This window comes from Glycine max, chromosome 10, assembly GCF_000004515.6.
Source record: "Glycine max cultivar Williams 82 chromosome 10, Glycine_max_v4.0, whole genome shotgun sequence".
In the NCBI taxonomy this organism is placed as follows: Eukaryota; Viridiplantae; Streptophyta; class Magnoliopsida; order Fabales; family Fabaceae; genus Glycine; species Glycine max.
In genome coordinates this window covers 7,389,189-7,522,730 of record NC_038246.2, presented here as the reverse complement: position 1 = coordinate 7,522,730, position 133,542 = coordinate 7,389,189, and the positions used below count along the sequence as shown (strand labels likewise).

Below are 133,542 nucleotides of genomic sequence, written 5' to 3'. Positions count from 1 at the left end.
GTACACCAATAAAAAAAAAAAATCTCTCAGCGATATGATTTCATGCCAACATTCATTTCATCTGGTGGAGGACTAAACGGCATTCTGGTAAAACTAACCACGTACTTGATTTTCGTTTCCTTCTTTCATCTGACGAATTTATGCATCCCCTATTCCATATGTGTTGATCAGTCTGTGGCTGCAGTGTGTCACTGTCATTTAAGAGATGAAACAGCCTTTGCCAAAAGCAAGATATTGTGTAATACAAGTTTGGAAAAAACAACATAATGTGATGTGGTTTTTGTCATTTAGTCTTTATACACTATTAATATTTGTTAGTAGTATTTGTTGAACAAAATATATACGGTAATGCTTTATTGAATAAATTTAATTTATCATATAATATATTCTTAGTTTTTAAAAATATAAGTAAAGGTCGATCATAACATTACATAGTTATAGATAATTGATTTATCAAAAATTCAGTATGCATGGTCGTTGAGTTAATATAAAATATTTAATAATTAGATTAATAAAAATTAATAATACAAATTTTAAAAAATGTAACTTTAATTTGGTGAGTTATATAATTAGAGTAACTTGATTTTATCAAGCTTATATGTGGTAACTGATAAGGACTTTGATGCTCAAATTAATAAATATAAAAATGATAGAATAAAATGAGAGTTAATGTATAACTTCTCTCTTTCATATTTGTCTTATATGGTTAATTTTATATTAATTGGGTGGTATTAATTAGAGTTAATAATTTGGATTGATCTCTTAGGTATGTGGACAAGTGAACAATCCACAAATAAGATTGGACTAAAAAAAGGTAACCTAAAAAAATACATATTTTTTGGATTTGACTTAACCATATTAGCTTGACAGATCAATTGAGTCTCAATCGAGTTAGTTTGACATTTTTTAGATTAACTCAATCTCTTCTTGATCATAAAAAAGTTTAAATAAAAAAAATAATCACAATTATATAAATTTTCAAATACCAAAAATATCTCTATCAACATAATTATGCGTATAAAACATTTGACTTATATCGACACCCCTCAAGTAAGGTGTATTGTTCAATGTCACACATTCCAACTTGATCATAGATTCATTAAATACTTTGTTTACTATTACTTTGTTAAGAATATCAACAAACTATTGTTTAGATATCACAAAGAAAAAGACAATTGTTTCTTCAAGCTTTTTCTTGATGAAATGTCTAATAATTCAATGAAATTTGTTAGATATTGTCAGACTAGATAATGAACAAGCTATGTAATTACTATCACACAATACAAACTCATAGCCTCTCAAGGTTCAAAACCCAAGTCTAATTCATCCATAACAATTCACACATCTTTCAGGTGTTATACCTCCAAACTATATTGCAACAGTCAATTTAACAACTATTAATTGTTTTTTCCCCTTAATTATACAATGTATATTCCTTAATTATTAAAAAGTTCAATCATATTCTATAATCATAAAAAATACTATAATCATATCCTTTTTGTTAGTTTCTGTTAGTTTTATAAATAGACATTTTTACAAGTTATCAATACAACCTATATAAAAATGATATTCTTGTTAAGATATATAATCGACATTCTTGTACAGAAATGACTTATTTTATATCATTGTATTGATAACTGATGTAAAAATATTTATTTATATAACTCTCATCAATCAAACTAATAAAGTTGATGGAAAAAATATGATTGTTGTGTTTTTAATAACTATAAGATCTTATTAAATTTTTTAATGATTGAGGAATCCAATTGAACTTTAATAAATAAATAAGGGACCAATTATATAATTAAGTGATATTTTTACTCCTTTAAATTATAAGATTCTCTCTTACAAAGGTGATGAAGTATCACGTGGTGGAGGGTGTGATACAAAATATTTATATTCATGAAATGAGACATGATCAAGATTTTTTTTTTCTATGATAGATGATAAGCATGATAACCCTTTTGAGTTGAATCATACCCTACAAAGACACAATTAATAACCGTTCTTCAAATTTTGAACGTTGATGGGGTAGATGAACATATATAACACATTAAAAAAACTTGAAAATTAAAGTAAATTAATGAACAATGGAAGGAAAAATGTAATGATCCAAAAGCACATATTCATCCAGAGGTCTTATAAAGTTAAGCATATGCACTAGAATAAGTTCAGTTAATCCACAAACTGTTGATCTCAATCTTATTTCATGAATTTAATTTTTTTATTAATAAAAATTAATAATTAATATTTAACGATAAAAAAAATATTACATCGATAACTATATTGATGCAGTGCATGTCAATTCACAGTGGTAAAAAGGTTGAAAGACATGACAAACTCGTAGTTGTTGGAATGAAAGTGGGATGGCAGTGAATATGCTCTATGACGGTGCCCCCACTACAGTATGAATTGCGCATAATCTTTTTACCATTAACCAACATGCATGCGTACTGTGAAATTGTTAGTTTTCAACCCAGAAAATAAAGAACCAACCTCATCGTGCCCGAATTGCTTTCTGAACACATGCATGCCACACACAGCACCTTTTTTAACTGTAATTATACTTGTTTTAATTTAAGCACAATTCGAATATATTATAAATATCTTTTTTTTTTGAAAAAGAATCTATTATAAGTGTGTTTGAACTTATTGTACATGCAAAACCCGCATATATATTGCTCAGAATAGTATACAATTGCCGTCAAGATGTAGAATTTAGTGACTTATGTGCTCAATGGATGTTCGGTACAATTGATAAAAGTAAAAAAAAGGTATATGTATATATATATCCACACATTCTCTTACTTAAACATATATTATCTAGCATCTAATCAGTTTTGGTGATCACTCGATAGTGATTCACTGGAGACTTTTATTCAAATGCATTGTAACTGTGCCACTTACATAGAAATGTGAACAAAAACTGTGTGTTTCAAAACGACATTGGGAATTTTAATATGATTGCTGTGAGTATACCTAAGTAGGTATTTTAATAATATGTGTAAAAAATAAGTATTTAAATATGACTCAGTAACATTTATTCTTCTTGTCTCATTATAATTATTGTCTAACATTGAAAAACTAATAAATAAATAAAATTATAATTTTATAAAATTAATCTTACTATTATTAATTTATTTTTAATTTTTATTATCCATATCATTAATATTATATATAAAGGAATATAAAAAGAAATATAAGTAAAAAATAATTAATACTACATTTAAAAAATAAAATAATAATTATTTTGTACCAATTTTATTTTAGACGACGATTATTATGAAACAAAATTGAAGGAGTATTTGCATCTGAGTTCACTTTAGTCTCATTTTTGTTACTATATTTTTCTTCTACGGAATTTAATGTGCTAGGATTAGTTGTGAAAAATAGATTTTATAGTACGTAGTAGCTGATTATAAATATAATTAATTGTTGTCATAATTGATTTTATGAAGTAACTTTTATATTTAGATGAATTTGATAAAAAGTAGGTTTATGATAATTTATTTCACTTGGATTATTTAGAAATAATATTTTCTTTTATAGTAATAAATTATAAAATGGGTTTGAGATTATTTTGTATTTCATATTTAAAACAATTAATTCATTATATTATTGGGGATACAATGAAAAATAAAATATATTTTTTTTGGAAATTGTTAACTTTTAACCATAGTTTTTAAATCTTACTTATTTTAAAAAAATTCTGTAATAATAATGATCTAAGACTATAATATGATTTTTGCCACTATTATCCAAAAAGAGAGAAGATTATAGATATATTTTTAATAAAAACACTGGTTAATTTATAATCCATACCAAACACGTTGTTTTACAGCTATTTAAATTTATTCATTTTTTGGACACCTTTTCACTGCTTTAACATTGTGTCATGCTATTTATATATCAAGTTCTAGCAGCAGTACAGTAAAAATTATCCTATTATTCCAACTCAAAGCATGACATATTTATGACTTAACAATAATACGAAAAGGATAGGATTTTTTATTTTTTTTATTTTATAAGATGCATATTTGAATAGGATATTTTTTTAGGAAATTTGAATAGGATTTATATGGAGCGGTGAAGATAATTTATCATTTTTTAATAAAATTCATTGAACTAATTAACTTATTTTAATAAAATTTTATGAATTTTTTTTATAAAAAATAAACTGCTTTAATTTATTTTAGCAAGCATCATATTCAACTTCACAATAAAGCTTACTACTAGAAAAAACATTTTTAACGACGGTTAGTAGTGTTCTGTTTAATGAAAACATTAAAATTTAAGTAAGCCATATTTGGCTAAACATGAACTTTCATTACACGCAAATTTTGAGTCCCCAAGAGTTTTTTTGTCATTCATGGAATCTATGTTCACAGCAAACACGTGGACGGGTATGCAACTCATGTGTATTTGGCGAGCGATCTGGTATGAATTGCACAGGTTGGTGATAACTTGTATCTAAACATCACCGAAGAGGAAATGGAAGATTAATTACGGTATAGTTGGTGTTTGTATTTTCATTATAACAATATGTGCAAAAGAAAAATGAATTATGTTTTTATCTTAAGCCTTCAATTTATTAGAGAAAATGAATTTTGATTAATATAAAGTTATCGAAAAATAAATAAAATTTGATTAATAATTATTGTTAAGCATTGAACTGAGATCAGATAGTACCTAAATGATAACTATAATCATTATAAGGTACTTTGAACATCACTTATATAAAAAATAATTAATTAATTCAGTTGATTTTATTAGATTTTTTTTAAATATTACCAGTGTACTCCATCTGATTCGATTTTGATTATAAAAAAAAATATTTTATACTTATTATTAAATATGTTATTATCAATTAAAAAATTAATATTTTTTCTAAATTATAATTTATTGAAACTTGATATGAAACATAACTTTTTTAGTTTTATTAAATAAAAAATATTTTAAAGACAGACTCATTCAATAACACAAATATAATTGAGATTTGCTTATGCACATGCATTGTTATTGGTTTGTTACAAAACTTAAAGGGACCATTAGTATTCTACAAGTCACTAAACGTTCTATGTAATAGCTGATAATAAAGAAGCAAGTGTAATAGTATCATTAATTTAGACAATTTTATTCTCTTATTTCCTTTTCTATAATTTTGGAAGATTTTTCTTGTCTTGAACTAAGTCTGTTTTTAAATATTTAAGGGTGTAAGGATCTAAAATGAGATGGGGCAAAATGAAATAAAGTAATTATTTATAACTTGAATATTTTTATAGTGAAATAGAAAATAAAAAAATAAATAAATTGATTCTTTCTCACACACCCAAATTGGAAGAAAAGAAAAAGTTACTCTAGTATTAGATGGAAAAGAATAGAATACATTCCACGAGGTTCTATTTTGTTTTTCATCTTTTTTAAACAATTCAAAAAATAAGATTTATTTTTCAATTGTAAAATCCTATCATTAAAACTTTAATTTCCAAAGGAAGAATGTCGAGTTTTATTAACTGTACTTATAGAGGAAATAGAAGAAAGAGAAAACATTTGAAAAAGCTAAAACGGTACAAGTTAATTTTTAATTTATTCAAAAAATGTAACTTTTTTATCTTAATTTTTTTATTTTCTTCTTCTATAATTGTTTGTTAAGAAAGTTGATCCAAAATAGTTTCTAATATCACTCCATTCCATCCTTTTTCAACAATCTGAACATATTCTAAGAAATTGTTCTTGATCTTAATCCCTAACTAGCTAGAGCGCCATGAGGGTATGAAGTATGAACTTAATATGTGGAGTTCAAAATTGTCCGGTTCTGAGCAAGTAATGTCATTGGGCTTTTTTATGTGTTGTTTGGATATTATGGAGTGCATGAAGTAACAGCCCTATATGGATTATTGGACTTGGGCTCTTGGCTCAGTGCAGAACACAAACCCATACTTTTATGTAATTTGTGACCCTTAATTTAATTCTAAGATATGTGAAACGGACAGCATAAACTAGACATCAATTGAGCAATGATTTGCAAAAGTTACACTAAATTGGATACTCGAATAGTAAATTGGTGCGGTAAAATAACAGATTGGCAACAATTTGATTCACAGGTTTTCGAAAACAAGAGAATCAGCTTTTGACATACGAAACTTGGTTTCACAGTAGTGATAATCATTTCATCCTTGCCTATGAATGTTTCTCAAATTTATCTGTGTCATACTCGAAGCAGTGGTAGAATGAGCATAAGTAACCATGCCTTGTTCATGAAAGAGATGAGAACTTCTTCCATTGCAAAATATGCCATCAATATTGAATTGTATTACTAAGAGCTAATTTCACTAACAGTCACAGTTCATACAGTGGCCTAAATTTTGAAATTAAGCTTCAAGAGTTATAATTAAGCAGTCATTAAGTGAACCATATTCTGCTGGCACATTAATCTTGTGGAGAGGATCAATCTGAGAACTCTTTTCTTGATATTGAAACATCTTTCTCATTCATATTTCTGATGAGACCAAAATTAATTGTAAGAGAACAAGCTTCCATGCAGATTATATCAACAACAATTTTTTATCCATACATACCTTTAATAACTACTCGTCTACTTCAGTTGGACTGATGTTTTACACGCACGAATAGTCATGATATCTCTTTGGTGTGAACCCGGTTAAGGAATGAAACAAGAGGTTAAGTCACTACATGTTGGACTAATAAGGAAAAAAATAGAAGAAAATAAGATTGGGAGTGTCTAACGACACAGTCCTTACGGATTTAGCCACACGCAAGATAAATTTTAATAGTACGAAAACCTATTGAGATATTACAGACACCAATATGAGAAAAGTTGTCTAAAGAATCTAGTTCAGTTAGTTGAACAAGATCTGTGAGTTATTGTATAAGTTTTGACAGAGTCTTCGATTCACACATATAAAAAAAAGACACCAATAGGACGAAAACAAGTATAACTTTAAGAGGTCAATATTCCCGAAAGGCATGGCAAGTTGCAATTATTAGGAATAAGAGGGGGAGAATTGATGAAGGGAAAAGAAGCTTGAGAGCTTGAACATTGAGAATTATCAAAAGGAATCATATTAAAGAAAATTGTTAAGATGAGAATTATACGACGAACTCTTATTTAGAGCTAATTGGATTAACCATTCCTAACTGACTAACTAACTTTTTATAACCTCTGTTAGCAATTACCCAGTGTATCATGATATTATCATCATATAACATACCCAATACATGTTGGCATGCTGCATAATGTCAATAATCCAAACATACATCAAAATAGAGCCTGAAGCCCGGCCTTGCAACATACAAAGATAAGGTGCAGAAACAGGGTAAGAGTTTGTATCAACAGCAAAAATACCAAGAACCAGCGGCAGTTAGGACTTTTAGGAGATTTAAACCCACCAACTAGGAAGGAAAAAACACAAATTTCTACAATTGGAAAGTACAAAGCATTTCATTAGGATTTTCTCCAAGCTCTTCTTATCAGGGTGTTACTCGACACTCATAATTTTTTTCAATCTCTCTTCTCGGATCCTAATATTTTCCTAATTTATTTATTGAAACAAAACATGGATCCCTCACATCCCTTTCTTTCTTTTGAAGGCATCGTTATAAATACTCCATTCTATTCTTCATTTACTCTCCCCAACGCAACAGAGAGAGAGAGAGAGAGAAATCAGAAAAACAAACCCACCAGGGACCACGTCCTCCCACACCACCTCACCCATCATTACACTATCGCCATGGTCGAACCAAAGTCCCGAACCGTGGGCGACACCGAGCGAAGCTGGTGCCGAGCCGTCCGCGGCGGCACCGGCATCGCGGTCCTCGCCTTCCGAACCTCAATCCCCCCCGACATCTCCATGCTCCAAACCTCCCTCCGAACACTCCAAACCTCCCACCCGATCCTCAGGTCCCGACTCCAAACCAACGCAACAACATTCTCCTTCCTCACCTCCCCAACCCCTTCCATCAACATCTTAACTCTAACGCTCCCTACTAACGTCACCGACCCCCTCACCCACATCCTCGAGCTCGAGCTCAACCGCAACACGTGGCACGACTCCACCACCGAAGAAAACGTCTTCTTCGCCACCCTCTACGCGGGCCCCAGCACCAACACCTGGGTGGTCGCACTGAGGCTCCATGTCTCCGCGTGTGACCGCACCACCGCGCTGCTTCTTCTCAGGGAGTTATTTACCCTCGTGGAAGAGAATAATAATAAGAGTCTCATTAATCAGTATCCTCAGGAAGCAACGAGTTTAGCTATTGAAGATCTATTGCCCCGTGGTAAGGGCAAGAAGCCCATGTGGACGCGCGGGCTTGACATGCTTAAGTACTCGCTCAACTCCTTCAGGCTCACCAACTTGAAGTTCGTCGACGCCAAGAATCCCAGGTTTTCTCAAGTGGTTAGGTTGGAACTCAACCAAAACGACACCAAAGAAGTTCTAGCAGTAAGCTCTCTTAGTCATTTTTTAAGAGTAATAATATATAAATATTTTTTTTATATTATATTATAAATTTTATCATATTTATATTATTTTTTAATTTTTATCTCAGTTTAGATAGGTTAAGGACGTTCAAATAATTTTTTTCATGTTTTCACACCTACTATATCAATATGCACCGTTGAGAGACCAGAAAAACAGAACAAAAAAATAAAGAGAAGAGAGTGAACTTAATAAATGTGATTGGTTTATTGATTGTTAATGTGATGGAAAACAAAAAAGAACATTGGTAAGTTTGTGCAAAAATTAGAATTTAGAATATATTTATTGTCTATATATAATTACTTTTTCAGGAAATAATTACTATTTTAAATTTCTAGTAACACCCTTTGGTTCGTTGAAATTAAACCTTATGTGGAAACTAATTAGTTCTATACTATGGTTTTCTTTAGAGGAAAATATGCTATGTGATTTATGTTTCTTATAATTAGAAATAAAAAAAAATATGTCATTTATTTTTATATATAGAATTAAAAGTAGTATTTGTTTAACCTTAAATTTGTAATCACCGCTTGGATTATATTCTCCATGCGGGTTAGAAGGATATATGTCTTTTTTTTTTAGTGATATGTGTCTTCTATCAATGTTGCTTTTTTTTTTCGATAAATATTATTGTTAATTTTGTTAGAATTTAAAAATACTTGTTTAACCGTAAATTTGTTATCACAACTTGGATTATGTTCTCCATGCGGGTTAATTAGAAGGATAAATATGCCTTATTTTTTTTTTTTTTTTGAAGTGATATATGTCTTCTTAGTATATGCATGATATTGATGTTGTGTTATTTTTTTTTTGATAAATATTAATTATTAGTTTTGTTAGACTATTAGTGAAAGAAATTTAATCTTATGATCATTCTATTCCCTCTTCAATCAATCATGAAGTCAATTTAATTTTATAACTCCTGATGACATGGTGTCTCTTAATGAAATAGAAAAAGAATATTTTGCCATTAAATAAAAAATGTGAGAATTAAAAAAGAAATCAAGGATTTCAAACCAGCAGTACTGATCATGTTTTGATGGGAAAAGGGTGAATTTAATAACCAATTGTAGATGACTATTTACTTTTGGTGAGTTGGTGAAAAACTTGAAGTTGCAGTAACTAACCGACCATGTGAATGTATTTCAGGGGTGCAAGTTGAGTGGGATTAAACTGTGTGGAGCACTGGTTGCAGCTGGATTAATGGCTGTCCATTGCTCGAAACGAAGCTCCAGGAAGTATGGGGTTGTAACCCTAACTGATTGCCGATCCAGTCTTGAACCATCTCTCACTGACAAATTTGGTTAGTATGTGTACTTTAGTTGTTCAGATTTCTCATTAATTATTACTTTCCCTTTATAAAATATTATATATGCTGATAAATTTGTTTCTTAATTATCGAGTTTGGAGATATTATTATGTGAGAAAAAAAAAACTTATCTCATAAAAAATACACCATGCTAGCACTTAGCTCAAACCTTATATCTAGTTTGAAAGAACAAGTCACATTTTTATCGCTGATGTTATTTTAGTTAAACAATATTATCTCCTGTATGTTAAAACTATGTCATCACATGTAGAAGTAGAGCACCTAATTATTATTTATTAGCTTGTACGATCAAATTAATTATTAGTTTACAGCGTAATGACCCCTAGTACTAACTAGTAAGTTTCACAAAAAAATCTGATTACTTAGTAGCTGACAAACTAGCAAGCAAAACTAGCTTTTTTATTTCAATATTTCATGATGTGGGTCCTAATCCCTTCCTAACTTATTTTTAACTTTTAAGATAACTATTATAAAAATTTATAAATCTAACATATATTGTTATTTGAGATTGATAATATAAAAAAAATATTAACATTATTAATGCATATATTATTTATTATATGATATTAAAAATACACTCCAAAACTAAAGAAGACAAACTTTTGTATCCTGTTTTAATTTTCATAAAATATTTTCATTTTGAAAGGTACTTTTCCGACATCATGACATAGATCTTCGCAAGAATTAATTGTGAAGTTGATATATCGCACCGTTTTAGTACAAGCATCGTCTGACCTTCTTACTATGAAATAACCATTAGTTAATATGTTTTTATTGAAAGTAGATGGTTGACAACGACACAATTAAAATTTAAATTTCTTCTTAATAATTCATATTTTAAATACATCAACATTAAAATTTGACAGAATTTACTGAAATAAAATTTTAATTATAAACAGAATAATACTTGACTAATAAAATTAATGATTTATTCGATAAAATACCTTTTTTATGATTGAAATGTCCCATTACGTATTGTGGATTCTACATTAAAAACTGAGCAAGGTGCTTATATGTAATTCTGTAAGTACATACGGGTATCACTGTTTCAGTATTATTTTTTATCCATAAAAATTAAATACAATACTGAAATTTTATAATACTCACACATGCTGAATCAATAAACTAAATATCCTTAATTTTTAGTTCATAGTATGCATACCCTATAAATGGTAACATTGAATCGTATACGACAGAGCAAAGACAAAACTAGCATTGATGTTAAAGTTTCGCTGCAGCATATTAATTGAAGCAAAAATTAGTCTCACTGACAAAAATACTCATACTCATGTTCAGGATTTTACCACTCTGCCATTCTAAATTCCCACGAGATGAAGGGAGGGGAAACCCTATGGGACTTGGCAAAGAGAACATATGAAGCATTTGCAAACTCAAAGAAATGCAACAAGCACTTCTCGGACATGGCTGACCTAAATTTCTTGATGTGCAAGGCCATAGAGAACCCGGGCTTGACGCCATCGTCATCTTTGAGAACGTCGATCATGTCGGTGTTCGAGGACACGGTGTTCGACAATGGTGGCAAGAAGCAAAGGGAGATTGGGGTGGAGGACTACATGGGTTGCGCCTCCGTGCATGGGGTGGGGCCCTCTATCGCCATTTTTGACACCATTAGAGACGAAAGCTTGGATTGTCTGTGTGTCTATCCGACGCCTTTGCACTCACGGGAGCAAATGATAGAGTTTGTTGAAAAAATGAAGGTTATTCTCATCGAGGCTACAAAGACATGCAAGAAATGATCAAGTGAGAAACATATTAATGAAACTTGGGTAAATTTCTCTATAAACATTTAAGAAAGAAGAAAATAAATTGGTAAAATAAATTAAACTTTTTTTATAAATTAAAATTAGCTTATATAACGTTCAACTAACTTTTTCAAAAGTTTGCGTGTATAAGTTAATTTTAATATACGAAAAAAGATTAATTCACTTCATCTTTTTCTTTTCATTTATAGATTCTTAGAAAAATTTATTTAATCTGGATTATCATCATTACAGACTTATTATTATATAAAGAAAAATGCTAATTAGGACGAAACTATATATTCTCATCAAATTCATACGAATCGCGTTTTATGTCAAAACTTGCGATTTTTTTTCTAGTTAATATATGCTTTAGAAATATGATATATCTGTCCACAACGCAGTTTCTTCAATTGGTGCTATTCGTACTGAATATTATTGAAAAAGCAATGTTGTTATTATATTTGTAAGTCCTAGCTGCTGATACTTGAACTTGACGAATGACAATCAATTATTACAAAGACAGACGTCTGATTTAAATTCAAAATACTGCGTAAGTCCCATGTTTTTTTTCGTAATGAATAACATATTGCTGTAAAATTAGTTTCTAGTATCGTATTTGACTTTAGATCAGAACTGAAGGGGGAAAAACAAAATTAACCTTTAGTCTTGTAATTGAGATTTAATTTGTATGTTTTAAAATTAACTATAGTAAAATTGACTTTAATTAAGCAGATTAATGTAATTTGAATATGCCTAAATCTACATATCAATGTTGCATTACAAGTTTGTTAGGTAGCAATAGTTGATAGTTAATTTATGAGAGTTTCCGTATAAATACTTAGACAGAATGTTTGAAGATATTATCGTTAGTTTTTAATTTTTTTTTAGTTGCTGAAAATTTTATTTGACTGTTTAATAAATGAGTTTTAGTTTAATATTTTCTAAAATAAATAAAAAAATCTATTAGTTACTTGAAATAGTAATTTTAAAATATTATTTTTAAATTTGTAACTTTTTATATTAATTTTTTGTTCGATCTTTTGGACATGTATTGAATTTCATTTTTAATCTTTTCTATTCAAGCTAAAAAAAATTCATTTATATAATTTTATATTTTTTAGTTACTTTAACATATAATTTTACCAAATATATATAATTTAATAAGATAATTTTTCAGCTTTTCTACCAACTATTTTTTTAAGTTAATTTTATCAAACATAACCTTAATCTTAACTCACTCCGCTGAATAATATTTTGTCAGTTTTACACTATAATTGTGTGCAAAAAGTAACACACACGCACGATATAGATAAGAAGCACATAAATTAAAAATACTAAATTCCAACTATTTATTTTAAACAAAGGAAAAACTATTTTTTTTGGAATATATAAATAAATTCCTTTCAAATTCCTCTCGACTCAGGTCAATGTAGTCAGTATACATCTTTCATTTTTCATTTGATTTCTTCACCATTACCACATTGAAAAACCAAGTGGTATAGTCAATTTCTCTGATGAACTGAGCAGTTATTAGTTTGACAAGCTTTTGTTGTACTACCTAACACCTCTCTTCCCCTAATTTTCTCTTCCTCTACACAATGGGCATCTTTGTGTATAGCTAACTTATGGCAATGAATGTCTCGGTCAATTTCGGGCATGTTTGTCGCGGACCATGCGGATAAGTCAACGTGTTCCCCGATAGTTTTTTTTATACGACTTTGGTTGTCATTGAAAAGTTGGCTCCCCAACTAAGTGACCTGCCTTTCCTTAAGACCAAGTTGGAAGGTTGATGTTTCTTCCACTACTACAAAATAATGAATCAACATCGTTTAATCTACATCAGTTATTTAAAAACCGATGTAGATTACCATGCAGTGGCATTTTTGAAATTTTGACCAATTTTTTTAAGGCGTTAACAACGGTTTTTAATAAAACCGCTTTTGAATGTAAGCAGACCACTACGTTTTCTGCACCTTTGCAAACCTGCCAATAAAGAACATTGACAGGAAAACCAACTAGATTTTTCTTCCCTTGATTTTTATGCTAAATGGGGTGGTATAGACTATAGAGTGTTGGTGTACCTTCTTGCTTATGAACTCAGCTCCAATGTACATGAACGTACTTAGTAATATGCCTAAGAAGTTTTTCATCTTCTTCTACTGACCACAGACCCTTCCTGATATGAACCCTCATGGCACAAGGGCTTACTTAGATCGTCTAGGATTAAACCTTGATGGAAAATGCGGAAATTGATTAAGGAAAGGATGGAAAATAAGGTGGTTAATTTCATGGGTCTTAATAAGGTGGTTCTTGGCATAAAATGGATGAATGGGATGGTAAAACGTAGGTTAAGTGGTTGCTGAACAAAAATATAGAAATGGCAATAACTAAAGCTACAGGGCTCCAAATGAGGTGATTCCAAAATGAGGTGAAAGGTCTCGTTTTGAAATTCAATTTAGGCTCAAGAATCACTTAATTTGAGTGCGTAAAATGGGAGTTATGGCCACGAGATAATTCTGGGCAGAGGTGGATTTTCTGGAATTGTGGTTTGAAAGATCAAGGGTGAAGATGAAAGGAAGGAAAGAATCACTCTTTCCAGCGAGGGCAACACACAAAGGTTGTGAAAGTCCTTTGATACAGCCAAGGTGTTCTTGAATCACTCAAGAATTTAGGAGAATCACTCTCACTAAGATAAAAGAGATAAACTCTAATTTTCTGAATAAAACTCAACTTGTGTTTATTGATAAAATGGTTCAGCTTATATAGAAGCCTTACAGCAGATTTTAGTAATGACCCACTAACCAAGAATTAAAATAACTTAATGCCATTAACCTAGGGAATTAAAAAAAACTTAATGGCTGAGTGTAACTGAAATTGTGGCAACCAAAAGTCACCCCCAACAGCCAACAAGTCAGCCACCATTTGGTCTCCCAAAAGGCTGATGCCTAGGTTGCCAATTGGGCCCTTATTACAACTTGAACTAAACCTAACTAAAGCCCTTTTAGTTGATTAACCCAAAACATATTTTTGGTCAGCCAACTTTACAAGGATTGGGCCATTATTTAGACAAACTAAACACTCTAAAATTGAAACAAAGTGGTGTCATTTAGTCCTCCTCCATTTGGGCCATGATACAACTCACAACCTTGGACTTTTCTCCTTGAAACTTGGGCTTGTATTCAAACAGTATGGACAGCCCTTGTTGAAGAGCTTCCTTGGCTTTCCTTGCTCTAGCCCTTGTCATAGGTCCTCCAAGTCCTTCAAGTGGATCCTTGCCCTTGCTCTTGGTCATGTCCTCATCATTCTCTCCCTCTTGAGAAGGATTTGTCCTCATTCCCATTTTGTATTGTGTTTTTTTTTCCATTGCATTAATAAGGGGGTGAACTACCTCTTCAATTAAGTCATGCCTTATGAAGTGACAGCTAAGAAAATGAGTTAAGTTAATATAAGATGAAGGCCCCATGAGAGATGTCATAGTCAGTACTCCATAGTAAGGTTCCTTCTATGTAGTAATCAGTCGTGGAAAAGAAATGTTGGAAACTCTACTTGTGGTGTAAAAAACTTCTGTCTACACTTGTAAATAGTGTTCATAAAAATTCGACTAAGTTATTATATGTTTGTTGTATCACAAATAAAATTAAATAAACTAATCTATATAAGCTTCTTCTTCTGGAAGTACCGCTTCAAATTGCACAATTGCAAACCAGAAAACTGCAATGCACATAGCCAAGGAAATAATGCTAAGCCATGCCACTTTGCCATTTGTTTTTTCACTCACAGTCCTCATTTCAGCTTCCCTGAATAAATAACCCAAAAAACAAAAATTAAGCATATGAAAAGTTTTTAAAAAATTATTTGCAATAAACAATTTACAGGGGAAGATGTTGATGTGATTGGAATTACCTTCCCTTAAAAAATTATTTGGGCAAAATGAATAGAATAAATAAATGTATTAACGGAAAAATGAGAAAAAAAAAATTGAACACAAATAGAGCTCAACTGGACATTCTGCAATGGGGACAAGAAAACATATTCCAACTTTACCTTGGTAAATGAAACACAAAAAATAGAATTGTGCTTAGTTATGCATCATCCCAATAAAACAAGCATAATATAATGTTAGTTGGGAAAATACATAAAACAGATTTGAAGAAATGATTTGGTCCTGCATTTGAGTTCAAGAGTCATGACCTGGATTTGCAACAACAATTTTCCCCTTCATGAGTCACAACCTGGATTTGTTGGATCACAATATGCAGAAAATGCTTTGATTGTGTAACTGGTTTTCCAAATAGATTGTTGGTTTCAGAGAAACAAGTTTGTAGTGAGTAAACTTGATTTGATCAGCTTTGGTACTTGCTAGTTTGATTATTCATTTTTAATATAATCAGCTTTGGTACTTTCAACCAAACTTGTTTTCTTTGCAGTGGCTACACTATTTATATTCTGATATGGCACACCATGTTGACACAATCATGATATATAGTAACACCTTTCCTGCATCATATTTGATAAATGAACATTATTTTAAATTGTGTCTGCTCTTAAATCATTGATAAAATTCCTTCAATATTTTTGTGCTAGCCTTGTTGTACTTGCATCTTGGCTGGACTTTTTTTATCATAGATGCGCATATACTTCTATACTAGATTGTAATTCATTAAGCTTATGCTTTCGGTATGTGTTTTCGAAGACAAACTTAGTAATGTATATATTGATTTCTATCATTGGGTAACTTGTCTTTAATTTTCCAGGAAATTGAGTTCTAATTTGTTGGTGGGTGAAATACCTTCTGGACTTGGTCAAAAATCCTTGATACACCTGTAAGTTTTGGGTTTTTCTTTATATAGATGTTATGCAATGTATTTTATAGAACTCGACTGATTGGATTCTTTTGTTTGATTAGTTGTAGGCAAGTTTATCCACTTAAAATTCATATTTTGTAAAAGATATTTCTTTCATTTACTTTTGCTATTGTATTGAATATTGAAGAGAAAATGTCCATTATGCTTTTCAGAAGCAAGGAATTATCACCTTTAATTAGAAATTCATATTTTGTAAAAGATATTTCTTTCGTTTTTTTTTCTGGCGTGCCATTACATTGCAGTGGCTATATCTTTTTACAAAGTATAAGCACTTCAACCATATAAGTGTTTGTCTTTGCTAAACCCCAATGGGACAAAGAGGATTAGCCCCAATCCCTCATTTTCCATCCTCTCATTTGTTTGACTTTCCTATCTTCCAAAGGAGATATCTCATTCTCTCAGGGCCTTTCCAAACAAATAAGCATAAGAGATAAGATAATAAGAAAGAAACAGTGAAATTGAATCAATGACTTGGAAGAGAATCAAGTAAAAAAAATCAAAAGAAAGGTTATATATAGAAAAAGGCAATAAGGAGAGATTAATCAAAAGAAACAATAGAAAACATTGTAAAGGTGTGAATCAGCTAAGAGTGAAGAGTTTAGAATTCGACTTCCAAACCAAGAGGTTTTCAAGGTACTCTTAAGATTCTTTGGGAGAAAATCCTTAAATCCTAAAAATAGATTTTATATGCCTAAAAACAAGATTGTAGGAACTAGTTTCATTCCAAAATTCATCTCGTGTCAAAATCTAAGTTTTTTGAGGCCTTAAAGTGCATTAACTTTAGTTAAAAATGAACTCAAGGGTCTAAAACGAGTTCTACAAGTTCAATGACTAAGAAATTTTGTGGAGAGTTAGACATTAGCAATATCAAACTGAGGAAAAAGGTTTCGTTCCAAAATATACATTCCTAAGAGTGAAGAGTTTAGAATTCGAGTTCCAAACCAAGTGGTTTTCAAGGTACTCTTAAGATTCTTTGGGAGAAATTCCTTAAATCCTAAAATCAGATTTTATATGCCTAAAAACAAGATTGTAGGAACTGGTTTTACTCCAAAATTCATCTCGGGTCAAAATCTAAGTTTTTTGAGGCCTTAAAGTGCATTAACTTTAGTTAAAAATGAACTCAAGGGTCTAAAACGAGTTCTACAAGTTCAATGACTATGAAATTTTGTGGAGAGTTAGACATTAGCAATATAAAATTGAGGAAAAAGGTTTCATTCCAAAACATACATTCCTAAGAGTGAAGAGTTTAGAATTCGGCTTCCAAACCAAGTTTAAAGTGACTTGACCAGGAAATGGGCACTTGCAGCCGACAAGAACGGTGTGGATGACACTGTCTATGAGAAATACAACATTAGCAAGGAGAAATGGGCCAAGTTTTGTCAAACCCACAGAGACCCCTCGTGGGAGGTATGTACTTTGTCATTTTAGTTGTTTTCCACAAAAAAAAAATCACTTCTTATAATTCATTGTAGTAATCATTTTCATTAATGTTCGATTTTTCCAGGATGTGCGGAAAAAGGAACAGGCCATCCAGAAGCAAAACACTACCCTCCACGTGTTGTCTCGTGGGGGTTATGAATATTTAGAACAAAAGCTCATGGCTAAGAAGACAAAGAAAAGACTGAAGGAAGCAGCCCAGTTCGGAAGCATTGAGGGCATCATTGACCCTCCATTTTCTATCAGACGCCATGTGAAGTGGAAGATGGCCCGCACCAAGAGAACTGAGCAGATGACGTCTGAGGCAGCAAAGGAAATAGCTGAGAAGATTGTAAGTTATTTTCAATTAAGAATTATAATTATCTTTGTGTATTCTGTGAATGCCTTGGACAAATATATGTATTATGTACAGGATTTGGAGGAGCAAGCGTCACAGGGATCGTTCATCGCCCATGGACATCAGGATGTCCTGACTGCTGCCATTGGGCGACCAGAGCACCCTGGCCGTGTCTGTGCTGCTGGAGCCGATGTCACCATAAAGCAATACTTTGGATCGACTTCACGAACAGTCCGCAGTTCTTCCTTCATGCCTCTTGAAGACCTACAACAGCTGACCCAACAAATCAGGGACCAGCTGGAGGAATCGATCACAAAAAAAGTGACTTGGCAGGTGATGGCATCCTTCAGCCATATGCAGTCCCAGTTTCAGTCTAAGATGCAATCACAGGGACTTGCACTGCCTCTGGAGCCAGAGGTATGTTGAGCTGAGGCATCAAGATAAGGTAGAGCAGTGGGTGGGAGTACCTAGATTATAAATGTAAATGAGTAATACGATTTAAGGATAATAAAAATGATAGTGTTTGATTATAGAATGGAGTTTTACCAATGGATAAGGGGCAGAGATCATAGCTTGACTAACGTCTACAGTCCATACATATGTTCTTTTGGTTATTGGAGGTCTTCCATATGTTTGATAATGGAGGGGTGGCAAGAAGTGTACGTTGGAGATCCAATTTTTGTCAGAAGCAATGTAAGTAATGGTGATACCTTCGTGAATGTTTAATTCTTTTCTAAACTGCTTTAATCCTTCAGCGAAGAAGTATTTATTGTGGTATTTCCTGACCTTTATTGGATAATTGCATCCATTGTATGCAAAAATGACAACTAATGGATACTGAGGTGCCCATTGTTGGTGGTAAAATGAGGGTATTTCAATGACGTTCTGCAAGAACAAGATTAAAAATGATTAATGATGTAAGGTGAATGAGTTAGGAATAAGAATAAAATCACTTTCTTTTTCATGTATACAATATAATATACTTGTATAGATTAATAAACTTACCCTGTCATTGTGGAATGTAGTGACAAATTGGTATGTTATGGTTGTTCCCATTAATCTAGGTTGTACCTGTATTTGGATATTGTATGATGGAAGAGCTTACTGAATAAATATGAATGTATAAATTTGTCGAGAATCAATATAGTTGTTTTTTTTAAAAAGAAACAGATGTAGTATATGAATATGATGGTCTAGGATGAATGATGGTTTGTGATAACATGTAAGGAATTCAGAAAATGAAGAAGTCATAACAATAATTCATAGTATTGCAATATTTGTGGTATATGTGGAAATGCAAATTAGGCTGTTTTTAACTCAAAGTAGAAAGAGTAACAAAAAAGAATCATAAAAACATATTCACAAACCAAGCAGGAACAAAAGAATGGGATGTTTGGTTCGACATCCCAAATGTGGATTTCCATGTTTACCAAGAATCAAATAGTTATAACTTCCATATCCCATTCATAATTTCAGGTTTCCAAACACACTAGAACGCAACATAGGCAAAGTAATACCAATAACCATAACCAAAGGTACCAAATCAAAGTTCAAATGTTTCTTGCTTGCACAAAAACCCAACATCATAAAAACCAAAAAACTTCAGCCGCATTAACAATTCCTGCCCTTACTTGACAGAACTGTGATGGTTACTGGCATGTTCTTCTTCTCTTACTCCTTCTTCGACCTCATAAAATGACATTGCTTTTGATAGGAATAAAAGTTAAAGGAGTTTATGAAAGGACTTACAACGCTAGAAGTAGTGGAGGATTGCAAACTCATGGCGATAATGGACAGTGGATTGATTGCTACAAATAAAGTTAAGTGTGAAAAATGGATTTTTGGCTGGTGAGAACAATTGAGGAAACAGGTATTGAAATGATGCTGAGTTGGGTTTCCAATGCGTGTAAGGGACGACTGTTGGAGTGGCTCGATGAGTCTTCACCATTATGAAACTTAAATCACGATTTAAAGTACGGGAAAATGTGAAGCTTAAGGTGCAACATAAAGGTGAAAAGATTGTGAAGTTGAAAAGACGGCTATGATGACCAGACGTAAGGAAATGAAGAGACCCGTAGTGCAAGTACTTTGATTCGTTTCAAACTGAAAAGTCAAATAAGTAGTGGTGTTGGTCGTTCGAGTTTCTATATTGTTGTTTGTTGGTTCTAACCATGCCTAATAAAGATATTCAACTATTGTGTTTTTCTTTTTTAATTATGTGTGTTGGACCTCGTCATTCAAGAGAAGATTAACAACTCTAGTTTGAAATAAGAGTCTAGACTTTTCTATTTAATTTCTAGATTAATTATGTTATTTGTAATTTTTATCTTTAGGCCTCTACTCATTGCTTCTTGTACATGTTGTTAAAGGAGGCAAGAAAATATTTATATCAAAGAGTAAGTGTTCAATATATACTTGTCTAATCATTATTGTTAGTTATGCTAACGATACTAAATTATGTGCTGCATATGCATGTATTTTTATATAATGCATATGAATAAATAATAGAAAACATAGGTTTTGAACTTAGATTTTATCAAAAGGATTTAATAATCCATTAGTAAAATTGATATCTTGTTTTTCTTGAACCATTTAATATGATATTTTGATATACAATGCTAATAAATACATATCAAAATCTTGTCTAATGTTATAGAAAAACAATAAGTCAAATTCCTTCCTAAAAATTAAATAGTAGATTTGTCTATTTTAAATCAATCTACTATCTATCTATTATATAAGTTGGGTTTGCGTATTAAATATTCCATGTTGAAAATGTATAGAATTAGGATAATAATTTTTGAATATTGGAATTCCAGTATAATTGATAAGGTGGTGTTTGCGTATTAAATATTCCATGTTGATGGTCCCTCAGGTGCCCATGTCAATACAAAAGAGAGTTGTGTTGATCCCTCAGGGAACGATCCAGAGACGGGAGACTCAGACAAATGCGGGCTGTATATTGAAGAAAATCTTTCCCACCCGATTGCCCTAGGAAGACTTTATGAGGGATCCACAACGGTTCACAACATCCCTTTGTTGCATGGCTAAGTGAGGGTTGGTGTTGAGGAGGTTAAAGATGCAGAGGCTTCCGTTCCTGTACCCACTGACGAGGTTATCTTAGTGGGGCGGACACTTAACACCTTCCTTGCTTGGCCGACACATCTCGTGAAACTTTTATCATAATAGGTATTTTACTCTGATTATATGTTTCTTTTTTTCAATTGATTTGTTCACTGTAATCAAAACTTGTTAATTAACTATGTTTGATCAACTGGCAGCTGTGTCTCCAGCAAAACCTCCAGAAAGCCCGGATCATGAGGTCGATGATCCCCTGTATCTAATGACATTGACCATCCCACAACTGTTTTTGAACCCTCTCCAGGTTATGTGGGATGCTACCGTGTTCGGGGTGTTTAATCAAAACTTCTCGTTGTACATAAAGCATGAAGATCTCTCTGAAATTGCACACGGTGGTCAATGTCTCAGCATATCTGTTATACAATTGTAGATTCTGTAAGTCAATTTAGATTACTGTTAATTACCAAAGTAATTGTTTTAAATTCATGCATAATTAACTTTGTCTTAACAACACATGCATCTAACTGAGACAAGTATGCGAGCGGGGAATTTCGATGTGTATGAATTCCTCGAGCCACAGTCCATTCAGAGATCTGGGCAATCACAATTTGAATCGGAAGTTACATCAAGAGTTGGATGCAGAGTTCAAAACGCGATGTCTACCTTGGAGCCTACCTGAATGGGTAAGTCAAACACAACAACTGAATTTAAATAATCTATACTACTACAATAACCCATATTCATCTCCACTGCAGCAGACACTTGCAAATGGTCATCATTCCGCCTAAGGAAAACCTAGTTGTCTGGTTTTGTTCTTTACATAACATGCCAGACAACTACCTTAAGGGAATAATTAACAGGTCAGTGTTGTTTTCAATACATTTGCATTAGCATAACTCAACAACATCAATATTTTAATGTTCCTCGTATTCAATAGTGCTTTGAAAGGACTTGATGATACTCCACAACCTAAATCCAAGGCTACTGCTTGGTGGATTGTTGTTAAGGTACGTGATTTAAATAAAATTTTTACTTATATATACTGCTTATATGTGTGTACACTAATTGTAGTTAACGTTTAATTAATATCCAAATTTCATTATGTATTTAGTGTAATAGACAAAAAGGAAGCACTGAGTGTGACTATTACGTCATGCACTGGATGTCCACGATAATCTTAGGAACTTTCAACAATAATTGAGAAACGGTAATTGTTTATTTCAAATAAAGTTGGTTTTTTTATCATTGTTATTACATTATTAATTTATCTTATATTTAATCATGCAGTATTTTAATGATGTTAGACCATTTGAAGCAAAGAGATTCAAGGCGCTTCGCATCCAATGGGCACAATATTATCTAAAAGTTAGAAATCAAACATAGGATGTTAGGGAACTATGTAACTTTAGATTACTTAATTAGTTTACCATACTTTGCATTACATTTTTTACAATTGTTGTTTTATTTTAACATTGAATAACCTTTGTTCATAGTTATTCATAGTTATTAATTGATTTTTTTCAATTAATACTTTACTAGCTAGTTTTTTGCTAATGATATATGTTGTGTTGTGTGGTCTGATTTTAAATTTACAGGTTAATTTTTATTTTTTGGAAAAAACAGAGAGAGTATTTTAAAAAAATTCCTGAAAACAACATCGATTTTCTGTAAAAAAAAAAAAAATTGATGTTAACGTCGGTTTTCTGTAAAAAAAAACCGATGTTGTTAACACCGGTTTTCTGTAAAAACAACCGATGTTGTTAACATCAATTTTTGGTAAAAAAAAAACCAATGTTAATCATTAACATCAGTTTTTCCAAACAAATCGATGTTAAAGTATTGGATATTAACATTGGTTTTTTGTAAAAAACTGATGTTAACATTTTGGATATTAACATCGGTTTTCTAACGTATTTTAACATCGATTTTTTCAAAAAATCGGTGTTAACTGTCAACATTAACACATTCGTTAACATCAATTTTTTGTACAAAACTGATGTTAACGTACGTTGACATCAATTTTTTGAACAAAATTAATATTAACGTACGTTAACATCGGTTTGTTATAGAAAACCGATGTTAATTGTCAATATTAATACATTTTTTGGGTGTAATTCTTATTATCAATATCGGTTATTTAAATAACCGATATTGTAAATTTTACGTTAACATCGTTTTTTTTTAAATCGATGTTAACGATAATACTTTCAACATCGGTACTATCAACATCGGTTTTATAATTGATGTAGAAAGTCCTAAATAATCGATGTTAAAAGCTTATTTTCTAGTAGTGTTCTAGTGGCTTCACGCGGTTGTCATTGTTAGTTCTGGGATCATTGTCAGTAAACAACAACATCGGTTTTCCCAAAAAACCGATGTTGTTTTATTATTTATTTTTAGATATCGTATTTGTTTTTTTAATTAGCAACCTGTAGTAATTAATTAATTCAGATCACAACTTATTGTTCAAAGTTGTATAAAAACGCATAAAATAATTCATGCACCAAAAAGTTATAAACAAACTATATCAATATATCATGCACCAAGGGTAGTTATAAACATTTCTAAACAAAATAACATATTATAAACAAAAATTTACAAATTGATAATATATTAGAGTAGTAATGTACTTTAATTACAAACAAAGTCAGAAGTTGTATCTGGAAACTCAAATATAATTTGAGTTCCAGGAAGCAAATTTTGTGTTTGTGCAAAAGTTCTCCATCCATTTTCAATTTTTGCGGTCTTCCTATGATGGTTATAAACTATTCTACACTCAGTCCCTTCCAAGTTCAGATGAGTGAATCTTGCAACTTTCACAAATGAGTACATGGCACTCGGCACATCTTGAAATGCAAAAGAAATTCATATTAGATAACTATATGATACCAAAATTTGACATATAGAAAGGAATGCTTAATTACTCACCAAACAACTGCAAGTCACTTTGTACTCAGTGAGTAGGACTTTAAAAGTGACTGAGTTAGAAACTTGGTGGTACATGGAGTGCCATATAGGCAAAGCTTTTGGTTTAGAGCTGCTTTTGAAGATGGTGAAGAGGAAAACACTCTGTCCATAGTGGGTCAAGGGGACATGATGATTTCCAATGAGCCTATAGAACTCTCTAAGTTTTGTCCATCCAACATGTAGAGTTGTGCTCGCTAAATCTTGGTTATATGTGACAAAGTGTATGTTGCCACTAGAGTGTAGCAGATGCCACGTAGGCTCTAGTTCATCTTTCCATCTGATAGCAAATGACCTACTCACTTCACCATAAGACTACATTTAACAAACAAATTAATATAAGCAAAAGTATTGTTATATATCAAGTCATGTTTATTTTAGAATAGTCTTGAAATAATTTCTAACCTGATCAATAATGTGAATAGTGTTGAACATTTCATCCGATTCTTTGTTAATCTTCATCATTATGTTAGCCATTTTCTTCTAGTTTTGTTCATGTTCATCCATGGTTTCTAAACTCCATTTACAATATAAACGTGACATTAATATGCATGATACATTTGACATACCAATATGATATTCCTATTTTAGGGGGCCTAAGGCTGTGGCAGAATTCTAACACTAGCACAAAGTCCCTTTAACAAGCACATACACATAGAACCATGCAAACCAAAAACAAAATTGTGTAACCAAAGCCTATTTTCTAATAGTGTGTACATGAAGCTACTACCATATACATTACCTAGAAGGCCACAATTATATACAATAGGATGCACTACCATAACTTAAAAATACATGTATAATTTAACTTCCATGGTAATAACCGCAAACCAAGCAAAAATAAAAAACAAACAACAATACTACCATAGCTTACGAACACAAGCTTCATCAGAGAATCACAATAACAACAACACTAACATTTACACCATTATCAATTTTAGAGAGCACATTTTCAAGCATAAAGCAAACGCATTGCAATGTCGTCACCACCTCACCTGCGTTTCGTCTTCTTGAAACTAAATAGGACTTATTTGTCGCTTGGTATAGAGAAGATGAAACATGGCTAAGGTGGTGACGACAAAATGTTGGAATGCGAGGAAGAGGAGGTGGGAGGAGTTATCTGCTGACGAACTTACTTGCTAATGGAGCAAACACAGCGGAGAAGCAAAGAGGCGCAAGGAGGAGAATAGGCGAGAGGAGGCGAACAGACAAGAACGCGAGGAAGAAGAGTTCGTGCGCAAGAGAAAATAGGACTCTTAGAGCCAATTCATATATTTTTAAATGTAGGTTTTTACTAAAACCAATTTAACTAAGTGATGTTAACGTTAACATCAGTTTTTTATAAAACCAATGTTAGCGTTAACATATCATTTCTAAAGAAAACTAAGGTTAACGTATGATTTATTAACATCAATTTTTAGTATAAAAAAACCGGATGTTAACGTTAGCATCACATAGTTAACATCGATTTTGAGTAAAAACCGATGTTAAGTAAGTCATGTTAACATCGGTTTTTCAGAAAACCAATATTAACAAAGTCACGTTATTTACAATTGTGCCACTGTGTTTTTGTTAACACCGGTTTTATCAAAAACCGATATTAAGGTAACAATGTTAAATCTATATTTTGTAGTAGTGACATACATAATTATGATGGTTCTGTTATCAGATGGAAATTTCACTGCAAGATGAGGGGTTGAAATAATCGTGCCTAAAGCATTCAACGAGGGACGACTGAGAAGTATATTATATGACGTGTGAGCATGAATTGTCACGTATCATATCTTTAGTCTTTTTTAAAGTGATGCCTCATGTCCAAACTTAGTGTACAACCAAATACACCCCTTTGTCCTTACTTGTTCTCTAGCGAAACTGAATAGTGGATCATCACGGGGCAGGATTTTGGATTCAGGAATGTTCATCTGCTTGAAAGTGTTCCAGAACAAAATATCGCTCGAGCTCCCCTGGTCAATATGGGTTGTCTTGACTATGTAGTTGGTTATCTTTACACTGATAACCATAGGATTGTCTTATATCGGGTTGATCGCTTTGAAGTCATCTGATGTAAAGGTGATAAGAGGTATGCTAGCTGTTTTATGAAGGGAGAACATATTAACAGAGCATACATGTTGTAGTCGACCTTAGGTGGAGTGTTAGCCCATTTTGGCATAGCCAAAATGTCTATAGCCAATGCTTTATCCATGATATGTGATCTACTAGCAGTAAGAGGTGTGTAATTAGCGTAATGAGGTTCTCGGGGTGGTCAATCCCTCCTCCCGTCGTCTCACGCTTTGTTGAGGCTGGATTTATCACTATCTTTTTTAACCTCAAATCCCGAGATTCTTGAAACTCTGGACTTTTTTCCTGAACACGTGTAAAAAGAACAAAAACATATATATTAGTGGTGTTTGGTATGTTGAAGTAAGGTAAGGTCTGAAAACCCATTTCCTGGGCATCTTCCTATGAAGGAACATGGTTCCTCACCAACTCAATGAGTGGTGCTACAAGTATAGAAAAATATGGGACAAACCTTTTGTAAAAGTTTGTTAAGTCATGGAAGCCCCAAATTTTCCTTATACTTGGTGGAGTGGGCCACTCAGGAATGAACTTTATTCTCTTAGGGTTCATGGGAACCCCTTGATCACTATTTAAAAAATTAAGAAAAGTAATGCAATAAAACATACCTTTTTTCTGTATTTTTATGTTGATTATTCCTACCAAAAAGTATGATAAACCTAAGGTGTCCCATATGAGTACCTAAGTTTGTATTGAAACTAAAAATAAGAACAAACCTACCCAATGAGTCCCTATGTACACAAATCATAAAGATGTTGGGTGTATGAGTGATTTTACAAAAGAGGGTTGCACGACTCAAAACATTCATCATACCACCTATTTTAGGGATTTGGTGTCTAATAATACCTATTTTGGGCACCAACAAAGCACAAGGATTTAAGCTCTTGCGAACCAAACCCTTATCCAACAACTCCTTTACTTGAGGAATAAACTGAAGCCCAAGAGGTGTGACAATGCTAGCAAGTATCTTTTTACAAAGGAGAAAATGTGGAGGTTGTCTAAGAGGGGAAATTTCTTTAATATTTGTCTTTATTTCAAAATGTTTTTCCTTCTTAGCTAACCTCTTGGAGGAGACACTTACCTCCTTACGCTCCTCCTTAACCATTAAAGCTTGTCCTTTTTCTTGGGGGTAGATTTCTTCTCTAAATTTTTCCCTTTTTGCTTCTTCACTTTCACTAGAGGAAGGTGAAGTAGTAGCCTCATCTTGGCTACTATAAATGTCTTGACTCCTCATAATCATGGTTTTCTTGGTGGGGCATTGAGAAGTAAGGTGTCATCTTCCAAGACATTTAAAGCACTTTATAGGGCTAGTCTTTTCTTGCATACTAGCCTTAGGGGGTTGCTTTTCTATTGTCTTCCCCTTATCATCTTTGGGCTTAGAAGGTGTTGCCCCTAAGATGCCTAGTCCTTGGTCTTTGTTTGGATAAGAATAAGAGCCATAAAATTTTAAAGTAGACTTTCTTTTAAGTTTTTGCTCTACCCTTATTTCCCAATCTAAGTAAGCCTCTACATTGTCTTTCCATGGAATTATGGGAGGTTAATGTTAGCCTCTTGAAAATTTCTTTCATTTTCTCTCCTATGGGAGTGAGGTCTAAGATGTGACCTATGCCTTCCTTCATAATAGTCACGAAGTTCTTCACTTAGGCTCTTGCAAGATTTATGACTACTATAGGAGACATGTTTTTCTCTTTTCACTTCTTTCATTATTTTTCTTCTTTCTTCCTCTCTTATTTTCTCTCTTTCATCTTGACTTATTTCTTTGACTCTTTTTTTTTCCTTTTTCTTTTCTCTCTTGTTTTTCTTTCCATAACTTAAGGGATCTCAACTCATCTAATATTTTATACAAGGGGTCCTTAGGAGTAGAACCTCACCATTAACACTAGATGAAGAATGAAGACTCACGTTGGTTCCTAAGTTATGGTTCTTTCTTGTTGGGGGTTTGAAAACAAAAGGTAAAAGAAACTATGGTTGAAACTAGCCAAAATAAACACTAAAAGAGGTGTCAAAGATAAGGTAAAAACTAATTGGTAAAAGGCAAGCTATCTAGGCGGTTTGACAAGGGAAGGTAAATGAAATAAGCTATGAAAGTAAGAAGGAAATTAAAGTGCAAGAAATGTAAACTAGGCGGATCCTAAGAGTGTTTGAATGACCTCATTTAAGCTTCCCAACAAAACACTCACTATCCTAAGGGAAAATTTCTTAAAATTATTACACACAAATGGAAGTAGGGTGACCTATTGGAGGCTCCCAACTTACTTCCAATGAAAGGCCTTTTTGTTACAAAATTTGAAAGCAAAGCAAATTGCCAATTACAAAATTACAAAAAAAAAGTCTTCAATTTTGGTGGCTATTCTCTCAGTGGTGTTTCACTCAATTTGGAGTGCTTCTTAGTCCAATAGCTCATAAGGTGGTTGGGCCCTTGCTTCTTGACTTAAATTCATCAAGGGATGGAACTAATCCTCCTTTCCAATTCCCTATGTGGCAACTCACAAACAAGGAAACAAAGAGCCAAGCAATAACCAAAGACCAAAAAAATGAAATGAAAGTTAAACCAATAGAGTTTTAACAAGATAAATTTTCAAGGATTATTCAAGAATTAAAGCAATGAAAAGCACATAAAAGCAAGCTAGAACTCAAAGAGAAACTTAGAATGACTCTAGAGTAGAGTAAAAAAAATTAAAGAAAAGACTCAAGAAACCTCTAGTTTTGGCACTTGTTTTCACACTAATTTTAAATTGAAATTTCATAACTAAGATTGGTATAAAATAGGCACCAATCATAGAACAAATTTCGAGCCAAAACAACAAGCACACTTCCCTTTCACTTTTTTTTCCTGGACACTAATTTTTCTGCCAACTTGTGTGATTTTTCTTATTTTTTCCTTTTGTGCAAATCACTTGGTTAATTTTTTATAATTTTTTTCCAGATGTCTAGAAAATTTAGTAAACGTTTCAGTACAAAATTCATAGTTACCAATTCTCAGTAATTTATACAAGTTTGTATGTTCAAATTGCCAGCGCCAACAATTTCAACCTAGAAATCAGGAGTAATGTTTATGTTGCTTAAGGCTTGGATAGTTACAATTTGTGTTTGCTTATACTCAATTATCTTGAATAACACAATTCAAGAGAGCTTAAGACTTATTTTGATTCACAAATCCAGCCACAACTCAGCACCATAACTCAACTTCTTTATAGGCATCATGTAGGAAACATAGAAAACAAAAAAAAAGTTCAACAACAAGACTACCTCTAGGAATTGATTTAGAACATGTTATGAACTAAATAACATGCATGAGTTAGACTCAAAATTCAAAAGATAGGCTAATAATGACAAGAATACATGAACAAATGTATCTAGAATTCAATCAACAAAATAAAAATTCAATACAAGCTTAGAACATAATGTGACAATTATTATGACTAAACATGACTCTTAGACAACATGGATTAAGTGATTTACACTTAGATTTTTGTGTTTTTTTTTCTAATCAATATTTTGAAAGAAAATTTAGATGTAAAGGTTCAGCACAAGAACATTATGACTGAAAAATGATAGAACCTAAAATCAACACAAAAACATGATTCAAGAGTAGATCTATAAAATTTGAACCATAGAAATGCAAGAACAAGTGCAAATCTAAGATTTAATCGGTTTATTTTTTAAAATCTACTATAAAAAACACCAAACCACAAGATAATGGAGGATATACATGAAGAATAAGATAAAGAATAAGGAATTAAAGTGAATTCACCGAACAAAAAGATAGAGGAAGCAAAAGAATATCACTTAGACGAAGATGCTCTTGATACCACATGATGTAGCTCCATGGAGAGCTTGTCAACCCTGGATCTTCTTTATCAATGGAGTCCTTTGCTTCTTGAAGATCATGGCAGCGGAATGGAGAAGGAAGAAAGATGATTGGAGATGCCACTTCAAGAAGAAGATGAGTCAAGAAGAAGCTCACCATCATAGGAAGCCATGGATAAGAGCTTGAAGGAAGAAGAAGATGAGTGGAGGGAGAGGAAGAGAATGAGCATGAAATTTTGTGCCTCAATTGAGGTCTGAACTTTGAAGTGTAATTCTCAAATGATCGAAGTTGAAAAAAATACACACACATGACCTCTATTTATAGCCTAAGTGTCACACCAAATTGGAGGGAAATTTGAATTTCTATTCAAATTTCACTTCAATTTGAAATTGAATTTGTGGAGCCAAATTTCACTAATTATGATTAGTGAATTTTAGTTATGGTTCAGCCCACTAATCCAAGATTAAGTCCAAGATTCTTCACTAAGTGTGCTTAGGTGTCATGAGACATGTAAAGCATGAAGGACATGCACAAAGTGTGACTATATGATGTGACAATGGGGTGTAGCAAGCAAATGTTTACCTCCCCCTCTAAAATTTAATTGGATTGGGCTTCGCCCAATTCAATTAAATTTATTTTCCAACACATACATAAAATATTCACTTAATGCATGTGAAATTATAAAACTACCCTTAATACAAAAACTAGTCTAGGTGCCCTAAAATAAAAGGGCTGAAAAATCCTACTTTTCTAGGGTATCCTACCTACATTATGAGACCCTAAATACAAGGCCCAAAAATGAAACCTTAATCTAATATGTATAAAGATAAGTGGGCTCATACTTAGCCTATGGGCCCGAAATCTACCCTAAGGTTCATGAGAACCCTAGGGCCTTCTCTTGCATCTCTGACCCAATCTATTTGGAGTCTTTTATCCAATGCCCTTGCGGGTAGGATTGCATCAAAGTCTTGAAGTCCCTAGTTCACTAACACTTTTTTGTTGTTGTAGAAAAATGATGTAGAGCCTTAGGTATGTTATCACTAGTGGATCTCCCCTTAACCAATTATCCTCCCAAAACCTCATCCTCGTACTTATCCCCACTTTCCATTCCATATTGGAATCAAACCATTTTCCTTCACTAAGACCCCCGCTACACACTACACAAATCTCTCCACCAAATGGAAGCTTTGTTGGTCACTTTACCCTCCATTCGGCCCCTCCAACCCCCATACTTTGACTCAAGAACTTTCACCCACAAAGTACCCTCTTGCTAAAAAAAATTCATCTCCATTTACCAAGTAATGCCTCAATAAAAAGCCCCAAGTCCTTTATACCCAACCTTCACATATTTTTTAGTCTACAAGCAATTTCCCAACAAACCCAAATCGTTATTTCTCTGATAAGGAAAAACTTCCTATTAGACAGAAAAGAATATAATCTTCATAATCTTAATGAAACATAATATAATAGTCCATGGTGATTAGTTTTAGTTCATCCTTTGTAGTGACTCACTTCTCATTCAAATTTAATGAAACATAGTATAATAGTCCATGGTGATTTGTTCTAGTTCATCCTTTGTAGTAACTCATTTCTCATTCGAATTTATGTTGTGTTCGGTTTCTTCCTATAGAAATAATATATGTGAGAAAAAATTATGCAAGGGGACTTTGGTACGAGAGATTTTTGAGAGTTAATTTGTATTGTTATGGACCCCACTTGTGAAAAGACTTTCTTTGGTAAATGTAAAGAGTGTATGTTTGCATATGTGTCCTTCTTTTTTGACTTTTTTAGCAATAAATCTTACTCACATTTGATAAAAAGACATATTAATAAGGGTATATTAGTATTTTTATAATTTTTTCATTTTTTTCTACTATATTTCTCACTTTTTTCTCTTAAACCAAACAACAATACACATCACTTTATTTCTATTCTATTCATCTTTTTTCAAATATTTTTTTGTTTCTTTTCACTCTATTTATCTCTTCTAAATCAAACATAATGTTAGAGAGTTTTAGTTTTTTCATTCTTCTAATCGTTATACCATTAAAAAATGACAAATTTTCACCCTCAAAATGTATTAAGTTAGGCCTTGTTTGGGGTGATTGTCTATTTTTGGTATTCTATTTTAAAATGCATTTCAAAATAGAAACGTGTTCGACAAAAAAGAGGTTGAGTTTTTTTTACTTCTTTTGAAAACAATTTTTACCCCACTTCAAAAACAATAAAAATAGGTTTGTGGGTTTTTGTTGTTGGTTTTAATCTAACCTTCTAGCACTTCTCCCTCAAGCTACTCTCTCACTTAATCGGTCACGGTCTCCAATTGCCAGTCGTCAATAACGGTCATGGTCATTGTTCATCAGTTGCAGTTGTTGGTAATTAATGGTCGTAATCACCGATCATAGTTGTTGACCACAGGTCGTTGGTGCATTAGATTGACCTTTTTTTAGATTTTAAAATTTTGATGTTGAAGATACATCGGAAAAAAAAATTAAGAATGATTTTGAAATTGATTATGAAGTTTTGACCTTTTCTATTTTACAATAGTTTTCAAAATTAAAGTTGAAATTAAAATTTTAAAATAAAAACTGAGTTTGATTTTTTAAAAACTACCTATAAAACACCCCTTAAAATGGAAAACCACCCAAAACAAAGCTTACATAGAGATTTTTGTAACCAAAAGAGTTTTCTCTATCCTACAACTTCTTGATACTCCCGTCATAATTGTGATTGAATTTCTACCAAATAACTATTACGAGTAAAATTCATCTAATTATTTATTCTCACAAACGATATTTCCAAAAAGTAGTGTTATTCCACTTGTCCAAAGTGTCAACATTTGACAAATACATGAAGTATAATTAAGTTTTTTTTAGAGGAAAGTATAATTGAGTTATTAACCAAAAGAAACAAAGATAAAGTATAAGTAAATTATAATTAATAATAAACTATGAAATGTAATTAGATTACATACTCAAATCAATAGTCATAGGTGTCATAATAGTCATAGATTTCGTATTAAAACGTCTAATAACGAGAGAAATATTGATTTCGAATTCATGTGTGAACAAACAAGCATGAAATAATTTTCTTCCAGTATAGTAGGTGTTTCAATGAAAATATCGATATCTAGTATGAAAACATCTCTGGCCCAAAACAAGACCATCCAATTTTTTTACAAAAGGAAATAAGTTAAACAACAGAATAGCATAAAGTAACATGTTCAGAATATTATGCAAATAATACAGAAACTCATGTCTCAATGTCACATCCTATCAGAGCATTGTGTTCCAATGTCCTCTAACATGAAGTTCTCCCTAGCTATCCACCTAATCATCTGCTCCCATGAACACAAAGTTTGAAATCATCACAGGATCCAAACACAAACAATACATAGGGAGTGAGTTATCGCATTCCTAACTAATAAAGAGAAACAGAACAACATAGATATACATAGCATATAAATGAAATACAACTTACTTATACACAATTCACATCATTCCACCATTTATCACGTGACATCACATCCCAACACTGCAGGTCTTACACATTTTCACATCATTCACGTATTCAAGAATCAAAACACAATATCACTCAACCAATCAATATTGATCAATACACAAGTGCTATGCAACAAATATACTAAGACTCAATCCTATATGCAATGTGGTATCATGTTAGTGAAAAACCTCGTCGGGTGCTTAGGAGTACATGACAAGACAAACCACACACTAGTAAGTCAGGTCACTCTCACTAGGTAAAATCATAGGGAGACCAGTCAGGGTCACTCTGTTTTGCGAGAATGCTCCAACCATATGGGATAAACATAAGCTTCAAGGAATATTCAAACTAAGTGTATTTACCTCCAATGCCTACACTCCGAAGAGTTCATTAGGATCTCTCCCTCCTGATTCAGGTCAAACCCAGAAAACATTTTAGCACACAGACTCTATCTATGAACTATACAAAACACATGACTCCTTAATTATTCTCAAAATAATTTTAACTCGTTGTGCCTCAAAGTGATTAAACTCATCGGGTTCCCACAATGAATCCCATCATAATACTCGTTGCGCATTAACTCATCACCCTTAAAGGGTCTTACCGTCGTATAATTGTACGATTCATATCTCACAACTCAATGCATACATCTCAATACACATGTGTGATCTCACAATTTAACACATACTTAACTTGTCACTTACACATAGTTCATCACACTTCCATAATCCCAAGACAACACGTTATCACGCCTCATGCATTATATACATGTTACACAATAATAATATTAATATGTTATCTTCATATGATTGAACTCCTCAAACAATTTCACATAATCATATCAAAATCAAAGGAATAAAAAATCATAGGTCAAAACATGGAAACACCAAGTGCACTTAATTTTATCAACCAATTCACATCAGGGCATCAATTGACCCGTCAAACACAACAATCTCGTAATTATAATCATAAAGGAAGAATCACAATACAACAAACATCCCAAAATAAATCCCAATTTGATACTCTAAGGATCCCTACACATATTCATTCTAACCCCAATTGCGATAAACCCATCCCTTACCTCTAAGCGGGCTCACGTGTGTAGTCCGGTAGTGATAGCAACATCTCTAGCAGTTTCCTAAGATTCCTCAAGTTTTTCCTCTAATTTCTCTCGTAAGGTTTTCAAGCGTTAGAGAGAAGGAGAAGGGATTGGAGCTTTCATTTCATTGTCTCCGTGCGAGGAACATTTCTCTCACCATAGATATTATTTCACAAATCCCAACGCTGAGGATGTGCAAAAATGAGTTCTAATCCTAGTTTTCAAATTTCACCATGATCCAACAGTTAACGAGTCCAGGATCGTAGTTTTATTGAGTCAAGTTTAGGTGTATGCCGGAAAAAGAGAGCTACGTATGAGTCCGAGATCGTAGTTTCACACAACATATTTTTTCGCAAATCTCAATGGTGGGGATGTGCGGAGATGAGTTATGAACTTGGTGTTCAAATTTCATAACAATTCCACGATTAATGAGTCCGGAATCATAGTTTTACTGTGATAAATTTGAGTGTATGCGGGAAAAAAGAGGATTTTGAGAGAGGGGAAGAAAAAATGAATGTGAGAGAAAGAGAGGGTAGAGACGTATCCTAAGTGTAAAACTACCCTAATATGTCTCTATTTATAGCTAGAGTACTCTTAGCCTATTATTTACTCAATGTTTTTTATTTCTTATTTATTTAATTACAAAAATCTTATTATTTTTTTAAAATTCTATTTATTTTTAAATAAAAATATTTTTAATTTATTTTATGAAAAATGGATATTACAAATTACATTATTAAAAATTAAATCTATTGTTCTATTAAAAATTGAAAAAATAGGTTATAGACCGACATTGTTTTACATTATATTTTAATCTCAAACTATTAAGCATGACAAATAACTCTGACTTTGAGGGAAAGTATTTGCTTTGATCGAATACATATACAATATGAGTATTATCCTAATTTTTAAAATGAGAATAGATATCAAACTATACCTATATTTCAATTGTAAAATCTCTAAAATATTTCATTTATGTATAAGATTTTATTGTATAATTTTTAAAAATATAAATTAATTAACTTAATAGTTGAATAATTTAAATTATAATAACAATTAAATAAAAACTTAAAATTATTTAACTACAAATATAATTTATTTCTTAATTCTTTATCTTTAATTTCTTTGTTATTCATTATTTTTTATAATATTATTTGAATGAAAATACATTAATAACTTGATATATAATTTATTTAAAAATATATAACTAAAATAAAGTTATAAAAATAATATACTAGGTTACCTGCCAGAATTCCCAAACCTAATAATACCTATCACGGAAGGGAATAAGTATTAAAATTTTAAACTCATATCTTCTATACTTGAACTCATACTCGCTCCGCCCTATGCGGTGTTAGGCATGAGGAATAGTAAATTTGTCTTCGACCCGTCTCGTTTCTATAAACAATTATATATAATAAATTTATTTACTGATTTTTACAATAAATAAACAATAACATGTGTATAACTGTAATATGTACAAACAATATCGGAAAATAAAAAAGAAAAAAATGAAAAGCCTAAGGATAAAGGAGAAAAAAACAAAAAAGAAAAAAATTAAACAATGGACACATACAACACAGAATGATACATGAAAATGGTATGATCATTTTTATAATATTATAAATAATTTAAAAGTCCTATCAATTGTGATTTTTAATTGATTAAGATTATAAAATTTTTATTCTAATAATAATATTAAACTTTTATAAATTAAAATACACATATTAAAGATATATATTCTCACTCTCTACTATCCTAATTAGACATTTTAAATATTTTGTCTATTTTGAAAATGTATTTTACATAATACAGATACAACTAGAAAAAAATTTATCCGACTATTTCAAACTATTATTTTTTTTCTATCCTTTTTTTTTTATTTTGTTAACCATTTATATCTTTCAATCAGGTATTTTTTACGGTTACGAAAAATTTATATCACAATTTAAATTGCTAGTTATATCTTAAAAAATGATTTATTATTTTTTGGTGATAAAAACGATTTATTACAAATGTTAAGTATTTAAAAATAAATATTTATCTCATAATGTACCTACTAAACTACTGGTATTAGTTTATTCACTTTTGAATAATTTGAGTGGAGTAACATGCATGATATGGATCTTTTCATATATTCTTAGATGATTAATGGAGTGAAATAAAATAATGTCTTACATTAAATATGTCATATTTTCTCAAAAAATAAAATAATTTTCTATATTTTAAAAAACATCAGATACCTCAGTAAAAAAACAAAAATCCCATGACTACTCATCCAACTCGTCCAGACACAATCAGTTTAAAACTGATATTGCTATTTTCTTAAAAAAAAAAACTGATATTGCAATAGTGCCCCCACTTCAACTCGCACGCAACCTGCGATAACGTGAACGGGTTTTATTCTTCCCTATTATGGATCCTACGTTCGGCCCTCAACGTCAAGTTACATTAAAGGAACACAACACTCTTTTCACGACAAATCCACAGTGGGTCCCCTGCAAATCAGCATATAACATATATTTTTATGCCTAAGACTCAATTACTTAATTGATTGAGATGAAAAAATAATTAATTTAATTTATAATAATAAATTTATCTTAAATTTATAATTTTTTTAAAAATTATCTTTATTAATATATTCTCGTTTTTTTATTGATAAATATTTTTACTCTAAAACTAATTAATATAAATAATATTATAAATTGAGTTATATAAAAAAGAACAAACATCATTCAAACTATGAGGATTACAAATAGAAATGAAAAAAAGTATTTTTACTATAGAGAAGGAGGTAAATTGCATGGAAAAAAAAAATTATGGTCAAGGGAGACAACTTCTAGGATAACAACTCCAATTGTATAACAAAGCTACAAAATATTGTATTTAAGATTTTTTATTTGATATCTAACTAATTTTACTTCTATTGGATAGACCCATTTTAAATAAAATAATATTTTTAGTTGTAATCACATACTCATGCCCGAATCACATACTCAAGATATATAGATGATGTTACACTTTATCCTTATTATCTCTCTCTTGATCTTCCCTTCCCTATCACTCACACTCTCCTCTCACTCTTTCCCATCCAACAAAATGGCCCAAAATAGTAACACTGAGGCCCAAAGCCCACCAACCCCCGAGGCCCGACCAGTCGGCGGCACCGAATTCAGCTGGTGCAAGGCCGTTCCCGCCGGCACCGGCGTGACAGTGCTAAGCCTCCTCCTCTCAAAACCGCCGCAAATTGCTGTTGTCCAAAATGCCCTCCACAAACTTCAAAATTCCCACCCTATCCTCCGCTCCAAGATCCACCTCGATCCCTCCAACAATACGTTCCACTTCCTCACCCCTCCCACTCCCACCGTCCAAATTCACCCCTTCGATATCACATCAACGGCCACCATCATCCAATCCCAGTCCAACGGCCACGATCCCTTCCACGCGCTCCTCGAGCACGAGATGAACCAGGACACGTGGCGCGACTACACGATCCCTTCAGCCGGCGCCGACGTCCTCCACGCCGCCGTGTATAATATCAGCCACGATCGCTTCGCCGTGTTCCTCCGCCTCCACACCGCTGCGTGCGACCGCGCCGCTGCCGTGGCGCTGCTCAAGGAGCTCCTCCGCCTGGTCACCGGCGGAGCCGGCGACGAGGCGAGCCGGGAGAAGGTGAATTCTCCGATCGAGGATATGATTCCCGAGGGGAAGATGAACAAGCCGTTCTGGGCGCGTGGGTTGGACGTGCTCGGGTACACGCTCAACGCGTTTAGGTTCTCGAATTTGAGTTTCATCGATGTTGGCTCGCCTCGCAGTTCGAGGATAATAAGGTTGCAACTGAATGTGGATGAAACCAAGAACCTATTAGCCGTGAGTTATCATCAACCTGTTTCTTTTTTATTTTCTGTTATCTTCACTAGTTTAATTGTATAGTAAGTATATTTTCTGTTGACAAGTTATTCTTATTGATACAAAATATTCATAATGTTGATGATTGATTTTTGTAAGAAAATCTGACCTTTAACTCTAACTTGGTAATTAATTAATTGACCGGCTAATTAATTATTATCTTAAGTTGTCAATGTAGAACTTATTTAATTTAATTAGTTCACAACAATTAAGAATTTTTGTTAGTATTTAGTAGAATAATATATATACTTTAAATTATTAAGATTTTATTCTATTGAATTTTTTACTTAATTAACGTGTTTTCGCTTAAAGTATTTGTACAAGAATAAACAGTTAATGTAAGATATAATTTAGAGGAAGAGACTTTTCAAAATTCATAACAAATGGACTCAAGATAGTATATTAGATAAAATAGAATATCCAATGGGAATATTATTATTCAGTACTGATTAGGACTTTGGAGATCCGATAGACACGTGCGGAATGATTCTCTTATATAATATTTGTTTCGATTTGGGCTTATTCATTAATTCTATTTTAATTCCCGTATAATGATCAATATCTAGTTGGTTCAAGAAAACTGGTTTGGTTTCTTTAATCAAGATTTCATATTCTAGCGTAGATGCAAAAACATAATTGAGGAAGTAAATTTCACTAAACCTAATTAGCCAATTTTCCGAGCAAAGATTAATCATGTTGTTGGGTGTCTTTTTATACCTTTAGCCTATTTTTTGAGTTAATATTTTAAATTTTTGATACCGATATAAGTGGGATTTGTATATCGCAGTAATGAGTTGAATAATAATATACAGTATTTACAGTGATTAATGTTCAATTTTAAAACATTTGTGTCTGTTTTTTAACTGTTTTTATTTTATGTTAACATAATATTAGATGTCATGTCGTTGCCCTGACTTGTGATTTTCAAAATTGGACATCTCTTATGTGTTACTGTCACGTCGTACCCTTATCGTAAGCTTCGCAAATTTTGGTCCTCTCGACAGTGACCATCAATTATTTTTTTTTATACATATCTCTATAGCTCCAAAACAATAATTGAAATTTCTTACATAGAATATGACCACTTTTCAAAATCAGAAGTTGTGTGGTAGTTAACTTTGTTCTGGCCCTTGGAGTCTTTGTCAGAAAGAATGATTGAGAATGGGATAAGGCATGGGTTACAAAATTCCATGTGTAGATGATAATTGTGTTCAAGTACGACGACACCCAATTGCAGCATAAATTGACTAACATAACAAGTCCTGTTCCTGCATTTCTGTTCATGGGTCATTATTCAGTCTTCAGCTTCACAAGAAAATATAAGTTATATCTTTTTGTAGCATGTGTCTACTTGGTTATCATTACATTGTTAAACGAAAGAAACTAACATTGGTATCACCAGAAATACACTTCAACCCACCTAGAGCATTTTGCTGGTAAAGGTGTTATAGTACTATTATCATCTGGCTTATGTGCACTGGCTTTATCTACTCAACTGTTAAGGTGTGTTTGGATTGCAATTTCAAGCTTCCAAACATCAGTTTGACAGAGAAGGAGCTCTTGTATTGAATTTAAAGAGAATGTTGCTGGTTATGTTGGATGTAACTTTTTCCCAAACACACATTAAATTAATCTTGACTATTGCAATTTCTATTTGCAAACCTGAATTTTCTCTTTTCTTAAAGGCGATGAAAATACTAGACATTTTTTTTTTAAAAAAAAGAAGAAAAACTTACTTGGCACATTATAGAGAAGTCATTAGTCTTAAAAGCCAAAGCTATATTAGGAAGGGAGAGCCTCTACTACAAATGAGGGGTTAGTGTTTCACAGGTCACAGCCCTATGGTTTGATCCAAACTCTATACAATATCAATTAGGATTTATCAGCTAATAAATGATAATTCATATTCGAAGTTGGGAGAAAATTGCAGCCATTTATAACTAATATAAGCTGCTATCTTTTTTTTCTGGTATAATAAGCTGCAATGTCACATCATCTTCTTTTTGGTCTCTACATATTTGTAATTAAAATTCATTCTTATGCATCCAATGTGTAACAGTATTATCTAATTTCTGTGAAGTCTGATTGATATGGCATCCTACTCTGTACTCACTTTTTGCTTATGATATGGTAATTTGATGGATTAAGCTAATTATGCAAGATCATGTAGGGATGCAAATCAAGAGGTATTAAACTTTGTGGGGCACTTGCTGCAGCTGGAATGATTGCTGCATGGACCTCTAAATGCCTTCCTAATTATCAAAGAGAGAAGTATGCTGTAGTAACACTTGTTGATTGCCGCTCGCTTCTTGATCCAGTCCTTCCCAGTAACAATGCTGGTAAGCCATATTTTCTAGTCATTTTTGTTTGTTTTATTATGCTGCTGCTGCTACTTTGCATCATGCCTAACTGGTTTACTTGATACATGCTCTTCTTTTTTCAGGCTGTGTCCTTCGTGTAATAAATTGGAAAGATTGTTGTCTCTTTTATGGTGTGTTTGGTAGAGAGGAGAGAAATAAATTTGTATTTTTTTTGTGGGACTCACCTTTTACACTCTACTTTAATTAAAAAATTTCTCTTCTATTTTCATCCTCTAAACCAAACACATCCTAAAATTGTCAGTTGGCACATAACATTAGTTATTCTAACTAATAGTCTAATACTAATATTTTAACTTAAACTGCAAGACCTTGTTAAAACAAGGAGCCTGTATTGTCCAAATCCACATAATAGGTTCAAATTTATTTGAGTGGGCTACAAAGTGACACTTGCAACATAAACAGTATCAAATCTTGTCAAGGTTCCCTGTATCTTGATAATGCTTTCATTTTTATTTAATCTTTGGAAAGTGGTAAAAACAATTTCTTGGGTGGGTAGGTAAGGGACTAAGGGAGGCTGTCTCTTGTACTAATGAAATTAAACTTTTTCCTATCACTTGTTAATGAAATCATTTGCTACAGCCTTTAGTTAAATTGTTAGTTATGTTAGGGATATAATATAAAACTATTCACATGTATCTACATGAAAAGTCTAAGCTTTTGAGATAGTTTATTCGTGACATATTAGATAATTGCCTTACACTTTTGAAACAAAAGCTATGAACTTGGGTACCTCCAATGCATGATACACTGGAATTTTCAAATCATTAATAATCCGAGCATATGAATGATGAAGGAATATTTTACCTTTTTGAATTTCTTGGTATAATTTTGGCATTCTTTTGCCAATGCTTCCCATGTTTGGTTCAGGATTTTACCATTCTGCCATCTTGAACACTCATGACGTGTGTGGAGAAACAGAAACCTTATGGGAGTTGGCAAAGAAAAGCTACACAGCCATCGTAAATGCTATGAACTGCAACAAGCATTTTACAGACATGTCTGACCTGAACTACCTCATGTGCAAGGCAATCGAGAACCCCGGTTTGACGCCATCATCATCGCTTAGAACAGCCTTGATCTCCGTGTTTGAAGATCCCGTCTTTGATGACTCGGCCGAAATGCTTGGAGAGTTTGGATTGGAAGACTATGTGGGATGTGCTTCTGCTCATGGTGTTGGCCCATCCATTGCCGTATTCGACACCATACGAAATGGAAAGTTGGATTGTGCTTGTATATATCCATCACCCCTTCATTCAAGAGAGCAGATTCAAGGACTAGTTGATCATATGAAGAGAATACTTGTGGAAGGTTGTAACAGTGAAAACCAACAAATTGAACCATACTCCACTTCTGAGGCTGAGCAAATGGTTATATAATTTCGTAATCAAATTCATAAACTTCGTTGCCTCTTCAATTTCTCCTTGCTCTGTTGAATTTCCCAGGGCCAGGTATTTTAATATGGAGGTATACATAAATATATTGCAATTTACAATGAAGGATTCAAAGCATCTGCAAAAGTTGCCATTGCATTAAAAGAATGCAGAGATTCATTTTTCTACTGTCAGATGGCATCAAGAAATGCAATGTTTATTGGTTTATTTCAGTCTCGAACTTCGACCATATTTATGACCGAATTAAGAAGGATGCTACTCACACACATTTGCACACATACAACCTCACATAATTTTATCATTTTTCTTTATTTGTAGGAATCAAAAACAGGTCCAAGAGGATTTATAACAACAACTCATCCACCCTGCCAAACCAAATGAGTCCTTGGTTTTTTATCATTTTATTATACATTGATTCTATTTTACCCTTTTAGCACTTTGAATCTGTCATCTCTGAGGAGATGTGCTTGGTGTTGACGTGTACCAAGCATTTCCGCAATAAGCATTATTTATTAAGTTTTTGCTTTATAATCCAATGGCAGATGATAATCGATTTTTAAAGATATAAAAGTTTAATGAAATTTGAGAGAAATTAATGAATATTAATTTCGTGGAAAAAAATTGTCTAGGTAAACTAATCAAGTTTTCTTGAAAAATTTGCCGCCAAACTGGGAAACTTGGCCAGTGGTCCAGTACTCCAGTCGTTTTACTTTGGAGCACGCTCATACACTTATCAAATTGTGGATTATTTTAATTCCAAACTTCTCTATTTGTTTATTTAGTCCCTAAAAATAGTATTATTTACTTAGGCCTTCAATATAAATAAAAAATATTATTAAAATAATGTTGTTAAGTAAGCAATTAAATGAGTGTCAAAACCACTAAGTTTACTGATCAATTAGTATGAGATTGTTTAGTTAACTAGTGATCTAGAGTTCAAGTTTTGTATACATAGTTGCAGAATTGTCTCTTGTAGAGTATTTATTTTGTATACAAACAAAAAGTAAAAAATCAATTTAAAAATGACTAACGCTTACAATTTTATGCAGTACTTTATCTAGTTACTTGCAGTTCCAGCTACTTGTGCCTGTGCATATACTTAATCGTAAGAATTACCTTTAAAGCAATCTTCTTTATTTGTGACTAGTTTTTTGCTTTTTGATTCCTTCAAGGGAGTAGGAAACAAATTGGAGTACACTCTTAACAATCAAAGAAATCTTACATGGCAGTAATATTCCATTCCATTGCACCTAATACACGTGTAAATTCAATGAAGAGGTAAATCATTTTTTTTTTCTTTTTTCCAAATCTAGGCATTACAAGATTTCCTGTGATGACACCCAGTTGACTAACTGAACGTGCACGATTGTTGCCACTGATTACTGAGGTCACTTTTGTGGCACGGATGCCCGTTGAAAAATTAGGGGATAAGTTTACTTGCTAAAATTGTATGAGAAAAATTATAAAAGCATAAGCTGCAGATAGACTTTAAAAATATTGATATATAGTTCACTATTAAACAGGCAAAAACTAATTTACATGTCAGATCAAAATCCTAATTGAAATTAAAGCTAACTCAGCTAGCCATCATGAAGACCTATGTTCTAAATTCTGGCTAGAACAACATCCAATAAATATAACCCACCAACAAAGAGGTCATAGTTCTGATGCATTTCAACACTACTAACCAAAGAAACAAAAGAAGAAATTAATTAATTAACAAGGCAAGGCACATGACATGATATCCGTTTTGCTGTGCACTCTAGCTAAGCAAAATCTTCAAAAATCTTGCCCAAGTCAAACTTGCCATTGTTGCATTCAATAGCATTCACCACCTCCTGAAATGTGGAAACACTGCATGGCACCACTAGGCCATTCCTCTGTGCAAAGCCAAATTCATTGTAGGCCTTCTCCAGCAGCATCTTGAATAGAGGGTGAGAGAGGTAGCTGGTTGGAACCACATATCTCTGACGCTCCTCACCAACATAAAGTGCAAAAAAACCTGTTGGGGTTGTGCTAGAGGGTGATTCTTTACCTTCCTCATACCCCTTTAGCAAACATTCTTGGTATGGAGGGTCAGAGTGATCAGCTCCTCCAACACCCTTAACCCTTTTGGCTAGTTTCTTCAATGATACCATCTTCTTCCCTAGCATTTTGCAATTCAGACTAAACTAAGCATATATAAAATTGTCTTCTGTAGAAGATACCTGTGGTCTCTGAAACAAAATTAAGCGCCGAAGGGTCTTTGAGAATATGGAAGGGGAGTTTTGTGTATAGATGAGGGAATGGCTATTGTGCAAGTTGAAGGGAGGATTTAGATTTAGGAATGTGTATGTAAGAGCAAAGAAGAAGGTAGAAGGTGATCATAGACAAATGAGAGTACAAGGGGGAATGTTGTCCTTTTGAAAAGTCCTCTTTTCCACGTTTGAATTATAATGTCTTGAGCATGGAAAAAAATATTCCTCAAGTTCTTTTAAGTTGTCTTTAAGTGGCCGTTGGCTTAAGACTGACTTAATAATAGTTAAAGAGATTAAATTAGATAACTTGGTATTGTTATAAATTATGGAAAAAGACACCAGCAATGTGTGGCACACTACTACTACTACCACTTTAAAAGTAGTAGTAGAGCAGCATGATAATACAGTTGGTGTGAGTCTCACGCCCACATTTGTTGGTTGTGAATTATTAGGTGGCAATTGTATACGTGCCATTGAAGTGGCGCAAACCAAGGGCTTGTATATGTATAATAAGGCTAAAAGAAAAATTTAAAAATGGGTGGCTTCTAATTAAGCATTTGATATCATTCATTAAAAATTTTAAGACCACACTAATCCGGTGGGCGTGGTTATTAGTGGTCCACTCCTTAGGAATCGTTGTTGTTTGAATCTAAAAATGGGTTAGTACATTTTTGTTTCACGGGTTTAATTCGGCCTTTTGTTATCTTATATCAACACCAATGAACTCTCATCTAAAATCTCAAATTATCAAAGGCCACAAAATGGTGACCCACGAATTGGGAAAATGCAAGTTCCTACTATTGAATCACGTTTTTCAAAACCCTATGAAATCTTATATATTACTTCTCCACCACTCTTTTTTTGTTACAAAAAAAAGATATAATAAGGCTAGTATAAGAAATTCTTATTAGTGAGATTTAATTGAAAATCAATCATCTAAAAAAATGGTGTTAGATCTATATCTCTCTTAGAAGTGATAAGGACCCACAACGTGCAAGGAGAAAAACAAAAGCAAGGGAGTTGAAAATTTAAAGGTATGCATTCAGGCAAATTACTAAGAAATGATAAATGACTTTTAGAACATGATACATATATTTTTAATGTATTTTCATTTTCATGCATTTTAAAATATTTTAAAAGATTGAAATGCCATTAAGCTTAAAAAAGTCAACATAATTCATTAAAAAACTAGAGAAAGAAAAGGATCTAGAAAGAGAAAGGTTAGCTAAGAGGCCGTATAGTTTGGTTTTGGTCAAAGGAAGATGCTTCAATTGGTGACAAACAAAAGGTGGTGGGGTGGGCCGGGCCATGGAAATTGTTTGTGGGGTTGACCGGTGCAAGCAAAACAAACTATTCATAGGTGATCATGAGTTTATTTCTTATTCATATAAAATAATATTTGTGGGTAGAAGTCAATTTTTTAAATGAATTTCAGAAGACTAGCTATTAACTTTTGTCATGATATCCTGATTCAACAAAAAATAAGGTAACAAACACACCAAACTACGCGTTGAGGTTGTATTGTTATTATTTTTTTGGAAAAATGTAAATTATATTAAACTTAAAATGATACAATAATAAACGAGATATATCCCGCCGTTAGAGAAAATCAAAAGTCTTTTTAATACAAAAAGGTCTATATCAAAATATTAAAACAAATGTAACAAGTGCACTTGTCTATACATAATAAACTTAATCTTACTAATAACTTTTATTAAAAAAATTGATAATTTTCAATATTATTATTATTAATGTTACTATGGTGTGGTTCATGATTAACAAAATTGAAGGAACCCGTACAATGTTTGACTGTGGTACATATGATTTTCTTTCTTGTGTCATGGCGTTAGGTACGGAATTGTCCTGTAAATCATGGTTTATTGCTTGCTTTCTTGCCCGGCAATCCCGCACGAATCAAAATTACGTGATCCTCAATTGAAGTGAAATGAAATGGCATGGTATCGTCATGTTTGATCCCTTTTTGTTTTGGCCAATATCAAAAATAAATTTAGATGCTTATCTTTTCCCTGTCATACAAGGTAGTAACACTTAATGGAAATGACTAGGTAAACAATGTTTGCTTGTGGGGAAATTTATATATTTGATTTTCACACAACATATCCTTAAATATAAAATTTAAGTGTGACTAAGTCTTAATGATAGAATTAATTATCTCTTAACCAATTTATAGAACTGAAATTTGTGAAGATCCTGGTATTTTACCTAAGTGTCAAAAGCCGTAATTGAATACTAAAAAAATGTAATAAGCATGAATCTTTGCCATTATAAGATAAAATGACGTTATTAATTATAAATATTTTTCTTTTCTTGTTACCGAGTGAGGATTTTGACATAAGAAAGGATTTAAATTCTTAGCAAAACACTGATGCCAAGTTCGTTGAAAAGTTTGAATAACAATAACAATCGAGTACTGACATGAAAAGGGATTTGAATTCTTCACATATCTATCGTTAGTTTCCTAGCAAAAACACAGATTCTAACTTCATTGTAAAGTTTGAATACCAATCGGATACAATCATAATATGTACATGAAAAATTATTCTTAAAATAAAATTTTATTTTATTTTTAAAATTTCACAGCTGGATGTTTGGTCTAGTGGTATGATTCTTGCTTCAAATGTGAGAGGTCACGAGTTGGATTCTGGCAACACCTGTCTTAAGTATTCAGTTTCTATAATATTATTATTTGTTGTTATTTTACTGATCATCAGTGTGGAAAATTATGCTATTTAAGTATTTATTATTTTACTATCTATAGGTTGATTTCTTGGTTCCAAGTTGAAACTTTCAACTATGTTAACTAAAGTTTATATGTAGTTTCCAAGAGTAAAACAGGAAATCGGGTTGCAACCTCAAATCAGTACTACTCTAATTGTTAATATAGAAAACAATTGTTAATTTTTCATGATTTGATACTTTACAGTTTACACAAGTCAAATTGACCAAAAGATTTAGTGGGTGTTTATTTTTTTTTCTAATAGAGTTATAAAAAATTACTTTCTGAGGGAGTTTAGTTGAGTGGATGTTTGGATTATAGTTTGTAAAAGTATTCCAATAGTTATTTTTCTGAAATTGAGTTTCTAAGCTAAATTTTAGCCTTAAACATATTTGTGGAGAGAAATCAAATATGATGTCAAACTCATTTTTTTCTCCAAATTGAGTTTGGAGCTCCCTATCAACAAACCAAACATAGTCTTAATTGGTTGAACATGGCGTATGAATTGTTGTAAATTCCTATTATTTGTCTTTGATTCTTATGGATAAATTAATACTAAGAAAATAAATTAAGCATTCATTAAGACATTACTACTAGAAAAATTAGTTTTCACGACGCTGATTTTAAGTCGGTTGATAAACAACTGTCTTAGAAAGAAATGCGGCGACATTTTTGTAAATAAATATAATCATTGTAAGACGATTTTGTGAAAACCGTTCTAAGACGATTTTGTGAAAACTGTCTTAGAAGGATGTCATTCTAAGACGATTTTACCAAATCATCTTGAAAGATTTTTGATTGTTTTTAAAATCTCCTTCTACTCTCTTGCCTCTCTCTATTCTTACTCACTCTGTGTGCCAACCTCGCATTTTTGCGCTAGGGTTTCTCCATCTTCCACCTCCGTCGTAATGAAACCAGGCTTCATCTCCATCTTCTCCTCCTTAACCTCCATCTTCCACCTCGTGTGTGTGATGGATGACTTAAGTGCATGACGATGAGCCAGTTGCAGGAGAAACACTGCACCTTCATCTTCTTCATTTTCCCTTTCTCCACTTTGAGGTGGAGAGCAACGACACCATCGACAACGGCAAGGCCAAGATCCATGTTCTTTTTCTCTCTCTTCCTTCTCTTTAATAAGTGCTTCTAATCTCATCGAGTTAGGGTTTAATGCATTTGGCCGATGGGTTTAGCAATGACACCTATCTCATTTGAACCAAAAATTGAAAATCTGGATAATAGAGGCAATGACCCTTAATCTTTTTTCCAGTAATACTTTTTTAACACTTCATGTTTTACTATGCGTGCAGATTTGTGAGTGCGACACCCTCTACTCCGACATATATATAAATAAATAAAATATATAAATATATTAGTAAACAAATTTATATGGGTAAAAGGTTCACATTCACTTCACTATTACCAAATATAACTTATTAAAAATATATTCGGCTCGAAACAAGATCGTCAAAATTTACAAAATGTTTTGTTAAATCAGTGAGGTAAAATGAAAATAGACTAATATAAACTTATGCCCTAATGTCATATCCTATCAGAGTATTATGTCCCGACGTCCTTCAGTAGAATGTTCCTTTAACAATTCACCTAGTCATCTGCTCCCCTGAACACAAAGTTCAAGATCATCACAGGATCCAAACACAAATAACACACAGGGAGTGAGTTATCACATTCCTAACTAATATAAAAACAAGACAACTATATATATGCATATCATATAAATGAGATACAACTTACTTAAACATAACTCACGTAATTCCACCACTTTGTCATTTAAAATTCACTTTTCAATCATCAATCACATTTCACATGAATCACACACTTAGATCAATACATAATAACACTAATCAATTTCATAATAAACTATTAGCAAGCGCATGCAACAGTTATGCTAAGACTCAAGCCTATATGCAATGTGATACCATGTCAGTGAAAAACCACCCTGGGGTGCTTAGGAGTACATAACAAGACACACCACAAAATGACTATGTCAGGTTACATCCACTAAGTAAAATCATAGGGAGACCAGTCAGGGTCACGTTGTTTTGCGAGAATGCTCCAACCATGTGGGATCGACATAGGCTTAAAGGAGCACTCAAACCGAGTGATCCCCAAGGCCTACACTCCGAAGAGTTCGTCAGGGTCTCTCCCTCTTGATTCAGGTCCAATCCCTAAAATATTTTTTTTGCATGCAGACACTGCTCATGAATTATACAATACTCACGACCTCACACTCGTGTTTTAAACATGTTTAACACATTGCGCTACAATTTAACACTGGTTCCTAAATAAGAAATCTACACTTTCTCTTTAACGCTGGTTCCTAAATAGGAAACATACATTTTCTTTTTAACACTGTGCATCAACACTTTTCTCAAGATAGCACTGGTCGGGTTATTGTACAATTCACAGCTTACAACACAAGTAATGTCACATCAAGTGTTAACCACACACTAATTCACAACCAAAACTCATTCACAATTTCACATCTCATAATGTCACAATCCACCATCACATGTTTACACGTATCTCACAAATTAACACATGTTCAACTTTGCACTTATACTCAATCTCAATAACAATACTATAATCTCAAATCAACATGTTATTCCACAATTTATCACATATTTCATTTATAAACACTGCTTATGAAATATATAATATTCACGATCTCACACTCGTGTTTCAAACACGTTTAACACATTGCGCTACAAATTTAACACTGGTTCCTAAATAGGAAACCTATACTTATTCTTTAACACTGCGCATAAATATTTTCTCAATATCAACACTGGTTGGGTTATTGTATAATTCACAACTCACAACATAATTATTGTCACATAAGTGTTAAACACACACACTAATTCACAACCAAATATCATGCCCACAATTTAACATCTCGTTTCATAATCCCAAAATGGTGTATCATTGTGCCTCATGTTTATTTATGCATCCTCATAACATTCATAATGATATTCATAAGGTACAACATACACATGTACATCAAATCTAACTATAATATTCTCAAACTCCAACACTTGAATAGTTTTTTTTGGAATCATACTATAACAACACTACAATATTATTTACATAAAATATTAATATAAATAAATATATAGCTAAATCTATATATATAAAACCAGCAACATACATCATATTGAATCATGAATTTCAAAGTAAGCTTTCAATTTACCAATTCTAAATAATTATATGAACATTTTCCCATATATATAAGTATACATGAATTCATATATATTATCTAAGAATACAACACATAGTCTACTAGATATCTTTGGTCAACTTCAAATATAATATTAGTTTTAAACTATAAAAAAAACATGAAAAGGAGAAAATAAAAAATCAATATCTCACTCCCTCTTACGCTAAATCTCTCCTTACTTAATTTCATCAATTCACGATAATTAGAAAAAGGTTCAATTATAGGGTTTACACTCAACACAAGAACACATCAATTTCACATCAATTGGTTCGTCAAACATATGTAATTCACAACTATAATTATAAAGATAAAATTAAAATTTGCAGAAACACCCCAAAAACCCATCTAATTGATACTTTAAGGATCTCTACACATGTTCTCATTACTCCCCAAATATGAATAACTCATCCTTTATCTCGATGTAGTCACTCAAGCATTCTCCATTATCAATTGGGACATTTTCGGTGCTCTCTAGAGTTCCTCCTCCGATTGCTCTGTTAGGGTTCCCAAACGTTAGAGAAAAGGAGAAGAGATTGAAGTCTCTATTCCATGGTCCTACATGCGATGGATCTTTCTCCCTTCATAGATACTATTTTTCAAATCCCAACGGTGAAGACATGAGTATATGAATCTCTAACCACATATCATAATTTCACGACAATCCAACGGTTAATAAGTCTGTGATCGTAGTTTTACCGAAACGACTCTGGGTTTCTGCGAGAAAAGAAGAGTTTTTCTCTCAACGCCAACATATTTTCGTAATTCCCAACGGTGAAAATGCTCTAAATTGAGCTTCAAAGCTGGTTCTTAAATTTCACGATGATCCAACGGTTAATGAGTCTGAGATCGTCATTTTTCTGAGATAAGTTTGGTGATCTGCGGGAAAAGAGAGGGTTTTGGAAGGAAGAGAAGGAAAACGAAATTGAGAGGAAGAGGAGGTTGAGAAGCTATCGTAAGTCTTATTTATAACTAGGGTACTCACAACCTATTATTTACTCTATTTATTTATTTATATTATTTTATAAAAACAAACTCTATTTTATTTCCTATGAATAAATAAAATATCATTTTTTTATTTTCTCTCAAACCATTATTTTAGTTAATAAATTTATTTCTCCTTATTTATTTAATTATAAAAATCTTATTATTTTTCTAAAACTCTATTTATATTCAAATAATAATCCTTTTTAAATTAGTTTATGAAAGATAGGATGTTACAGTGAGGATATTCCCTAATATCTTGACTCTGATGTACCAGGGTTAGTAGAATGCCCTATTAACATATTTCTTCCCAGATTGTTTCGGGTAACATCAACATTTTCTTTTTATAATTGTTTTCTTTCATTTCTTGTAACTGTATCCTTGACTGTTTATTTTTCCTTTTATTTTATTTTTGTTTCAGTTTTTCCAATCTCCTCATGCTTCATTGAGAAAGCTATCTCTGGGTTCTATAAATCAATACATTATGTTAATGCCCTCTGCCAGTGTATCGTGAGACTCTATTTCTATCATCTCAGTTCTCAGGTTATTAAAGTATTACTGAAGTTTGAAATTAATAGTAATAGTCTAAATGGTTTTGTACAGGCCTTATACATATCCATGGATCAATATCTTCAAGGTCTATTTATTTTCGCTAATGACCCTGCTGCTAAAGTACGAAAGTTGGTGAGTTCTTAATGCATTATGTGCATGTATTTGATGTATAACTCAAAGTCTCAAATGAAATGTTTCCCAATATTGGTTTATTGCTGAATTACTTGATGTTTCTTTTCCAAACCAACCTTATTCTTGCTAGTTTGAATTGCTAATAGTTGAAAGATTTGGTCTTTTGACCCTATCTTCTGCTCGGTGTGTATTTTATCTTTTAATTTCTAATATTTCACAAGGAATTTGATTATTGTTTTTTTTTTCTCAAATGAGTTATTACTATTTCTTATTAATGTTGGAATCAATTGAAACCATCCTAGTTGCTATTGATGACCAGGTTTGTGCAGCATTTGTTCAGCTAAGTTTGCCCATCTTTCTTGGAGGTGCACTTGTTTTGGTTCATTGGAGTTTTTAAAGTTAATTGAATACAATTATTATTTTTGGAATGTTGCATTTTGAGGTGGTTGATCTATTTTATTCTTTGTCACACTATATCTAGGTGTTTACTTATTTGAGTAAGTAAAATTCATTTGGAAGCAGTAAAATCAGAATATCTTGCATTTTATTATATCAATATGCATTTGTAATTTTCCAACAACTTATACCAGTAAGCACCAAATCTCTTGATGATGTGCTTTCTTAAAAATTAATGTTATTTCTATATGCTCTTTCTTATCTATTGTAATTGTTAACTCACTGCAGCCACATTTACGGATTGTGATTGAATACATGTTACTAGTCAAAAAGGATACAAATGATGAAGTAGCCCTTGAAGCCTGTGAATTTTGGTACTATTTGTTTGGGATGTTATTTTCTCAATGTTACAACTAGTAGCCGAAGTTCATCATTTAACTTCTAGATATTGATATGAATCACAAGGAAAATAATGAACTTAGTTATGTGTATTTTGCTTTATTGTGTTAACTTTTTGTTAAGGAGGGATGGGGTTTCAAGTTGTTGTAATATATTCTCATTCAAGAAGTATCTCTCCCCAGGCTGTATAATTTTAGAATTTTAGACCATTGTGTCAAGTTCATTTTGTTTTTAAACTTGATCAAGTACTTGTTCCAAATCACTCTTGTCCCCAAATTTGCTATGGTATAGCCATCCTGATGAATTATTCTACACCCAAGTTCTAAGCCATACTATTGTGCAGCTATGTATATTCATTTTATACTTCTGTCTGAGATTGATAAATAGGGTTCATTTGGTTTGTCGTTGGTTACTAGGATGGCATATGCATAATGAATTTCCCATTTCTACAGTCATCATGCTGATGCAAATAGGAGTTTGATGTTTCTATTACACAATGATGATATATTTCTTGTTAAGTGTATTTAAAGTTTTAAACTACACTTAAACTTTGTCTTTTTTATATCCTGGGTATTTAGCATCTTTCTTTTTTTAATAATTTCTATTGCAGGTCTGCTTATTATGATGCTCAACTGCCACCTGAAAACTTAAGAGAATTCTTGCCCTGTCTTATTCTCTCTTTTAATAATTTTGGATGATAATAAGCGGGTTCAAGAGGTTGCTTGTTTAGCTTTTGCAACGCTGGAAGAGGTTCTAACTACAATTTTTGTTCATTTACCCTTAATGAATTGATTCAATTACTTGATTTATTTTAAATTTATATAAATTTGAAATTTGGTTACTAAACTTTTATGATAGGAGGCTATTAAAGAGTTGGCATCATGCTTGGAAATTATATTGAAGCACCTAATGACTGCATTTGGGAAATATCAGGTGATTTTCCAACCTTAATAGTTAATAGTTAATACATAGTATTTGTTTATTTGTTTATTGTAAAATAAATCATGTTTGGATGACCTCTTTTGTTATGATATTGTGCTACATTTCTTATCATTATGTGTATGCTCATACATCTTTAATTGTAGTCTTTTGTTTTAAACTTTAGAGGCGAAACCTCGGAATTGTATATGATGCTATTGGAACTCTAGCTAAAGCGGTTGGAGGAGAGGTGAATCAGGTATGCTATTTTTTAAAATTAAGGAGTTAATTCTTTTTGGGGATGGAAGTAGGTTTTATGGATTATCTACAATATTCAATATGTCCATAATGTTTGCTTTTCAGTAATAAGAATAATTGTGAATTCATGTTTGGTGGTTTCATTTGCAAGATTGGAGGCATCAACCGTAGATTATTTCTTAGGTTCCAACATGATATTATCTTTTTCTCTATAAGACTTACTTCTTTGATGGAAATCATTGATAAACTAATTTTTTCAAACCCTGTTCTAAGATTTTCTCTGCAAGGTTGGAGGCATCAACCGTCAATTCTTTCTAAAATCAATCATGACTAAAGTTGTTCTAAGATTTTTTTAATGTTAGAGAAGTCCTTAATTTGGCTTTTAATTTAGTTTCTTTAGTTTTCAAAAATAATTGCAGCTAATGCTATCCATATCCCTTAAAGGCATATTTCCCTTGTCTCCAAATCTTCAATTCTTTTTTGTATATATAAAACCTGAAATGGACAACAATTTTGCATCTTCTGAACTTTCCTTTGTTATTTGACATATTGTTATCTGATTGAGATTAATTAAACCAGAAATTGTATGATTTCTTGAGATTATGTTGATCTACACTATTTCTGCATTGTTCTTTGAGGGGTTACACAATGTTCTTTGAGGGACCTACTTCTGCATTGTTGTGTGGATGATGCTCCTAATGTAAGACAAAGTGCCTTTGCCTTACTTGGATACCTTGCGTGAGTAAGTTGTATGTATACCTGAATACATTATACCCAAGCCCACATAGCCATAATTTGTTCCTTGCCCCTGGTGTCTTTTGAAAGTAAATCCACTTTTTGAAAGCAAAAAATTATTTATTTATTTATTTGGGGTTGGTGAGGGTAGGAGACTGGGTGGAAATAAGTTTGGGTTTACCCAAACATGTTATTTTTACATCTTTTTTAGGGAAACAAGGATTGTTCTGTGAACTGTATCTTTTAGTTGATGGAATTCTAACGATGGTAATTTGGCTAGGTGTGCCCGGTTCATTTGCACTCTCGTTTGTTTGATTTTCTTGAGGTTGCATCTAGGGGTGGGGTAAACGGGCCCAGGTCCATGGACTAGCCCACGGGGCCCGTGGTCTGCGCGGATTACAGACCAATTTTTTTAAATGGTCCATGGGTATGTCATATTTTTTGGCCCGCCCCGCTTAACTCGTGGATTATGCAGGTTTGGCCCATGGGGTCCACGGGTTGCCCGCAGCCCGCATTAGGTTTGATTTGTGTGACCCTGACCCCATTATATTAGGATTGATTTTCTCTTTTTCACTTTAAACTTTTCTTTTAAGATAATAGATAAAGAAATATATTAGATAAGATAAAGATTTAAAGTTAAAAATAAAAGATTTAAATTAAAAGATGATAAAGATAAAAAAAGGATAAGATAAGAAAAATAAAAGATAACAAAAATAAAAGATTAAGATAAAAAAAATAAGTGATAACATGCTAAAAATCTTCCTTTTTGATATTTTCTCGATCTTTTTTTCTTTTAATCTATCATTTTCATATCTGCAAGCCATAAATAATAAAAATATCAATTCTTATCATTTAAGCTAAAAATAATTGTTAAATGAATATTTTTAAAGATATTTCAATATATTTTTATTATAAAAAATAGTTCACATCATATTTAGCAGTTATCATTGTAGCAGACTAAGAACACTTTTTCTCCTCACGATTTTTCTCCACCAAGCAGTCACGCACGCGCGCAAGTCATACGACTCTTTCCTTTACAAGGAAAACAAAACGCGACTCACACTCATGCAGTCACGCGACACACCACAGTGGCACAGCCTCGGCCCACCACCGTGCCACCATGCAAAGTACATCTCTTCTCTCTCTAGAATTTATTTTTATCCTATTTTTGTTGGGACTAATTCATTGTTGTTGTACGCTTAAATGTGGAGATGGAGAAGGCTCAAGCTACTTCAAATATGGAATCATTTGTTGTTGGAGATGTTTAAATTTCATATTTTAGATTTATTGCTTGAATTTTCTTTTGTTAAGACATTATTTATTTTATTGATGTAATTGACTAATTATTGAGATTTTATTTACATCTGTATTGAACTTAATTTGATTGTATTGTATTTTTATTAAAATTGAAATTCTTTTAAAACTAGGCCTGTGGACCGGCCTGTTTGACCTGCGGGGTACGCGGGGCGGGAGTGGACCAATTTATTTGGTTCGTGTAAGAAGCGAGGCGAACTGGCCCAGTCTGTTGCCAATGTAGGTGGGCCTTACGCGGGGTGGGCTGACCCGCTTATCCACCCCTAGTTGCAGCCAAACAATTGGTATGTGTGTGCGTGATATAAACTTATCCATTAAGGTTGCATTTATTTGGTCATTTTAGTCTTATATTGTGTCTGATGTATAGGAGATTTCTAAGGTAAATGAGGCTATTTAAGTAACAAATAATGCATGCTGGGCAATTGAAGAATTTGCGGTTAAGGTATGCAATTTTTAATGAAGCGGAAAAGGAGATCTTCTGTTGGTGTTGGTGTTATGGGCTATATTAGTAACAAGGTCTTTATCCTTTGCTTTAGAATATTCATTTTTTTCTTTACTGCTTGAGTTTGTAGCATTTGCTCCCTACTCAGTACATTATCATTAACATAATCTTTTTCCTTTTGTTATATATAGTTTTCTGCATTACTCACTTATCAATTAGGTTCTTATTTATTTTCTGTATCTATTGTGGACTTGGAATACAATTGGTTTGTTTGGGGGTGCCACACAAACTAATATTTTGTATAGTATTGATATATGGTTTGCTCACCATGCAATACTTTTGGTGGCACTAGTTGGTCAATTTCAGAATTCAGTTGAAACGTCTTACAAAGGTACCCTTTTAAGACGATTTTTAGCTAAGAATCATCTTAGGATTCTCTATGGAACCGTCGTAGAAAGTGCAAACTGATTATGATGACGGTTAATAGCTGACGTAGAATGTGCAAATTAACCGACATATAAAGTTTTTTTCGTTGTAGTGCATAGATATTACACATCTACAATTATAAAGCATACAAAATAAACTATGGTGAAATAGATTAAACGAGAGCAAGGTTTTTCTTGCTTAAAATCTAAATATATAACATTTGGGATAAATTGTTGCACGGTACTAATCGAGTAGTCCTTTTCAATTGAACTGAGAACTACAGTTAGGCAATTAATAATTAACTTTTTGATTAGTGATGCAGGAAGGGATGCCTAATGCTGCAATAGCGAGAAAAAGTTATTTAAAGTGAGATTGTATCTAAAAGGTTACATGTAAAGATATATTCACCCAAAAAATTTAGTGGTTCAAGATTACAGTATATATGAAATATGGTAAATACATTATCAGTTGCTTATTTTATAAATAATTCCATTTTAAAAAGTCTTGTCCACTAAAATGGGATAAGAGCCTAAATGCTTGCAGTTTTCAAAAACATGTAAAACCACAATATGTGTAGTGTAAGGTCGAAATCACAAGATATATAAAGGCATTTTACTATATTTTTTTTATAAAAGTTTAAGCAGTGTTAGTAACTTAGTAGTCTTATTTGCACAAGAAGAGCTAGCTGCAAACCATGTTCCATGTCTGATTCAAAGAACTACAATAGTTGACCTCCTTTAAAGTTGACTTTTTCTGTCAAGTGCAAAAAGTTGTGCTAGACATTATCTATTTTTCACTTTTTATTTTACTTGTTAATGTCTAACTTTGTGCAAAAAGATTATTGGAGCACTACAAAAAAGTCCATGAAAATGATTAGAACATTTCAGCAGTCATTGTGGTAGAAAAAGAGTTGGACAATTTATTGAAACTGGAGGAATTGATGTGGCCTAAAGATCATGACAATTTTTTTTCACAAGAAAGTCTTTCAAAGTAAAAAAAAAACGCAATAGATAGAATAAAAGATGATGAAGTGGTGGTGTTTAATGATGAAGAGATAAAAGAGATGTGTTCACAAACTATTTTGCAAATCAATCTTTTTATTTCAAAATTCAAATCCCAAGTGGAGGAGGTGATTAAATTAGTTGAAGGGGGAAAATAAAGCTAGAAATGGTGTAGGTGCTAAATAATTTTTTTACAAGAAAGGAAGTATCAGAGAGTCAATCAAATGCATTCTACAAAGGCACCATGAGTAGGTGAAACACCTACTCTTTTCTATCTATAATTTTGTGGGTTGGTGGGTATAAATGTTACTAATTTGGTCCTTAGCATTCTCAATGCAAATGGTGATCCATTAATAAGATCCTGATAACTCTCGTACTTAAAAGTGAAAAGTCCATCACATGCCACCTATTGGTCTATGTAATGTGTTTCTTAAGTTTGTTACCAAGACAATTACGAACAAATTAGAAAGGATTCTTTCAATCAGTGTGGGTGAAATGCAAAGTACTTTTGTCCTTACTAGGCTGATTACAGATAATGGTCTTGTGGCCTTTATATGATTCCACATGAAAATCAAATCATCAAGCATAAATGAACATATAATTAAGGTTATCCTTGTTATGTTATATTGTTAAAATCTATTGTGAATGAAATTATATATGTCAAGATCTGACATAATAATTACATGATTCTCTTTCTCTTTGTAGCCATAAAACAATATAAAGTGATTATATTTAGACATTTATTATTTACAAACACCACAACAATACATCTCATTTCTCTCTATTTCTCTTCTTATCATATCATACCATTAATCTTATCACTGACTTATCTCTCATTTCTTCCTATCTTTCTCAAGGTGTCTACATAGCTAGGGTGTCTAAGAAACATTTTCCAATGGTAAAAGGACAAGACAACTAGGTGAAGCCCTAGTAAAGAAAGTGACATCTCACCCTCTAACTCCCATTTCTTCAATCAAACTCAACTCCACATTCACCTCGTTACAATCATGTGTAATTTACTCTTAAAATAACACAACATTAATAAACATCGACACACAACACAAACATTACTAGTACAACGTGTTCCAACACTTGCATATCAAAACAAAACAAGACATTATTATTACCGAAATGTTCCAAATCCAATCCCAATCTCACTTCCCTTCTTCACCCTCAAGCTCTTCCATTCAACGTGGCTACCCTAGTTCCCACACTAGTAGTCCCGCGTTGGAGGATGATGCATGCAAAAGAAGAAGAAGAAGAAGGAGACTTGAAAATGAATATTGAAAGGGACAAAGAGGGTGATGATCATGTGTCCATTTTGGCACTTTTGGTTGTTGCATTGAGAAAATCTTTGATTGGTTGCAGCAAATATAGTAGTAGTAGTTGTGACCCTTCTTCCATGGAGATTGGCTTGCCTTCCAATGTTAGACATGTTGCACATGTTACCTTTGATCGCTTCAATGGCTTTCTCGGCTTGCCTGTGGAGTTTGAACCTGAAGTCCCATAAGGGCTACTAGTCTCAACTCACTTCATGTGTTATGCCAAATATATTTTTTAGACTTATGTTTGAGATCTATGATATATATTTGATTTTTATTTTGAGTCTTTAATAAATTTTTTCGTTGTTGTGAGGTTTGATATATTAAAAGTTTTGTTTTGGGTTTTTGTTGTCATTTAAGTGATGATGTGGTACCATGCCAACAATTGACATATATTTGAAGAGTCATTAAGATGATGTCACATCACTGCTTAACTGATGATGATAAAGATTTAAAATAAAACTTTAAATATATTTAGGAGGCAGAACAATAATTTTTTTTTCAGAAACTCAAAACAAAAATGAATTATATTAAGAAATTAAAAGTTATTTAAGTCCTTTTTAATATGATTTAGTTTTATGTAATTTCGTTATAATTGTAGTTACTATAGTAGTCATGAAAACAAGACTTATAATGACTTGATAGTTGAAGGGAGAAAAACTAAAGAAAAAAGGTTAGGTATCGGTTCAAATCTCTTTCATTAACAAAAACTAACAAATTAACTACTAACATTTGATGATAAAAAAAAACTATTAGTGACCGAAAACTTTGGTCTTTCATTGACTTGCTAAGTGAGATGACTCAAATAAGGCTTTGTAGTTTTTAGTTACTGGTAGTGTTTAGTGCAGCTAGATTCTCTTCATGTTCTGTTTGCTATGCTAGTCATCTTGAGGTTCTTCTCCATGGCTATTTGCTGATCCACTTGTGTCACAGTGATGTTCAGAGCTGTTTTTCCAAAGTTACTATTTTAAACTTCTGATAAATGTACTAAAATAAAATTTTATTCTTTCAGAATTTTACACTTTTTAAAACAAATACATAATTAGAGTTTAATTTATATACAGTATAGAACATCATAGTAACATTATCTAATAGGAATAAACTGTATCAGGACTTCATATTAACTAACAGGATGACATAAGAAAATGGTCAAATCCTGTTGGATGTCAATGCAAAGATATATATATAAATTAAACTGATTATAATATATTTAAGAAGCATTTTCTTTTTTTTTTCAAAGAAAACACTAACAAATGGCTCTAACCTTACCACAGTGTTCGTTTATGCAATTTTAAAAATTAGTACTTATATACTTTGTTAAGATAAATTTTTCAATAAAAACAAAATAAAAAAGTAAAATGAAATAAATTCCTCCATATCCATAAGTTTATTTGCAGAAGTTTTCTCATTTAAATTTTTCAAAAAAAATGTTTTTAACTTACGTGTAAACTAATGTTAATCAAGAGATAAGTTTTATCCATTTTAACTTCTTATTTTTTTCTCATATAAATACTTACGGGGAAGTTTTTCCAAATTGAGCCATAGACTAATATCTCTTATCATGTGAATTTATGTTGTTCTGCATGGAGGTATGATCCCTTGTCATAGTTGTTATTACAAAAGTTTAATGCTGTGCCAAAAAAAAAAATTACCAAAGTATAACAGAAGCCAGATATTATATAAATAGACATGAAAATAGTAATCCTCTCTCTTCCCTATGTGGTTACGATCATAAAACATTTGATCATTTCTTGCAATTCTGCATCAGATTTGCCATTACACCCCTTGTTGATGCATGCACACTCCATTTTAGATGACAAACAATCCTATTTGTATTTTGTTCATCTACTTTTGGCACTGTTCTCCACTTGAATCATTAAATATCCTTGAGAATATTGAATCTCAGGTCTCAACTTATATCATCCAGTGAGTGTTGATATATTTTTCATTTTTTTTATCCATAGTGCAAATATTTTTGGGGTATCAACAGAATCAATGCAGCTTTCCTATGATGCCACCAGAGGAAATAGTGTACCTACATTACTCTTGTTAATGCAAAGACAGCTGTATGCACAAGGAGGTCTACAGGTATATTTCCCATGTTTATTTTTAGAACCAAAAGGTGATTAATTAGAATAATTACATTACTTTGCCAAATATTGCTAGTTAGTGGATGATCAATCTCAAAATTTTATTTGATTTTCATTTCTGATTTTACTAGAAAGCTTTTATATGATTTGCTTTTATGCCAGACTTGAAGTTGATATATTGATGTACATATTCAGGTTGAAGGAATCTTCAGAATTAATGCTGAAAATAGTCAAGAGGAGTTAGTAAGGGAACAATTAAATAGAGGGATTGTACCATATGGCATTGATGTGCACTGCTTAGCAGGTCTTATAAAGGCATTATACTGTTATTAAAAAATTTCTTTAGGATCACTTCCCCCTCCCCCCCTCCCCCCCTCAAAATACTAATTGTTTGGAGATTATTGCATTAGCAGAGACCATGAGTAAACTTTACTATTGGGATTATTGTATTAATTTGTATTCTTGTATCATTTTTAGGCCTGGTTCAGAGAACTTCTAACTGGGGTATTGGACCCTCTTTCACCAGAGCAGGTGATGCAGTCCCAATCAGAAGAAGAATGTGCTCAGCTTGTGAGGTTTCTTCCTCAGACAGAAGCTACTTTACTAGATTGGGGGATAAACCTTATGGCTGATGTTGCTCAACTGGAACATTTGAACAAGATGAATGCTCGTAATGTTGCAATGGTTTTTTGCACCAAACATGACTCAAGTAAGTCAAAATCTTGTTTTTATTGTAGTTTTTGTGATTGTCTCCCTCAAATCTTGGTTTTTGATTTGTTACCATTTTATTCAAGGCTTAATTACCAATTTGTTTCTCAAATTATTTAAAATAGGTCAATTTAGTTCCCAAATTTTAAAACACTCCTATTAGGTCTTTCAATTGATAAAATTACATTAATTAAGTCATTTCATGTCCATTAATTTAAGTAACGGAATTGTCTTACGGGACACTCACTTGGAATTAGGGGTGGGTAAATGGGCCCAGGTCCATGGACTGATCCATAGGGCCCGCGGTCCGCGCGGGTTACGGACTAATTTTTTTAAACGGTCTGTGATTATGTCATATTTTTGGGCCCGTCCCGCTTAACCCGCGGACTATGCGGGTTTGGCCCGCGGGGTCCGCGGGTTGTCCGTAGTCCGCATTAAGTTTAATTTGTGTGATCTTGACCCAGTTATATTAGGGTTGATTTTCTCTTTTTCACTTTAAACTTTTATTTAAAAAATAATAGATAAAGAAATATATTAGATAAGATAAAGATATAAAGATAAAAATAAAAGATTTAAATTAAAAGATGATAAAGATAAAAAATGATAAGATAAGAAAAATAAAAGATAACAAAAATAAAAGATTAAGATAAAAAAGATAAGTGATAACCGACTAAAAATATTTTTTTTTGATATTTTCTCGATCTTTTTCTCTTTTAATCAATCATTTTCATATCTGAAAGTCATAAATAATAAAAATATCAAATTTTATCATTTAAGCCAAAAGTAATTGTTGAATAAATATTTTTAAAGATATTTCAATATATTTTTATTATAAAAAATAACTCATATCATATTTAGTAGTTGTAGCAGGCTAAGAACACTTTTTCTCCTCACGTGTGCTTAACAAATATCGAACTAGGCTTCTTGTTGACAATATATACTAAAAATTGGTTACTAGTATTTGATATGCATGGTAAATAATATGTAATAATTATTGTCTTTTAATCACTTAACTTGATTTTATTCTAATATTTATTATTATTTCGAGTTTTAGGAAAAGAAGATGAAGATATGGAGATGGAGAAGACTCAAGATACTTCAAATATGAAATCTTTTGTTGTTGGAGATGTTTAAATTTCATATTTTAGATTTATTGCTTGGATTTTATTTTGTTAAGACATTATTTATTTTATTGATGTAATTGACTAATTATTAAAATTTTATTTACATTTGTATTGAACTTAATTTGATTGTATTATATTTTTATTAAAATTAAAATTCTTTTAAAACTAGACCCGCGGACCGGTCCGTTTGACCCGCGGGGTCCGCGGGCGGGAGCGGACCAATTTATTTGGTCCGTGTAAGCAACGGAGCGGATTGGACCGGTCTGCTACCAATACGGGCTTATGCGGGCGGGCCTTACGCGGAGCGGGCCGGCCCGCTTACCCGCCCCTACTTGGAATTGTCATGTCGCATGTCATGCTTACCAAATTATCGCTATTAACATCAAATTGACAAAAAAGACTTCATTGATGAAATTTTAACCATTGAAGGACTTAATTGGAAAGTTTTAAAATTTTGAAAAAAATTAATGCATTTTAAATAATTTATGGACCAAATTGATAATTAAGTCTTTATTCAAAATTATGGTGTTTGGTTAGCGGTTATTGTTGATCTATGGTGCAATAACAATGTTTCTAATTATGTTAACTTTTGGTGAATATATGCGAGCGTGTGCCCCTTAAGTGCTAAAACTAAAATAAATGGTTTGCTTTCTTTTCTTCCTTTGATGGTGTTTTTTTAGTATGTCTTGCAAGACTATAGTATAGTATGTGGTACTGGTCTAAGGTTATCAATAAATATTAATCCACATTTCAATAACAACATTTCTGACCTGTATACTACAGATGGCAGATCCTTTGACGGCTTTGATGCATGTAGTACAAGTGATGAATTTTCTCAAGACCCTTGAGATGAAGACACTAAGAGAAAGAGAGGGGTCTACGGTAAAATCAAATACTGTTTCAGACTTAAATTCTTTTGGTGATGATAATCACCAGAGCTCTTCACAGCTTAAACTCAAGGATGGCAGTGAAAATGGAAGTGATTTTAGTGAAGAGGATAAGGTATTTGTCGCTGAAGAACCTTCTCAACCAAGCTACCCTAGTCATCTTATTGAATATTATGGCTATGAAACAAAAAGTGGATCCAAGGATTTGCATACACCTACTAAGAATATCATTCCTAGAGAAAATAGGTAATTGACTCTTGTCCTTGCAATGTTGTCTCTCAAATGTGCTCTTTGACAAATGAAATCTTCACTAGTGTAACTATAGGAGATCAAGCAAATATTTGCAAGAGCAAAAGCCTTGATTTTAGTAATTCCAACAATGTCAATGTTCCAAAAATGCGGTTGAGTTGCTAGTAGAAGGGCCTGCAGAGAAAAATAGAACTTCAATTACTAGGTTTATAAACCTTAGAAAAGATTTAGCTGAAGCTTGGCGTTGAAAGAATCTGATTCGTATTTGCATTTGAGATTTTTATGACTATGGACCTCGTGATTGGATGAGGGAATTAATGTTGTGTGAATATTCCAAATTTACAAGCTCTAGGCAACAAGTAAGGTGTGTTTGTGTGTTTCCACAATTGATAATATGCTTAGTAGTAGTTAGTCTTGGTTTCATGTGTGTAAATTGTGTTATTGTTTAGGGTTTGTTTCTTAACCATGTTTCTTCTTTAAATTTCATCAACCATGCTAAGTTCTAACACATTGTGTAGTACACAATTTAATGAATTCATAATTCCTATAGTTTCCTTTTTTACACCAATACATTTTCAATTTCCAAGAGTGAATGGTTTCATCTTCATTACTTTCAAGTCGTGTGTATGTATTCAGTATTCCTTTGTCTCAATGATCTTGTTACATTAGAGATCGTGATGAAACATTATGCTGACACACTACACACAAGAAAAACTGCCATTTGGGGGCCAAAGTCAGCTGAAACATTACTTCGAATGCTGAAACTACATCCACTTTAGTTTTCTTTTTCTTTTTTTTTCTTTTTTTTTTTTTCCTTTTTCAGCACCAAAGGCATTTTGTGATCGGTAAATTCCTTTGCAGCATAAAAGCTATTTAGGCTTAAACATGAACAAATTTTGATTTTAATTCCTATAAATTTTTTCTTTAGTTTTTGTGCCTTTAAAATTAGTCTATATCCCTGTGAAATGAATGAATTTTGATTTTTGTCACTGAAATGTATTTTTATTTTAAATTTTATTTTTCCAAAATTTGAAATAACTACTCAGGACACACTGCATGGAGTGGGCCAATGGGTAGGGGTGTTTATGGCCTAAGTCAACTCGTGTGATTCAATTCGATTAATCCAACTCAACTTAATCTATTTATATTGAATTTGATTCTTTAAGTATTCAAGTTAAATTCGATAAATCCAATTAAGATCTGATCATATATGGTTGGTAATAAATTTTTTAATCTCAACCCAATCTGACTTAACTCATATCATATAATTAAATTTATTATTATATAAATTAAATATTAAATACAAAACACATTAATTTTTTATATAGTTTATCAAATTATTAAATTAAATCACTCATATTTTTTTGTTTTTTAAGTTGTTTTTATCTTTGTCTTGATTTTGTCTATGTTTTTTCATGTTAATATAATACTTTATTTTAATATAAAATAAAAATATCATATTAACATTGAAATAATTAATATTTTAATCAAATATTGTCATAATTTGATTTTTTTTATCTTTTTGAATGTATTTAGTCATCATATATTTAAAAAACTTTTAAAAAAGTAAGTTATTACTTAAAAAAAATTTACAAAATATTTTTTTAAAAATATTAAAACTTATTAACTTGACCTGATCGGGTATGTAAAATTTTTTTTACATAAACCCAAATCTAACTCAACCTGAAAAAATTTAATCCCATTAAATAACCGATTTAGTCAAACTCAATTCTATTAAGCCGTGAACATCCTTAACAATGAGGTGTGTACAACAATGCAAACTCTTGTTAAAAAAAATTATTGATCACTAATTTGTTTCCCTCGATCTTAGACATAACTCACAAACCAACTCTCTTCCCGTCAATAATGAAAAACTAACACGTGTCCAGCTATGGTTTGTTGTAAATAAAAAGCACGTTAATGTTAAAAAAAAAAAACACTTACCTTAGCATAAAATAATTACTATAAATAAATAAATAAAATAAAGTTGACTTTAACATGAGTGCAAAATCCATTTATTTTCTTTCACTAAAAAACTTTACTTAAACTTAAATAATCCGGTGTCGTCCAGCAGTTAGGATATCTGCTTTCACCCGGAGACCCGCGTTCGATTTCCGGTAACAGAAAACTAAAGCCCTTTTATTTGATTCTCTTGCATAAAATTCATATGCTAAATTAAATTGCAAAATGATCCTTCCATTTTGGTATTTGTAAATGATCCTTCCATTTTGCAAAATGATCCTTCGACGAATTGGTCTCAAACTCCCACCTTTTCCTTCAATTCACATCATATGCAAATTTATAAGTATATTGAACTTCAGCTTCAGGAGTTTATTAAATTATGGACTCTGAAGGTTAGTAGTAAGTATATTGAATGTTGCTATTGCTGTTAGGATTCCTATTTACAAGGTTAAGAGTCAGTTGAGAAACAAATGCAACTCTTTGAAGTTTGAACTATGATATTGAGAAAAATAGGTTACTTTTTTCTTTAGCTTCATATCCAATTTTCATTTTCTTTTAACATTATTAGAAAAGTAATGGGGCATTGGTGTACCAAACGAGTTAAAAGGTTCTACCTTATATTGGCTTTAAAGATATTGGTAATACATTTCCATATTATTATGAAACTGGAGTTACTTTAAAAACATCTTCTTACATTAATTGATGTTCAGGTTAAACCATAAAAATGTTGTTTGAACTTCTTCTCGACGGGTAAAGATGCAAGTTAATATAATATTTTTCAAAGTTGTCTACATGATTTGTTCCCTTTTTGTTAGCTCTAATAAAAATAACGTTTGTAGCTCTTGCCCATGGGAGATATACAAGATGCCTTTTTAAATTTTGATTTGTTTACAAGTGTTTTTTTCCCTGCAAAATATTCAAGTAGATGTCAAATATAGGGTCATATGCAGTTACGCACAAATCTCCTTTGAAGCTTATATGTTTTAAAACAATTATAAGCATAATATAGTTAGTCAGCATAACTTGTAGGTTGAAATTCAATCTGTTTTACGGTTCTGCTGCTGTCACTTACAGATACATTTCCCATTTATAGGAGGCTTATGTAAAAGCAATAGGGAGGGGCTTCTCAGCCTCACCTTTTAAGACTTTCACTATTCGATTAAGAGACCTTATGAAAGGAGACAACCATGCTCGAGATATGTCTCGCTCTTGCAAAGTTTCTTTGAACTTTGAAATATAGAGGGCTCCTAATTAGAATAATATTTGATAAGTTGATTTTTCCTCTAGAGTCAATTGCTGTCATATGGGCATGTGGTAAAATATATAAGCTAATATTCAGGTCACTACTGCAGTATAGTGTATGAACCCATGCTTCAGTATTAGCCTATTAAATTTTGGAAGGTGATATATTTGGCTTTGTCTACCTTTAGCATTTTACCCTGCTGACAGGCACCTGATGTTACTGTTGAGCCTTCGGATGATGTGAAGAATCCGTCAAGCAATTGGCAGTTTGTGGTTCTGGAGTTGGCTGGTTCTCATTACGCTGCCGTTTGTATAGAACAGGATGGTACCGATGCAGGTATCAAGTCTTGTGTTATAAGGAGTATACTGTATTAATGCTAGTAGCACAGTATTACGACATTATAACGTACGTGGTTGCATGTTTGCATATTAAACAGCCACATTCGTACTTGTGTCCATTTATGTCTCCAACAATTGTGTGAATAGCATAATTTGTGCTACTATTATGAGTTTGGATAGTTACTACAATATCATGTTTGTGGTTTGCAGGCAATGGGAGTATTCCAATAAATCTGACCCTAAGGAAAACAATCCCATATGTTGAGGATTAATGAAATGGAAATTTCTGCAATAGCTTTACATTCGACCTTCTTTTAGCATCTTGGAAGGTGGTTCCAATTTATTTTAGTGCTCCATTTGTTCTTGTTGCCTAGATTTGGTTTGGAGCATATTGCACTCCTGGATTTCGTGGTCTCTTTAGTTGTGGAACTCTAGTCAACAAAGTTGTAGTCCATGTAATTTATAGTGTTATGATTATGATTTATTTATACATTAAAATGTTTGAAAATTACCATTCATAGTGTGTTATTTTTTACAGACTTCCTTATTTTTATTAACCATAATATATATTTTTTTTAAATGCTATCCAGTCTAACATGTTATTTAATTTAAGTTGTTTTATAATTGTGAAGATTGAATGTCATTCTGAAATCCACTAGGGTCAAACCTGTAGTGGAAGTTTGGATAATTTGCTTGTAATTTCAAGTTCAAACTTCACTGTTACCGTTCTACACCAAAAAGAAAATTGAATGTCGTTATTAATCTTCAGTTTTATATAATTAGAAAATATAAAGAACATATTCATCTGGTAAGCATAACCCTCAATTTAAATTGATGGTTTTATTAACCAAGTTACATAAAGTGAATGCAAGCCCTACCTGAGAATTCTATTTGAGAAGCAAAAAAGCCTCCTTATGTTTTATCGTGTTATTGTTATTTTCTAGTTTGATTAAAAAAAAAAAGTATTTGTATGGTGATCTACATACACACCTAGCTCATTAAGAAAATTGTTTAAATTTTATTAATTTGTATGGTGACGATGCTTTTTTTGAAGAAAAAATATTCTTTTATCTTAAATCAAAACTGAAGAAAATTTGGTGTGAATATGAACGATAGTATTTTAAAAACAGTAAGTCCTAATAATTAACTTGTTCTAACATTCTTTGCAATGACAATTCTGAGATTATATATTAAAAAGAGTTATTCGTCCGAGTTGAGTGGAATAATTTACAAATCAATGAACTTACTAAGCCCTCAAAGAAATATTAGAAAATGATAAGGCGTTGTTGTTGTATGACAGCCACACTCTCTCCATAGAGTACTTAGAGCAGCTATATTTATTGCTATACCCACGCTTCATTGGGATAAAAACAAGATCATTTTCCACTTTCTCACAAAAGGCACTATTTAAAAAACTAAAAAAATAGAAGCGGTCTTGCTGAAGCTATATCAAGTGGACAATTTTGTTAATAGGTAACAAAAATAAATAAAACTTCATAATTCATTTATGTGCTCACATAAGAAATGAGTAAGAATGTATTTAATTTTCTGAAATGGTTTCAAAGAGATCCCCACATAAGTCGTTTTTAAAACTGCTGCAACTGGCACGTCAAGGAATTCAAAAAACACGACCAAAGTCCAAAGCAATGCTTCTATCCAAGCTTGTGTCATTTCGGTTGCAATACCGTATCAGTACACAAGACAAGAAAGACAGAGACACTGACTTAAGTCAAATGCTGTGCTGAAAGAATGAAAGTTATCTAGCCTTCAACCTGCCAGAGATTAAAAGCTTTTTCAAATAACACACTTACAGTTAAATCTGAGCAATCATGAACATCATAGTAAAAATTAAAACTAATTACAGCTTCTTCCAATTGCTAAATCAGATAATCAAAAATTGATATACAAATACAATACAAACAACTTGTTTATTAATTTGAAATTTTCCCTGAGGCACACACGCTTTACCAAGTGTACTCCTTGTCAAGGTTTTAAATTGTGGTACTCAACTACAATTGCAGCTGCAATATCTTACAGGGTACTGATAATGGATATCTGTTTAGTAGAATCACACGCTGAAACCTCAATTTGATTTTTGAACCACACTTCACAGTTATGCTCAACAAAGTGTAGCAAAAGTTCCCCAAGAGCTTGAGAAATTATTGATAAATTATACGCCGAAAGTACAAAATTTCCAATCAACTTAGTCATTTAACCACATAGTACCACATAGTAATACTGAATTTAGTCATAATTAGCTCTCCTTAGAAAACTAACAAGTAAATGCCACAAAACACAATTTTTTTTTTCAAAATTTTCAGCAGCAAAACTAGATGGAACTTATAACAGTTAAATATGAGCAATCATGAACATCATAGTAAGAATTAAAACTAATTGCAACAGGAAAATCTCTCTATACTCAAAATACCATCACAAAATAAGGTTGAGTCTATGATGGAAAAAACACATATGAACTTACCATGCACCTTTCTCTACTCTCCAGCATAGAATCTTCAAGCACAAGAATAGATAGTATTTCAATCTGCAAACACAAAAAAGAAGAAAACATAAGCACTTAAGCACTGATGCTTCAAGTGAAACAAAAGCAAGAATTGTCTAATAACTTGTGAAACTTGAGCTAAGAAGTTACTGAAAGGGGAAATCCCCAAGTCTCAGCGCTGCAAAGTACACACAGAAAGTTCACTAAATCTAAGAATTAACAATTTATTCATCCAGGAATCAAAGCATTCACAGATTTGAGATTTACTAGCAGACATGTAATTATGTTTGTCAACTACAAGATACTCATTATTGAAAGTAAGCTTACTTTAATCCTCATAAAGAATAGGATAGCTTGAGCTAACACCACCATCTTGAGGGAAGACCACTTCTGCAAAAAAATAAAAGGCATCCTATGAATATTATTTATCAAGTCATAATCAAATAAGTAATAACGTTCTATTAAATATATCTTTTTATCTCACCTTGCTCAATTTTGTCAATCTCTTCAATATTCTCTCTTTTGATGGCAATGGTGTAGGTGATCCTCTGAGTCAATCTTCTGTGCACCTGTCCTCCAACACTAAAGGCAGATTCAGATGGCACAGTGAAGGTGGGTATAAGCCAACACCTCTTTTGCAATGTTCCCAAGATTGGTAATTGAGTTGAATTCATCTTTCACCAGTTTAAGATATCAAAGTTAGGGTTCTAACCATTCTTTCTCTTCGTCCAAGTATTATTCAACTCAAATTTGGTGGTGCTTGACTTGGCAACCATTGTCATCGCCCACTCAAGTGCAGACATGGAATGAGTTCCATGATTAATCATATGAAGAAATACAAGATTAATCTGGACAGTGAAGTGAATAAGAAACTGAATCAATTTCCTTCCCAACAAGAAATGTTTCTTCCTCTTCACAAGACAAATTTAACAAGGAGGAATGTCGGAAAGCATTTGCGAAGATGGTTGTTGCCATGGAGCTTCCTGTTAAGTTTGTGGAGCATAAAACCTCCCGTGAATGTATGAGTGTTGTGCAACTGAAAATTTCGTCCTATCTCACGCCATACACTAACATGAGATGCTTTGTTATTGTAGGATATTGAAAGGTCTAAATTGAAGAACTATGTTTCTCAACATTGCCGATGTGTGTGCCTCACAACTGACTTTTAGACTTCTTGCCAAAACATGAGATACATGTGTATAACCCATCATTTTATAGTAAATAACGGAATGACATGAGATAGGACGGAATCTCGGTTGTACAACACTCGTACATTCACGGAAGGATTTATGCTCCACAAACTTAAAGGAAGCTCCATAGTAACAACCATCTTCGCAAACGCTTCCAACATTCCTCCTAGTCAAATTTGGCTTGTGAAGGGTAAGAAGCATTTGTTGTTGAGAAGGAAGTTGATTTCAGCTTCTTGTTCACTTCACTATTTGGATCAATCTTGCATTTCATGGAACTTGTTCCGTGACCACACTTGAGTGCAACGGCAATGGCTGCATATAGCCTTCTCTTTTGACTTAGGATCTAGCGTGAAGTAATTCCAAACATCAGATTGGTTTTTACACCCTCTTACTGTGACTACAAGTGAGGCTATGCCCAAAACCAGTATTCGATACAGCAGTATGCTCTATTACCAGAGTCCAAAACATGATCGTGATCAGTCACTGCAAAACAAAATAAATAAATAAAGTTAAACAAGTTATAGACTTGCAACAATGTCAAATACAAAACAGTACAACAATATCAGTAAAAAAAATGCCAACAAGTGTAAACAAGATTCCGGTAGTCCAAAATTCACACTGCAGAAGCAACAAGAATAATGTTAATAAATCAGATCACACTAGCCATGTTTTCCACAGATTTAGGATAATATCTTAGCTCTGGAATGAATTTGAAGGGGAAACAATGGATGTGCACCAAAATTCAGCTCTTGATACCATGTTAGATTTTAAGAACCAAAGAGAAAGTTTACATGAAAAGATTTGAGAGAAAGAGACTATTCTAGATCTGAAATCAAACTATATTTAGAAGTGTATCACTTCTGAATCGGTTACAATAGAGTGAACCCCTAACTGTCTCTAACTAGCAATTGTTGGCTCAGTTCTGACAGAATACACGTCAAACACGTACTATACAGAGAGTCTAACACAAATGATCAATTTAACACCTAAAAACACGGATTGGCCAGGGCAAGTAGGCCCCCTTACAGGGGAGGGGGGGATTTATCAGGAGTATAAAATAATTGAAAATGGAGTAAAAAGAATAGGGAGAGGAGAAAGTGTGGAAATAGAAAGAGAATAAATATATATATAAAGTTTAGACCTTCTAAACAGTAAATATGAGCATGTATTCATTATTATGCATGAGAGATCATGATAATTACAGATAAATTGTTCTATTCTCTCACTTGGAAATAGAAATATTTTAGGAGAATTGGTATAGCCAGGATTAATGCATCTTAGGAAGCAGTGGTATCTAAATTGTTCGCTTGTAAATTGTTTTGGCATTGATTACCTTTGCAATATTGTTGAATATAAATAGTTCACTCTGATGGGTAGAAAATACAGTCGAGCACATAAAAAAAATAGTTCATTAAAATATGAGAGAAATCAAAAGGAATTAAGTGCAAAGCACCTTCCTCTGTGAAAAAAGTCAACAAGTGTAAACAAGTTTCTAGCAGTCCAAAATTGTAGGAATAAGATTTGGTTCGAGTTCAGATTAAAAAGAGGGGAAAATGATAACAAGAAATATGCTAAAAATTTCTCTTTAGAGATTTTCACGGTGCAGAAGCAACAAGAATAACGCTAATAAATCAGATCATACTAGCTATGTAGCTATGCTGCAAAGATGAATTAAAAAGCAGCAGATAATAAATTTTAGTACATCTGTGAAATTTGGTAAAACTTAAATCCTTCATCTTTTCAACGTCAGCAAATGAAAGATGCCTTACACTTTGCACTAAAAATTGCACTTGACCAACCGGTGATTGATTTAAGTAGTACATGCTTGATTTTCTCTAAGTAGGGTCTCTGGTTGAGTCTTGTATACGAAAACAAAATCTTCATTGGAAGAGTTAGCCTCATCATGCTATAGATATTCTTACCCAAATAGGATTGTCTCTCACGGAGACAGGTATATAATCGAAAGTAAAAAACCATTGTACATCTTGCACCATAGTGGCGACCTTTTCCAAGCTGTAAAGTCTCACATGTTTTTCTTTTTTTTCCTAAATGACTGTGTCATGCATATTTATAGAATTTCTCAACATGGATGCATTGTCCTCAGTCCTCCTCACTCACCAACAGCAACAACCACCAAGGTGAGGTCAGACATCATTGTGCTGTATTGAAAGCCAATGTTTAAGAAATAGTGTTGTATTGGTTTCACCAGTAGTCCTTGCAAGAGCAGATTCCATCTCTGAAATGGTGAAAGCGTGTGGCATCTCTGACAATAAATTGACGATTGACAATCTTGCTGACCAACTTAATAAACAAATGACAATCAACACACACTCTCAAGTTTTTCATGACAGTAATCTCTGTTCCACTCTTAGTGTTCAAGAGAGCAAATGCAATTGCCAATTTTTCACTGTGCACCCCTGTACCAATTAAGAGCTCTTCACTCCGTCCTTGACATTTCTCATTTGGTGGATGAACCTCCTTCACAAGACTTTCCAATTCATCTAGCATCCTATATATTTGCTTAGTTTGGGGATGGCTCAAATCCCCCGAGTAAAAAAGGTTCATTTTTCCTTTATATTCCACATAGCTGTATCCAGGATCCTTCCTAAGCTTGCGTTCCCTCATCATGACCCTAACTCTTGAAACCCCCTCTAAGTTGTTAGCATCGGTGTATATATTCGATAGCAAAACATAGTAACCTATATTTGTGGGTTCAAGCTCAACAACATGCTGAAAGGCCAATTCTGCTATCTCCGCATTCTTATGAATCTTGCAAGCACCCAAAAGGGCACCCCAAACAGCACCATCAGGTTTCACCTTCATTGACTTTATAAGATTCACAGCTTCCTCCAATCTCCCGGCCCGGCCTAAAAGATCCACCACACAAGAATAGTGCTCTGGACCAGGCTGCAAACCATACTTCCTCTCCATTTCCTTAAAGTACTCCAAGCCCCTATCAGTCAACCCAGCATGGCTGCACGCTGAAAGAACACTCACAAAAACCGTCTTATCTGGCCTAACAGCCGACTCAACCATCTCATCAAAAAGCTCCAATGCAACCTCCCCATGGCCATGGATGCCATACCCACCAATGATCGCCGTCCACGAAACCACACTCTTCTCCCCCGAGCGATCAAAAACCTCGCGCGCCCGAGTCAAATTCCCACACCTAGCATACATATTCACAAGCGCATTCCTCAGAAATGGATTACAACCAAATCCACGCCGCTCAATCTCACGCTCCACCTCGCGACCAATCCCTTGTGCACCAAGGTTTGCACAAGCCGACATAACCCCAAGAAGGGTAACAGCATCGGCACTCACCCCACTCAACTTCATCTCACTATAAACCTCCAAAACACACCTAGCATGCCCATTTTGTGCATACCCAGAAATCATAGCATTCCACGTAATCAAATCCCTAACAAGCATTTCATCAAACACTTTACGCGCAAGTTCAACCTCCCCACACTTAACATACATGGTGACCAGACTATTGGCCACAGCCAAATCAGTCACAAACCCGAACCTAACACAGCAACCGTGAAGGCACACGCCAATGGTCAAATGGGTAGCGACGGAACACCCAGAAACCAAACTCAGCAGTGTAACGGCATTAACATTAACGTCAACGTCCAGGCCGTCTTCTTCCTCTCTCCGCATTTTACGGAACAAGCAAACGGCGTGCAGGGGCTTGGAGTTGAAGGAATAGCCTGAGATCATTGCGTTGTAGCAGATGGTGGGGTTTGGCATTTCGTCGAACACCTTGCGGGCGTGGTGGTGGAGGGAGCATTTCGCGTAGGTATTGATCAGGGAGGAGCGGGTATACGGGTCGGGTTGGGACCCGGTTCGGATGACGTGGGCGTGGAGTTGTGATGCGGCGAGAGGGAGAGAGAGAAAGGCGCAAGATTTGAGGAGGAAGGGGAAGGTGAAGGTGTTGGGGAAAAAGGAGGAACGGAGCATGTGGCGGTATAGGGTTAGGGCTTCTCTGTATTGGCGTTGCTTCGATAGCTGCCGGAGCTGGTTGTTCCACGCCGTCGTTGGGTTCCAGCGCGGTGGCGCCGCCGCACTCTCGCGGAGTTGATCGGCGCTCATCGGTAAGCATATGTTACCCACACCTTACAACCCACCTAACTTATAAAGTTAATATTTCGTGGCCTGAGAATATAAATACAATTAACTAATTTGAATAATCGGGTTATTTTTTTTATATCAGAAAATATGTTTATTATTTTCAAAGTTTACCACCTTTATTTTCAAGTAGTTCTTCTTATAAGCAAAATTTGTGTACTTAATTACTATTGCAACAAGGGAGTTAGAAGAAATTTGAAGCAACGTGGCTCTAAAAACACTAAAAAGATGTTGAATCCAACCATAAGGAGTTTCATATATAATGTTGATAAGAGTCAAATATAACTACATCCATCCCAATACTATTTCCTTGTGTGTTTATAAAGAATGGTGTATAACTGAGCATGTGGATGAGACAACCATTTCAGCTTCAGCAATAAAAGGCAGGCTTTCATTTCCAACAACATTAATCATTGATATATGTCCTTGGACATATCATGATGCATTATCAAACTGGATAGACTTTAAAAGCATGTCCTTAGCATTTGTATAAAATGAAAATGATAGAATTCAGCGGGATGATCTAAAGATTTTTTCAGAACCATCACAATTTGAGGTAATATAAATATTTGGAAGCCAAGTTATGGACAATTAAGATTAAAAAGGAAAAAAGTATTCGTAGGAGATTCAAAAAATTTGACTTTATACCATAATTAAATTATTTATTATAAATATAAAATACAATTTATATAATTAAATTATTTATTTATTATATATTTTAATTATAATATAATTTATTTAATATAAAATTTAATTATTTAAAAATATTAATTTTATACCATAAAAATAGTACTAAAATACTGATTTTAATGATGTGTATTATCATGTTTCTTTCTTTAAAAAAAAAAAGTAGAACTAATAAAACACAATATAAAGTCATGCTATTATTTATCAGTAACACACAACACACAAAATAGAGGAGGCTCTCTTTGGATCACTATGATTTAATAAAAATAATATTTTTTTAAGAGACTCTCTTTGACTTTTATTATTAATGTGTCTCAATGATATAACAAAAATAATTTTGAAGTTGTACTCCTAGAAAAAGAGACTTTTACTATGCACATTTTTACATCGGTCTTTCGAAATCGTCTTAAAAGAATTTGTGATGACATTTTTGTAATTATGACATGTGTAAACAACGACGATTACATGGACGGTTCCTATTATGACCATCGTAAAAATGAGAAATCCATGACATTTTTGGAGACACCATTGTGCTATGCGCTGTCAATTAAATGACTCTCAGACATTCATTTTACGTTTTTTCCCTCTCACTCATACCCTCATTAGTTTCATCTTGACCTAGCCCCTCACTGTCGCTCTTGCGGTGTCCCTCATTATTGCTTTTGCGGTCTCCCTCGTCGTCACTCCCGTGATTGTTGTCGATGTTGTACTCGACTTCGACGTTGATGGTGAGTGAGGGTGTTGACTCCGTCGAGCGCCGCCTTGGCCAACCATATTTGGATTTTGGGGTTTTGATGAGGTTGTCTTTGTTGCGCACCGCCACTGCTTGAGAAGTGAGGTTTCCTTGTCTGATAGCGGTGGTTGAGATGAGCACGAATAAAATGACATTGCACAAAAGGTAATAACTTTTGCAGACTCGCTGATACTATCCATCTCTCAAACATGGAATCGAAAGGTAATAACCCTTTATTTTTGCTACTCTCTGGTTGAATTGATTTTATTTTGGGTTATTAAACCTATAACACAATATTTTGTTTTAGGGCAAAAGGGTACAGTGAACTCGTCCACGATGTTAGCGTCTCTGCTTAGTAGGAGAGCCAAACTTCACGAAGAGCTTCACAACATTGAAAAACACGTATATTTTTCAGCGTTGGCATTTGGGTTCCCTTCGAAAGGGGCGGAAACTTTCTCTCACTGTGTATGCACAGTTACAATGTCTTTAAGACTTAATTGGGCATGTAGTGATGAACTTCTGGTGTGATTTATAGCGAGCAGTTGTTGATCTTTTTCCCACTTAACACAGGTGTATGATATGGAGACAAGTTACTTACTGTAGGATCTTGGACAATGTGGGAATGCATTAAAAGGATTCGAAGCCTTCCTATCTTCATCAAAGAACATGCACTATATGGATTTCTTCTCTCTAGCCTTCTTTCTTTATTTTATCTAATATAATTTATTCCATATTTTCATTTTTGGGTTTGTAACTTCACTCGGTGAATTTCTTAATCACTGTCTCCACCTACCACTTCCAGAGTAGGAAATTTTTGTCATCGATCACATTGAAATTGGATGTGAGTATCAAACAGGAACACAAGAGTGGGTTGAAGTGGAAAATCCATTAAATGATGTTGGTGTGGGGGATCTGAAGACTGAAAAGGATTAAGTGATGAAGCCATGTGACATAGCTTCATGTGGAGCTTGTAGGCCTTAGATCTTCTTCATCAATGGAGTCATTTGCTTCTTGAAGATCATGGCAGCGGAATGGAGAAGGAAGAAAGATGATTGGAGATGCCACTTCAAGGAGAAGATGAGTCAAGAAGAAGTTCACCATCATAGGAAGCCATGGATAAGAGCTTGAAGGTAGGAGAAGATGAGTAAAGGGAGAGGGAGAGAAGGGGCACGCAATTTTGTGCCTCAAATGGGGTATGAATTTTGAAGTGTAATTCTCAAATGATCAAAGTTAAAAAAATGCACACACAAGGCCTCTATTTATAGTCTAAGTGTCACACAAAATTGGAGGAAAATTTGAATTTCTATTCAAATTTCACTTGAATTTGAATTGGTGGAGCCAAAATTTCACTAATTATGATTAGTGAATTTTAGCTATGGTTCAGCCCATTAATCCAAGATCAAGTCCAAGATTCTCCATTAAGTGTGCTTAGGTGTCATGAGACATGTAAAGCATGAAGAACATACACAAAATGTGACTATATGATGTGGCAATGGGGTGTAGCAAGCAAATGCTCACCTCCCCCTTAAGATGGTCCAAAATTTAATTGGATTGGGCTTCTCCCAATTTAATTAAATTTATCTCCCAACACACACACATCAAATAGTACACTTAATGCATGTGAAATTACAAAACTACCCCTAATACAAAAACTAGTCTAGGTGCCCTAAAATACAAGGGCTGAAAAATCCTAGATTACTAGGGTACCCTCCTACACTATGGAGCCCTAAATACAAGGCCCAAAAATAATGAAACTTTAATATAATATATACAAAGATAAGTGGGCTCATACTTAGCCCATGGGTCCGAAATCTATCCTAAGGCTTATGAGAACCCTAGGATCTTATCTTGCATCTCTGGCCAATCTTCTATCCAATGCCCTTGGGGGGTAGGATTGCATCACCATGGAGTGGAATCAGATTCAAGAAAAAAGATAGTGGAACTCAATCCAAATTCCTTGTGCGTGGAAGTATGAATAGAAGCAGAAGAAGTTAACTTTCTACACTTTGTTTATGGAGTTGTATTTATGTGAAAGTCATTCATTTTTTTTAACTTTCTAAACTCTCAATGAATCTTTTTGGTCATTGTTAGAGGTTCTCAATTATGTTAGATATTTGTGTTTCTCTTGAACCTCAATGCTTTTTACTCTGAATCATTCATTTTTTTTTTATCTTTGTATATACTCTGAATGAATTTTACTCTTTGTTTATGGAGCTGTATTTAGGTGGAGGTTGTGACACCCTCTACCCCGACATATATATAAATAAACAAAATATATAAAAATATTGGTAACCAAATTCACACAGGTAAAAGGTTCACATTCACTTCACTATTATCAATTAAAACTTATTAAAACATATTCGGCTCAAAATAAGGCCGTCAAAATTTACATAGATATTTTATTAAATCAGTGAAATAAAATAAAATAGACTAACATCATACAACCAATATAAAAACTTATGTCCCACTGTCACATTCTATCAGAGCGTTGTGTCTCGATGTCCTTCAGCATAATGTTCCTTAAAGCAATTCACCTAGTCATCTGCTCCCCCGAACACAAAGTTCAAGATCATCACAGGATCCAAACACAAACAACACATAGGGAATGAGTTATCACATTCCTAACTAATAGAGAAACAAGACAGTTAGATATACATATCATATAAACCAAATAAAACTTACTTACACGTAATTCACGTAATTCCACCACTTTGTCATTCAAAGTTCACTTTCCATCCATCAATCACACTTTTCAATCATCAATCACATTACACAAGAATCACACGCTCTGATCAAGACATAATAACACATCAATTTCATAATAAACAATTAGCAAACGCATGAAATAGTTATGCTAAGACTCAATTCTATATGCAATGTGGTACCATGTCAATGAAAAACCTCGTCGAGCGCCTAGGAGTACATGACAAGACAAACCACACACTAGCAAGTCAAGTCACTCTCACTAGGTAATATCATAGGGAGACCAGTCAGGGTCACAGTGTTTTGCGAGAATGCTCCAACCATATGGGATCAACATAGGATTAAAGGAGCACTCAAACCGTGTGACCCCCAAGGCCTACACTTTGAAGAGTCCGTCAGGGTCTCTCCCTCCTGATTCAGGTCCAACCCAGAAAATATTTTAGCACACAGACTTTATCTATGAATTGTACAAAACACACGGCTCCTCAATTGTTCTCAAAATAATTTTAACTCGTCGCCCTTTAAGGGTCTTATCATTAACTCGTTGCCCTTAAAGGGACTTAACATTAACTCGTCGCCCAAAAATGGACTTAGCATCAACTCGTTGCCCTAAAAGGGACTTAGCATTAACTCGTCGCCCTTGAAGGGACTTATGATCGTGTGATTGTACAATTCATAGTTCACAACTCAATGCACACAACACCTCAATGCACATATATATCTCAATCATATACATACTCAATTTATCACATACACTTAATCTCAATCACAATGGTACAATCTCAATTTAACATGTTATCACACCTCATGAATCATATACACTTTACCTATGAACTATGCAATACACACATTTACTCAATTGTTTTCAAAATCATTTTAACTCGTTGGGTTTCCACAGTGGATCCCATAACAATACTCGTCGTCCTTAAAGGGTCTTACAATTGTGTGATTGCACAGTTCATAGTTCACAATTCAATACACACATCTCATCTCAATATACATGTATTTCATTATCCGTCACATGTTCAATTTATCACATACTCACAGTTCGAATCATCATTTCATAATCTCAACATAACAATTTATACAAAAGATTTTATCACAACATGGGATGTAAAACCTCTAAAATAGTTTCTCACAATTGTATCAAAATCAATTAATCAAAATCATGGGTTAAACACAAGGACATCAAGAGCACTCAAGTTTATCAATTAATTCTAATCAGGAAATCAATTGGTGCATATAACACAATAATATTGTATTCATAATCATAAAGAAAAATTATAATTCAATAAACATCCCAAAATAAACCCAAATTTAGTTCTCTAAGGATCCCAACACATGTTCTCACTAACCCCCAATTGTGAATAACTCATCCCTTACCTCTAAGCGTACTCACGTGTCTTCCGACAATGATAGCGACATCTCTAGCGGTTCCTTGAGATTCCTCCAGTTTTTCCTCCGACTGCTCCGATAGAATTCTCGAACGTTAGAGAGACGGAGAAGAGATCGAAGCCTCCACTTGTACTATCTTCATGCGATTCCTTTTTCTCCCACCAAGAATATTATCTCCCAAATCCCAACGGTGAGACTGTGCGAAATTGAATTTTTAACAACATATCCAAATTTCATGAAAATCCAACGGTTAACGAAACCGGGATCATAGTTTTACCGAGACAGTTTTGGGTTTCTGCGGGAAAATAAAAGGCTACATTTCGAAGGGTTTTCCTCTAAGCTCAGACATGATTTTGCAATTCCCAACGGTGAGAATGCTCGAAATTTGGTTGCGAACGTCATACTCAAATTTCACAAAGATCCAACGGTGCATGAGTCTGAAATCATCATTTTTTCTGAGACAGGTTTTGTGGGCTGCGGGAAAAAGAAAGAGTCTTGAGAGGAGAAGGGAAAAAACGAAAATGAGAGGCAGAGGAGGCTGAGGAGTCAGTTTGAAAAACCTAGCATGTTGCTATTTATAGCTAGAGGCATTTACGACCTATTATTTACTCTATTTATTTATTTTTATTATTTTTACTAAAAAACTTTTTAAATTTATTTATGAAAAAAATGGGATGTTACAGAGGTGATTCATTTTTTAACTTCCTATACTCTGAATGAATCTTTTTGGTCATTGTTAGAGCTTCTCACTTATGTTAGATTTATTCATTTTTTTCCGCCTCACTTATGTTAGATATGTGTTTCTGTTGACCCCTGAATTCATTTTACTTTGAATGATTCATTTTTAACTGCCCTCATCTCTAAAATTTACTACTTCCATCACTAAAAATGAATCATTGTTTCAATTTCATTTTCAATGTGGATTTTTTTTGTGTCTAAATCAAATTGTTTAAAAATCATAATTCTCCATGAAGCTAACTAGACTATAATTTGCTATTATCGACATAATCAATTAGTAAAAATACAACATTAGTGAATCACAACAGAAAGTGAGACCCATTAAGGTAATTTAGTTTTATGTTAATGCTAGCTAGTTTGCTTTTTCAATTTTAGAAACTTTTTGTATTGACTTCTGTCCCCTTCAAATGATAGAAACTGATAAATATGTTTTGCTTGAGAATTAACCATAAAATTTATCCTTAATTTAGTAGTTGCTTTTGGTCTGATTATAGCATATTTCTTATTTATTTGGTAGAAAGCAAGTTTTATCAATGAAGATAGAATTCAAACATTTGCTTTTGGTACAAGGATTCCTGCTGCTTGTCAGGTGCAAGGATTATGTCAAAGCATGGAAACGCCTTACTGTGAAATGCGCTCCAAATATTCTTACAATTGCCTTAAAAAGATTCCAGGTCTTGGTAATTTGATCTAGACTGTCTGGAAAAGTTGTCATGCTATAAGTTGTTTAAACTTTAGATATCAATTGTATGATTTCTAGTACTTTCCCATCATGTGCTTCATGTGATATGAATTGTATGGATATGGATTTAGCATGATTATATACCATACTTGATTTTAATCCCCACTAGTATATAAAACCATGAAAGGCTTGTACGCATTGTTATATTCACTCTTTACATTGTGCTTTGTTACTGCAGGACAGTGTTGAGGAAATTATCGAAGTTTCAAAGACTTTCAATGAAAAAATTAGAAAGTGCTCTGACATGACACTACTTTCATGTGCCTATGCTGGAATTGGAAATGTTCTCAAGGTACAATCTTGTGATGAACTAGTTATGAATTTTTTTTTAAAAAATGAAACTTTTGCTGCACCTTTCTATGTTTATAATTGCTGATTGCGGATGCATCTTTTTATTTTAATATTTTGTTGGTGCTTCTTTCTTGCAAGTTCAAAATTTGTTGGGTCATTGTTCACAACATCTTAATAAAGGTGAAACTCACCAAGGTCTTGTTGTGCTTGGAATTGCTATGGTAGCTATGGCTGAAGAATTGGGACTTGAGATGGCAATTTGATCATTAGAACATCTTGTACAATATGGAAAGCAGAATATTCGCCGAGCAATTCCTTTGGCCCTTGGTTTACTCTGTATATCAAATCCAAAGGTAAAATGGACTTGCTTCCCTACAGTTTTATCACTTTGGCAGTGTTATTATTGAACAGTGTGAAACACATTACCTTGCTCTTAAAAAATGACATATAGTTGTAGGGCTACAAGATGCCACTAACTTTTGCTAACTTTTCTCTAAACATTTGAGACTATGAGAAGGTGCAATTTCAGTTCGTAATGTCTTGCTACTTTCTTGCCCAAAAATAATATCTGGTGTCAACAACTCATTATGTTTCTTGCTTTTGTTCTGCAATGTAGGTTGGAAAAAATATAGAGCAAACTAGTTATCAATAAGTTCTCGTCAAGGGTTATTTTTCCAACATGTAGGCCATAGGTATGAAACTACTATTTTCCTAGTACTCTTAACTATACTTTTGTCAGTTATTTGAGTAATACATCTTTTTTTTTATTATTCCATTTCTTCTTTCTTAAGCTCTTTCCTCTATTCCATTTGTTAGACAAGTGACCTCAATATCTTAAGAATTGGGGTTGAATTAAGATACAAAACTTTGCATAATTAAAATTTAATTCTCTTTTTGTATTAAATTTTAATTAGGCAAAGTTTTGTATCTTAATTTAACCCCCCCTTCTTAAGATACTGAGGTCACTTGTCTAACAAGTGGTATCAGAGCATGATTATTGTCTAAAGTTTAAAAATTTCAAGAATAGATATGACTTCATTTAAATTTCCATTTCCTGAGGGAAATTCTATTAATAGGCCTCTTGTTTTCAATGGCGAGGGTTATCATTATTGGAAAACCCGCATGCAAATTTTTATAGAGGTTATAGATCTGAATATCTGGGAAGCCATAGAAATTGGATCTTACATCCCCACTATGATGGTAGGAAATAAAACCATAGAAAAACCTAGGGATCAATGGAGCGAGGAGGAAAAGAGGTTAGTTCAATACAATTTAAAAGCCAAAAATATAATTACATCTGTATTAGGAATGGATGAATACTTTAGGGTGTCAAATTGCAAAAATGCAAAAGATATGTGGGATACCTTACAAGTAACCCATGAAGGGACAACAAATGTGAAAAGATCTAGGATAAATACTTTAACTCATGAATACGAATTACTTAGAATGAATCCTAATGAAACCATACAAGACATGCAAAAGAGATTCACACACATAGTAAATCATCTTACATCCTTAGGAAAAATATTTCCAAATGAAGATCTTGTCAATAAAGTTTTGAGATGCTTAAGCAGGGAATGACAACCAAAGGTAACAACCATTACTGAATCAAGATATCTTTCTAACATGTCTCTTGCAACATTGTTTAGAAAGTTATAGGAACATGAAATGGAGTTGAAGAGATTGAATCAACATGAGGAGAATGATAAGAAGAAGAAAGGAATTGCTCTTAAAGTTTCATCTTCAATCCAAGAAGAAAGTGATAAGGAGGATTCAATTGAAATAGACAAAGATGATGATCTTAGTCTTTTTGTAAAAAGATTCAACAAATTTCTAAGAGTTAGAGGAAATCAAAGAAGATCAAATTTTAAATAAAAAAGAAGGGCAGAAGATTCATTCTCTACTCTAAAATGCTATGAATGCAATCAACCTAGACATCTGAGGGTTGATTACCCAATATTCAAGAAAAGAATAGAGAAATATGAAAAGAAAATTGTTAATGAAAAAAAGGCAAAGAAGGCCTGCATTACATGGGATGACAATGATAAGGACTCATCTGAAGATTCAGAAAACGAAATTGTAAACCTGAGTCTAATGTCCAAGAGTTATGAAAGCGATGAAGAGGTATCCTTGAAGAAGAATTGGTACATAGATAGCGGATGCTCTAAACATATGACGGGAGATGCATCAAAGTTCACTCATATCTCTCCCAAGAAAAGAGGACATGTGACTTATGGCGACAACATGCGCCAAAATGTTTTTTCCAAATAGTGGCTGGACACTAGACTCCTTCACTTGTGCTCCTTGCTCCTATTCGTCTTGCCTTAGTGCTTGGTATGATGTTTGTCTGAAAGGGTGTACCTATGAGAGGCAATCCGATGTTCAAGTAAGGTCTTGACTTTAAATAAATAAGATAATAAATGTGAATTGAACAATGGTCTTTACTTTGAGGACATCAACTCTATATATTCAAACCTTTTTGGGCCTTGAACTTGAGGCCTTTGTGAGCAAATATATGATAATTTGTCTTTAAGTATGATTAAGGAGCCTAATCCTTTGGTTGATTACGATCACCTTTGCCTTATAAAGGACCAAATAGATATTCTTCTGTCTTAATTAAATACCTATCCGGTATAATTAATATATATATATATATATATATATATATATATATATATATATACATATATATACATATAGATGAAATCAAGGCCCCCTCCCTCGTGACTTTCATGATTAATTAAACATATAGCTTTCATGTTTCCCCGTACAACATACATAGCTTAATACCATTTGCGTTTCTTATCAATGCTCACAACAATTCTATTTTAGTCAATAACAAAATGGCAAAAAAATAAAATACTTTACACACTTATTTTGTTTCATTTACTACTACTATTTTAATAAATTGAAAAATAATAAACAAATTAGTAAATAGATAAAATATATGTATAAACTACTCAATTATAGATTTGTATTAAACAATTATTATACTATTCAATAATTTTTAGGTTGAATTGTAATTTTATTTCCCCTATTTTTCTAAATCTATGATTTTGGTCCCCTTGATTTTTAATTGTAATATTTGGTCTTTCTAACTTTATAAATTTGTGATTTTGGCCCCCGATAGATTACTAACTAATAATTGTAATCATTAGAGATATTAAATTAATTATAAATTAAATTATTAATCATTAAAAAACTTTAATAAAAGACTATTAACCATAATATGGTGTTATTGTCGGTAGAGTCTCGTGCAGCAGTGGAGATAGAAGAGAGAGGAGGAGCACAATATTATAGAAAATTACACTACTAGAAAAATTGGATTTTAATTCGGTTCTTATGCCCATGTCACGATGGTTTTCAACCGTCGTTAATGCCAACGTCGTAAAATGTATCAGCTATTTTACGACAGTTATGAGAACCGTCGTTGTAAGTTTTACATACTACGACGGTTAAGAATAACCGTCTTAGTATGTGTTAAAAATTACAACGTTTCTTAAATAACCGTTTTAAAGTCTACAAATAATTTTGGGATATTAAGACGGTTACAAAGACCGTCTTAGTAGGTGCACATTGTTTACGACGATTATCGGAAAACCGTCTTAATTCTAATAATCATAATTTTCATTTTAAGACGGTTTTGATGACCGTCTTTGTATGAACATAAGTTTATGACGGTCACAGGGAACCGTCGTAGATGGCATGTCAAGATTGCATACTAAGACGTTTTACGGGAAACGTATTTGTATGTTATGCTAATTTACGACGGTTACGGGAACCGTCTTTGTAGGTCTACATTATGTTGTCATTTTACGATATTTGTGGGAACCGTCTTTGTATGTCTAATTTTTTTTTTCGTTTTATTGATGCATTTTTTTTTTTACATTGATCTCTGGTACCTATAAATTAAATCAGACGCACATTATGTCAACCAAAAGCATCATTATGATTTTCAATATTTATAAAATCATTTATGTACATATGACAAGTGTGAAAATATTGGACCATTAATTATAGAAATAGATTATACGGTATTGCAGAAATAGATTTCAAATGTATCCTTACTAACATACAAATAAAATTCATCTTACAAGTAAATAAATGGGATCAAGATTCCTGGTATACATTTAAAATCTAAATGTTTATACAGAATCAAATTTTTACCACTATGAATTCTTACATGCATTTCAATTACCACTAGGAATCATAGACACTTTTTTTTTTTGCCTTAGGAGCATTTTTTTAACTTGTAAGATAAGGATTACCTTTTAACAAGATCAGCAGGTAGAGCTTGCTCAGTCAAAACACAATCCTTGTCAAGTTGATGCACAAGAGAAATTGACAAATTGAGAAAGAGACACATGAACCTGGTAAGCTGAAGTTGATGCACCAAACACAAAACCAGGAAGTACGAAGATCATATCTAATCAAATGTATCCTAATTACACGATACTAGGAATGAAATTTGAACAATAGCATCAAATGACATGCATCCTACATATATAAGTCCATGCAAATTGAATACCCTTTTTTGAATTAATGATCCTCTAATGTATCCAACATACAAAGTTGCAGACATAATTGTTCTAATTCTTTGATGAAACCACAGGAAAAATGTACTTGTACATAATACAAATCAAATTTAGCAACTGCTTTTCCTAAAAGTTAAAAAGTAAGTTGCCCATTTCTGTCGAACTGTTGTGATGGCCTCCACGTCTAACGATGAGCCATCAAAAAACCACTACAAAATTAACATTAGATAAAATTATTAGCAACTTAAGAAATATTAACCAAAGTTACAATTGTAACTCCATGCATTATGTTTACCTTGTGTCAGTCATCCTTCAAACCGGCAGTCACGATGCACCACATCCAGTGCATGACATAATATCCGCACTCAAACCCTCCACTTTGCACATTACCGATTCAGAGTTACCGATTCAGAGTTAGATATGTCTTCAATCATGGGGGGAAAATGCATGTCACTTAAACAAAGTTACCGATTCATAGTTAGATATGTCTTCAATCATGGGGGAAAATGCATGCCACTTAAACAAAGTTGCCAATTCAGAGTTAGATATGTCTTGAGCTGCAAAATACAGTTCCTATCAGATTAAGCTAAGGACGGTACCAAAATAAAAGAATACAAGAAGTGATAAAGTTATTTTATTTTTTTAATTTATTAACAAATATTAATTATTAAAATAATTTTTATTAACAAATAAATTAAACTTGCGATTTTTCCTTTCTTTCATTCATCCTTAACCATCTAATTCAGCTTATATATCTCTCTAAACTACTTTATCCTAATATTCAGAGCCAATTACATTAAGATAGGTAATGTGAATATGTAGGTGTGGCAATATAATTTAAGTAGGAGCACAACAGGGGCTAAATAGGTAGAACCTCGAGGGTTTGGGTTTCAGATAGAATTTTTCAACAGCGCCAAATTTAACTAAAAGTTAGTTTAAATAATGACTAATTTGACTAATGACTAGTTGTTTAGTTTTAACAATGACTAATTTAAAGTTTGAATCATGGCTAATTTAACTAACATCATTACATTACATAGATTCATAGTTTTAACAATGGATAATTTGTAGTTGTTTCTTCGTATCTTGATTATATCCTTGATGATGGATTTTCTCAACAATCGAGTTTGATCGAGTTCCGACCCAAAATTGCCCACCCAACCACAATAATTCCATACCTAGCTATTGGCCTTCAACTAAGGCAAGTTTCAAATCAAATCTTTTGAGTTGTGTGGGTTAGTTGATTTGGTTCAAAAACAAGTTGGACCTTTATTGGGTTAGGATTATCGGGCCTAAAACAGTTTTTAACAGCTTCTGATGTTTTTGTTTACTTTTTTCAAAGTTCATTTAATTTTACACACACTTTGTTCTTGTTTAAAGACCACGCGAGACAAATTTTTTTGATAAGCTTAATAGAAACTCAGCCCAAATCATAAGCTTGATAGCAACAATCTAAAATTCATCAAGATCAAATTGAACTGAAAACATGCGCAACTGAGAGACAATTTTCTGGCATAAATGTATCCTTATTTGCTTTTATTTTTCTCCATAATTAATAAGTCAGCAATAAAAGGAACATAATGGATTTTACCAATTGAAATTGAAATTAAAATATGCAATGCAATGATCAAGCTCATAAGGACATTATCACACGATTAACAGTAAAGATTTTATGAAATGATTTGGCCAAACAATGTTTTCCAACACTAACTATCTTCGTAGTAACAATGGTTTTATGGAGTACTGCATAGAAAAGTGCAATGAAGAAAAGTGAAGCATAAAACATAACTAATCGTGCTTACAGTTGTTGTTTGTTCAGTGATTGTCAATGAGTTCTCTGAAGGCCTCCAGTATTCTCAGGTTCTGATAGTCCAAATGTGTAAAATCTTGAATTTAAAGGGTATGAACTCTCCTGCACATATAAAAATGGAAAAAATTTATGCTTTTTACTTGAATACAATGAATCTTTCTAGTAGCCTTCCATTAAAAATGAAGGGACAAAAACAAAGTTTCTGATCAAATAATGAAACACAACTACAAGATATATGTACATTGAAAAAGAAAGAAAATAAACAGAACAATTTGTATCAAATAAAGGCTTATCTAAAAAAAATTTAAACAATGTATAGATGACACTCTTTTTGTCAAAAACCTGAGCATGTGAAGCACAAAAAAAAATGAAGTTGAACGTTCCTAGACTAGGTGAGACCTTAAAAATATTCAATAAAGCTTCCTACTGTATTATAAGGATAGTTATTAGTTAATGCTGTTGTAGTGAAACTCAATATGTAGGTTCCAACTCTCACTTTGATTCCATTCTATCAAACAACTGAACAAGCTACTCTAGAGTCTGCATAGTGAGTTGAAAGCAAATTAAATAACAAGAATCAGTGCAAAGTCGATGAAGCACACAAACACAAAACACAAGCTTCTCGACACTAATATCAATCTACATACAAATCTTTTTAAATCTCAAGAGAACTTTGGATCCAAACTTCAACAGAGCTCATTGTTCCTCCATAATTATGAACACTGATAAAAATAAAGCATAATAACTTACAAGTTTAAGTTTGGGTTTGGATTAATATTAAACAACTTGTCTTAATGCCAATCGAATTTAAGATAGAATTCAACACCTGGCTTTTCTGACTTGTCATTTCTGCATAATATATAAGTTTGCGACTTTTGCTGAATTTTATCAAATAGTCTTGACAATTTTATGTTATTTTTTTATGTTTTTACATTCATTTCTCTTATATATCTTTTTCATTCTTTTTATATCATTCTCATCTTTTTCTATCACATAATGCATCATGATTTTAACTTTTTTTTTTCTTCTTTTTCTATTGGGATGTGACAAAAATCATAACTCCAAATTCACTTGGGACCAAATCAGGGATCCCCAAAAAAATTGTGCTAGTGGATCTGAAGGCAATGGGTTGTGGGTGCTGTACGATTCTTTAAAAGCTTTCTATTTTCTACCCTTCCTATGGATACCTATCTCTACCGGGGAAATCCTAATTTCCATCCTAAAGCACATGTGAAGTCTGATATTGTATTAGATCTTATGGACCTACCTGCTACATAGATATATTAGATAGCGAGATCATAAACAATTTAAGAAAGCAATGAGCGAGACAAAAAACAAGTAAGGAGAGAACAAGTTCTCTATATACTCTAAAGAAACTCCCTTCTTTTTTCTTCATAAGCAACATCTGAATCTCAACTGTATATGTGATTTCTCATTTATCACCATCAAGTGAAGTGCATGACAGTGATAGGGGTGTCTTAATTTGGGTGCACGTGCTTAACATGGACTTCTCGGCCTAGTCGGCAAGATTGTTAGATCAATACATCTTCCAATTCCTTTTCTCAGTTTGTGTCCCCTTACCCCGTACTTTTGTTTTTCTTGGTCTCCTCGTGTTACTTGCATATAGTTAGTGACATATAATAGTATAATACTAATACGATTATAGTATATGACATGTGTGATATGGCTTAATTTTCTACCTACAATTAATATATAAGTGTGTGTCTTCACTCCCAATGGCATTGTCAATGGCACTAATTAATCCAACCACGTGAACCCATTTGAACAAGAGGCGAATCCGGTTTCTCAAAGTCACAAGTAAAGGAAGGGCATATATATATATATATATATATGCAGAAAAAGCGGTTCTGAGAGTGACATGATGTTGTAGTTTTGATTCTTGGGAAAGTTGTGCGCTTTACCAACTACTATCAAATTTATGTTGATGCGGTGCTTTATGTTTAATTAATTAGTAGTTTTGAGTGACACACACTTAATTTATTTGAGCATTATTATAAGAATGATAAATGGGATTTGGAGAGTGGTCGTTTTGATGATTGTGACCTTAGAGCTAGAGCAAAGAATGACAATGGTTGTGGGTGGTGAATGCAAATGATTTGGTGCTACTTCTAAATGATTGAGAGCACTGTTTCAGCAGTATTATTGAACAGCTAGCTTACATTCAAAGAAAGAAGGGAAGTTGAATCTCTAATCTATCCCTAATTTAATTTTCCAACCCTTATAATATATAATATAAGGAGAATAAAAAGTTTAGCCTTTGGATCATGACTGCAGGGTCAATTGCTAGAAATTTAACTGCAAGCAATTTAGGTCCCTATTTTAGAGAATGTTTTACATAATCATTGTTCTCAACCAAAACAAATATTTTTCTATATATATATATATATATATATATATATATATATATAGATAGATAGATAGATCTAATGTCAGCTTTACCAGTGAGATTTTCAATCAAAGACCAAAAAATACAGCTCAGAGTGAACCAATCTATGCAAATTTATGTTTCGATATGGAATTGAAAGCAAGTTCAGTTGCATTCCCTAGAGATGGATGTTTCAATAATGCCAAGGCCCTATCAGGCTATGATGTTGATCTTTAAATTATACAGAAAATCACAAGAAAACGGGAAAAAATATAAAAAAAAAAATTGTAACTGAATTTGAATCAGTCGCTGCAATTTCTTATAGCATCAAAAAGATTACAACAAAACTACCACGATCGCCTTTAGTATCTTCATGTCATTGGTAAATTTATAATTCAAACTAAATTATTATTTTTTTATCAGCAAAATAACATATATTAAAAGGAGTATAAGGTTCATACTATCCAGAAGGTTCTCTCTAGTACTATTGAACACTCTTTTTTCTCCTGCCAAATGATACATTCCCCATGAAACGGATTTAAGTTTAATTGAAGACAATTCAAAATGTTCTAACCAACACAAACAAAACCAGTTTTATTAATCATTATCCTAAAAACAACAATTAAGGAATTCAAAGTAAAATAATTTAGACTTAATAGTTAATTACAGTTTTCATCCCTTGTTATCATTATTTCTCAAATTTGTCCCCGGGTCATTTTCAATGTATTTAGTCTCCTAATTCTTTAATTGTAATTTTAGTTCATTTTAAACTTAATATTCAATATTTGACAGAAATTACAACTTGACCCTCTATTACACATCCACATCACCATTCGGCTGTTACATCAACAGTTCCATTAAATATAACATAGTAAAGAGAGATCAAAATGAAATTAAACCAAAATACTATTAATTACTTAATTACTTGTGAGAACAATAAATACTAGTAGTCAAATGCAGAGTAGAGACAAACTTACGAGTGGCCTAAGATGGTTAGAGGAAAATGGTTATGGTCTTTTGTGGTCAGCAAAAAAGATGTTCTAACTTCAATCTCTGCTACCTGATGGTTCCTTCTCCCTTCATCATCCTCATCAAAATGTTGTTAAGAAAGCCCTATATATCAGTGTACGAACTTGTAATTATCCTCATCAAAATGTTGAATACAAACAGATAAAGATAAGCGAAACACAATATTTGGAAGACAATACAAATTAATTAAATGGAGTCTAATGCAAACAATTCAATTAAAGGATTGCATCCATTATCTATTAGTTTAAATTAAATTTTTTTACATTCTCTAATAACTATGGAGAGCTTCACAGCATAGTCACAAAAAGGTTTGGTTCAAATAGCTGCATACAGGGAACCAAAATCAACACAAGGCAAAATTCATGAGTCTTTAATCAGTTGTACCTTTTACTTTTAATTTAATAAGTAATCATTCCATGATATATTGACATCATTAAAAAAATCATAAACCATTTTAGCAACTCTAACGACAGGTTTGCTATATAAGTTAACGATGATGTTGAGTTGGACTAATGGTCTTCAGTTCAAGTCTTGTTATTGAGAAGAGTTTCTTTCACATGGTAATTTTAGCAGCTTCAACATCATTACTTCTTGCATGTAAACATATGAAGAACCACACCACGAAGGGTGTGAGGTGAACCACAGAACTGGACAAACCAAAAGACTATGTTTTTGAGATAAGGGTCAACTTATACTTATCCTTAATTGACTGAAACAAAAATTACAAAGCATCACATGGCAAGAGGTGCAGGCACTACTAGAAAATACATGTGTAATTCTTTCACTGAACAAGTGATGATTATTTGGGCAGCACTGAAGCACACTACCATTTATTGAAGCACATTGAAGCATTGAAGCACTGAAGCAAATAAAAATTACTCAAAATTCATGACATTCATAATTAACAATAAAAGGTCACAAGTGTCTCAAACAAAACATACAAGTAAATACCAACAAAAGTTAAATACAAGTTTCCTAGATAGGTATCATCAATCATCTTCTAAATCTGTGTCTATCATTTTCACTACATACATTTGCAGATTTCATTTTTTGGAAATTGAAATCCCAAAAATAGCCCATCCAAAAAACCATAACCTCTGTTTAGACTTTAGAGGACTTTTGTAGAATCAATACATCACCACTATCTTGTTCGCTATGGCTACTATTCAAACGTAGAGTGTAGTTATGACCAGATACATTGCCCTTGTAGCAACCAGTGGCCACTAAGCTACTATGACCCACCATTTAAAGTTATACCTTTTTTTTCTAAGGAGAGAAAAATGTCCAAGTCCTAACAAAACAACACAGCTATATATTCTCATTAAGTGGGTAGAATTAGCAAATCCTAGTAAATTGATTATTGTTGTTATTTCTTCGTCTCATTTTTGTACTCAAAAGCTGTTCTCTTTATGTTCCCATTGTTTTTAGTTTACTCCTTAAATGGGTTAGAGATAAATAAAATTAGTGAGTTGCCATCTGCAGTTCAAAAGCTGTGAAAGCAAATAAGATGCAGCATAGAAATTTGACTTTTGGAACTTTCTTATTGAAATTTTCAAAACCATGGCATTGAACGAGAAATTAGGTTTGGGGAGAAATCGAACAAGACAGAGGATGATTTTGAAAGTGAAGTGAGGCTTGTGTGCAAAATGTTCCCTAATTTCTGAGTAAGAAGAACATTTAGGGGCAAGTGGTAACGAGAAAGAACAACTCACCAGTGACGACGACGTTGGGGTGATACTCCGGCGAAAGGCGGCGAGAGAGCTGAGGCTACGGTTCCACGGCGGCGGCGGGGGAGGTTCTTTGAACCTTTAAAAGGTTATGTCAGTCACTTTGCGGCGGAAAGAAAGTGTTGACAGGGCAAGAGGTGCTGACAGCTTAGAAGCTAGAGGTAAGCAACATGTGCTGACAGCTAGAGGTTCGAAAGAGTTTGAAGCGAGACTAGGGTGAAAGGGCAAGAGGTGCGAAAGGGTTACAAGCGAGAGAGTTAGAGAGAGTTCAGCGCGAAAGGGGAAAGAGGAGGAAGCGCGAAAGGATTTATTAACCCAAACAGATTAAGACGGTTTTTATATTAAACTCGTCGTAAAATTAATTGAAAAAGCACATTCTAAGGTGGTTTTAATAACCGTCTTAGATTTAATATCGTAAAATCCTATTATTGTTCAAATAATTACAAAAAAGCCACCGCACATCTTTTTAAGGCGGTTCCCCAATAACCGTCGTAGTGTCCACATCGTAAAACACCATTTTTCTAGTAGTGTTAGGATTAATAATTTTTTATTCAATTTTTAAGAATTAATAGTTTTGATTAATTTATAATTAACTTAATAAATCAATATATCAGAATTATTTGTTAATAATATGTCAAGAGGACCAAAATCACTAGGGGATCAAATGTTATAATTAAAATTCAAGGAGACTAAAATTATGGATTTGAGAAACTAGAGAGACTAAAATTATAATTTAGCCTAATTTTTAAATAAATAACTATTATATTTCCTTTCTTTTATAATAATAATATTCTGATAATTAAAGAAATTTTATTGTTTGAAATATAATTTCAGTGATATAAATATTTATTACTTTTTTCTATTTTTATCATTTGAAATAAAAAATCAGTTTATGTATGGAATGAGTAGTTGCCTCTTTATATATATATATATATATATATATATATATATATATATATATATATATATATATATATATATATATATGTATGAGATAACCATTTTAAGAATACTTTTTTATATGAGAATGAACAATTTTTCAACTATTAAATAATTTCAGTTTAAAATTAATTCTTCAACACGAGATTACATTAACTAACTAACTGATATTTTAACTTAATTTTCAATCACTTAATGTAAAACCAAATACACATTTTAAACTAAGGAAGTCTAACTTAATTGGTTAATTAAGGTATATGTATTATAAATCTCTTCATATTCAATCCCTACAAATAAAAAAGTACACATTTTAGATAGCTTTTGCTTTAGATCTAAATTTTACTAGTAACTTACTTTCAAATTAAAAAATATTTAAACATAAAATACTTTACTTCAAAATCAATTTTACAGGAAAAAGGCTTATACGAGGCAAGCAACCCTTTGTTCGGTTTTATTACCAACGGAAGTGGAAACAAAGTGAGAATTTCTTTCTTTTGCCTTCTTAAATACGCTGATTTTCTTTTGGTTGTTTTTTTAGTTATTTTCTTATTACCGAAAGTTTAGCCAAGTCTGAACAAGTATATCGGCAAGTTTGAGAACAAGAAGGCAGCATCATTGACACCCACAAAGCTATAACAACCTCAGCATTTGCAACAGTCACACGTGTCAAATTACAATGAAAAACCTTTTTGGCATTGGTTCTGTTAATCCTTGATAATGTTGGGAGTTATCCCTCTCTTCTCTTTTTCCTTCGTACGGTTATTCCATAACAAAGTTAGAGTATATACCATTGTTTGAAAGCTAGCTAGAACAGCATGGCAAGCCCACCTCAGAACTCAGACCTAACATTCCCAGCAGCAGATATTGCTGGAGAACTGAATCCTGGGAGAAACACACACGTTCATGTTGATTCTAAATCTTCTGAGGTGGCTGCCTCCAAGGTAATGATGGTACCTACATGCATATTTTCATTTTCATATTCATGTGAACGTATAATAACATCCTTTCCAAATACGAGAAATTATCAGGCAGTCCTATATGCATCGTATCTATGGTCCCGATCAATCTCTTTGTGATATGTAGCAAAAAAAATCAATTTACAATAAAATATTAATAATACTTAATTATATGTTACGTAAAAATTAATCAGAGATGTCTGAACCATGTAATAATTTCTCATTGGAATACCCTTTTTTCTCATGCCATATTTTAGGTGGAATTATGAGACCTCATATAGCTTATCTGTCGTATTATTCTATATCATGTACTGATGCGGTGTTATGTATATACTTGCTTGGTTGGTTTAAGGAACAAGCCGAGGCCAAACAGAAGAAAAATGAAAGGCAAAAGAAGGATGCATTGCAAACAATAAAATCAGCCATTTTAATTTCAGGCATAGTTGTTGCTGTGTCAGGAGCTGCATTTGCCATAACCAAGAAATTAAGAGAGAAATGACCTCACCTTCTCCAATAGAGATATAGAATATTTAAAGAGATTTTTGTTATAGTTTTGTTTTCAGGTCCCTTTCTTTATATATATATATATATATATATATATATATATATATATATATATATATATATATGAATTATTTTCCATAATTTTGGGCTCTCAAATAAGTCCTAAGGACCCCCGAAACTATTCTTAAAATGATAATCATGTAAGATTTTCCCAATACCTTGACAATTGACATCTGAGTGCAAGTTATACGAGTTTACATTCTTTTTTTAATTCTTACTCTCTTAGATTTCATTTCTTTTTCTTCTCAACTACCAATTGCTATGGTCACCAATGGCCATCTGTTAAGCGTTCAATTTGGCATATAAATAAAAAGTGGGTTGATTATGTAACTATACAAACACAATATTTGTATTGCAGCAAGTAAGCATGTGAACTTACCCCAAGCGAATGATCAATAATCAATAAAACAGTAGTTTCATAGTTTTGTTTTCTATTTGACAAGTACTAAAACCAGTGAATTTTCCCAACTGCTTGGGCATGGTACCAAGTTGGGAAATAAGGTGAACATAACCACATTGATTGTAGAATGGAGCATGAATTAAAAAACACCATGACCCTTCAATAAAAATTAACATGTGATTACAAAAGAATGTACAGGGAATGGAAAGAGAAGGATGCACCTTTACACGCACATTCGCACGCATTGTTGTGAAATAAAATGAATATATCACCATTACCATAAATATTTTAATAGAATCCATTTATGTGAAACTATATATACATATCGTCCTTGCATTTGCAGGAAATACTCAAATAACAAGCCCAGATGATAGCAATGAATCCTTGTGATGACCATCCAACAAAGTTGATTGAGGCAGCTCTTTTAGCTTCCCGTTGTCTAAAAGGAATACTCGTTTAGCCATCATAACTGTTTCCAAGCGATGGGAAATCACAAGCACCTATGAACATAGGAAGAGTGTTGGAATACTTCATAGGGAAGAAGAATGTATATAAATTACCAACAGAATGCAAAAGATTAACCAATAAATCCAAGAAAAATACATAGAGTAGTTAATGTCTAAGTCAATCATATTTGTTGACAAACTTATTGAAAACTAAAAGTAACAAAATAAGATGCACACATAAGACGAAATGGAAAAATAGTTCTAGAAGCCAAAAGTTAAACCCTAACACAATGTTTCTGTGATTTAAACTGAGACCTGAATGTATGAAACATATAAGATAAACTTCAGAAAAAGAAATACAGCATAGGCACACCAAATATTTAGCTAGACCACGCAATTCTTATAGCTGGTACCCATGCTTCTGCATGCACTTTAAGGAAAGAAAAGTAGCAAGTCAAGGGCAGAAAGAGCTAGTTGGCTTACTGTGCGATTTTGCATCAAACGCTCTACAGCTTGTCTCACTAATAACTCAGATTTACTATCCAAGGACGAAGTTGCCTCATCCAGAATTAATATAGAAGAATTTTGATAGAAAGCCCTTGCAATAGCCAGCCTGTAATTTTGAGAAAGGAAGCAATAGATCAATGAAGAAGCCATAGATCAATGAGACAATGATTAACTATTATGAATATCCACCAATCCTTCGAATTCGGTCTTTACATTAACCACACCTTCCGAATGCTCCCTTAAACAGGAAACAAAATTTTCTGTTCATTCATGGCTTATAGGAGAACAGAATGAAATTTGGATTTGAAGTTTTACCTTTGCCTCTGGCCTCCACTTAAAGTTGATCCCCTTGGTCCAATATTGGTTTTGTATCCTTCTGGAAGTTTTTTAATAAACTCGTCTGCATGAGCAGTTTGAGCTGCATGCTTCACCCTGTCCATGTCAATTTTTGTTGTCAGATCCCTATAACCAATGTTTTCAGCAACTGTACCTGAAAAAAGTGTCTAGAGTATATATATATATATATATATATATATCAGTAATTACCATAAATATTGTTAGTTGAACCATGAGAAGTTTGCATGACACATATATCTATGAAAGATCATAAAGATACCAGTAAATGTAAACTATTCATGCTAGCAATCAAGGATGACCAAAATTGCTGAATTAACATATAGCAGAAAAATCAAACAATTGATATAAAGGAAGGGAAAAAAGAAGATAAAAGGCTGTTTGGTAACTAAAAAAAACAGATATCTAAGTGCAAATGACCAGTTTTTAAACATGGTGTTTTGCAACTACGTACATTTTTTTTAACTTGTTCTTATAGAAACCAATTTTGAGATAAAACCAGTTCTTAAAATCATTTTAAAGTTAGTTTTCTGTCCAGTCCAACTTCTTCCAATTGTCTGTAATCCTTTCATTCTCTCTGCCTCTTCTTCAGTTAGTTGTAACTTGTAAGGGCTTGGGCTAGTTATTGGGTAAGACATAATTGTAAACCAATGGTTCGTAAGCATGCTAAGTTTCTTGACAAGAGCTAGTTTAAAATAAATTTCATCCAAAATTTTAGTAAAACTAGTTACAAAATAACCTGAACTTATATGACTAGTTTATCTAAAACTGTTTAAAATCAGTTTTGAAAGTGAAATGCAGCCCTAAATGCTTGTAAACAATAGTACAAATCATTCAAGCTGGCAAATCAAGCTTGTTTTAAATTCTTGTTATCAACATCATGAACTGAAGGACAAACTCTGCAACAATACAGAGGCATGAATAACTTACTATATCTTGAGAAACAACGCTAACATGTCTTCTCAAACTTGCCAACCGAATGTTTTGGATGTTATGGTTATCAATCAGTATACAACCTACAGGCATAAAAAGATTGACAAAAATGAGTGTAAAATAAAACCCATTGCCATTGGTATAGTAAATGCATTTGACAAATCACAATCACCATACTGAGATTTATTTTAAATGACTCACCAGATATAGGATCATAAAGCCGAAGCAACAGTTTTACAAGTGTTGTTTTCCCTCCACCAGAAGGACCCACAATAGCAACTATCTCTCCAGATTTAATGTGAAGATTTAATGCATTTAAAACAAGTGCCATGTCATCGTTATACCCAAAGGAGACATCACAGAATTTCAGGTCCCCTGTAACACGGTCCAAATCAGCAGCATCTGGTTTCTCAACCACCTATTATGGAGGAAAAATGATCTATTATTGGAGTGCAACATATTACCTTGACTGAATTGTTTAAGAAAACTGAACAGTGGATACTGTGTGCTCAAGAACCATTTTGCATTTTCTTATTATCAGAATTTCTTCAATTTCAAACAAAATTTTCAATCCAATTTAAAAGCATACATTACAAAAAGAAGAAAATTAAATACATATTCAGATCACACGTTATACATTTACCTTATTTTTGAACCTGGTCATGGCAAGCAAGCGTTCAGCAGCTGGTTCTCCCTGCCTCCATTCATTATAAGCTTTCCCTACATCCTGCGTGATTCTTTATTTTCAGATTGATGATAACCAAAGATAGCTCCTCAAAAGCTGAACCTTGATAACAATACCTGGATTGGCTGAATCAAGAAAAGCAATGAAGTCACGAATGAAACCAAGCTATAGCGATCCAATGAACCTCTTGAAATCATCAGCGAACCAGCGCAAAGTATGGAAAGGACTCCAAAATAAATAGCTTGTATAACCTGAGGAATCAATGCTTTCATCTTTTTTTTCTTCAGCCTTGCATTATAGTCCATCAGAGCCAATCTCTTAAACCTGGTATTCTCACATGACTGTGCATTGTTTGCTTTCACAAAGAGAATTGCAGGAAGCACCTTAATTAAGAAAAAAAAAAAAACAAAAAGAACCAATAAAATTGACACACAAGGTCGAACAGCAAATTGAGCAAACAATGCATGGCCTTTAAGATTATTTCTGGTGAAAGTTCAAGTTACCTCATTTAGATAGGCCGAGAGAGCAGCAATACTAACATGTGCCTCTTTGGATATCTTGCGAAGTTCTTGACCAAGAAAGGTAACAACTAGCACCATGCAAGGAACAATCTGCAATTTGCAATCACACCATACAAAATCAAATTTTCCCTGAACCAGCATGAAACAAGCATAAGCCCCTGATTGTGACTCACCATGGCTGAAATCAAAGAAAGTGTAGGACTTATGACTAACATCTGCATCATCATTGCCGACAACTGCAGAGTACTAGGTACTATGGTCTGTAAGCAAAAAAACAAACTGATCGTCAGATACAAGTAAATACACTTTTTATCGGCAAATGTTAATTTTGTTAGAAATATCGGTTGGAAGATTCAAACCCGCGACCTCTCCCCCCTCTCCTTCTCCCTTCTCCAACCACTCGACCAACCTTATATCTCCACAAGTAATTACACAAATGACGAAAAAAAACTGTTATCAATGCAATTTCCCCGCAATGTTCTCAAAATGACAAGCAAAGCCACCTGTTCAAGTAAGGAAAATGCAGGGTACACATACACTGTACAACAAGGATTGGCGGGACAAGAAAGCAATCAAATGTAATAAAGTGACTTGCGAAAGTTTGAGTAACTAGTGTCATAAAAAGTATACTGTACTAACTATGGCCATGTTACAGGGTGAACAAAAAATCCGCAACTTTGCAACGAAACAGCATTAAATTCCCTGTCTTTAAACTCATCAAAAGTTAAAACTCCATTTGGCTAGAAAGAGAAAAAAATTGGCTGAAAAACTTGTGTCTTAAACAACCGTTGGAACAACCCCACTTATGGTCTCATGGTCTACATTCAAGTTTTTTAAATGAATTAAATTAAAGTACACTTTTTTTAGATGAAATTAAAGTACACTTAAATTACTATTTTTGGTAAAATTCTTGTTTTTTAATAATTATTTTAAAAGTTAAACTTAAAGTGATTTCTAATTAGTTATTAATGTAAACATTAATAATGTATCAAATTCAAATTCTTTACTAACAAGTGGTTAGTAAATTACAAGCTGTCAATCTGATTTTCAGCCCACTAAATTAGCTAAACTGTCATATATACATTTATTGTAGATTATCCTAATTAAAAGAATAACAGTAACAAATACAATCAATGTGCAATTAAATATAATTTGCTTTTGCCATTAATTCTGTTGACAGATGAAAAAAATGTGGTTGAGAGAGGAACTGATCTTAAACAAGGTCTTAAATTCTCAAGTTCTAGAGCCAATGTCATGGTAACTCAAAAATATTCAAATTCTTTGTGAAAAAAGAAATTTTAAAGCTCAATGTTTTAAAAACTAAATCGATAATTGAGCCGGTAAAAACATTGATTCATCCGTGTTAGATCGAACAGCTAAAAGTTAAATTTATATAATTTAATATTACATAATATTTAAATACTTATTGAATTTATAGCTGTTCTTAAATGAGTCGATTTTTTTTTTTTTTTTGCAACTAACAAACTAGTAAAGACTTACTGAACCAGCTAGTCTAGCTGTCTAGTCCATTTTTTTTTATATGGGTCTAGTCCAATTTTCAAAACAATGTTAAAATTATAATATTTGAGATTAATTTTAATGCATTCTGATTTTAACAGTATCAATTAATTAAAAAAATTAAATAATATATTTTTTTACGATAAAAAAACATTAAATAACAATTTTTAGAATAACAATTAGTATTATAAAACTATATATTTGCTTTCACTGTTATTCATTCTTAACGGTGATGGGATGAAAGAATAACCTAGTAAGCAAGAGCATGAAACTATGTGTGGGGTAATATACAGAGGGTTATGAAAGAGTGGTACCGACGTTGAGAAGAGTGTACAAGGTAACGGCGAGGTCGGAGGCTTCGGCGGTGATTCGGTACGCTAAGTCACCGGCGGAGACGCCCTCGAAGTACGCGAGCTCGCGGTGGAGGACGCGGTCGAAGACGTGAAGGCGGAGGTCGTAGACGGCGCCGAGCGCGGCCTCCCAGAGGAGCGCGCGCTGCGCGTAGCCGGCGGCGAGGCGCGCGACGAGGAGGAGCGCGGCGATGGGGGCGGCGTCGGCGGCGGTGGCGCTAAGGATGGGGAGTTTGGGGAGCTTGGAGAGGAGAGCGGAGAGGGAGTAGACGGAGACGGCGCTGCAGAGCCAGCCGCAGAGGATGGGCTTGTGTTGGGAGAGGAGGTAGGGTTTGAGGAATTGGAGGGTGGGGTTGGTTTTGGCGCGGATTTGGAGGGGTTTTGGCGGGTGGTGGTGGTTGGGGGAGTGGAGGTGGAGGAAAGAGGGTGAGGGTGGGGGTGGGTTTAGAAAAATGGATGATAGTGACATTGGGATTCTGTTTGTTCTTCGAATGGAACATTTGATCGTTAAACGATCATGTGGATTGTGGATTCAATTCCCACCGCCACGTTCACCCTCCCAATATGAACTATTTTTCTAACCTAGTGTTTATGGAAACGGGGTTAGTTAAATATTTAATTATTTACAGAATGAGAAATGCCCACTAACACTCCGTCTCTCTTTCTAATAATAAAATTTATTTACTAATTTTGATAAATCTTACTTCTCATTTGATAATTCTCTCCTTGTTTAAAAGTGAGAATAATCTAAATTAACGATTTTTAATAAACTTTAATCAACTAAAAAAATTATTATAAAAAGAGCTTCAGATTGAACGTCGCCAACATTTCTCTTGTAAAATACAAAGTACTCTTGTTTTGATTGTACAAGACAGAAGTAAAATCTGTCTCTCCTTCATTGCACTAGGATCATCCTTTAAAGATAGTGTCAAAAAATGAGTTATTTTTTATATCCTTAATTTGTTAGAAAATCCATTAATAAGATGCTCACTCATTCTTCATGTAAGTAGATGCATTTATTAGCCTATTGTTTTAGTAAAATAAACATACATCCTAATCAAATAATAATCCGCATATACAGACCCCAGACTATTGATATGTACTTCGTGCGCAGCTTCTTTGAGAATTCACTAAAACAACTTCCGGTTGCTAAAGACAGGTAAAATTGAATTATTTGATGATCCGACTAAAAGTTAAAGACGAATAACAATCATAATAACAAAATCATATGCCCAAATAAATGTGTCAATAAATCTGTAGGTAATTCTAGTACGAACTCCAATTATTCTGCATAAGCACTACATCACAATTGTGTTGGGAGAAATCTTAAAAAATTCTAGATCAGAAGAGAGACTAGATAATCAAAGGGGTTAAGTCTAAGCCTTCCCCAACAGATGTGATTCTTCACATAAATAGTAGCCTTCGGCATGCTTCGAAATGAGCTTCACTAATGAACTGCAACAGCACAACAGAATGATTAATAGGAACTCTGAAACTGCGGTATCGAAAATTGTCATGCTCTGGATGAAGAATCACATAAATGCAGTAAGGAAATTGTATGAAAATGCCACTTCTTGTTATATGCTCAACACGACAGATTGAGCCAACAAGTTCAATTGTTAAAACAGGGAACCTAGTCACAACTCACAATGTTGGCAGTTCGCACGCAGAACACAACCATCTTTGACAAACAGCTTAGTAAACATTTTACCCATCAGTCACAGGTTCAGAACAGTTAGTCTCAAACCAAATTTGCTGAGTAGGGGAGATAATTTTTCAGGATTTCTGATATATGTTTTAATTTTTTTACATGAGCTATCTTCAGAAAAATTTCTTATTCACAATGCCCTTAAAATCACTCCCTAACTTGTGATTTTGTTATGCTTTCTCTTATTTTTGGGCACTTGGGCTTCATATTCATAATTTGTCTCTTGCTTTGTAATCCCCACCCCTCCCCAAATAACAAGAATAAGATATTTATTGCTTAATCAATGTATGTTGATTTGTGTTTAAGAAAAGCAACACGGACTGCTTCTGCCTACAACTTTACAATTTTCACTACACAAATTCTCCGGTTCTCCCCTAATAGTTATTCTTTTTCTTTTACTTTTTCTCCCTCCCTAATAAGCAAGTTACTCAAAACTTTATACATTGGAAATTTTATAAAAGCTGATTGCTGAATGCAAATGAATGAACTTGTAAGAGATTTTTAATAACTAACTAAATCATAAATTCCAATGCACACACACATGCAAATCAAGTCTTTAATCGTAACCATTCACATAAGATCAAATTGTGGATTCACTCCTCTCATCCTTCAAAGTCATAATAAACTAGTGATCTCACTTGTTTGGATGTATGTTATATAAAATACACATAGATGTAGACAATTATGTTTCACAATTTAACCTCTAACGGTCTAACCCCTTTTCTCTTTTCCAAAGCCAATAATGACCATAGGCACCTTTAAAACATTGACAATAAACCATACCATTTTAAAAAGATTTCATAGCAATTAAATGAATTTTATGTAAAAATGTGCAGTAAATGCAAAGAGTCATTTATTTTTGTGACTAAAACTATACTATACACGTGTAGCCATTTAGAAAAATCCCTTCAAGAATCAGATGAAACTTATCGAGTTTAGCTTTGATTTACTTTCATAGTTTTTATACTATCATCCAATCATGTGTGACACATCAATAGAAAAGTGTCTTTTTAAATAGCTATTGTTGTAGTAAAACTATTTCAGTTTGAGCAACTTGGACTACTTTGTAATTTGCACGTAGCACACATCAATAATTAAGTAACATAAACATCAAAAACATTGATGAAAAATTCAAGTATACATAGTTACATAATAAAGAAGGGCAACAAGCTTATCATGCCTTGTTCTTTTGCAACGAAAGCATATATCCTGCAGTTATAATAATAGTTAAAAAATAGGTCATAACAAATAGCTCTATACATTAGTGATTTGGGAATGCTTACTTGTTTCACTAAAATTCTTCATGTGAACCCAGAGAAATCTTTTGGTGGTTCAATCCATATGTTTTCAAAAGGGTCTTGTTCTCCCCAGTCATGCCACTGCTTACGAGGATAGTATCTACAGTCATCAAGAGAGAATGATATGCAGCGCTTTCCATAAAAACGAACTTTAGAGAAGTAGACACTATTTCTCATTATTCCGGGGAGATCAATCCTTGCATGAGAAGACAAGAAACTAGCAAAAAGAGTTACTCCATCCAGTGTTGTCATCTCTTCCCATTCCATTAACATCTGATCTAGCTTAAAAATAATGGGATTTTCACTAGAACATGTATAAATTACTATTATATCTCCCTCATGCTCTGTCATGAATTTTCCCTTCCACCAATTTTTGGCAAAAAAATTCTCTGGGCACTTGGGTGGAGGTACTGAAAGAACACTCCAAGTGCGTTCAGATGAGTTAAACACCCCTAGCCAACCTGTGAGACTCAAGCAATAGAAGAGTCCATTACAAAACACAAGCTTATTCCAGATGCTACTGACAAAGGGCAAGCGGTTTTGGTAACTAAGAGTGGTCCATTCTGTTGCCCCGGGGTAACATGTGCTGATGGCCACAACAGTAGGACTAACATGCTTAACAGTAAACAGAACACAGTCAGGTGATGTTGGAGCACAAGAGAAGGCAACTATTTGGTATGACATCTCAAACCTTGGCAGCTTGATAATCTCCATAGTAAAGGGATTGAAGAAGAACACACGGTGAGTTCTGGGTCGGTATAGCAGTAACCAACCATCTTTGGTGTAACAAACTCTAGATCCCCTCAACTCTGGCAACTCGATGGAATAGGTTTTGCGGTGCGCGGGGTCATAGAATTCATACCAGTCACCAAATTTCGGAAAATACATTAGCCATGGTGATTGGTTTACCACACATACAGAAGTGGCAACAGAATGCCATCTCTTACAAACAACCGAAGCTCGAACATTATCATCTAGACTTAAACGGGATAGTATTAATTCCAAGAGTTCAGTAGGGAGATCAGACCAAGTTTGCAGCTCTAAATATTCATTTTCCACCTCCACTGATGCCCGTCTGCTGTCGGTAATTGTATCACTCAACCTAAAAAGTTAAGAGATACAAAGATAAGTGGAACAAATTCACTTGAATGTGCTTAATATACTACAGAAAAGGTAAAAGAAACTAGAACTTGGTGACCTGAACAGGCCTTTATAACCAATCTCACTTTTTTCAACCACTTAAAGGTTTGTAAAACATAAAATTAGATGCTTATATCATGATCAGAACATAATATAAATAAAAAAATACACATCACTAAGAATACTTAAAAATTTGATGGCACGGGGTTACTGAAGCATACCAACAAGTCAGGCTGAAAATCAATTAATTAAATAAATAAAAGAATAAAGAATTGAAAAAACAAAATACCCGAGTTAATCTTTCTTTTAAAATCAAAGTCAACTACAGTACAATGCTCCAATTCACAATAAAAGGGACAAGAACCAGTGTACAATTCTCCAATTCACACTGCAGAAACCCAATTTTCAACAATTCACACTGCAGAAACCCAATTTTCAACAATTCACAGTGGAGTAACCCAATTTTCAACAAATCACAACAATTCACACTGGAGTAACCCAATTTTCAACAAAGTTATAAAACATCGGACTCTGATCCGATCCATAAACCCTAGTGCATTCACAATCATAAACTAACTCCATTTTTAGACACAGACCAATTTTTTTATTGAAATTGAGAATTCAGACTCAAAATCAACACAGAAACCAAATAAAACAACTTCAATTCCGTACAAACACGCACTGATCCAGCGTTGAAGGCCAATTTTCCACACATTTCCAAAAAAAATTAAAAATTGTAAAAAAAAAAAAAAAAAAGAAGTGAAACAGTGATGAGCATGCAAAAAATTGACATTTGTGGATCAGACAGAAGAGGAGCTTACGATTTCAACTTCCTTCTCCTTCTCCCGGGCATTATTTATGGGAACAGAAATTGCATCAATGATGTTGTTGTTGGCTCGTGGAAAGAGAAGAAGGAATTTCACTAGTTGAGGATAGACAGTCAAGAAGAGAAGAAAAATAAAAAAGAGAGATAAAGAAAAAACATGAATATATGAATACGAAGGAGTGAAGTGGTGGCAGTAACACGTGCGAGGCGGCTACACGACATGTCCCCGAAACACGTGTAAGGACTTCCAACAAGACACCATCATCATATCTATTGTCAACCGTAGATCAGCTGATTACCGCGTTATCTATTTTTTTTTTATTTCATCACCCGAATTATTTTTTATATTTGATTTTAATATATATTATCGAGGGTTCATCACATGATCATGATAATGATATAATATTTTGTTAGTCTATCTCTTTATTACTTAACTCTATGTTAATATATTACGATAAATATTAAAATTAAACATAAAAAATTGAAATATTGCAAAGATTGAAGATATGTTGAAATAGATAAATTAACAATCTAACATCAATCCTAGGAAGAAATTTATAAACATTCATGTAGAAATCAATATGGGAAGGAAGTGTGTATCGTAAATAAAGGTGTTAGGCCACACTTTACATTTGGAGTACAAAGGTCTCCACTCAATTTGATTCACATGTATAGGTATGGGCACAAAAAAGATCATTGTTTGGAAACTCGGGTGGCCAGTGACTACGGATGTCTGTTGTAAAGAGATTATTCATTTATTCTCTCTGATCTTAAATATATATATATATATATATATATATATATATATATATATATATATATATATATATATATATATATAATCAAAAGAATTAATTAAAGAGTATTTTTTTTAATTTATTTCTTATTGAAACTTAGTATAAATATAAGAAAAAATACGTCAATGAATTTAAAGAAAAACAAAAATAATTATTAAAACTAGCATATCAATTCAATAAAAAGTATTTTAAAAATCATAACAATAAATAAGATAAAGTTGATTAAAATTTTATTATATTTAAAAAATAAATCTTTTTATATTTGATACAGGGAGTATAAGAGAAACGGCAACGGGTCCAAGCAACGACAACTATTTGATTCATGATGTCCACGTGACAGAAGGTGCGCCTAATAAGGAAACTGTTATGAATGATCAATTGAAGCCTAATAATTATGCAACATCGAATTAATATGGCCTGTGGATGTTGGTAAAGAGAGAAAATCGTAAATCCAATAAGATTTTGAATGGCACAAAATGAGGCCAAAAATGTGCATGTGGTATCAATAAGGATGTGGGAATGAAAGGAAAGCATGGCTCAAGATCATGTTTTGATTTATTATCTAATGACAAGTAGGATATTTTGGTTTCAAATAAGGAATTTATCGAAAAATAGTGATGCTGAGAATTTAAATGGTAGCAACACAATAATCACAACCAAAGTAAAAAACCCAAATGTGGGACGTAATAAACATTTTCCAAGGGGTAAGGAAAATCGTGGGGTACCAGAGGAGATATCTAAAAAGGGTATTTACATTTAAAAGGTTGCACAGTTGATACTTCGTAAACAACAAGGCCAAAAAATACCCTCATCCATGCAGACTCCATTGGGAACGATAAAGGTTTTCTAAAAGCTAAAAATTACCGAGATCAATGTATATTTTATTAAGAGTAATGATAAATTGTCATTTATTTTAAATATCTTATTCACATCTCTTCTTTTTTTTTCTTTTTTTTTTCTTATCATATTATAAATTCTATCATTTTTATTTTTATTTCCTTTTTATCTTTCTCTCTAGATGTATGATAACATATGAGATGTTTCTCAAACATTCTCCTTTTATTAAATGCTAAATTTCAAGCTTAGATATTCCGTTTCGTCCTACTTTCAAGATCAATGTTGATGTTATCTGAGTTCTACTGACCAAGCAACTTGTGGTGGTATTATAAGATATTCTGTTGGTAGACTAATTAAGAGTTTTTGTGCCAATCTAGGCTCTTGCAACACTTTTTGGGCTGAGTTATGAGGTCTTAAGCTGGGAATTAAATTAGCTAGAGATTTATCTATTTAGGTTAAAGCTTTCTGGATCCACACAAAAAATCAACAAACACCCCTTTTACATTCTTGATTTGCCTTTTTGAAATGTGAAGGGATGCGCTGGGTAAATTAGTACTGGGGTTTTGATAGTCTTTTATCATGGAATTTATTTCATGATATGTGATTAAGTCTTGATTTAATGTGTGTTTTTGAATTGAACTTTATTTGATTCAATTTTATTTGAGATGAATTATCCAACTGTGTGTTGGTGATTTTTTTTAGTGTGATGTTAAAATTAATTAAATTAGCATGGTGATGTGTTTTTATAGATAATATGAATTTAATTATTTAAAATAGTACTCACTCTGTTTTATTATAATTGTGTTAATTTTTTATCTATGTGTGTGCAACGGTAATATGATTTTGTTGTACATTGTGTAATGGAATCGTATTTTTATTACTTTATTTTTTCACCCCCAAATAATATCAAAAATACAATTCAATTATACAAGTGTATAAAGGAATCATGTTTTCGTTGTTATTTTTTTTATCCCATATTGACATCAAAAATACGATTTCGTTGTATATTCATCCAAGGGATAATTTCCGAATACAACTAAGGCATCCACCTCGATAGTGTCATTAGCAATTGTGGTAGTGCCAATAGCAACACCCAAAACAAAATCATTTTACGAAAGTGCTATTCTAAATTTTGAGAACCACTCATCGGGAATTGAATCCTGCACTCCCACAAGTGTATCTTGTACCCCCCCCCCCCCCCCCCCCCCTCTATTATGTTGAAATTAACATATTGCCCTTAATGAATTAGTACCACCTTCCCCAACCCACCCGCAACGTCTCCTTCCCAGGAAGGCTTCTCTTTTCCCCCTTTGTCTCGAAGTCACACATCCTCGTTCCTTTCCTCCTTTGTCATCGAAGGTAAGCTTCTTCCTTTTTGGTGTGGGTTTGGGTTCTGATGGGGTTGGGTTATGGTGGGGGTGGGGTTGCATTTCAAAATTCCAATTCTGTAACAAAAAAAATGCTTCTGCAATACTCTTTCCATAAGCAAAAAAATCTTTCGGAATGACCTTTTGTTAAGTCAAAAGACATTTATGTCTTAAAGACGAATCAAGACTCATAATTATTTTAATTAGATGCAAATAAATACAAATAATAAAAGCTTCATTTGATATACTATCAGATCATGATTTATCTTTGTGGGTTTGAAGTTTTCAGACGATGTACTCATAAAACGATCTAATATAGCATTTAAGTAGTGTATTTAAGACCTTCATTTAATACTCTATGTATAAGATTCTTTCATGCAAAAAAAATTCTCCTAGGATCTGTCAAAGTCTTATGAAGAATAAAAGAAGCTCATAGTCTGAAAGACGTTGATCCTCATCAAAAGATGCTCTATGCTGTTATAGGCTTGCTATGATGAAAGAAATAATTGTCCTGCTGAAGTACAAGACACGTTATCCTATTAGCATGAACTTTGTATGAAGAAGGGACATGCATTTATTAATATTAGCATTAAATGCCCCAACAGACTCAAGACGTCAGACGAAAAACAAAGTGAAGAATCCAACAATTGAGAAACAACGAATACTTGGAGATGAAGGCTATATATAGAAGAAGCTTTGAAGAAAAAAATACGAATTATCTATCTGAATCATTCTTTCATTCTTTCTTGTAAATTTTTTTGTGAATTCTTTTGAAGATACAAAACTCTCAAAAAAACTTATGTACCTTGAGAGAAAAGACTAAAAATGTCACTACAAAAAAAATGTTAAATAATGGAGGTTATTTTGCGGAGGTTTTAAAAACCTCCTTACTTTATTAAAAACTACAATTTTTTGTGCTTAATTTGTGGAGGTTTATAACCTCTGCTAATTAAATATTATTTTTCCACTTTTTTCTCTTTAAAATAAAATAAATCATGTTTTCTTTCTGGCAAAAAAAAAATTCACTCTCAAAAAAATCACAAAACCCCTCAAAAAAAAATTCCCTCTCAAAAAAATCAGAAAACCCCTCAAAAAAAAAATTCCCTCTCAAAAGAATTACAAAACCCCTCTTTCAGTCACAGCTTCCTATTTCTCTTCATTAAAGATTTCCAAAACCCCTCTCTTCAGATTACCCCCAAAATTTCTCTCGGTTTCTCGTTCCAGGCTTTGATTTTTCTTTTCTTCTCTCGCTTCCCAAATCCCCTCTCTTCAAAGGTACTTCCTCTCTTTGTTCAAAGGTTCGTTGCTCTTTTCTTATTTTTGTTTTAATTAATCGAATCATCATCTTTGTTTTTTTTTCTTTTTTTTATGTATATATTCGGACAAAATCAATACACACTTGATGCAAGCATGTGTTTTGCTTGCTATTACAGAGGGCAGTTATCTTCGGAGAGATTCGAAGGATTCAAAGAGAAAATAAGGCCAGGTATTGCGCAGTTATCTTCGAAAGCACTATTTTTATTTTATTTTAATATATCTTATCTTCTGGCATGTGTATTGTCTGGGCACTATTTTTATTTTACTCTGGTATTTCTTTTCCTTGTTTTGCAATGTGTATGCGAGAGAAATCATGGATGTTTGTGTAGTGCGGTGCGGTGCAGAGAAAAAATACTTCATTTAGATTTTGACCTCGTGATAGAGATTATATCCTTCATTTTTCGGTGCAGAACATTCTTGTTATAATTGGGGCCCCTTAATTTTTTATTTATTATTAATTGATATGCTAGTTTACAAGCCTTGATATTCTTTTCTCTCTCTAGCTCTATACTATATACGATAAATTCCATGCGCCATTTTCAGAATAGAAGAATCAATTCCACCAGATGATGTTAATTGTTAACCACCCTAAATTGTGCACTCCAGTTAGGGGATAATGCATTGACATTCAACCAATGGGATAAGACATCTTTTTGATATGATTGTTTCCTTATTTACATTATTGATTTAGTTTCCTACTTACTATTTGTATGTAATTGATTTATCTTGATTATTATCCCTACAATTAAGGGATTAGGTTATTACTGTAATTAAACATTGATATACAATGACGGGAATTATCCCTACAATTAAGGGATTAGGTTATTATTGTAATTAAACATTAGATTATTATCCCTGCAATTAAGGGATTAGATTACTGTAATTAAACATTGATACACCCTTGTATATAATATATGTGACTAAGTGTTTTTTCTTTTCTTATTTCAGCCAAATGATGCTTCAAGTGTTCCTAATACACCTTTGGATGCAAGAGGATCTTCTGGTGCTAGCAACCCTTAGTTTGCTTATAATGTATTTTGGATTTAAAGTTTAGTACAATACTAATATTACTTTGTTATGGATTTTATGTCATACTTTGATTTACAATAGAAATTTGAATTATAAATCTTTGAACTATATGCTATTATTTTGGTTATTGAAATATAATTTCTACGTCCTCATTATGAGTTTTTTTATTACATTTTTTTTATCGATATCATAAGAAAATGAAAAATTATAATACATGTAGATTATGAAACTAAAATGAGTATACAAAATCATTATATACAAGAAAATAAGGAGAATTAGAAAATCAATTGTAAAACATCTATTGCTAGCATGATTTAAAAAAAACCCCTCCATAGTATAGTTTTAAAACCTCTTTTAATAAACCTCCGCATTTAGCATAGGTTTAAAACCTCTTAAAAAAAAATCTCCATATTTAGTGTAGGTATAAAAACCTCTTCCAATAAACCTCCACAGTTAGCGTAGGTTTAAAACCTCTACAAAAAAAACCTCTGCAAAATGTTCTCGATACCAGAGGTTTTCGAAAACCGCCACTAATTGCTTGTGGCGAATCTAATTGCGGAGGTTTTTGAAAACCTTCGTAATTTATTTTGCGGAGGGTAAAAACCTCCACTAAACGAAAAAATAACCTCCATTATTTAACAGATTTGTTGTAGTGTGTTAAGTAACGTATTCGTCTATTAGATGATCATACTTTAGTCAATGAACAATCTTCCAACACATCTTGTTGATTTGTTTAGAGCCAACAGTGACTTAGTAGGACAAAGAATATTAGGGTTAAGTCAAGCTTAAGATAGAGTTTACAAGTGTAAGAGCTAAAAGTGAAAGTGAACAATACTTGTAACTTTGATAAGTTAGTGAAAACTTGATGGTTACCAAGAATTGAACGTCTTGAGATTGAGATGAACCAATATAAATTCTTTGTGTGCTTTCTTGTTTAACCGACAAAGGGATTTTGAATTAGTTTGTAGATATCACACCTTCTTTTTAAAGAAAATTGTTTTTCTTATCGTCTGGTCTCTTTATATTCATTTGACGATAAAAGTGTTTTATATTTATAGTCTAAAGAAAAACTATAAATTTCTAAAAACAAAATTTGTAACACTCTATTTTTCGTAAAATAAATTAAAAAAAGTGTTGTATTTAAAAAAGAAATAGATTTTTAGAAAAATAATGAGGTATTTGTAAGTAAACAAATAAAGAGAAATAGTTTTATTAATTAAAATAATTGTTTTAAGGTAAATAAAATAAACATGTATTTTTAAAAAATAAAAAGAATGTTATATTTATTCATTTGATAAGGAGAAAATAGAGTTCATTTTTATAAAACAATAAAATAAATAATAAACTTAGAGTACCCTAGCTATAACTATAAATAGAGAGATATTAAGTCAATTTTTACATTAAAATATGTTTCTACACTCTCTCTTCCTCCCAAATTCGTTCTCTATTCTTCCTCTCCCAAAATCACTTCTTTTCCCCGCATAAACTCAAGCAAGTCTTGGTAAAACTATAATCCTGGACTGATTAACCGTTGGATCATCTTGAAATTTAGACACCAAGTTTGGAACTCATTTTCAGATATTCACACCGTTAGGATTTCCAAAATAATGTTTGTAGAGAGAGAAACTCCCCTCAAGTGGAGACAATGAAATTGAGGCTTCAATCTCTTCTTTTTCCCTCTAATGCTTGGAAACCCCAGTAGAGTAACCAGAGGAAAAACTTGAGGAATCTTAGGGAATCACTAGAGTCACCTTTATCACTGTCGAACTACGCACGTGAGCCCGCTTAGAGGTAAGAGATGAGTTATTCGCAGTTGGAGAATAGTAAGAACATGTGTAGGGATCCTTAGAGGATCAATTGAGATAGGTTTTGGGGTGTTTCTAAAATTTTGATTCTATCTTTACAACTACAATTATGATCTATATATGTTTGACGAGCCAATTGATGTCTCAATGCGAAATTGTTGTGAAATTGATGTGTTCTTGTGTTGAGTATGAACCCTAGAAATTGAGTATTTTTTCTAATTAGCGTGAATTGATGAAATTAAGTAGGGAGAGATTTACCGTAAGAATGACTCAAATATTGATTTTGTATTTTTCCCCTTTTCGTGCTTTTTAGATTTTTTTTATATATAGTTTGGAACTAATATTTTGATTTAGAATTAGAATAGGCTAACAAAATGACATTCTCGATTATTGTTTTAGTTTTAATATTTAGTATGAGTTTATATATTGTTTCATATTGTTATTCTTTAAAATTGGTTAAAGTCTAATTGACTATAAGGTTCTTTAAAAGTTTTAGTGAATCTTTGGTGTAGTTTTGTTTGATTATATTTCACTTTGTAAATTCATGATTAGAATAATTGTGTGTTTAGTTATTTATATAATGTGTGTGTTTATATGTATAATACTATTTGTACATTATGAATTGTGATTGAGATTGAGTATAAGTGACAAGCTGAGCATGTGTTAATTTATGAGATACACGTGAACATGTGATAGCGGATTGTGACGTTGGGAGGTATTAAATTGTGGACATGGGATATGGTTGTGAATAAGTGTGTGGTTAATACTTGATGTGATATCACTTGTGTTTGGAGTTGTGAATTATACAATAACATAATTGGTGTTTACCTTGAGAAAAGTGTTTATGCGCGAAGTGTTAAAAGAAAAGTGTAGGGTTCCAAGTTAGAAACTCGAGGTGTTAAATTGTAGCGCAATATGCGGGGTCTTGAAAGCAAAGTGTAAGGTTCCAAGTTAGGAACCTGAGGTGTTAAATTATAGGTGTTAAAAGGAAAGTGTAGGATTCCAAGTTAAGAACATGAAGTGTCAAATTATAACGCATTGTGTTAAACGTGTTTTGAAAATAAGTGTGAGGTCATGAGTATTATATAATTCATGAGCAATGTTTGCATTCAAAAGTTATTTTAGGGGTTGAACTTGAATCAGGAAGGTAAGACCCTAACAGATTCTTTGGAGTCTAGGCCTTGGGGGGTAAATACACTCAGTTTGAGTGCTCCTTTAAGCCTATTTTGATCTCATATGGTTAGAGCATTCTTGCAAAACAAGGTGACTCTAACTGATCACCTTATGATTTCACTTAGTAAGAGTGACCTAGCATATCCATTGTGTGATGTATCTTGTTGATAGAGGATTATCCAAAGAGAATAAGAAGTGGAGCTCATAAATTGTAGCCAACTTTTAAAATAAGATTTATTTTCGTTTTTAATTATATTTTGGGCCTATTTTTGGACTTGTAATGAGTTGTTACCTTTTTATTGTTATTTTTAAGTCTTTTACTTATTATATTAGTTATTGGGCCTTGGGCCTAATTTAGGGTTATTAGTAGGAGTTGTAAATAGACTCCTTAAACACTTTGTTGGTAGTTTTGGATGAAATTTCATATTAGACACAGTTAAGAAAGTGTCTATCTTGGTTCTTGTGCGGAACTTTAGGTTCTTATCAAATAATTCTATTCGTTGTGGCGAATCATCCTCAACTTATCAATCTTTCAAGATTGTGGCGTTGTTCTTTCCATCTCCTTTTCTAATTCCATTTTTTTCTTTTTATTTTCCCCAATTTCAGAGAGTCTCAAATAGGTTCCCCAATTTGTTGATGTGAAAAATTAGATCCGCAAATTAGGTTTTCATCACTTGTTATGTACTCATAGGTGCCCTAGTGTTGTTTTTCATTGACATGGTACCACATTGCATATAGGATTAAGTCTTAGTGTATTTATTGCATAACGCTTGTGTAATGATCATTGTGACTTGTTCATGATAGTGGGTAATGAATTGTGTGAGTGTGAGATGTTGTGTTGTACTAGAGATGTGATGTTCTAAACACATGATTAATGTGAAAGTGTGGAATGTGATTTGAGATTAAATCCTTGGGGACAAGTGACATTATGCAATGAGTGGTAAAATGATGTGAATTGTGCTAAGTTGAGCTTATTATACTTATATTATATGTATATATGTTCTTTCATTTATCTCTACTTGTTTAGGAATGTGATAACTCACTCCCTCTGTGTTGTTTGTGTTTGGATCCTATGATGATCTCGAACCTTGTGTTCGTGGGAGCAAATGATCAGGTGGATTACTTTAAGGAACCTTGTGCTGGAGGACGTCAAGACAAAATGCTCTAATAGGATGTGATATTGGGGCATAGGTTTTTATTTTAATTACATGATGTTCCAAACATGTTATTTTACTTTATTTTATTCTACTGCTTAACTTGAGTTCTTTTGTAAAATTGAACGACCTTGTTTTGAGCCAAAAATGTTTCTGATAAGTTTTATTTGGTAATAATGAAGCGACTGTGAACCTTTTACCCACGTGAACTCTTCTATGCTTAGAAAATAAAATCTCAATTTATGTAATTTCGTATTTCCATGTACTTTATTATATAAATGTGTATATCGGAGTAGAAGGTTTCAAACAATCTAACCCTGTTGATGGATTGACAAGTGCACCAATTCATCCCAAGTAATAAAGTTAAAATGAAAGTTCGAGTGTCGAATCCACAGGGACTTTGTTTGTACTTAGGTAGATGAATATTTAATTAAGAAAAGATTTGAAAAGGTTGTAGAAAATAATAAATTAAATTGTTGAAAATTAAATCAAACAACAAAAAGAATTAAACATGAATTTAAATTAATTAATTAAAGATAAAAAAGATGAGAAAATCCAATAATATTGTAGAAGGAAATTCAAAAGATGAGAATGTTGAGAACTTAGCCTACCAAAACTACTCTTTGATGTAATGTTAATAATTTTTCTCTATTTATAATTATTCAAGTTTACACCTGCATCTACTAGTATACTCTAACTTTGGTCCCCCGCACGAAAAAACCTAATTTATCTATTTTCTCTCCCAAATCTCTTCGTAGAGCTAAAATAATAAATTACATTAAGAGCATAGATGTATAATAGGCTAAACAAATATCAACCTATCCCTAGTGATAACTTTATTTAGATATTATTTCTCAGTTCTATTAGAAAATAATGTTTCACAACGTTACCCCTAAAACTTACCATACAAATGGGTGATCAAGCCACAAACAATAATATTAAGCACAAGAAAGGATAATGCAAATGTAATAGTATAAATAGACAGGAAAAAAATTACATCAAGAGTAGCTGGCTGCCAAGTTCCCAACAAAGGGGATTTAGCCTCTCATTGTCATGAAGACTTTACAATTGCAAGAAGAGAATATTTAGTAAAGGGGGAAAAGATAAGAAAGGAAATGGAGGGAAGGAATGATTCTCATTGCTTGTTTCTCCTTCTTTTAGCATTTGTCTTCTATAAGGAATTGTATTCTGTTGGAATTTCTCTGTGTTTTCTCTTTCTTCTCTCTTCTTCTTTTATAGGTGCAGATTAGCGAGGCTTTTGAATTAGTCTGATTTCCTTAATTAGTCTTTCTTTCCTTAATTATTCTGTTTTCCTTAATTAGCTATGCTTTCCTCATTTAGTTTTCTTTCCTTAATTAGTCCTTCTTTCCTCGATTAGTTTGTTTTCCTTAATTATTCTTGCATTTCTGGGCTTTATTTTACTCACTAAGTTTCATAAATTCATCACTTTTAATATTCTCTGCACAAAAACTTAAATGATGTTAATTTAACAATTATTTGCTCAAAAAGGAAAATTTAAAAGAGAAAAATTACAAATTTTTATATAATTTAACCTCCAAAATATGCTCATAATTAGCAGTTATCAAACCCCCCTTTCTTACTTTTTCATAAGCAAAAAAACCTTCAAGAATGAGTTTTCCATGAGCAAAAAACATTTATGAAATGGCCTTTTGGTAAGCCAAAAAAACTTTTGGAATGACTGTTCTTGAAGTATTAGCTTAAGGAACACTATTTCGGAAGCAAATGTGTAAATCCAGAACATCCTTTTTAGAAGTGTATGTTATATATTTCAGAAAAGGGGTTCTGGAAATCAATATTGAGCTTACGAAAAACCCATTTCGGAAGCAACAACTGCAATTTGGAGTAACCTTTCTTGAAGTGTATTTTGCGTCTTTCAGAAAGACCATTCTAAAAAGTATGATTTTGGCTTATGGAAGGACCATTCTGGAAGCAAAAATTGCAATCTGAAATAGCCTTTCTAGAAGTACATTTTGTATCTTCTAGAATGATCATTTTGGATAACATTATTTTTTCTTACAAAAAGGTGTTTCATAAGACTTTTCCTTATGGAATGGTCATTCTGTAAGTAAATTTATTTCCTTACGGAAAGCCTGTTTCAAAAACAGGCCACATTGTGAATGTGAATGCGTTAAAACGTACCTGCGAAGTGGAGAGTTGGAGAAGGAGAGGAACTTTTGCGGTGTTGAGTTGAACTTGCTTTGTACCTTTGATGACTACAAAAAGAAGAGTTGGAGAAGAACAAGAGAATAGGAAAGGGGTCTAGACTTGCGTTGCAGGAAGAAAAGAAGAACGAGAACGGGTTGCAGCTGTGAAAAAAAGAAAAAGAAGAAAAACCAAGGAAAAGGATAGAAGAAATAGGTTGAGGTTTCTTACAAAATGAGAGATGCATGATTGTTAGAACAAAGGATGAAAGTTTGAAAAAAAAAAGAAAGGAAAAAAAAGAAGAAAAAAGGCTTCAAGTCCCACATCGCTCAGGATAAACATAGTGTTTCACTCTCTATATATAGAGAGCTCATTTATTCATTTTTCCTTGTCCCAGTTGAGAAACATTTTCTCAACTTTTCTTTCTCCCTCCCATTTTTCAGCCGATGCATTTCCGGCAAACTTCTCCCTCTTTCTTTCTGTCGCTCTATAATTTCGGTTGGCTATAAGAGTGACTTTTTAAGTCATAATTTCGATTGACTATAAGAGTGACTTTTTAAGTCATAATTTCGGTTGGCTATAAGAGTGACTTTTTAAGTCATATTTTCGGTTGGCTATAATAGTGACTTTTCAAGTCATATTTTCGGGTGGTTTTAGAGTGACTTTTCAAGTCATACAAGAGGGTGTAATTCTAAAAACATTCCCTCAGTGCAGTGGGAATCTTATACAGTGATTTGGACTGTTTTATCCTGGGGACTTCGTGGTTGATAGTCTGCTTGCACAATTTTTGGCAATGCCACGAAACGTCTTAAAGAAAGCGACATTGTCCGCGACTCAGCCAATAATTTTTTTGGTTTGCCATAAACTATTGTTACAACAATTTTAAGATGGTTTCGGTTCTGCTATGGCTACCGTAGATATTACTGGCTCAAACAACAATGACCTCAACAAACCTTTTAGGTTTGAAGGGTATCATTTCAAACATTGGCAACAAAAGTTGTCTATGTTTTGAACACTGATATTCCGGTGGTACTTGAGGATGCTGAGAAGGAAGTGAAGGATAAAATGACTATGAAATTAGCTCTCTGGAATGAAAATGATTACCTATGCAAGAATTTCATTCTGAATGGGTTAGCTGATAATCTATATGATTATTATAGCCCATATAAGTCTGCCAAATTAGTTTGGCTGGCTTTGGAAAAGAAGTATGATACTGAGGAAGCTGAGACTAAAAAGTATGTTGTTAGCCGCTACCTCAAGTATCAAATGACTGATGATAAATCAGTAGAGTCTCAATCCCATGAGACACAGAAAATTGCTTATGATATCATATCAGATGGTATGGCATTGGATGAGCAATTTCAGGTTGCTGTCATCATAGACAAATTGCCTCCTGGCTGGAAGGATTTCAAAAACCTTCTCAGACACAAGACCAAAGAATTCTCTTTGGATTCTCTGATCACACGTCTGCGCATTGAGGAAGAGGCACGCAGACAAGATCAGAAAGATGAAGTGTTGGTTGTGTCTCACAACAACACTAAAAGGAAGAACACAGGTGTAGTTCTGAAGCCTATTGGCAAAAACTTTAAGAATCAGAACCGCAATGTGAGCAATACCTCCAACCGCAACAAGAACCCCCCAAGGGTCCAACATGCTAGACAACATCCACCTACCAAGAATAATCCCGGTGAGTCATTCCTCTGCTACAATTATGGCAAACCAGGACATATGGCACGTAAATGCTGAAATCCTTCAATTAATGGTGCTCCCCAAGCTAACATGACTCAAGAGCCATACATAGCTATGATAACTGAGATCAATATGATTAGAGGATCAGATAGATGATGGGTAGACACTGGCGCCTCCCGCCATGTCTGCTATGATCGTGCTATGTTTAAAACATACACGAATGTTGAAAATAAGAAAGTGTTACTGGGTGATTCCCACACCACTAATGTTGCTGGAACTGGAGATGTTGAACTGAAGTTTACCTCTGCAAAGACTTTGATTCTCAAAGATGTGATGCATACTCCAGAGATGAGAAAGAATTTGGTTTCTGGTTTTCTTTTAAACAAGGCTGGGTTTACTCAGACCATAGGTGCAGATTTATTTACTTTGACCAAGAATGGGGTATTTGTAGGGAAAGGGTATGCCACTGATGGCATGTTCAAATTGAATCTTGATATTAATAAAGTTTCTTCTTCTGCTTACATGCTGTGTGATTTTAATATTTGGCATTCTAGACTTTGTCATATAAATAGTCGTTGCATATCTAACATGAGTAACTTAGGTTTTATTCCAAAGCTATCTTCAAATCACTTTGAAAAATGTGTTTTTTGCAGTCAATCTAAAATAACTAAGAAATCACATAAATCAGTAGTTAAAGAATCTGAGCCATTGGATTTAATACATTTTGATATATGTGAATTTGATGGAACGTTGACCAGAAATGGAAAACGATATTTTATCACTTTTATTGATGACTGCTCTGATTATACATATGTATATCTTATGAAAAATAAAAGTGAAGCGCTTGACATGTTTAAGTTATTTGTAATAGAAATTGAAAATCAATTCAATAAGAAAATTAAGAAACTTCGAACTGATAGAGGCACAGAGTATGATTCCAGTTTGTTTAATGAGTTTTATAATTTGCATGGAATCATACATGAGACGACTGCTCCATATTCACCTCAAATGAACGGTAAAGCTGAAAGAAAGAACATAACTTTTACAGAATTAGTTGTAGCTACTATGTTGAGTTCTAGTGCAACATCTTTTTGGTGGGGCAAAATTTTGTTAACTGTTTGTTATGTGCTAAATATAATCCCCAAATCAAAAAGCAAGACATCTCCCTATGAGATATTAAAGAAAAGACAACCAAATTTGTCTTGTTTGAGAACTTGGGGATGCCTGGCCTATGTAAGGATCCCTGACCCTAAAAGGGTTAAACTTGCAAGTAGAGCCTATGAATGTGTGTTCATTGGTTATGCTATTAATAGCAAAGCGTATAGGTTTTATGACCTAAACGCAAAAGTGATCATAGAGTCAAATGATGCTGATTTTTATGAAAATAAATTTCCTTTTAAATTAAGGGATAGTTGGGGACTTCATCTAGTTACCTTCCTGCTATTAGTAGTAAAAATCTTGCATAACCAAAACCAGATATAGAGCCTCGAAGAGGTAAGAGAGCAAGAATTGCTAATGATTATGGGCTCGATTATATGGCCTATACATTAGAGGAGGATCCATCAAACCTCCAAGAAGTTTTGTCTTCTTTGGATGCTGACTTGTGGTAAGAAGTCATTAATGATGAGATGGATTCTTTAGAATCTAACAAGACATGACATTTAGTAGACTTGCCTCTTGGTTGCAAACCAATTGGTTGTAAATGGATCTTGAAAAAGAAACTAAAACCTGATGGTACTGTGGATAAATACAAGGCTCGCCTTGTAGCCAAGGGTTTTAGGCAAAGAGAGAATGTGGATTTCTTCGACACCTTTTCACTAGTCACTAGAATAACATCTATTCGGGTGCTAATATCTCTTGTTGCTATTCACAGTCTAGTGGTACACCAAATGGATGTTAAAACTGCTTTTTTAAATGGTGAATTAGAAGAGGAAATTTATATGGAACAACTTGAAGGGTTTGTGATTCATGGACAAGAAGTAAAGTCTGCAAGTTAGATAAATCTTTGTATGGTCTAAAACAAGCACCTAAGCAGTGGCATGAAAAGTTTGATAACTTAATAGTCTCGAATGGGTTTAAGGTGAATGAAAGTGACAAATGCATTTACTATAAATTTGTAAATAATATTTGCACTATCATATGTGTATATGTCGATGACCTTCTCATATTTGGTTCAAATATTCATGTAGTGAACGAAGTGAAATCATTGTTGTGTAACAACTTTGATATGAAAGACCTCGGAGAAGTAGGTGTAATCCTTGGTATTAAGATTACTAGGTCAAAAGAGGGAATTTCTCTGGATCAATCTCACTACATTGAGAAGATCTTAAAGAAATATGACTACTTTGACTGTAAACCTGCTAGTACACCATATGATGCAAGTTTAAAACTGTTTAAGAACACTGGTGAAGGTATACGACAAACTGAGTACGCAAGTATCATTAGCAGCCTTAGGTATGCCACTGATTGTACTAGACCCGACATAGCCTATGTTGTGGGATTATTATGCAGGTTTACCAGTAGACCTAGTATGGAGCACTGGCACGCTATTGAAAGGGTGATGAGGTACCTTAAAAGAACCATAAACCTTGGATTACATTATAAAAGGTTTCTCGTTGTACTTGAAGGATACAACGATGCAGATTGGAACACTCTTTCAGATGATTTCAAAGCAACCAGTGGCTATATATTTAGCATAGCTGGTGGGGCTGTTTCTTGGAAGTCAAAGAAACAGACTATCTTAGCTTAGTCCACTATGGAATCTGAGATGATAGCACTAGCAACTGCTAGTGAGGAAGCAAGTTGGCTGAGAAACTTACTTGCAGAGATTCCATTATGGGAAAGACCGATACCAGTTGTGTTGATCCATTGCGATAGTACTGCGGCTATTGGAAAAATTGAGAACCGTTATTACAATGGTAAGAAACAACAAATACGTCGTAAGCACAACACTGTTAGAGAATTACTCTCAACAGGAAATGTTAGAGTGGATCACGTATGCACTGATGATAATTTAGCAGATCCTTTGACGAAAGGATTAGCTAGAGAGAAAGTCCATAACACTTCTAAAAGAATGGGACTATTGCCCTTACTGTGATGATCATTCATGATGGTAACCCGACCTAAATGACTGGAGATCCCAAGAACTAGGTTCAATGGGTAATAACAAGTTATGAAGTGATATGAGATGAGCATGTTGTTATAAGTGAAAGCAACATGATTCCTGAAGTAACAAGATGATGAGTTATGAAAAAAAAATCATAATTCTTAATGAGATCTATACTCTACGTTGAGTGGAGTACCTAGGCTACATGAGTACTCTTGATAGACTCACCTATGTGAATGTTGAAGTGGGGGCTGCTTCATATGAAATTTTGGACAAAAATTTCTAGAGCGTTCACTATACCGGGATAGACGTGCATGACCTTTAACGCACGAGCTTTATAGAATACACCTATGAAAAGGTTGTGTGTGGTTTGATGTCAGAGATAGAGTTCAAGACTTCGAGTCACTCTAGTAAAATCTGAATCTTACTCACTATGCAAAGGTTCAAGTTATATGACACCTTTGTTTATGCACAATTTTATGAAATCCTCAAAAATCTTCTTTTCAAATTTCAAGTGGGGGATTGTTAGAACAAATGATGAAAGTTTGAAAAACAAAGAAAGGAAAAAAAAAAAGAAAAAAAAGCTTCAAGTCCCACATCGCTCAAGATAAACACTTGAATAGTGTTTCACTCCTTATATATAGAGAGCTCATTTCTTCATTTTTCCTTGTCCCAGTCGAGAAGCATTTCCTCAACTTTTCTTTCTCCCTCCCATTTTTCAGTCGATGCATTTTCGACAAACTTCTCCCTCTTTCTTTCTGTCGCTCTATAATTTCGGTTGGCTATAAGAGTGACTTTTTAAGTCATAATTTCGGTTGGCTATAAGAGTGACTTTTTAAGTCATATTTTCGGTTGGCTATAATAGTGACTTTTCAAGTCATATTTTCGGGTGGTTTTAGAGTGACTTTTCAAGTCATACAAGAGGGTGTAATTCTAAAAACATTCCCTCAGTGCAGTGGGAATCTTATACAGTGATTTAGACTGTTTTATCCTGGGGACTTTGTGGTTGATAGTCTGCTTGCACAATTTTTGGCAGTGCCACGAAACGTCTTAAAGAAAGTGACATTGTCCACGACTCAGCCAGTAATTTTTTCAGTTTGCCATAAACTATTGTTACAACAATGATACATTTAAAAAGGTGCAGAATTCAATAGCCACTCTCACCTTAGGTTCTTACTGAAATGTGTCACTTTATACTACATGCGTTCACGTTCTTGAGCTGTTGGCACGTTGCCACCATGTTTTGTTGCATGAAAGGAATTGGTTTGTGATTTGATGATGTTGAGGTGTTGTTGATGCCAATTTATTTCCAGCGTAAAATAATGAGGATTGGGTACTTGAAGTAACGTGAATGGATGTTATAAATGGGCCTTAGTGTGACTAATTTGCTAGAAGAAAAATTAGGTAAAGTAAAAATAAAATGTGAAAATAGGGAGGAAGTATATACTAAACAAAGTTGCTAGAAGACTTAATTTTTCACAAAATTGAGAAAAGTATATATACTAATATATTTTAGTGAGAAAAGGTTATATTATATATTTTTACTGCTACTAAACTGAGTTGTTCATATAGTTGTTGTTACTTAATCTAACCGTATCCAATATATAACTATAAGGGAACTTGAAATATATTTAAGTGAGCCAGATTTAAAACTTGAACTTGGTTTAATTAAACATTTAAAACTTGAACTTGATTTATTAACTTATTTATGGTTTACTTGTTCTATTTCATCAATTTTCTCTCTAAGTAATTTTTTATTTATTAATTTAGTATTTACAAATACAGTTAAGAAAAAGACAATCTAAACCTACAATTTTGATAAATAAAAAATCAAGTGAAATGATTGATGATGAATTTGTTTATTCTAACTACGCAATAATTTGCTGGTAAAAAAAAAAATTACGTACGCAACAATTTACCTAAATTGAAAAACATGCAGTCTCATAATTAAGGTTGTTCATTTTTTTTAGATTCTCGTAATGTTGTTAGACCATACGTGGTTGCAATGGAAAAACTCATTCGCCGTATGATGATCTAACAAGTAACAACAAGTATTAATCCTATCTATAGAATCATTGGACATTTTTCTATGATGATCTAACAAGTATTAATCCTGGCTATAGAATCATTGGACATTTTTCTATGATCAGTCATAATGAGATACAACATCAAAGTAAAATTGACAAAAAAATTTAAATATCCATTTTTATTTTATTTTATATTTCTTATTACCAGTAAAATAATCATCATCAATTATATCATCAATACTCCCTTAAATATTATTTTACATTTATAATTTTTTATACTTATCTTATTTTACATTGACATACAGCTACAAGAATCGAAGATAGTAAAGACGATTTACAACACTCATACATTTTGCTCATACATTATGTTGAATCCATTAACACTACTAAAAAAACATTTTTACGAAACACATTCAACATCGATCGTTTGAAACTGTCTTAGAAGAATATGCATGGTATTTTTGTAATTATGACGTGTGTAAATGATGATGGTGGAATGAAACTCGTCTTCAAATGAATCATACATCGACGAGTCCTATTATAACTGTCGTAGAAATGAGAAATTCACGACATTTTTTATCAACACCGTCGTGGAATTTGACGTCAATTAAATGACTAACCCTTGTGTCTGAAGTCACTCACAAACCCTCCTGGCCTCAGACATTCACAAACTTACATTTTTTCCCCTCACTCGGCTCACGTCCTCCATCACTCACCGACTATTGTACCTTTCTTCCAAAACCGCCATGTGGAACAGCGTCCTGTGTTGTCGTATAACAGCGTGACTATTGAAGGTTTCTTTTTAGGTTCTCTTTATTGCCGGTAAGTTTCATGCTTTATGGGGTTCGATGGGTTATGAAATGTTGGGGGTTGAATACACCATTTGAATGGACTTGTTCAATATACACCCAATTCGTATTTTGAACTATTTCATGGTATTTATGCACTAGGTTTGCAAAACGTGCAGTTGGTTTTGTGGTGGATTATTTAGCTAGCTGGAGTTCTTACTGTTGACTTTTCTAGCTGACTATTAGTTTAATTTGAAGTTCATTTATGATTTTCAGTGTAATACAAAGAAGATCCTTGTCAAATTATATTTACTATGATTTTCCCTGATTAGTGTACATAATGTATAATGTATTAGTATCAGCAGGTAGATTAAAAAATGAGGCTATTGTCGTGATGTTCCATTTTTTGGTAGTTATGGAGGTTGTGCTGCTGGTTCTAACATGTTTCCTTGATCTTACTAACTTATGATTATTTGTAACTTTTATGAACACCTAAATTTATCCATAAAGTCTTGCCCAACCTGTACATGTGAGTTGTCGATCGGTGATCCGATATCTTGTGATTGCGTGTAACTTCTTGTGACTTTGGATACAATGCGAGAGGAGGGATCAAGTGTCATTTGCATGAGTTGCCAAATAAAAGGATAATGGTAAGGCAATGGATGCTCTTATTAATTTGCACTTCCTTCTCACTCATCTTGGGCTGATGGATTTAAATTAAGGTGGGAAATGGATTCATTTTTTCCGAGAAAAAAAATGGGTTTTCCTATACTAAGGTCCAAAATATATAATAATGCAAGTATGTCTTCCCATGCATATAAATTTGTTTTGTGCTGTGCATATTATTTTAAAGTTGGCAGTGGTTCTTTACATTGACAGGCTTTATGTGTTTGCCATAAACGCCTTTGAGGAGAACTAATAACTTTATGACACCGAGGATACTAATCCCCATGAATGTGATGCGACTCTTGAATTAATGTGTTTTTAAATTTGTATTTGATTTTATACGCATCACGTTATAAATGTTGTATATATTTATTTTATGATTTGTAGATTTGGTTCGCAGTTTTTGTCAAAATTTCTTACCTCTTCTTGGGTCAGTGATTACAATATCCTATTTGTTATTGGACGATATATTATTACATAAGTTTGATCTAATATGTTGTCTAAGGAAAAGGAAGTAGATAGTACCAGTGAGCTAATTAGGTATATAGATTTATTAATTCCATTTTTAGTGAATGTTAAAGGTGTTATGGATTGGACTTGAAGATTTTTTTTTATATTGTCCCATGCACAAATTGTATGAGTTTTTCTAATTGCTTGAAGTGCATTAATTTATATTCAACCGGTATATATAAAAGTTGTTAATTGTTTATTCACTTAATTGCTTTTAATTGCACATTAGATTTGCTATTTGAGGCTAATTAATTACTCCAATTTTGTTATTCAATTGTTATAAACGGAATGCTATATTCAATTGTTACTCCAATTTTGTCACTTGGACCCTAGCCTTTGAATGCAGCATCTAAGATGATTTTTAAGATAAAAATCATTTTAGAATGTTTTAAGATAAAAATCATCTTAGAATGCAAGGATTTTATAACGGTTTTTACATAAAAACTGTCATAGAATGCAAATATTTTACGATGCCTTTTAATTAAAACTTGTTAACTCATTGACAAGTGTATCAATTCGTCTTAAGTAGTAAAATTTACCCGAAAGTTCGAGTGTCGAATCCACATGAACTCTGTTTGTACTTGAGTTTATGTATACCCAATTTGCAAGCAAAAGATAAGGAATTGTAACAAAGATAAGAGAGGAAGAAATAAAAGACACGAAAAGTAGACAAGTTTGAATGCAAAAGATGACTTCAAAATTTAAATATGTTGGGGTCTAGCATGCCTAACTACCCTTGATGCAATGTTAATGTGTTTCTTTATTTAATACTATTCCAATTTCCACACACATCTACTATGATACTCAATCCTGATCCCTCACGTTGAATAGTCTAATTTATCTATTCTCTCTCAAAAAATTCTTTGTAGAGATAAAATAGTAAATTGCATGAAGTTTAGAGATGTATGCATAGGCTAAACAATATCACTCTATCCCTAGCAATGATTCGTTAAGAAGCCCTTGCCCAGTTCTTTAGAAATTAAACACTTCCCAATGCCTAATCCCTAAACAGGTGCATGGATGATCAGACCATAAACAATAACAATAAAGCGCAAGAAAGAACAACAAAAATTGGCACTGCATTCAATAGATAGTAAGAAAATATTACATTACAAGGGTCGTGCCTGCTAGGCTTCCAACGATGGGGTTTAGCTTGTCATGGCCATAAGAGGCTTTACACTTTAGGAGTTAATGAGGATGGAAGAAGAAGAGGGATGGATAATGGAGGAGAAAGAGAGAATGACTAAAGAATGAGGATTTCCCCTATTAGAGATGCTTAGGCTCTGAGTGTATTCAATAGAGAACTCTGAATATCGGTGTGTCTTTCTCCTTTACTTCTTATTCCATTTATAGGCCTAAGGTAGATTAAAATTCATGCAACCTCGCACTAAGCATGTCCTTCTAGGCTTAGCAGGTATGGCGATGTGATCACGCGCTGAGCGTGACAATGTCTGGACTTAGCGAGTATGATGACGATCACGCGCTTAGCATAAGATTCGCGCTAAACGTACCTTTGGGTTTCTTTGTGGGCATTCTTCGCGCTAAGCTTGAGCTGATCGCTAAGCGAATTGACGAACTAGGTCTGTTTTGTGCGTTAAATGAACTGTTTTAATCTTCAACTTTTTTAAAAAAAGTTTTTTCTGCAAGTTCTTGCATCAATTTTCATTCAAAGCACTTATAAATCTTCTTTCTCTTGACTCCTGCTAGTCAATAATTAAAATGATATTAAAATTCTCATTATTCAATTAAAAACATCAGTAAAGTAGATAAATTATAATTATTTTTAATCAAAATTGACTATCAATTAAACCCAAATTTCTCAATTATCAAAATTAACACTTTTCACGACGCGACCTACAAAAACGGTTGGCAATCGTCGTAAAAATCTCATTTCCACCATTGTAGAATGCGGTTTCAGCTAGTGTAGGTTTGATTTTCTTAATTTATTTTACATGTACTTATATAAATGCATAGTGGTGAATTATTATTTATATCAATCTTAATGCATATGGATCGTTCAGAAAATAAAAATCTTAATGCTTCTAGAAGGTGTTTGAGGAAGTTTCGATACCATTCAGTCGCCTACAAAGAATGATCCATATGATTGAATGAGTTGGGGGCGGCTCTATTTTATTATGCATGCTTCTAGCTAGTTACCCTACCTTGGTCATATATAGTCATATAAGATTCGATTATTTAATCCATACCAAGATGCTTAGTTGCTTTGACTTCAGAGTATCAGCATTCAGCGGTATAGCAGGTCCCTCCCCCAAGGCTAAAGCTAGGTTTGTGTCCAAAGTAATGAAGCTATCCTTGTTTTATTCTTTCCAGTTCCTTCCTGACAACTTTTAGAATGAAGAAGGCGCTTTGGCTCTAGATTAGTTAAGAGACATGTGCAATTTTTTTCCTTTTGAAAAGAGAAAAAAAAAATACTAACCCAATTTACTTTTATCCATAGGCAGTTTATTAGTATTAAAAAGAGGACTTTTAAGTAATGGATATGGAATTATATTATTATTCAATCATAAATAATTATTTATATTATTTTAAAAATAATTATTATAAAAATATATATATTTATCATATATGATAAGTTATAATTAAATAACTGTATAAATTTATTCTATGTTGTCGGTGCAAAATTTATTTTTTTTCTTCTTAAAAAAAGTTATAGTGAAATATAATGGTATTGATGTTTTATTGAAAGTATGTTTGAGAGTAAGTTATGCAAGTGATATTATCAATTTAAAGACCTATTTTACGTCACTATAAAAACTACTAGTATTTTAATTGCTGATGAGAAAAACTAGTATTTTAAATGTGGGATATACATGATAAATGTTTTATTTTATATAACTAAATTTTATAATAAATTTAATTTTTAAATATATAAATTATATTTTTAATTAAAATTTGTAATAAATAAATATTGTTGAACCTATAAGTTATATTTTAAATTTATGAAAAACAATTTTTATTATCACTCAAGATAAATTTTAATTATTTTAAAATATTAAATTTTAATTCTTAAATAAAGATGAAAAGTGATAAATTGAAAGAGATAAAGAGGTTAAGTAAAATTTTTAAAAATTAGTTTACACGATCACCATGTAGACTATTTACTCAATGATTAATTCAGATTTCATACTTAATATATTTTATTGCGTTAATTAATTAATCTTAAATTTTCTACTAAATTTAATGATATTGTAACACTTAAAATTTTAAGAAATTTAATCAGATAACTTTTTCTTTTTGATTCATAGGAATCAAACTCAAAGATAGTTGTTAAAATAAGAGTGGCAAGTAGCAATCGATCTTCTGACCGGTCTAGCTAGAGATGAAAAATGAAGCATCTTTAGAATCGGTCAAAATAATATAAAACTGGCCAAGAATTGTAAAATAAATTGATTTAAATTGATTCTGTTTAAAAAAATATTTTGTTTTTTTTTCTTTGAAATTTTAATTTTAATGTAAATTATTTTAAAGAGTGATAAAAACACTCATCTAATAAGAATTACAAATAGATATCAATTGTTTATCATGATTTCTTATAATTTTATATTATATTAATTTCTTATTATTTTTTATTCTAAATGTAAACTTGGTATTGTCAATAAACATTGTTGTATTTTATTAAAATTTAAACTTAAGTATTATGATATATTTGATTTATGTGTACTTCAAATGTTTAAAATTTAATAAATAATGTTTTATTTTTATTTTTAGTGCTATAAAGTTATAATATTATATTTATTTATTATCATTTAATGCATTATTTAATTATTAATATTATTTATTAATTTTATACTACAGAAGAAAATAAAAATTTTAAGTGAGTTGAATTCTAGGAATTCATTAATATGATAGTAGACTGCAATACTAAAAAAAACATTACTTAAATATTATTTATTAATAAAAATTTTACAATAATAGAAATTAAACTCCCGTAGTATGAATACATATTTTATGAAGTGAATCATTGAGGAAATGTAAGCTTTAATTAAAGCTTTCATCGTTCTAGAATATCCGGAAGGTTATCATTATACATATCCTTAGATCACCTACATTACATAAATGTACCATTTTACCCTCATCAATCAATGTCTTTCATAAAATGAAATTCTTAACAAGAGCCAAGCCGTTGGGTGAGTCATTTCACACCAAGTAGAAAAGACTCTACAATTTTTTATTATATAAAAAAGGAAAGTTAGAACGAGGAATCAACAACTTTGAATGAAATATATACAATTTTTATATAACAAAAGGGTCTTACACACAATATTATAAGATTTTTTTAAATTTATGATTTACTTAATAAAAGAATTTAATTTTATAAAATAATTTTAAACCAATAAAAATCATATACCGTAAACAAAATGAATATCTAATTTAATGAACTGTAATATAAAAAATATATATATTTTATATACTCACGCAAATTGCAAACCAAACAACGAACTCACCCCTGTTGTGCTATATCGTATACTACTATGCCTCTCGCTTTGACACTGCTTTCGTATTCTTTTGACGATAGCTTTAGTTTTTCCCTCTCTCTAGAAGAAAAACAACATAGCGAGCGAACAGAGAAAATCGAATATTCACAAATCCCTTCATATAAATACAACACCGCCACCACAAAGAGTGTAAGACGACTCAACAACCAACTTTGAAAGAAAAAAAAAACTCCAAACAAACAATATTTCTTTCTCTTTCTCTCTAATATTATTATGCCACAGATGGATTTGGAAACGCTGGTTTCCGCCTGCGCCGGCGGTTGCTCCGACCAGAAAATCGCCTGCGAGCCTCACGCCGACGAGGGAGACCACGGCGGCCGCCTTCCGGACTCGCCGCCGGAGTCGTTTTGGCTCTCCGGCGACGCCGAGTACGACTGGTGGGACCGCAACGCCGTTTACGAGCGAAACGAATCGACGAAAGGAAACTCAATTATTTCCTCAACGAACCTTAACTCAAACTCCAACAACAATTCTCAGCGATTCTCGAAGAACTTGAAGTCCAAAGCCGCGATTATCGGCTTGCCGAAGCCGCAGAAGGCTACCTTCGCCGACGCCAAGAGCCGCCGCAACCATCGGCCGCCGGGAAACGCCAGGCTATTCCCGAAGCGGAGCGCGTCGGTCGGCGGAAAATTGGAAGGCTCCGTCGTCGAACCGTCGTCGCCGAAGGTCTCGTGCATAGGGAGAGTGAGATCCAAGCGTGACAGAAATCGGAGATTAAGAACACGC

The 133,542-nt window shown here is 32.9% G+C and overlaps 8 protein-coding genes and 1 pseudogene across 9 annotated transcripts in view; 5 read left to right on the top strand and 4 right to left on the bottom strand.

Annotated features, from left to right (window-relative positions):
- The first annotated feature begins 7,499 nt into the window (after positions 1 to 7,499).
- On the top strand, positions 7,500 to 11,653 carry LOC100791257 (uncharacterized). Its single transcript, XM_003537027.5, has 3 exons — positions 7,500 to 8,462; positions 9,648 to 9,801; positions 11,125 to 11,653. The coding sequence occupies exons 1-3, from the start codon at positions 7,578 to 7,580 to the stop codon at positions 11,583 to 11,585; spliced, it is 1,500 nt and encodes a 499-aa protein (XP_003537075.2). The 5' UTR covers positions 7,500 to 7,577; the 3' UTR covers positions 11,586 to 11,653.
- A 25,954-nt stretch (positions 11,654 to 37,607) lies between these two features.
- LOC102662021 (uncharacterized) lies at positions 37,608 to 42,616 on the top strand. The gene is made up of 3 exons (XM_014763035.3): positions 37,608 to 38,632; positions 40,842 to 41,010; positions 41,920 to 42,616. Exons 1-3 carry the CDS (start codon positions 37,772 to 37,774, stop codon positions 42,426 to 42,428), a joined length of 1,539 nt encoding a protein of 512 aa, XP_014618521.1. The 5' UTR covers positions 37,608 to 37,771; the 3' UTR covers positions 42,429 to 42,616.
- A 1,318-nt stretch (positions 42,617 to 43,934) lies between these two features.
- LOC100790208 (auxin-responsive protein SAUR15) lies at positions 43,935 to 44,872 on the bottom strand. The gene has a single exon (XM_003537026.5). The coding sequence runs from the start codon at positions 44,594 to 44,596 to the stop codon at positions 44,210 to 44,212; it is 387 nt and encodes a 128-aa protein (XP_003537074.1). The 5' UTR covers positions 44,597 to 44,872; the 3' UTR covers positions 43,935 to 44,209.
- Positions 44,873 to 59,497: 14,625 nt separating this feature from the next.
- On the top strand, positions 59,498 to 64,834 carry LOC100789668 (rho GTPase-activating protein 1-like; annotated as a pseudogene).
- A 4,820-nt stretch (positions 64,835 to 69,654) lies between these two features.
- Positions 69,655 to 76,438, bottom strand: LOC100789146 (putative pentatricopeptide repeat-containing protein At3g11460, mitochondrial). The gene is made up of 5 exons (XM_003537025.5): positions 73,589 to 76,438; positions 71,114 to 72,302; positions 70,957 to 71,019; positions 70,609 to 70,671; positions 69,655 to 69,901 (listed from the first exon to the last, which is right to left on the bottom strand). The coding sequence occupies exon 1, from the start codon at positions 75,912 to 75,914 to the stop codon at positions 74,022 to 74,024; it is 1,893 nt and encodes a 630-aa protein (XP_003537073.1). The 5' UTR covers positions 75,915 to 76,438; the 3' UTR covers positions 69,655 to 69,901; positions 70,609 to 70,671; positions 70,957 to 71,019; positions 71,114 to 72,302; positions 73,589 to 74,021.
- A 21,397-nt stretch (positions 76,439 to 97,835) lies between these two features.
- On the bottom strand, positions 97,836 to 103,496 carry LOC100788075 (ABC transporter B family member 29, chloroplastic). Of its 2 annotated transcripts, XM_006588782.4 has the most exons (11): positions 102,868 to 103,496; positions 101,205 to 101,291; positions 101,014 to 101,121; positions 100,762 to 100,893; positions 100,627 to 100,635; positions 100,469 to 100,552; positions 100,027 to 100,243; positions 99,823 to 99,908; positions 98,854 to 99,041; positions 98,515 to 98,644; positions 97,836 to 98,085 (listed from the first exon to the last, which is right to left on the bottom strand). In XM_006588782.4, the coding sequence occupies exons 1-11, from the start codon at positions 103,366 to 103,368 to the stop codon at positions 97,936 to 97,938; spliced, it is 1,692 nt and encodes a 563-aa protein (XP_006588845.1). In that variant the 5' UTR covers positions 103,369 to 103,496; the 3' UTR covers positions 97,836 to 97,935. The 2 variants fall into 2 exon arrangements, with proteins under 2 accessions (XP_006588845.1, XP_003537071.1); XM_003537023.5 differs by having other exon boundaries at positions 100,627 to 100,893; positions 102,868 to 103,495.
- Positions 103,497 to 103,900: 404 nt separating this feature from the next.
- On the bottom strand, positions 103,901 to 108,010 carry LOC100809651 (F-box/kelch-repeat protein At1g57790-like). Its single transcript, NM_001254283.3, has 3 exons — positions 107,867 to 108,010; positions 105,891 to 107,007; positions 103,901 to 104,354 (listed from the first exon to the last, which is right to left on the bottom strand). Exons 1-2 carry the CDS (start codon positions 107,896 to 107,898, stop codon positions 105,909 to 105,911), a joined length of 1,131 nt encoding a protein of 376 aa, NP_001241212.1. The 5' UTR covers positions 107,899 to 108,010; the 3' UTR covers positions 103,901 to 104,354; positions 105,891 to 105,908.
- A 12,568-nt stretch (positions 108,011 to 120,578) lies between these two features.
- LOC106794728 (uncharacterized) lies at positions 120,579 to 121,259 on the top strand. The gene has a single exon (XM_014762608.1). It carries the CDS (start codon positions 120,579 to 120,581, stop codon positions 121,257 to 121,259), a length of 681 nt encoding a protein of 226 aa, XP_014618094.1.
- An 11,421-nt stretch (positions 121,260 to 132,680) lies between these two features.
- The window catches only part of LOC100802723 (uncharacterized), a 1,525-nt gene continuing 663 nt past the window's right edge, over positions 132,681 to 133,542 (top strand). The window contains exon 1 of the mRNA XM_003535639.5: positions 132,681 to 133,542. This exon is cut by the window's right edge and continues 663 nt beyond it. Coding sequence (XP_003535687.1) covers positions 133,030 to 133,542 — 513 coding nt within the window. The 5' untranslated portion in view covers positions 132,681 to 133,029.

Coding starts and splice junctions, on each gene's coding strand:
- LOC100791257 (XM_003537027.5), top strand. CDS start 7,578: ATGGATCCCTCACATCCCTTTCTTTCTTTTGAAGGCATCGTTATAAAT. Junction 8,463..9,647: donor ACACCAAAGAAGTTCTAGCA/GTAAGCTCTCTT, acceptor AATGTATTTCAG/GGGTGCAAGTTGAGTGGGAT. Junction 9,802..11,124: donor ATCTCTCACTGACAAATTTG/GTTAGTATGTGT, acceptor ACTCATGTTCAG/GATTTTACCACTCTGCCATT.
- LOC102662021 (XM_014763035.3), top strand. CDS start 37,772: ATGATGTTACACTTTATCCTTATTATCTCTCTCTTGATCTTCCCTTCC. Junction 38,633..40,841: donor AAACCAAGAACCTATTAGCC/GTGAGTTATCAT, acceptor AAGATCATGTAG/GGATGCAAATCAAGAGGTAT. Junction 41,011..41,919: donor CCTTCCCAGTAACAATGCTG/GTAAGCCATATT, acceptor TGTTTGGTTCAG/GATTTTACCATTCTGCCATC.
- LOC100790208 (XM_003537026.5), bottom strand. CDS start 44,596: ATGCTAGGGAAGAAGATGGTATCATTGAAGAAACTAGCCAAAAGGGTT.
- LOC100789146 (XM_003537025.5), bottom strand. CDS start 75,914: ATGAGCGCCGATCAACTCCGCGAGAGTGCGGCGGCGCCACCGCGCTGG.
- LOC100788075 (XM_003537023.5), bottom strand. CDS start 103,368: ATGTCACTATCATCCATTTTTCTAAACCCACCCCCACCCTCACCCTCT. Junction 99,909..100,026: donor GCTTTATGATCCTATATCTG/GTGAGTCATTTA, acceptor TTATGCCTGTAG/GTTGTATACTGATTGATAAC. Junction 98,086..98,514: donor GTTTGATGCAAAATCGCACA/GTAAGCCAACTA, acceptor CTATGTTCATAG/GTGCTTGTGATTTCCCATCG.
- LOC100809651 (NM_001254283.3), bottom strand. CDS start 107,898: ATGCCCGGGAGAAGGAGAAGGAAGTTGAAATC. Junction 107,008..107,866: donor AGGAGAAGGAAGTTGAAATC/GTAAGCTCCTCT, acceptor TTAACTTTTTAG/GTTGAGTGATACAATTACCG.
- LOC106794728 (XM_014762608.1), top strand. CDS start 120,579: ATGACTATGAAATTAGCTCTCTGGAATGAAAATGATTACCTATGCAAG.